Here is a 144,179-nt window from a genome sequence, read left to right as displayed (position 1 = left end):
GCGCCGCGCTCTCCCCGACGGCCTAACTAACTCCGACGCGTGTCTTTTGGTCTTTGATTTATGAACTTATATATGAGCCGTGTCAACTCCTCCACCCATTCGGACCCCACCACCACCCACCGCCCCCAGAACACGACTTCAAACAGACATCCCTGACTCCCCCCTGAACTCAGCCGAACGCATGGAAATCACAGAGTGTGCTACGTCTCACGGAACATTTGCGTCCCTGTGGGGGAGGCGGAGGAGGAAGACCAGCGCTTTGACCGCTTCGCCGAGCCGGTCTTTGTACGCTCCCTCAGACCTGGCAGCTGAAAACCATACAGATTCAGTTTAATAAGGAAATGAATGGCAAAGATGTATGCCTGTGAAAAACAAACAAACAAAATCTTTATTTTAATCTTAATCTTAATATTTATTTAGGTTTTGGTTTTACTGATAAACTTCTGATAAGTACAGAGGATACATTAAGAAAACCGAAAACATTAAGAATTGTAATGTCTTGTTGTGCCATGCACAATTTAGAAGTATTGCAGTGAGTTATTACTGTGTACCAGGATCTATATTAAGTTTATTCGTTCTGATTATTTTTATCAATTTTTGATATTCTGCAAATTTATGTTGCCTTTTTATCACTGATGCTATTGAGGTATGGGAGGTTTTTTGTAATAGAATGAGTGATCAAGGGGAAAGCATAGAGCTAATTGTTTGAGTTAGATGTAAAGTTAATCAGTGTAGTCATATATTTAAGCTGGCTGTTTAATCTTCAGCTTGCTTTAGACACTTGGTATTTATTTTCAGGTCTGATTCATGGCTAATGATTTTAACCTGTTACAAAAGAGCACAGAAAAGGTCAGACGTACGGGGGAGTAGAAGACAAGAGATTGAGTGCGTTTCCATGTTAATAATCTGCCAGGCTGACCTTTTTCTTACTACTACAGGGAAACACAAACTAAAATGAATAACCTCTGACAAGATATCTGACAAACTGAAGTACATAACGTAAGTCTTCTTTATAAATAATACGCAGCCTTTAAAAAATACTTCATAGCACAATATTCAACCGCTCTACCTTAGATAACTTCCATGTTAGTTGTGGAAAGGCTAATTCCACTTCCTCCTGCACACCACACTGAAGCTTCATCTGTGTGAAGCATGCATAGTTGCCTACTTATGATGCTATATAGTGCCAGGGGAAACCATAAAATGTATTCTATGACTATTAATGAAGACTGGGGCCAGGGAATATTTGATTAAATATTGCATGTTCTGATTTTTTATTTTTTATTTATTTATTTATTTTTTGAATCCATTGCAGTTTAATGGAATTCCTTGAGTGTGAGAAATATTGGGTGAGAGAAATCCCGCACACACCTTCACATTCCAAGCTTTAATTATAGCCCTGCCATGACACCAAAGACCAGCCCTCATCCTGGAAAACAGGTAATATCACCCTGTTCATCCTGTTATGCTGATTGGGTCAAATCAGTCAGAGGTTCCAAGAGACAGTAGCCTATGTACCAACAGCTCTGAGATATTATGTGATGGGTGGATGGTCTCAGTAAGGTGTGAGATTATCTCACAGGCATATTATTCCTCTGAATCACTTGATTGCCATGTGTCCTTATCACCTTTGACCAAAGTAAATCATGTTCAGTACTTTCCTGGAGGTGACCAAAGCAGTGTTGCGCTAAAGGATCGAATTAGCAATCTTCAGGTCAATAATCTGCTTTGCAAACCTTTATCATATTTGATATGATGAAGGTTCTCTCTGTGAAACAGAATCCTGGTTATCCCACAGTGATTTGGTACAGAGTGCTGGCCAGATAGTCGACTCTTTGACCTTGCTATCATTTGGCATTCATCCAGCATTACAGCACATCTCTCATGGAGGTACAGTATCCCAGGTTCTTTATATTGGATTAGATATGTGGAGCATTCTGCATTGAACTTTGCTCACACTTTCAACTGGCTACCTACCCACAGGACTTAGCATGTGACTTAGCTGGCTTAGGAGCTACTGCACTATGCCACAATGTGCTACATTGTCAGTAGCTCAAAAATAAAATCCACATGATTTTTCCTTTTTTAATAAATTCCAGGAAATGCCTCCCCAGCTAAATACACAGAAAACAAGAGGCCAATGCCATCAAAAAAGCCCTAACACAATGCTGGCAAAATATAGTAACCATCTCCCCTAGTTTGCAATTCTATGCACACATTAAGAGCTGCCTTCCTCTCTAGTTCTACTACTAGCCGTATCACCTTGGCCCTACTGCATGCACATGAAGCCCTCCCCTCTCACAGTCAATACAAGACACCAGGAGACACCAGTGCAGCCAGCTGGATCAGCCACAAACCAGCTGCAAACCAGTGTTCTAGCGTGAAGAAGAAGACGCCTGGAGGGCAGGTCAGGGACATCAGCAGGACTTTCTTCAGCAGAAGAAGGCCAAGTCCGAGCCGGCTTTCCGCAGAGCTCTTCATTTCGTAAAGCCGCATCGCGCAGCTTTAAGCAGAACTCCGCCCGAGTCCCCGCATCTAATGAAACGCTAAGGCCTGTTTATTCAGTCTGTCAGTGTTTCTCATATGCCTCCCTTCAGGACACGTCCTGTTTGGATTCCACTCATGCCTCAGCGTGCTCCCTACATGGGAGCCAGACTCGTCCCCGCAAAGCAGATGCTGGAGGTCCTGGGAAACCACTTCATTCCTGGCAGTGTGTTTCTGAGGTGTGGGGAGCTTAGTGGTTTTAGAATGGGGGGGGGGGGGGGTTTAGGGTAGGGGGTAAGCCAGGCAGAGAGAGGCACTGACCCACTCGATGCAGAGATATCATCAACCTGTGTTTGGTTTAGCGGCTTGGCCCGCAAAAAAAGTATCGCCTCCATGGCCAAGTTCAAGTTATGAATTTTTCATTATTAACCATGGCAGCCTTCCACAGAGCAAAGACAAGGGAGCGACTTGAGAGGGCGTCGTGGGAGCCCAGGACAGCAACCGCGTCAAATGAGTATGCAACCTCGCATGACCAGCGAAAGCACGTCAAAGTAATGCAGTCAATTCACACATCAAGGAGCTTCGCAAGCAGCCATGAGAAACTTATTTGACTATTGCACAAGCAATTACTGATTTTTTTCACAAAAACATAAGGATTGTGAGAAGCTCTTGTACTGCATATCTTACAAGGTTTTTCAGATGCGTCATGTATCTGCAGGTTAAATTATAAAAAGGTACCTCACATAGAAACCAATACCACGCAAGAGTGTTACTTGGCACTCAACCTGTATATTTTGAGTGATGCTGGAGAGTGTCGAGAGAGGCACGGCTGCTGCTGTCTGTAGTTTGCCCGGACACAGACTGGATTAGCTGCAGCCATTACTGGAAAGCTGGACTTGCCATCTGTCTAACGGGCGGGTTATACCAGAGTAGGGAAATCCTGAGCGGTGGAGCATAACCTGACAACCCCACCTGATGCAACTTTTCTCATTTCTCAATCTTAAAAGCAGACACTAATTTCACCAAGACTAAATCAAAGGCCTGAACTGTCTGAAATGGTTATTTTTAGATTTCATCTGTTTATTTATTTGCACATGTAATAAATGAATGTTGAGTTGGACAAAATAATAATAATAATAATAATAATAATAATAATAATAATCCAGCTCTTTGATAGAATCACCTTTTAATCTAAAAAAAAATATGTGCTATTGTAAGGTCTTGCATTTCTTCAAATAATGTAATTCAAATTTTGTATCATTAAGCTGTTGTAATGAAAAAAAGATTTCCAGTTTTGCGCCACTGTGAGACTAACACGTTGCCACTTTAACATGCAAGAAAACACAGAAAACCCGATGTCTGAAATAGATATCACATTCTGTTGTTTAACGTGGAGAAGAGCATGTCAGTTATTCTCAAGCAGTGTCGTGTGTCCCATGTCTCTGGCGGGGTTAAGATCAAGGGCACGCTTTGTGAGGAATACGAAACGTACAGTGACAGACCAGCTCTCGTAAGAAAGAGATTGTCCTGGTTGTCTGAAATGGAGCTAAGATTGGTCTTCATTGCAAGCGCAAGAATGCCATTCATCACACTATCACTCAATCATACCTGTCATCCACTCTGGGAGAAGAGGCCACCCCCTACATGAAATCTGAGCTTCCCCGACAGCCTCGCCATCATGAAATCACCAACCGTTTCATGAGACAAAAGCAAGACACAGGCCTCATTATGAACACCCCTTCTCTCCGCCCTTATCTCATGCTTCATAATGAGTAATCTGTACACTTAATGGTCACCATTTTTCATTTTGCCCGTGGCTCCAATTATTGCAAAAAATATGGCGGCCCAGCTGTTTGCCAGTGCATTTTTATGAAACCTATCTTTCTTTTTTTTTCCGAGCACTTAAATGGACGATATGAAAAGCTGGCAGTTCTCAGTTTCTCCGAAACACGGTGCCAGCTCTAAAGCACTTGCATCTGCTGATGCTTCTGTAACTGCTCAAAATGGAAGACACAAAAACAAGAAGTACAAAACAAATACACTTCAGATTTGCATGCTGCAGCGGTCACTCATATTCATGAGAATGTCACTTGGAAAATCTGGAAGCAGCTGGTTACAGTTGGGCCACACGAAAATTGACTATTAAAAGACTTTGGCAGTGACTATCTAAAAGTTGTAAATTAAGATTATGCATAATTTGTTGTGAAGTATGTGCTTTTCCAGTACTTTCAGTTAAATGAGTTATATATTAAATTAGTGTTGTGAGAGAATAAAAATGAAGCAGACAGATTATCTGAAGAGGAAACTGCTAGAACACGCTTATATAATTTTGCCTTGGGGCATTTGACATTTGCTCCATGAATAGTTGTGTTTTTTGAGACCTAGTGTGTTCTTGTAATGATATATTTAGCATGGGTTTTGAAGTGTAACTGTTTACCACTGTCTTAGTGACAAGATTAGGTGTATGAAATATAAACCTCTTCCTACTTTAACAGCAAGGACACCACAGAATAGAATTGTCAAACCACCTAAGCTGTTGCAAGGACAATAAACCCCAAGGCTATTATTGTGTACTGCCTGTCTGGTTTTCAGCAAACAAACAACAGCGTGCAGTGCCTCTTATGTTGGGAACTGTACTGCACAGCGATGCTCAGGCTCCTGCTCACAGTCTTGATAAAGAACCTTTTCATCTTTTATGACAATTTATTTGCAGGGAATGTGTAAAATCCAATGACAAATGAACAAGGTTGAACTTTATTAATACATTCCTTTACAAAGTCAACAAATCACTAAAAGCACATTATAGGGTGCAATCTGAGGCAAGTCATCTTCCATCTTAGATGGAATCTCATTCATGAATGTTAATTTCTCACAGAAGCACATTGTAGTCCTTTAACCTGGCATCTCTTCATTTCATGACTGGTACATCATCTGTAAAAAGTATACACATTATTTCTGCATTGCACAAGTTTGATGGATTTTGTTCAATTCCGATGCAATTGCTTACCATTTGAAAATTCTGTAAGAAACAAAGTGGAAGAGAAATGGCTGTTTCACTTTTGTACAATAAGACACATGTACAGTATCAAAACATCTGTTTATCTTTTTTCTCTTTTCTGTCTATGTATATGCAATATGTAACAGGAACAAGCTTTTGAAAATGGCAGCATTAAGAAAATATTTACAATGAGTATCTATGCCTGCAGTGTTTTGATGTAGTTCTGGAAATTAACTTAAAATATGATTTAAAAATGTTAAACTGTCAAGTTGAATATATTCACAAACATTTTCTCTTTGTGAGATACAAATTACATGTAGTGCATCATCATGCTAACAAGGTAAATGGAATACTATTATATTATATATAAGGGGACAATATCTTAAAAAAAAAACAGATGTTGAACTTTGTAAAAAGAGGACTATAACTATTGATTAAACAATTATTAGGCTAAAGTATACAGAGCATATCAAAAGTAAATACAGTGATATATTAAGTACACAATATATTAAGTACACAAGTTTTATTTCACAGTTTAAGGCTTAGCACCATTAGTAGGCTTTTTTCAATTATATTTGGGCACTGGTCCAAGTGTACTGTCATATCTGGTGTAGGGTTGTCTGCAACACCCAAAAACATTTTGTGGAAATTATGGACCACCCTATAGATTTGTTTTGCATTCATATTAGTGCAATGACAACTCCAACAGCAAAATAAATAACTAATACATTTTTTAAAATTATGTTCAGTTATTAGCTCAACGAAACCTCTTTAACCGAGAGCTTAGCTGGAAAAACAAGCATAAACACTGTGCCTCCAAGACCATGCTTGGCACTACTGTGCTGTAGAATATGTAGGAGGTAGTGAGGTAAACGGTGAAGAATAACGTTTCAGGACTGAGTGCTCTGTTACAGTGATATATTGCATTCCTTTGGCTCCATTAAGCCATTTTTTATCATTGCTATCAGATTCAGTATCGACAAAGCTTATGACTGTCTAGCTGCTTGGGTGGTAAATATTTAATGTCCAACATTCAGGGTTTACAGGAATGAAAAAGGATCAAGAAAGGAGATTACAGTTCAAGTTACCCGGATTAGACTACGCTACTCAGTGGTCTTCATGGCATATGTGTGCCTTTGAAAATGAGCAGCTCTGTCAACAGTCAACTATTCATGGCAGTTTTAGAATGTGTATACATTGGATGTCAAGCCTTTGAATGATCAAATAAATTTTATTCCAGCTCCAGTTTATTCTGTTGTACCTCACTTCAAAATCATACAATACCAGGTCTGAAAAACACACATACAGGCAAGCATGTACACGTATATGCACCTACACACAGACACGCATGCACATGTGCACACACACAAGTACTTTGGTTTATGTTTTTTTTCACCATTTCGAGATTTTTACTTAAAAAAAAAAAAAATAATAATTACCTAAGGATTGTAAGTGGCCAATATTTTTTTACATGCACAAACATGAACTGGCCAGTCTGCTGAGGTAAGCAAGTCTTTTCCATCCTCGTACACCTATTCCCATCTTGAAAAACTACCGAATGTGCCACTAGTGCAATTGACTTTTCCTGCTATCTTAATAATAATATTATTTAGGCTCTCAAACATTAAACAGAACCGCTACTGTATGTTTGTATCCGGAAGAATTTGTGTGATTATATGCCACAGCCGAGAAGGCATGTAATCTGTGTGATCTCCATTCCGCATTGACATACACACACAAAAGGAGTGAAAATGATAAGTACATTCTCACAAGAAACAGTATGATAAATTTAAAGAAGAGGGTTTTTAGCAATGAGCAAGTGAACAAAACCATAGTTTTTGTTTGCCATCCCCACATTTGTGTAAACTAATGTATTTAAGCACTAGAATGTCTTGGTGTGAATACAAATGGAACAATAATGACTTAAATTAATATGGTGATTTTAATCTTATGACATCAAAGCCTTTTACAGTGAAGAGGGGAAACTTGCCTCTACCTGGGTAATGCATGGCAGCCATTTTGAATTAACACTCACCACACCACATCACACTGGTGGAGGTGGAGACTGAGGGATTGCATACTTTCAGTGTCTGTGTGCGTCTGTGTATCATGCCTGTGTGTGTGTGTTTGTTTGTGAGCCGGACTTCATGGTCAAGTCAGTATATTGAATCTCCACAATAAATTATATCAAAATTTAGTTTTACATTCAATTATGTGACCTACAAAAACACCAAATAAAAAAATAAGTGAAGTAAGTGAGGTGTTATCAACAGAAGATAATGTCAAATAATAGGAAAAACACAGAACAGGTTCTGCATATATGTCCGAATAATATCTCTAATCATGACAGAAATACAGTGGTGTTAAAATGACATCGTGTGTTAATGGTAGAACGAATGTTAGGCATCACTATGGTTCAGCCAAAAGTTTCAGCCTTTAGTCAGAATCAGTCTCTGTAAATAACATTCCGCTTGGGTGAAGCCACCAAGTGTTCACTGAGCCTCAAGGCCAGTGCCATGCTAATTGAAAGCAAGTGATTCAAATGGCATCCAAATAAATGTCAAATGTGAATGGTTCTGTATGCATGTAAGTGTCAAGTGCAAATGCCATGCACGCAAGTGTCAAATGCAAATGGCATGCAAGTACTGTCAAATACAAATGGCATGCAAGTACTGTCAAATACAAATGGCACGCAAGCAAGTGTCAAATGCAAATGGAATGCAAGTACTGTCAAATACAAATGGCATGCAAGCATGCGTCAAAAGCAAATGGATTGAGAGTAAGTGAAATGCAATTGCTATCTGAGCAAGCAAGTATCCCATGCAAGTGTAGATATGAAAAAAAAACAGCTTAGATCATTTTCATTATCATAATCAAACACATTTTGAAGAGATGCTTTCCCCATTTCTCCATATAGCACACCACTGGAGAAGCCATTACAGGAAACCTCTATACATTTTCTCTGCTGAGCCTGAGCGGATGATATTCTAAACAGCAAGGGGCCACCTACAGACTTCCACAAACTCACAGATTTACCAAACAGACCCAGGACAATTTAGCATGCGGCATCCACCACTGAGCAAGCAACCACTGCCGTTCTCCTTATTGTTTTACTATCATAAATATTTGAGTCAATTTAATTATCGATTTCATTGCATTTCGTTCTGGTGCAGACAAATAAAGGCAGCGGTCTGAATGCAGTGCTTTAGCTCAGATCTTTCAGCGGCAGATATAAACTCACTGGCTATGTCAGTGATACTGCCCTGCTCTAGTCTTGCAGAACTTATCCCAGCTCTTGCCCCTCTGCTCAGCACATTAGCATGTAAATAAAAGGAAATGATGCGTGCAGAGACAGCGCAACCCGGAGTAAGGTGGATGTGCGGCGAGACCTTTTCCATTACGCTGTAAGTACAGCCCTACTCATCTCTTCAATAAAAGCTAGCAGATGTGAACGGGTCATACTCTAGACTGAGAACAGCATGCGTGTGAGTCAAAGCAAACACATTAATAATTTCTCAGGGTACGAATGTGTCGACCAAAAAGACAGGGTGCACTGTACTCGTGCCCAGGCCATATGGCTGCCACAGTCCTTGTACTATGTGCAAAGTTTCATCACAAGAAGACTTCAGTAGAGTACCCACTGAAAAAAAGGCATCCTTATATTTTTTTCGACAATGCAAATCTGATATAAAGCAAAGCATTCTGGGTGCTTACCTTAGATTTGTTTTTGTGAACATACATTTTGAAGGAATTACTACATACACTTGGAAGACGCCATCTTTGTTGTGATGGAAAGCGCCCTAGTCACAATCCACCAAACACACAATGGAATTTCGCTTCTTAACTTATTAGGTCGCTGCTGGCAGTCAAATCCTGAAATATACGACATGTAGCCCTAAGCTTGCAAAAAAAAAAAAACAACAAGCAATCGATATATTGATGGAAGAGAAAAAAGCAACCGTGATGGCTGCCTTTGGGGCAAAGGGATGATATCATGTTGTGGCAGTTGGTGAATGCAGAGCAAGAATTGGGACCATATGCGGGGAGGGGGTCACAGTCAGCGGGAGGGGAAAACCGAGCCCATCGCTTTTCTCCAGCAGTGGAGAGATTTCCGGCCTGACTCTTTGGCAGTTTCGGGAGTGCAGGGGAACACCTGGTCGGGGAGAGAGGTGGGAAGAGCTGTCTGTAGGGATTAGACCATTCCGGTTCATCCTCTCTCACGCAGATTTTCTTTTTTTTTTTTTCTTTCCTCAGCAGGAGATAGTCTGAACTCTTTTTTTTCCACTTGATGTTTCATTCAATCTTTATTTAAAACTGTGAAAATTATGGAATCCTAAAAAAAGGCTACTTTTCTAAGGAAAGTTTATTGTTCACCTTGGTTACTTTTTTTATGGCAGAAGCCTATTTAGTCTTACATGAGTCACTTTTAACTGGATAACTTAAAGTGATACATTATTATTTAAAAAAACCTTTTTCACAAGGTATTTTTATATAGCAAATACCATGGCCTTGTACTATTATTGTGCTTTCTTGAACTGTATATTCCTCATTGTAACTACAATATTCACTGTAACATAAAATAATGGCCATGCTATCTACCCAGTAGAAAGAAGCAAAAATCTGAAACAAAATAAAGTTCATCCTCAATCAGGTCAGTCTCCTGATTTCACAGAACTACATCTACTTCTTGTCCTTGTTTATAATTTCAGCTCATTTGTCTGTTTTGTTTAAAAACTTGGTTTGGGTCATTTTATTATCATCATTATTTTTTTCTAATTATATGTCCTGCTATCCTTGTATGTTATCATAGGTATGTATGTATGATAGCCACCTAATTTCAAAAACTCATATAACCAAACGTTAAATTATAGGGAATTACAAAAACATTTAAAATAAAAAACAAAACTGAAAAAATGAATAAACAAACATATGTGTGACAACTATGGGCAAATATAAAAGAGTTTGCTGAGGGGAATAAAACTGTAGCCCTCTATTTGTAGATTTTTTTTTTTAATGTTAGATGAAAGCTAAAATATTTAATTTTTAAATAAAAGCCATTTTACAAAATAGTGTTTACACACTATCACAAACAAATCATGTTTGCAAACTTGTCAACTTCATATTTAGAGAACGTTGGTTCTGAAATTATTGTGCTCTCTGTACCTCGCTATTGCTCTCTGTATTGTGCCACTGTTCTTCCCCCCTTATAAGTTAGCCGTATCCATTTTTATATAAAAAGCGGGGAACTTATTGTTTTGATCATTCTTTAGTTTCTGACATTCTTTTGATCCTGATACATATGTTTTAACTTACGTGTAAGTTTGAAAAGCACAAACCATTTCTATCAAGAACAGAAATATATTTTTTAAAATATTAAATGTCTTTATTTGGTGTTTGTTCACGTTCCAATCCCCGGCCCTCACTTCCTCCACCCAAAAATGGCATAGGCATTTCTCGACTTTCGCTTTATGATGTGGTGCTCCGGTGGACTCTATATCCTCTCACAGATGAGCTTGCCCCCTAAAATATTTCACGACCGACCGAGCTTTCATGAGTGCAAAAACTCCCCTCTTTCACCTTGTAAAACTCCATCATTTTTGTCATCCTTTGTGCTGGAAAAAGGAAGAGAAGTCTGTTGAGCAATGGTCGAGTAATTTCCTCTTATATTCTGCAGAAAACCCAGCAGCCCTTTATTTCCCTTTAATTACCTTCTTCCTGTGAAATGTCACCCATACAGTACCTGTGCATTGCCTCTGTATCTCATTGGTTTGAAAGCTCCATTGTGCTCTGTAATGTTGTCACATTAATGCACTAGTGAGATATGAGTTCAGCTCACAAAGAGCAAATTATCATCTGTTATGCTCATGTACGGACAACGAAGCATTACTTCTGCTGGATATATTTTTGTTTATTGCATATTGTTTCATTGCTTTTTTTGTGCTCAGGTTTAGCAGTGAAATAAAAAGAAGTATAACACAGAAACCAGGGAAAAATAAATAGCTTTATTCCTAGAGCAACAATCAGGCAGAAATGAAAAGTGTGCTCAATGGCTCCAGAAAGAATCAGCAGGCTTACATAAGAGCTGTTAGAATATGCAACCGTGAAGCCAGCTGAAGAATTAAATAAGACAACATCAGAGTCTCCTACACACATGAGTTTGTTGTTAGCCTGCCCTGTCTGAGAAAAACACTGCAAAGTAGGCGATGCTTTGGCAAAAAAATACAAATAAAAAAATTAATAAATTGGTTAGGCATGTTCCATAAATGCACGTTCTCTACCTTTTACTCTCTTCCTCTCTACTTTTTTCAGCTTTCAAACAACTTGGCAGCAGCCAGACAAGCAGATGCTATGCAATGAAAGTCTGTTAGGTGTGCCAAGTGGTTGGATCTCAGTGCTGGGAACTTATAATTGAACAAGGCTCTTATCAGACAGCAAGAATGAGCTAGTTGCTGGTTTCTAAATGCCCAGAAATAAACCAGCAACCGAGGCTGTAATTTAAAGAATGCAGGAGCTTAAGACTGCGTTCTGACATTCAGTGCATAAAGTCAACTTAAAAACCTTCAATTCCGATAATGGAAAATACTGTGCTAGTTTAGTGACGTGTGAAAAAAACGGGATTAGAATGGCTTTAATGTTTTCTCCCACAAAGTTATGAAAGTTCTAAAAGTAATGAAAGAGGGAAGATCGTCCATAAGGGGACTGATTCTCAACCCCTACCAAAATCCCCTCGTGTGCTGGAGGTTCAATTCCCCACCATGGCATCCTGATTCTGTCATCCCATCTCAATCTGCAACCTTATCTGCTTTCCCCATCTGAATAAATGGAAAAAAATGTACGAGGGGAGTAGACCGTCTGTTCTCCTTAAACAAAGGAATGAACATTAAATACAGAATCTTGGAATTTTGATTCAAATAAATGTTTATGTAAAATGTATTACATCTTGAAAGGTCAAGCGTATTATGTGAAATTATCTGAGAAACTGTTTGATAAAAAAAAAAGAAAAACATTTAGCAAGATGGCATTGTTCAGTTTGGCAGGAGCAGTACAGTACTCTACTATGTATTCCAATAGATAAGAACATATTAATTTACTAAATTCTGTTTATTAAAATATGTAAATATTAACCTCTTAATGACCTCATTTGGATATGACTCTGTGGACTGAACAGGAAACACAATCTATAAATGATTCCCTAGGTAAACCAAGTAAATGTAGTTACGGAGTACTTAAATTGTCTATGTTGTTCTTGTAAAAAAAAAAAAAAAAAAAGATCATAGTGTATATATTCATTGCACACATTGCCCTCAGCATGGCATTTAAATGCTTTATTTTTATTTACTTATTTTGTTGGTAGCTATTCAGAAAAATAATATTCCTCCTGCTACCATGCATCTAGGCTTTTGACTTCCATTACCGATGGACACTTCATCATTTATGAAGTTATAGAAGCTGTGTATAAAATGTGTGTGAAAGGCCAGCTTTTGACAACAGGGTGGTGTTTTTTTGACATGTTACAGTCCTGGGTCCATTTCATAACATTGAATAGTTTCTCTCTTCTTTAATTCACTGTATTTTTTAGCCAACAACATCATTTAATCCCATAAATATATTGCGAGCAAGTTTTTGCTGACTTCATCACAGCCACAATTTACAGGAAGTATTGATGTCCGTCTTTGTTATTGTGAATTTAAGACTTTTTGGGCAAACTTTGAAAACAAAGCATTTTCAAATTTAATTTTAAGACACACATAATAATGTACACACAATCCCTTTAAAGCTGCTAAATTGACCATACAATATTGATTCAGTTGCGTGTAACTTTATGTCATGGTTAAAGGTTCAGTAAAAAAGCAAGTATGTGAATGGATATTATTGTCACCAAAACATTATTAGAGGTCTAAATGTGAAATCACCTTTGAATCTTCTGTTTAGCTATGATAATTTGCATTCTGTTTGAGGCTGTATATTTTTACTGCTTAATCTTTTATGCATCTGCATTTCTCTAGGGACCAGGGTTCAAAACTGATAAGACGTGAGCTTAATATGTTTATGATTTTCACACAGACTTCAATTAGATGTTGGCCCAGAGCTACAAATTGTCAAAGCCTCCAAGAGTTGCAGAAGAAAACAATCTTAGCTGAAAACGGTTTCGTATATCTGGCCTCAATGTTTTGACACACAAAGTGCAAACCGTGGCCTGACGCAGGCATGTTAGTTTGCTCGAGGGCTTTTTAGTGAACACTGACAAAAAGCTTGCATTTACACAGTCAGTTTAAGTCAACATAATTTTACTTTCTTTTTTTTTGTGAATCCAACAGTTTGTATTTTTTTTCTCACTGAAAAAACATATGGAAATTGACCCTTTGCTTTCTGATTTATACTGCATTCTGGTGCAAGTCATGCAGCAATTTCAATATTCAGAATGTAGCTTGGATCAGGATGCACAGATCACTTTATTTTTAATGTCATTCTCCACAGGACACAGGCAACTATAGATCAGGCTATGTTGTGCAACACAACGCGATGCTAACTATCCTTTATTCAAAGTGGTACAGTAACGAATGCTGCAGTCTAAATTATGTAACATTATTTAATATTACACAAGAGATGAGGCTCTGTTTTTAAAAAAAAGCCTTTTCAAGAATATTGACTGTCCATGTGATCATGTATTATGATTTTCTCACATATGTGTGATTTTTGAGCTTGCAGGCCCATGTTATCTGTCAGTTAACTGCAAATGTAACACTTTATTTAATATTATGCATGTGGTTTGCATTCATCGCTCAGTAACATTCAAAGGCCTTTCAGCAATTGGTTCTGTCATGAAATAAAATACTGTATATCTGTGCTGTATTGGTAACTGAATCTGTTGCACTATAATAGCTGGTGTTTGCTGAATGTTTGCTTCTTCCGGAATTTTAGCTGTGATGCCACGTGCGTGTTATTTTGATTCATTTTAAATGACCTGGCATATTCTTTGTTCTACTGTATTGAGACCAGTTTATTTGATACATCTTCAATACAAAACACAGAGTGCCTTTGGACTCTATATAATGGTTCTCTGCAGAATGTTTTGAATTTTCCACTTGGTGGCAAAAAAGGACATGGTCATTTGTTTTAGAGAAACATTCATTCCTCCCACGTTTACCAAGGATGAAGAAATTGAAACGAGGACAGAGCACAAATAGCAAGGAGTTGAGATAAGCAATTGAAAATTTGAGGCTTACTGCAGGCCAAAAATCAATAACTGCAGTAACATTTTATTTTCTAGGAAGGTTTATCTCTTTCGGAGTGAAAAGGGTTTTAATGGAACTATTCTATAAATGAGCTGCAAATCACCATCGTTCTTTGACCATCATGGTCTTCATAACATGTACACAGGTTTATAAAGTGGAAAAGGCAGTCAGAGAGGCAAGCAGAGCTAATGGAGTGCCTCTGGTTGGCTGAGCTGCATGAAATAACATAAAATAAAATAATGGGAAAATAAATCCAATAAATAATTGATAACGGTAGACACACACTTCAAGAAAAATTGTCTCAAAACAGTAGAGGTGATAACGGGTTGATGTTATCTCTTTCATATGACTAGGGAGGTCAGTTCAGAGCACATTACATGAAACAGGCAATCAGAAACACACATGATAGCAATTGCAGAGCAAAGTTGTCAAGAAAGAAGTTATACTAACCAACCAGGATGGGAAAACTAGCTACTGTAGAAATGTGACCGACATGTTGTGACTCCATGTGTTAAAAACATTTTGTATTATTGAAAATTTGTAACAATACACCAAATGCATAGCATTTTTAAGGAATTGTGTATCACTACATAGATTTCATGTCATTTTTGTTTTAAACATATAATACCATGATTATGACCATGTGTTACTGTTGTTCATCATTGTCAATGAAAAGTTAAAGTCAATAGCATTCAAGGAGCAAGCTAAGTTACTGTGTAGTTTCACAACAAGAACACATCTTTGGATGAATGGTGAAGACGCCAACAGTTCTGACAAACTGTATAACCTTCTGTGAGAAATGATCCTACATCAGAAGAACAATTTGTCTTCTGTTTCTCACCAGGAGTGCAACACCATGACCTAAAATTATTCCTAAGTTCCCCTGTTCCTGTTCAGTCCTTCAGAAAGGACATGCCCCTCACTGCAGACTTCCCTCCACCCCTCGCCCCCAGGAGCCCTTACAACTATATTTCCAGGTCCTTTATTAATATTTGATTCCTGTTACAGTAGACTCCCCCTAGTGGCCAATCACCTTCCCATTTGAGAAAACGGCACAATTAAACTTCAGAATTGTCTTTCTCAGGTGCCTGAAGGAGCAACTCGATGAGGTAATTGGTTCTCCAGGCTGCTGTGCACATTGCACACTCCCTGCAGTGCGGAGCACCACAGGCTCCTGCTCAGATAAAAATCCCCAGCTTCGGGAACGACTCTGACCTCTCGGAGGAGCCATGATTACAGGAATTTTCTCAGTGAAAACGCGGCACCTCCGGCTTCGCCATGTCACGGATCAACGGAAACTTGAGCGATACCAAGCAGACAAGATGCAGTTTATTAGCATTGGTTTTTACTTATTTTTTCTTGGTTATCGTATAATAAGGAGCCGCTGGAGTTCAATGTACTTTTTTTCTCTCCTGTGGTCGTCTTCCAGCGCCTTGACCTTCCCCTGTCTGAGAAGAATAGAATGGCGTTGCATCAGGGAGAGCCGACCGAAAAAAAAAAAAAAAAAATCTTCTAAGCCTTTCCATTCGGGAAAGTTTGAATTTGATTCCGGTCTCCTCCATTATTTCTCTCAGTTGGCCATTAGGAAAGAATTTTGTCACCGCAGGTTCTGAAAGATCTCATTCACAGATGGGATAGTCGTTTGGGGTCCCTCATGCACTGCCGCGCAGGGATTAGGCAGTTATGGCTAAATTATCTGTGTGCACTGTTTGGCCTTTTTCTTACTCGCAGTAAAGCCCACGCTTCCCCCTCGCCGTACATGCCCCTCTGACAAATCTCATTCTCTGCCTGTGATGAGTTCCACATGGCTGTCCTCTGAGACGCGGCCATCATCAAGTCAATGCCTCAACTGCAACCTCTTATCACGGGATCACTCAGTTTGACACCAGATTACTGTACAACTTTTTTTTTTTCTCCATAATGACTGTAGCTCACTTGAATGCTACATCTGTGTGTGTGTGTGTGCGTGTGTGTGCGTGTGTGTATGTGTATGTGTTTGTGTGTGTGCGTGTCTTTCTCTGTTATGCTTGTGTTCTGTGTTTTATTTATGATTTACATCAGGAGTTGACACCTCCCTTTTATTTCAATGCCAAGCATCTCCATCACAAAAAAGCCTCTTTTGTATGAAAACAGTAAACCAGGACAGGCTGAGAAGGGAGTAGTACTGGCAAATTCTGTTTGTGTAGCACATAATGGTCCATTACAACAAGGCTTGAAGTTGTTAATGACATAGCTATCAGCTTATCTCCACTTCTGATAACCACTCAGCACAAGTGGGGGGCAAACAAATCTAGCAGTTGCTCATGAGTCCATGGCCAATTTGAGTCTGAGGGGCCCGACAGGTAAGAGGTGACGAGTGACACTTAAAGTGGACCTGATACCACCGGAGAGAACATCTCCACATTACAGTTTGATATCCAAGATTAATAGGGGTCTGACAATAGCAACAAGAGAAGGGTAATGCTAACAACAATCCATTTTAGGCATGAGATCAAGGAGGGCTTCTTTTTTAATCAGGCGACCATGGACTGCTGTACCTATCTACCATAGATACATGTCTGATCAGAAACAGACAAATTAAGAATATCGAGCTGTGTCCTTCAGAACCGAGAAACTAATCTGTTGCCACGAGCTGATTAATTGGCTCATGTCTGAAGTGGGAGATGTTTTAACGGGGATATCTGATCTGTACAAACAGCAAATACCCTTGCAAATGGTCAGAAAGCATTAGGGCTGTCAAACGGTAGTTCGATATTCGAATTGGCATTCAAATTTGAAAAAAAAGGAAATGTGTGAAAATGAGACTGAAAATGAAAATGTGAATGTGAAAGAAAAACATTTAATGTGTCTTTATTGCGACTGTCTTCATTTCAACTTGGGTAGTGTCAAACCAAAAATAAATCTTGCATTTTAGCACCTTTTCTTTTTAAAACTTAAGTTCGCTGGAATGTGTCTATTCCTCTATTGGGAATATAGTGAATGAAAATAGATAGTTACTGTCCTCTTTGTTAGTTGAAAGGTGTTTTTAGCAAATAACCTGCAGACCTGACATTGGCATAAAATGCTTAACCACGTAACCAGTAAAGTTAGTTTTACCATTTTCTTTTTCCACAGTAGCATTTTGGGAGTTCTAACATTTTAGCAGGATTACATTTAAACTGCCAAGTAATACATCATTGACAATAGTAAGAAAAAATCTAATACATTCAGACCTGTGTGTTTTTTAGAAGGAATATTCAAATGTCATTTTTGGCCAATGCTGACAGCCCTAGAAAGCATATTTCAAGATGTCAATTCGTTTAGACTGGGTTAATCCCAGTTCATTTCAGACAAATTTTGATTCATGACATTTGTTCACACAATTCTCCAACTAATTTTAGCTACTGTCAAAATGTGCCTAATAGTGTAGTTTTAATCTGAAATAAGCCTCCTTACCAGTATTTCATTAATCTGAAGGAAGAAAATAGAAGATCAGGTCATTAAGATGATGAAAAAACAGCTTCCGGTGTTTAGTGAAGTTGACAGAGATGGAAAGGTTATTACCTCACAAAAAGGTTGAACGATGTTTCGGTGTTATCGAAAGAATTTGCAATTTAAAGTCGCAAAGTTCCAAAATAAAATAAGAAATAACAGGAAGAAAACACACACACACACACACAATTGGGATGCACATGCTTTATAAAGAAACTGATCAAAAAAAGAATCTGGATAACCTCAACATTGTGAGTTTATGCTGCATGTATTCTTCTGAATGTGAATTACCTCGGTGGCCATGTCTGAGGAACACACACTGGCAATACATTGTGTGCGCTCTTGACACATTTCTCCAGCGCTCGCCGTTACTTGACAAGATTCATTAGCTGCACATGAAAAATAGCCCATCTGTTGTTTCAGAGGTGAAGCCTTTCAAAAAAACACCAACAACCAAACCCCCCCCCCAAACTAAAATTCTCACACTTGCTTGTATTTGATGAATTACGGCTTCCTTCGCTAAAGAAAAAAAAGGCATGAAATGATTTGCCAGTGGTCTGTACCAGTTCAGATGTTATCTACCTTTTTTTATGTGCCTCCGCACATGTGTGGCCTGGTAAAGCCATCGTGGTGCGATACGCAATATCACTTAATCTCAGCCACATGTTTTTTAGATTCCACCTCATGCTTTGCATCTCAGGCCCGAGAGTTTTGGACCCAGGGTCTGAGTCACGTACTTCTTGGAGCCTCTGGCTACATAGGGGATTTGGAGAGCAAAAGTCCTTCTTATGATGGTTTAATAAGGTTTCACAAGATATAAATATGGGCTTTTTACAGTGGCTACTGCTACATTGCAAGCGATGGCAATGAAAATACTTTTACACAAAATTATTTTGTTTTAAACAGCCCTTCAAGGCAAACCTCCCTAATTTCATTTTTAAATTAATATGTCCCATTAATAATCAAGGAGTAAAATACGTTATGTATTATGATTCCTGTGGCTGAGAGATTTTAACAACAGACTGCAAGGCAATTACAGCAATATTACTTTGAACTTGCTGTCACCAATTAATTACACTGTCATTAAATTTGTCTGTCTATAATTAATGATGATATTTTAAAATATTGGACCTGTGTTAAATTGATAATGTGCTAAATGCCACAGATTTCATTTAACATTACTATCTAATTATTATATGTTCACTTCAAAATGTTTTGCCTAATTTCACAACCATTTTGAAACAAAAGTTATATGCAACTGATACTTTAACTGAAAATGTGACTGAAACTGATACCTTTTCCAGAGGATGAAGAGTGTAAAAAAATTGGTCAGGATGTCTTGTCAATGCTGTTATTGTAATGTAAGCCTTTATCATTACATTATAGTAAACTCAATTAATAAATGCGCTTAATAAATCTAGAGTGATTTACAAAGGTAGAGAACTTTTGTGTTATTTTCAGGAATGAAAAAGTACAATCTCACTGGAGTGTCCTTTTTGTACCTTGTATTTTATTTATTTATATTTACAGCATATTACCTTGCTGAGAATCATTCTTGAACCAATACAGAAAGAAAGAAAAACCTGTTTTCCTCTTCATGCTTAAGTTTCAAGACTGTTTTGGGCAGGCAAAAGAGGGCAAGCCGTGGAACAAAGAACAGAGAAGCCTTTGCTGAATTTGGATTAGGTCATGTGTCAGGAGCTGACACGGAGCAGCAGAACACCTGCAAGATTTTAATGGGGGGGGAGAGGCTTCTCATGGGGGTCTCATTACATGTTTACTATAGTGACCACTCATTGTTTTCCTCCACCATTTTGATAAGGTCAGCATCGAGCACTGGCTCCCCTTCCGGGAGCCCAGGAACAGTGGGCCCAATGAGCCCTTTTTAATTTGAAAGACTTCTGTCAAATATCATAGATGTGCTTTGAGATGACTGGAAAATGATTTACAGGTCCTCTTTGCATATGGGCTGGTCCTTTCAGGCTGCGGGCCGTTTGGGCATGGTATTTTAACAAATTTAAAATACTTTTGAAAATTCAATTACCAGCAACCTGGTGTTAGCTTAGAAACAACCATGTGCTGGAAATACCAGATGAGATAAATAAAAAATGGTGGATAAATCCACAGAGATGCTAACACTAGCACAGTTTCATCTGTAAATCCATCATAGCAAAATTCATAATTGTTCACAAAAGAAAGATACATCGATAAAAACAGAAAATTGAGTTGACAAGCAACACGGAATAAAAAGCATGTGCTATCTAATCAAGCACTCAGGGATCAATTATTGCAATGCAGTCTTGCAGTTCATGCATGAAAGGTAGCCTATAGTGAGCACGTGCAAAACAGGAAAGATTCACAGAGTTCATATCTACCGTACTCAAATGTTTGGTATACAGTATGGTGATATGAAAGAAAATAATTGTATAAGCTTTAAAAAATCCCATGGAATACAACATGTATGCCCTGGCTATAAATGGACCAAAAGTGTAGCAGATGACCTTTGAATGTCAGGTAGGTCTGTTGTGTTAATCCACATTTCATATCAACTGACTTGTCAGCAGATTCTTGCCAGGTCTTACCATTATGCAAAATTTCACAGGCATCAATTACCTGAATGTTCTATCCTGTTCTATCCTGATGGATGACGATTTCTAAAAGGAACACATGTAAATATGACATCACTGAATTTTATATCATATTACAGATACAATTTGTGTTTTAATGTTCTATGTTCTGTGAGTATCTTATCAGTTTCAGCTAGTACACATTTTGAATGTACTGAAGGATTCATAGATTTCCATAGTTTTTTTTTTTACCAAATGCAAAAATCGTAGTGGCCCTTTTTTTGCATTTTGCTTGATTCAGTGAGTTTAACTAAGAAAACTGAGAGCCTAATCATAGCCTGTCATAGCCTAATCACAGAGATAATGAATTCAAATGATGAATCTGTAATTCGTCTGATGACTGCATGGCCATGTATGATAAAGTGGATGAAATAGCGATCTGGTTGGGTCAATTTCTTTTGTCGTTTATATTGCTGATTAAACTGATTAGACATGTTTTTGTCTTTCTCCCTCAGTGGGGAGACCTTGTTCTAGACGCAAGGCTTACACAGTTCTACTGGCAGAGCAGAGATTGGTTGCTCAAGAGATATCTATACTGTAGATCTACCAATGTTGAGAATTTTGAGATTACCTGACTATTATCCTTGAGTCTCTACAAATCTGGAATTTCCATAGGGACTATTTCTGCTGTAGTGCAGGGGCTGCAAAGTGTTAAGCCTTCTTCTGAAAAAGATCCAATCAGCATTTTTGGAAGACTGTACTCGGCTCTCTGGTCCAAAAGTGGATAAATGAGGAAAACTATTTCTTATCCCTGAATATAGATTGCAAATGGGAAACACATGGTGATGCAGGAACAGCTATGATGATAGGGTTCCACCCTGAACTGGCTGTCTTATTGTGGGTGGCAAGAACTACGTCCAATATAGTTTGGGTTTTTGTTTATAAAAAACAAGTGTTTTTGGCCTGCTGGTAAGCTGAGTTGCCTCAGCTTTTCATTATAGCTTCCTTAAATAAGCATAAACCAGCTTTATTCTACTGACCCAACCTTGTATTGTCAAGCATCTCAGTGGGGGGTTTTTGCATTGCTTGATTTTGTTATACAAGGGAACTTGGACTTCAATGAAAACAAGGTATAATGATTGCGTACAAGTGTACATGTACATTAAGTGCTTCACACAGAAACCACAACAAAAATATTCTCTGTAACCAATACACATGCATTCTTTGTGACATATAAACCAACAGTTTGTATCTTTTTTGTTTTGCAGACCCACAAATAGGTTATAAATAAAAATAAAAATATTGTGCTGCATCTTTTGGAAAGAGTATAAAAAAAACATAATGAAATTCCACTTAAGGGTTGTTATTAATTATTAATTAACTATTAACTTTTATAGCTTCTGAATAAGAGCCTGTTTAACTATAACAAGGCTAGAGTAATAGAGTAAGTAACCATTCCAATAAAATATTTAAATCAGTATTGGTGTATTTTGACTTCACTTTGAAAGTTACAGACATGATCCTCATACTATATTCATTTAAAGTATGCTGTTGGTGACTTGCTATTGTGAATCACAGCAAATAATATAAAGAGCTATCATTAACCCCCCTCCCACCTCATTCCAATACTTGCTTGACAATAAAGTGAGTACATAATGTTCTATAAATGTATGTTTTACCCTCATAGTGCTTTGTAAACACTGAAACATCTGTTGGTGTTGGAATTGCATTTGTATGGAAAGAATATGGGAGGTTTGTATATGCTGAACGTGTTTGGATGTTTTGTGTACAATACAAGAATAGAGAAGGTGTGTTTACCTCCAGTGTACCGCCGATAGGCTATTTGCACATGTTGAAAGTTTTGATATCAGGCTTTGTGGCAAAGATGTATCTCCACTGTAATCCCTGTACAAAGACATTCAATAAATTTTACAAATGGCTAGGACTTGTCATGGTATCTTAATCTTAAGATTTTATATACATTTGTGCAAATAAACTTTGCTAACATTGATACTGTTGTCATCTGATAAAAAATAAATAAATAAATAAAAAACATAAAAAATGACATGCTGTGCAACTGTATCAGTATTCTGGACTGGCCGACTTGAAAGAAAACCGTGGCTGAAAGTATGAGGATTTAAGTAGACACAGATTTCCAACTGTGTTTGGGGCAGAGCTTTTATTTTATAGCTGGAGTGAACTGGTTCCTCCAGCCTCTGACAAGAGCCCAGCCTGCCATTTTGTAGGTTAATTGAATTAAGCTGTAAGTACATTACAGTAAACTCAATGAAGTGCCTCAGAGGATCTCCCAAAGTATACTTTACAAATCAGTACTTACTGTATTTAAGATGCTGTTAGAAAAATAAATTATGTATTAGGAGGGGTGCTTGGCAACAGGTGGGCAATGGCATGTTGATTTACAATGCCAGGTTGAGCCAGTTTACATGAGGAAAAGCATATTCAGCTATTTCCATGAGATATGGGACATAAATTCACAGATGGACAGCAGAATGTATTTTTTCTTCCACAGAATTAGCCGTTTAAATATTTCCGGCAACATTTATTAAACGCAGAGTACTCACCTTACCTAAAACACCAGGGAAGGGGATTCTTTCTCCACAGTTTAAACAGACTTTCTTTCTTAACAGCGAGTGAGTGTCGGACAAGCAGCGGGAGAGCTGAGTCTCTTTGAAGGCCCATATGGCTGGCACACACGCACAACCATGAAGGACACGGCTGACAGTTTGTTCTTCTTAAAGAAGGCGGCCGGTCACATCTCCCGCTGATGTCTTGGCGGGCACTGTTACCTCACATGCCGGACTCGGCAGGGCCCTCCATTGTGAACCTCTAAATCTTTCAGACAGCTTAATTAAAAGTGTCAGTTAAGTCTCAGACAGACAATAAACAAATGAATAAATAAATAATGATTCATCACTTTTCAGTCCTTGGCAGATTCAAAATATTGTACATGAGTATTCTATTTTTTTTCTCAATTTTTTCCCCATTTCGCACAGTCTGCAGGGGGCGAGTCTATGTTTAGGAAGGTAGAAGGTTCTGAGGATTGTACGGTATGGAGCCAAACGGACACCCACCGAATTTTGTTTTTATAAGTCTGAACAGTTGCTTCTAAACAGCAGGTGGCTTTTGAAAAATAAATTTGCCTTTGACTTCTGATAAATGTATATAAAAGGGCTCTCTTTTTCAAGTCCATTTGAAGGGGCAGTTAATGGAGATCACATGTTGATATGTCAATATTTATTAAGAATATGTTTTATATTCCAGGATTTTTTCCCCCTGTGTTTACGGTAACTGAAAACACATGGTCCCAGAGAGAGTTGATTCGTCACTGTGCAGTTTTATATAAAAGCTGTTTGCTTAGGGTAGGCCAAGTCTGATACAGGCTGTTGTGGTAAATCCAGGGGCCAAAATATAAGATTGTTACTTTTTGAACATGTGTGGAAAAAACATATTACTGTCCAGCATTATCCATCTCCACACACGATCCCAGAGGAAAAAATATTTTGCTCAGGATAGTCTTTTCTTTAACTCTTGAGAAAGCAGTAAGATCTCAATTGCACATCTTTTTGAGATCACTTCAATCTGAATTGTTGCTCCTAAAACCCCCTTAGGAGAAAAGATGAGATAATGAGATGATGAATTTGAGACTTCAGTAAGACGAATGGATATTGAATTGAGATGCGGTTGTTTCTCATGAGGTCACTATGAGAAAACTGAGACATATTTGAGAAGAATCATGAGATCCTAGGAGTCATAGCTGAGTTTTCTTTGAGCTCTTTCTCTGATCTCATTTTCCCATGTTCAGGAGACTTAAATTAGACTTATTTAAGATCATTTAGCGATCTCTTGTTTTGACCAGAGTAAGACATAAATTAGATTATATGTGGTTGTTTCTCCTGAGTTGAATTTGAGAAGTAGGAGAAAAAGCCTTTGGTCTCACCTTAGTATTAAAAATAGCTCATTTGTGTCTAGGAGAAATGAAAGAAACAACTATGAGATCTCTTCTTGGATTTTGCTTTCCTATGGGATCACACATACACACACACACAGACGCAAAGCGCAAATGCACATAGATACAACATACAGGTTGCATTTATCATATTCATCTAAGTGGATATATTTTAGGAGAGCTACATTTTACCACACCATATTTGCATTGATGCACAATGACTACTTTCCATGAAGTGATGATGATTATGATGGAGTGTTATTATTGTAGTCACACTCATTTAAACCTAATATCTATTCATAACCCTAAATATTCCTCTCCAATGCTGTGATATTTCATTCGAGGCTAGTAACAATTATTCCCTCTTGCCCACATTGAGGGAATGTTATTTATTTTCACTGTGTTGTTTTCTGCTGTTTCACACTAAATCTTTTGAAAGTAAGAATGTCCTACCCTTAGGGTACAGGGACCAGAGCCTTTAATGACTCTGTCAAATAAAACAATCATTTGGGAATGTTTTCACAGGTAGCTACAACAATCCCGCCACTGCACACAGAACCTGGGGGGTCAAAGAAGTATTGCTCCCAACTTTGTGTAATTTCCCCAGCTTTAATATTGTTTTCTCAACACTGTGCGAGCTGTCGCTTGGCAAAGGCCAGGCTATAATGAAGACTAATTACACTTTTCTGGTTATAGAGTAAATGCAGGCACTGTTTGTCTAATTAATACACCATAAAGCTGTACCCTTAACACAGGATTAATGGTCTATTGACTTAAACCCTGTGCTGGGCACTAAGGTGCAAACATGATCACTTTACACAGGAGAAAAAACAGCATGGTCTTTGTCTGTCCATTCGGGTTTATGATCTAGGACTCGCACACATTGGTGAAATTCAGCATTGTATTATCAAATAGCTCTCTTGTTATATAAATGAAACCTGCAACCGGCGCTTTTAATTTGACTTATAAATAGGATAAAATTTAATTCTTGCCTTCTTAATACAAAATACCATTTTAACTATAATTTCAATAGACATTTTAGTCGAATAACCTTAATTGGGACACACAAGCTACTATGCTGAATATAAATGGTGTGCCCTGTGCCAATACTGACTTCAGCTGTTAGCCTCACAGGACAATGCACAGTTGGCTCTAGCCCAGGTATATGAGGGTTTCAGTCAGCCAGGATGATAGCTTCACATCATGAACCAGTGACCCCTACTGGTCGATCAGGCAAGCGCAAGTCCACTTGTTGAACTGCCTATTAAGGGTCTTCCTCTGACACATGTCTGTGTGTGCTTCATTTGCGAACAGCACTTGATTGTCTGCGCCCTCCTGAATTGAAAGTGGAGGTTTGTGATTGTTGGTAATGAACTGATAAATAAATCTGAAGGGCTTCCACTGTTGCCCAGACAGTAACATGATGAGATGTATTCAGCAGAGTAACAATACCAGGGGACACAAACAACTCTGATCCATCAGCAATCACTCACTTTGACTGCTCATATCTTACAAAGAAATGGTGGAAATGGAGGACAGAAAGAGAGGGTAAAAGAGAGATGGTGGAAAATAAGCCACACATTCGCCATGGTGAATGAGAACATCACACAAGCAGCCACACACACACACACACACACACACACAGTCTGCTTCCTGCACCTTCAGAGCAGTGTTGATAAGGGTATCTCAGATAGTGACGTTTATAGCCTATTGATCGAACGCTTAGATAAAGGCGTTCAAGTCCCACACCTCACTGAGGTGAAAACATTACTATTTTTGTTCCTGTGCTTTATTTCTCTACCTCAACCTGTCATTTTTTTAAATCCCTCTGACAGACATTGTGGTTATTTGTCTTGAACCAAGGTTATTCGGCTCCTGTCAAGGCACCGTATAATAAAACTGACATTCCCAGACTTACTTCTCATCGCAACCTCTTTAGAATTGCAGCTTTATCCTCCCTTTACATTTTTAAAATACATTTTTACATATATATGGGAATCTAATATAGTTGTATTCCTCATTTTCAATTATTCTGTGAGAATGGAAATCTCTTCTACATATAGTCTACCTATGATTTTTTGGAAAATACAAAACTATTATTAAAAATGTATTATATTTTAATGTGTATTATTCTTATTGCAATTTGAGAAAATAACTAATAATATAATGCTAATTATATTGCAAAATATACCAATTGTTCCATTTTCAGCGGATGTTATTATAGTGTTATTATTATTATTCATAAATGGCAAAACAATGTCCTGTATTTAAGATACACTTAGTGTGAGGGAGGGGAAGAGTGAAGACCAGACGCAACCAAACAGGGGATCTACAAGTTACCGAAGGGCACTCCGGTAACCACTAAGTCTCGTGAGAGACGAAATAGGAAGAGGGTGCTATACTCCTAAGGGACGTATCCCAAATAATGAATAAAAAAACCCTAAACCGGTAACTGAGGAAGAAGGAGTATAAAAAATAAAGGAACAGGGAAATGAGAAATAAAGAACAATAACCGACTTCGAACCGAAGCTGAGAAAAAGAAAATATATTTCACAACCGAACAGAAGACGTTCTGAGGCCAACTAAAACCAGGGGAAAACTGGTTAGTAAGAGGCGGAATGATTGTGCCCAGAAGGTGACACAATAACCCCTAAAAACTGCCAAACCCAGAATCTGGACAAATACTGTCCTAGTACCTTTTTCCCAAAAAAACTAAAGTCTGAATTCTTTATAATTCGTTGGTTCCTAAAATAATTCCTATACCTTGCACAGATAAGCAGCAGGGAACTGACTAGAGCGAAACACGTTACACTCAAGCACCGTTCCGCTGCCTACTGACGCTTTAAATACCCAGCCACAGGTGTGGCTGGTAATCAGCGGAAGACGTGAGCAACCAACAGGTGAAATAGATCACCTTGGTAATTCTGCACGAATGCAAGGAATGTTAGGGCGAGAATAACAGTCCCACAGGAACCAAAAATAACGATTACCCGAGTGGCTAATCTGAATGCTAACAACTGAGCCGGTGCAGGAACGGAAAAATGATCTACCCTGCGTAGAAACCGTGAAACTTAGGACCTCAATTGGGTTAAAAAGAAACTGGAAGAGCCTGACGCAGATGTTTTCCCAGGAGAAGTAGGCCTTTATAGCACACAAGCAATTTTGTAATGGTGTTTTTAAAAGACAACGCCATGCCAAGCAAGGACAGCAGTATTGTTTATTCCATTTCTACAATAGGCTAAATGTTCACAAGTTACTTGAAACAATGTAGGAAACATTGGGTAGCATTGCTTTGGAACACAGCTTGTTTAATTTGTGTGAGCAAAGATTGACAATATTGTTTCATGTAACTTGGTGCAGTTCTGACATCGATACTTTTAATGGCTGGCCTAGATTTGAATGAAAGACTTACAGACAACGCTTTGTATGTGTGAGTAACTTGGCTTTTTTGTACGTTGAAAACGTGTTTTTCCAGCTAGCTAACAAGTCAACACAACCCCCTTGTGCCTGACACAAGCTGAGAGCCATATAGACTTATTGTATCTCTAGTATATTTATATATTGAGCTGAATGAAATTGTCTGATATCCAATGCTGGCAACAATGAAAATAATTTTTTCTAAAAATTTAAACAGCAGCTGCTAAACAAAGCAGCTAAACACAGTGCAGAGCCGTGTTAGTGGTGTAGTGTGAAGGTGACCGGTGTCCACTGATGTGTGGCAGCTTGGCAATTCCCCCATTAATGGGTAAGGTTGTTGTTATTGTTATTATTATTATTATTAGTAGTAGTAGTAGTAGTAGTAGTACTACTACTAGTAGTCATAGTAGTACAAGTAGTAGTAGTAGTAGTATTACAATAATTATCAGTGGTCATATCATGGGCAACTTTAACCGTGCAAAGGCTAGTGTGATATATTCAATTTACATACATGAGTTGTCCTGATGCTGTTTATTTTTTATTTTTTTTGACCTGACTACTGGGCTGGTCTTACAGATTTGAATCCAACTCTGACTATATGGTGGGCTCAGGCCTAGTGTTTGGCTATGAGAAAAATGTATGTGATTTCTGTGTACATCAAAATCTTAGCTAAGGAATACATCTGTAATGGTGAACCAATAATAACTCCCCAGAAAGGTATTGATTCAAAGGGTGCACACCATAAATAAAACAACATTATGTTTCATCTATTGAGCTGGTGAACTGAGGGCCTGGGAAAGCCAAAGGTACAGCCTAATTGTCCGTAGCCAGTTATTTGATATTCAAGTCGTGTGCGTAAACAATAATGATATAATTTATCTGCCCTGGCCTTGCTTGCATTAATTTGTGTACTGTATTTTAATTCTCCCCCCAAATTTTTACATTTGCAAACTGAAATTGGAAATAAGCACAGATTATGATGTTCAAAAATATTTGAGAGTAATAATGAAAGTATAAAAACAGTCATTTAAAATATTTTAGCGAGTGCTGTCCATTTTTCCATTAAATTATATATTTTTGGGATTCAGCACCCAGTATTTTTTTATAAGAGAATAGTTTATTTGGCACTAAATTAAATTAAATCATTTGATCCTATAACAACAACCTTCTCCATAGATTCAGGAGAATTCAGAATACCCCATGTGTCCTCTCAAGCACATGTTGCTTAGTCATCGTACTGGACAACTACGCTTAATGCACGGCTGGCTTCGGCAGATTGTAGGCACGTGATTGACCGGAAAAGTTGCTTTTGTGCAATGGGACAGAAGAAACCTTGCCAAATTAAGCCTTCCCTTCCTTGGCAATGCTATGACTATTGTTACATTACACTGTAGGACTCATAATCCTGACTAGGATTAGTGCTTTATCTGAACATGCCTCACAAGAGGCCTTATATATCTCTTTCAATACATAGTCTGTCATGTAATATGTTACACCAAAATCATATTTATGGAAAAAAAATTTAATTAATTCAATGGAAATGGTTGCCTGGAGGGATGGCTAGTGTTTGTGGCTATTTATGCAAACTCAGAGAAATAAAACGCTGGCTGAAATGTTTTTAAGGCTTTTATTAAACCGCAGAGTTGGCAATGGAGTGCTTTCAGACCTAATATGCCTTTGTACTCTGAGTGCACTTTCTTTAATAAGTGGAGTTACACAATGATCCCTGGCAAACAGGACATTAAACAGTCTGCATTCTCTCTTCCTCTCATGTTCTGAACCTTTTTTTTTCCAGAGGATGCTATGGCAATGACCTTGTCGGGTGCGCAGAAGCCTTCAGTGCTCTTTCTGACACAACACATTCAAACACTGTAAAATTACAGCAACCCCACCAAAATGGCCTACTTTTTGTTCTTGATAAATTGATTATGGGAAAGAAATGGAAACAAAACAATAATATTTAGCATAAAAAAATTTGTATAAAAACATTTTAAGCTCTACTGACTGTGAAGGGCCATGGGGCTATAGCATTTGTTTCAATCAGATGTATGAGACTACTGGCCATGACAACACTCATCGAGGAAGTGCTGCTGAAGCACTGTACAGTGTTTCAGAAGGTACTGAGGAGTTAGCCCATTGCTAATGTGCACAGTTCACCCAGTGGCTCCTGCTTACAGGCATCAGGGTCGAGAACAATGTGTGATCCTGTGCTTTGAACAATCCAATTGTGAATTACATTCACATTGAGACGTCCAGGGTCTCAAAGCAGTAGGACTGAAAATTCCCCTCAATCACCACCAATGCATCGTACTCACTTCGGTGACATACATCAGCCATTTTGTACTCACTGTACATCAGCTGAGGAAAAGAATATGGAAGAATAACACATTTCCCCTCTTCCCCAACAGAGGAGTGCACAAAATACAGTGTTTGTTCTTCTGCAGGTTGGCTGAAGTCCTCTCTCTGCATACCCATTGCCATGGCAACCCCTCCAACCCAAAACAATGACATTTGCTGTAAAGTCCAGAGATGCACATCTGAAAGGGCACTGGTTGCATCAGCCATTGTTGCATTGGGAGTGAGTACATGTTGCAGGGGGCTTAAAAAAAAGACCTCTCCCAGGACTCAATCTTTACCGCAGTGAAAAAAAAAAAGCTTTTCAAAATCCTACTAGTCTGTAAATGCCACCTAAAAGCAGGTTCCTTTCTAGATAAGAAAATAAAACCTAGAAAAGTCTTCTCTTCCAAAGGGTCCAAAAAATTAATGTTATGATTCGCTGTGTGACTGCAGAAGAAAACACAATTCTTACTTATGGACATTTTGCTATGGCCTATGGTTATTTTCATTTATTGTTTTAGAGTGAAATTGACTCCTTTGTTTCTAAACATACTGAATTATATTGGAGTATATTGATGCACGTGTTATGTCAGATGCACACATACATTGCAATATACAGCAGCATTACATAGCCTTATGGACAGTGTGAAAAATGAAAGTATTATTATTATTATTAGTAGTAGTAGTAGTAGTAGTAGCAGCTGCAGCAGCAGCGGAAGCAGCAGTAGTACAGTCATTACTTTTGTTAATACCATTATGATTGTTTGAATCTTCATAATGATTATCCTTCCTTGTTTGCTATTTATGTTATTGTGTCAGATGTATTATTTATGTGCATTAAGCATTTGAGTACACACAAGATGCTGCCCTTTCCTCGGGCATAATTTTGCATAGTTCCCATTTGCGGAGCTGTGTTTATCCCCTTTAATGGGGACACGTGGGTGCAGCGATGGGCTCTGTCACCGTACATGTGGGCCAGGATTAAGGTCATGTCACAGATGGGAGGGCAGGGGCCACTGAAGCCCAAGTGACACAAAAGGGAGAATGGACTTTCATACTGGACTGCAAACATATCAGCTTAGAACAACCAGCAGGCTGTCACAGTTTTCCAGGCCATTGCAGTATGAGAAGACTTATTATGCAAATATTTGTGAGTGTTTTCTTTATGAGTTATAACAGAACTGTTTTATATGAATTCTAAAATGAATAATTAAGTAAAGGAACAAATTATGAATGGCGTGGAGAGTCAAAGATTAGGATAAGAGTGCCTACCATAAATGTATGTACTTGTTCAAAGCAATGAGTGATCTATCTCATAAAATTGGGCGTATGTTGCTTGCAGGCCCTTTTGTTTAGAGCTCGGCCATTACATATAAACAATGTATATGTTGTTAGTTTTTGTGTTGTCATAGCATACTGGGAGAACGCGCAAGCCTTTTTCCACAGCTTGTGCCCTTATACTGGATCAATAATGGACACAGCATGTTCTAGACCAAAATGAGTATGTTTCTGTCACTATACAGCCAGGATACTGGTCATTCAGTAAGTGAGCACAAGGGTGGGATAAAATTGTATAGAAAATATTCTTTATTTATCGTAAAGTATATTATGTGAGTAGTTTTCTTATTATTAGAGTTATAATTAACAGTAAAATTAATATACTCTTTGGCTATATGATATTCTAAAATGTAATATATTTTAAGTACAAAGGAAAACAAAATGAATTATGAACTGCAGTGGAGAAGCACTCCAAAGGATCTCATCATTATAGAGCTGTCCTTCCCCCAGGCAATCTGCAGTAAACAATTGTGTTTTATGTAACTTTTTCAAAGGGCACACTTGTATATTTGCATATTATCTCTAACATTATTTGGGTTGCGTAATAGATTGCATATGAGCAGGGGGATGAGAGTCGACGCCTACATTTTAAGTGTTCTGGGGGAGAGGGAGACATCGGCCTATTCATTCATAAACAATGTTTTTTTTTTGTTGTTGTTTTTTTGCTGTTTTGTATTTTTCCTTTATGTGAGTGGCATACGGGGAGAACTGCGCAAGCTTTCTTCCACAGGCTTGCTGACTTCTCTCCCATAACTGTATCCAATGAGCATGTTTCGACAAACAAGCAGTGTTCCCCCTCCACACACACACACACTGATGTATGATTGTGTCACTCCTACAGCACCAGTCTTGTCTTGCATCCATAGCTGAAATGGGTTACACACCCTGCAACCAACACCACCCACCTACCCCTCCAAATAAATAAATAAAGAAATAAAAAATTCCACCAGGGCTCCTTGTTTCCCTGCACTTCTGCCTGGCTAAGCTCAGTGATTCAATATGTCCTCCCACATTCCATCTACAATCCAATTGATGACTCACCACACAGGCCTCTGTCACTCATGTGCCAAACAATATTCCTCTGTGTATTCCCTCATGTTGTTCCTTGTTTTCCGTTTTCTTTACGAGCAAACAAATAAGCTTCCCTGCGCATGCAGGATGGCTGGTGTTAAATATTTTCAGGGCGGAGGCTTTTTTTCCCGTCCACAAACCACAGAGTTCAGTTTAGGCCAGCCCTGGAGAAACAGAAAGCTGAAGACCATAGACGCTGGAAAAACGAATTTCACTTTCGCAAACAATTTTTATTTTGAGCGGACAGCCCTTCGCTGTGCAACAGGCTCCATTTCATGTTTATGATGTTATGGAACATAGGCATGGCAGATTAGTGTGCACAAGACTCAAGCAGAAGGGACATAAGTGTTTTTTTTTATTACTATTTTATCAAAGGCACAATGAGTCTTAAAGGTAAAAAAATAGTGTACAGTTAAGTCAAGTTTGGTCTTTAAAGGGAATTTGGGGTTTGGGTTTTACGCTCAAGTATTTAGTTAGAAGTACAAAGCATTCGTGATTCGGCTATGTAAATGCACAGTTGGTATGGTCTTATCTCTTGCTTAGTCTAGTCCATAGTCACTAGTCCCAACTGATACATACAGTAGATGTGAAAGTTTTCAAAGAAAAGCCTATATATTTAATCAACCAACATATTTAATCAGCATTAAAAATGTAAGATTTGTTTTTAGAATGCAATAAAAATATGTTAGATTTAGAGTATATTTTAGAACTTTTGCAGAACCACCAGCATCAGTGAAATATATTTCAAGCTTAAGATCCACCATGCTCACAAATTACTCCTCTGTCAAATGGATGAACCTTTAATACTAAAACATTTACAGCAAAACTAGATTAACTGAGGCATCTAATCCAACTGGTAAATAACATAACATCTGTCTTTTAAACTCAGATGATGTCTGTTTCAGCCTGATATAAAATATATTCGAAAAAAAAAAAAGATTGAATCAAAAATTAAACTCATATTCAAAGTACAACATCTGCAGCCCAAAGAAGATCCTCCACTGCAACTCACCTTCTCATTTTTTATCTCCTCTGAATGCATCGGCTGATGTCCTGGTAGCTGTCATACGTCTGTGATCAGGTGACTTTCTGAGACTCAGCTTCACATTGGCATTAGAAAATGTGACAGAAATAGTAAAAAAAAATTCAGCTTGATGCAGAACTTTCACCACAAAATGTTAAGCCTGGATGCCTCCCTAAAGATGTCTTTAATCCTTTAACTATGCTTGTATGGTTCATTTCAGAGCAACCATTATTCAAGCTTATCACTACCATTTCTGCAAAGACAAATGTTCCCTCGCTGCACGGTCATACATAATACAAAGTGGACACACAACTACAGAGATTTCAGGAAACCCCTGGGAAATGTTACCATTTTGTTGGAAGTGATACCTGACTGTTTAAGGGATTCCTTCTTCCATCTAGGTTAGATTTTTACACTCTCACCATGGACTGCATGCACACTATTAGGCCAGTATTCAGACAAAACTCAAAGCAGACAAAACTCAAACGAAACTCAAGCAGCTGTAAAAAATGCATTCACATCTACAGCATCTCATGCACAAACACTTCATCTGAAGTGTCCTTCAGAATTTTCACACGACTGTAAATGGCATCACGGTCAAATATGAGATGGATGTGTCTGTGACACATATGTCTGAACTCCCCTTGGCCCAAACCTGCACCTCTGGTAACCAGTGTCTCGTTGGATGAGAAAGCCCCACGCATTATGAAAGGAGCTGCTGTCTGGGGTAATATTACTCTGGCTGCTCAACCTTGTTACCCCGATATTCCCCAGCGCCAGAGCGAATGTAAGCCGTGCTGACAAAGCAAAATCCAAACTGCACTGTTTATCCAATCCCCATGTGCCAATGACAAACGTGTGTTCTTCTGACACTTCAGGTGGGAATCCGCAAAGGTCCAGCAGCAGACGTTTGTAGCGCTTTGGCACAGCGCATTGATTTCCACGTCAAGAATCTGAAGAGTTTGTTGGTGAAGTAGTGGAGGGAAGTGAGCCAGATCAGAGCAACAGAGGTTGTGGGTGAGGAGGAGGGGTGGTGTGGCTTTGATTCTGACTCTGTGTGGGCCCGACAGCCAGGAAGGCCAAAGAAAGATGTCTGCAGAACCAATGAACTACCTTTGTTTCAAATCAGTCTTTTCAGTCAGCTTGCAAAGTAAAAGTAGACCTTTGCCACAATCACTAGAAAAATGGCTTTCAAGAAACAGAGCCCATTTCTGCCTTCATAAGGCCTGCAGAGAAGTATTCCTAATACTAACATCAGCAAGCTTTAATGGACAAGAAGTAGTCCCTGAAGTTGTACAATTGGATTATTTATTGTTGATACATTACATTCAAATCTATCGATGCCTTGAAAAACATTGAGATATGCTACACAATATAACTAATTAAAATGTAATTTTACATTTTTTTTCCAATATTTAATTTGGTTTCATTTCATATTTATTTTTCACATTTTTTACACATGGAGTGAATTATTAATGAATAAACCTGATAAATTTCCACCTGTAACTTATGTAACAATCCAATATTAGTGAGCTGCAGCTTACAAATAGCATATGCATAATACTATTTAGAGATTGGAGGGCATCAATAGGCCATTTTCATGTTGTGCATAAGGCAGATGGCAGGATATTTATCATTTGCTCATTGTCACAAATGTATGGTACACTAATGGGGGAGATCAAAAAATTCTATCCTGGTTGGGGGTAGGGGCATGTTTTTTTTCTTCCATCATCAAGCACAGAATGTAGGCAATTTGAGACTAGTCAGGAAAGGTTATGTTTGCTGTTTGCTAATTTTTCTTTCATCAAATAAATGTAATAAAAACTTTTTAAAATGTGTTTCGTGTTTACTCTGTTTTTGACTAATGTTACATTTTGTCTAAATGTCTGAAACAATTCAGTGTGACATATGCAATATGGAGGAAACCAGGAAGAGGGCAAATACTTTTAATATAACACCAGACTGTGACCTTGAGAGGCTCAGGGTATTTTGAGCAAATACTAGTGCTTAAGTTCACAGTTCTTTTCCACCAGCATGAATTCCCCCATAACTATAAAAGGCTAAATTTAAAACTCCTGTTCAACTAATTGTTCAAAGGTCATAATTACAGAGGTGATGCTTCTGCCTAATGTCTTTTTCATTAAGTCTAACATCTTCATCACCAGCTCGACTTGTTAAAGCCTGAATTTCACCACACGTGAATTTTGAAGAGTCTCTCCAAATTCCTGTCATTACATCACTGCATTATCACAATAAAGGAGCAGTTTCTTGGATCCCTGGTAAGAGAAAACATATTTTGCATTTATCTCTGGTACCCAGATGCTTCCATGGGTAACAAAATTATATTCAGCAAAATAATTTGCTGACATGAGGCAAAGTCTGTCTGTTGGGGCTCTGAGCAGAGTTACCCTCTCTGTTTTCTACCTGTTTGAATAAAGCAATAATAAATAAATAAATAAATAAATAAGGAGGGCAGACTGACTACAGTCCTAGGTAAATTAAGGCAATAACTCAATTTTGTAGTTTTTAAATTAATTTTATCTAACATGATTATTTGGCTCAATTCAATAATATATGCCTCGTTCTAACAAATCTTATCAAGTAAATATGCATACCTCGCTTCAGATAATTTACAATTAACCCATGAATTCATTTTCCGTGTTTTACAGTGTGAATTGTTTTTGACGTCAATATTCATGTTTCTGTGTGAGTTTTTGTGTCGCGTCTCCCCACGGCATGGGACGTGTGGAACCGAGCAAGTCATTCAGCACTGTGTCATCTCACGAACATTTGGAAACAGCAGTCACTTCAGGGAATTCACACATTACCACCATCTGTATTACAGTCCTCAGAACTCATTCTGACCCAAAACAGGAAGGTAAGAGGAGAGGGAAAATCTTTCCACTAATTATACCTGTAGCTGCTCCTCAGTTACTTTGTGTGATATCCATACCCAGCCAAGTATTTTCCTACAGGCGCATATTAAAGTTAATAGGCTGGGGAGAAAGTTAGGGAAGCTGCACAGCCTAGTGTTTCTGGAGCACAGTTTCAAAACAGGTGAATTCTTTGAGCGCTAACCAGGAGATGTCCTGTTTTAATATTTATACCCTGGTATTTGCCCACACTGTCCTTTTTAAGAACCCTTTTTCAATTAAATTATTTTTTTCTTTCTCTACAACAAGAAACTTTAGCAGAAAGATGTGCTGATTGTTTGCAAACTCAGAATGAACTCTGAAGATGAGAAAGAAACACTGAATTTATAGTCTGTTTATACATGTACAGTATGATGGAAGATACTTGTGTTTTAGAATTTGGTTGAATATATAAAATGTTTTTCTATAAATTCGAAAACCTTTAAAAGATATAAGCATTTAAGTGAAACTGACGTTTGTTCCCTCTGCAGAGCATTGCATGTTCTGTCATCTCCACCATCTTCCCCCATCACAAATCGCACGCACAAAAATTCGATTAAAATGATGTAACATCAAATGTACTAAAGAACTAAAATAATTTAAAAAAAAACGGTTTCCTATTTTAAAAAATCAGGCCTAGCTGTTCCAGCATTGCACTGAACGCATCCAGGGCCTCTTCTGCTGTCACATCAATGTTGCTGTGCTCCTACAGCAAATTAAAACCATTGAGAATGTCCTTTCCCTTAATAATTCAGTTCAGCTTTGAAAACCTTTCTCTACATGGACTATAGTGAGACGTGGAGTGTTCAACCACTACGTTTTGTTCAATATTCTTGATGAACTGATCGATCACAGCTAAGCTGTGAGCAGCAGATCTATCCAAATTCATATGCAGTAGTGGCCAATCAAATAAATAACACAACATCTTGGGTAAAACAAACAAGCTTAATGAAAAGATTGCTTTACAGCTTGCTTGATTAGCAAAGCGCTGTATATATGTGAAAGACATCCAAGCAGGCATAGGAACACCTCTCAGAGAATTCCACTTTCCAAAGCATGGAATTCCCATCCCCCCATCCCCCACACCCCCATGTTAAAACCTTCATAGCTATGATCTATGTCCTGATGACACACTGTATATTGGAGTATGGGGTGTTTAGCTTAACGGAAGTAGAAATACATTAAAGGACATGCCATTGCATGATGGCCAGCAGACTCAGTGTTCTATTGGCTTCCTGACATGTTGCTATTTTCTTTAAGTGCAGAGTACATACTGAGATACCATGGTTACAAGCAAAGTTCCAAGCTTCTTTTTTTTTTTTTTTTTTGAAAACAGCAGGTTTTATTTGAATGAAGTGTTTTAACAAAAAATGTTGACAATGCATGGCTCTTGTAGAACACTTAAACTTATATTTAAGAAAAGTAAATTGTGAACTGAGCCTTTTCACCGAATTGCCCTGTGTTTAACAAGGTAATGCCCATGATAGTGAGATAGCATGCATTTCTGTGTCCTGTCCAAGGTTTTGGACTAATCAGGTTTGTATAATAGATATATCGAAAACTAGATCAGCCAGAATGTGATGACTTATCGGGTTACATTTCCCATCAGTCCGTATCCATTCGTATTGCTGGCCATTCGCTGAGAGAAATCTGGTCCAGAACATCATCCAAAAGCATTCTTATTATTACATTACCGAGCTTGACTAATGCATGGGAATGTGTTACTGATCACATTTAGAGGAATATAATCTGTACAGGAAATGTTTTCAAAGATGCCCTCCAAATGTAATATTATACACAGAATTTAAACCCACTGATGCAGTCACGTGGTACAATCTATCATTTATATTTCAAGGCTATTGTCGAGAAGATGCTTATATCTGATCGTATGCTGATCATATTTGTGTAATGGAGATAGTCAGCTCTTGAGTGATACAGTTTGAAATGGTTAATGACGATGGCATGTGTATTTGTAGCTGTTAACTCAAACAAATGTCAAACAAATACTCAGCGTACCATTACGGCTTCATGGGTTAATGAAATTAATTTTTTAAATATTACGGTCCCCCGTTTTGTATAAACTGAAGTGTTGAATGTACTCACTTGCAAGTATTATTAAATATTATATTATGTCTATGGAAATCGTTTGCCAGTATAAATATAGCATGCTTCTCTTTTCATGATGTTCAGGATTGATTTAAACATAAATTAAAACACTGGATCAGCATTATACACAATGTATGCCAGACATGTACAGTATACTTTATAAATATGTATATCATCACACTTCAATCAAATTATTGATCACAGCCAAAATATAGTGCTGCAATGGCTGCTGTGAATGGATTAAAAGCTCCCTCAAATCAGTACGGGTGTCCTTTTGCTAAAAGTTCAGTTCCTGTCCCCACATGTGAATACAGTTGACATTTTGACCCAAGTTAAAAAAGAACATTATAAATAAACTATGTACAACGGGGGTTATTGGTTGAATGGCTGCAAAAGGTTAATGTTGCTTGTTCAGAAAATATGCTTTGTTCAGTATTTATTTTCCCAGAATTCTTTTACAAAGAAAAATACCATAAATCATATGAGGTTAATCTCCTCTTCATACTCTAGGGTATATAAGAACATTGTTCCACTTGTTCTGGGCTGGAAGAAGTTGAATGGTTGGAATCAGACTGACTGGCTTCTGGAGTCAGAAACAGAGAGCAAGTTAAACATGCACACAATTCCTGCATTTCCTATTACCTAAGCAGCCAAGGGCAGGAATTATCAGACAAAGGCATCATTTTACTGAGCAAGGCAGCTGTCAGGACTTGCCCAGCAACCGGTGATTAGGCATAAGCAGTGTAAACCATGCAGCACACATTTCATCGATTTGGGGCGGGGGAGGGAGTGCTGAGAAACATAGGAATGTGTCCCCCTCGACTCCAATAGAGACTCAGTGACAATGATAATTTGACGTACCATTTCCACAACACGTGTATACACACGCACACACATGCACACACAGGCACACACTAACCCTCTCTCTCTCTCTCTCCATCATTTAGCTTGCTTTAAGGCTTTTTGCCATCCATCCAAGTCTGACAGCAAGAGATAGAGGATAATTTATTATACATCTCACATCATTAGACATCTCACTGTTAGACTTTCATCAAAATGATGTTATTGCTGGGTTCCAAATCTGGCAGTCCACATCGAGTGTTTCATCAAATGGATGACATTCAAGAACAAAAGCCGGGTTGAAAGACGTGTTTCGAGGATTCTTCAGCATTGAGAGTTAAGATCTAGCATTAAGAAGTGCACAGGGTGGAAAACTTTGTGGCTGGCAGAAAGTAATGTTCATAAATTGCAGTTTTTTTCATAAGATAATAGCATATCTCAAATTTTCCCCTCAGTTGGGTAGATATTATTACCTTTTCCCAGGAACAGAGTGCACACATTACCCCCTGCCCAAATATGAACTATAAATTCAGCAGTTGTCTTGTGAAGATTCACACAGGCATAGCTAAGCACTATGTGAATATTCTGATCGGAAAATATGGCAGAATCGAAGCGGCCCCAGCCAGAAGAACAGCAGTTCATCATTAGTGCAGGTCTCCCTGTGGTTCGGAGTAAATGAAGAGCCTTGCCGGTGCAGTCCAGGTTAGACTGTTATGAAACACACACCAACTCCTCTCTGGAAAGTCAGATGAGCGTATCCATCTCCAGGCTGTTTTCAGGTAGTGGCAGGGAATCAAATTCCGCAGGCTGCATTCATACTGCGTCATCGCTGCGTGATCCCTGGCTGACTGCGGTTATTGTGCGACTGCTCTGTCAACCAGACTGGATCCCAGCAACAGACAACGACATATCTGTTACCAGGCCCTGGCTGTCAAATTGCAATATTGAATCAGCTCAATTTAGTTTAAAATCAGCAGAGGGAGAAGGCTGCATAAATATAATCATTTGAGGCGAGCGAGAGAGAATTTCTTTAAAAGGGAAGGCACAGAAACGATGGTGCCGAGTTGCTGTTTTGGTTTAATGTCTGCAAGGACATGAGCATAATGCCGGCTGCCTGCAGGTAACGTGCTCCAAGTGACTGCAGGGAATAATCCTTGGGGGCTAGCATTGGCTGGTGTTGCAAACTCCAAGTGCATCCCTTGTTAGCAACAACACTTTGTGACAGGCACATGACAGGCTAATACCCCGAGAATCCGAACAGCCACGCTGCGTTGCAGCCTGCACCTTGATCACGCATTACCGATGAAGCGATTATTCTCAGTGGCACATTTCCACCGAGGCACGCACTTAACCGAGACAGCACGCATCAGGCACAAACAAAAAGCGTGCGAATAAACAACATCAAGCACAGGCGCTCAAGTGCGAAGCATGCACCGGAAGCCATTTTCTAATGCGCCGCTCAGAGCTCAAGACCACGCCTCTCAAACACGGACCGGACTGTCGACTGCTTTCCATCCATCTCCAGTTCGCTTCTTCTCTTTCTGTCATACGCCGTGCACAAAAACGTCTGCGGTTTCTCAAGGAAGCTCCGCGCAGACGCTTAACGCTCAAGTGTACTGATGCGTGACCTGGCGTGGCCTTTTCGTTAAAAAAGCCACTGTCTGAACTCGTAGCACGAAGATTGCAGGTTCGACTGCAGACGCGGGAGGGTTTCCAACCATAGCCGCAGACAGCGCCTGGCTCCGCCGAACCCGGGGCCTTGCGTTGCTGTGTTCTGGCAATTGCGTGTCTGTGCAGGACGCGAGACGGACTGGTCTTTGTCAGAAGAAGTTTGTGTTTTTTGGAATGGGCGCTGACGTTTTCAGATACCATGAGCTGAGGGACGCCTGGATATGTATGATATCAGATTCCAGCAAAGTCAGCACAGCGGCGCATTGTTGAGCCAGGTGGATCAACATGAGCTTCAGAATAAAAGAATCTTTTAAAAACACCACGTATGACCCCCAAATGTTTTTTTTCTAAGTGGTGCTGTCTCTTTAGTCATCTACAGGCAGATCCTGGAATTGTATGGACAGCTTGTCTGCCACAAATTGATTTCTATTGGAAATAGATATACAGTATTTTTTTAATATTACTCTGATTACATGCATGGTACTTGGAAGGTTTTCCACATTGGTCCAGACAATTATTTGCCTTACACTTGAATATTCTATGATACAGGCCTTAGCAGTCAAATCAGGTGATTTTTAATCTCACTGCTGCCATATATAGTACCTTTAAAAATCAAGATAAATCAAAGTGAATTTAAATAGCATTTAAAATATATATCTATGAGGACATTTAATCATTACACTGTATATTACATCCTGTCATTACAACAACAAAAAAAAAACATTTAAAAAAGGCTACCTATCAGATATACAAGTAGATAACATGGACAAGCAAGTAACCATATATCTACTAAATCTACGGGTGAGTTTTAGTAATTCTGCAATAAGAAATGTAATCAGGGCATTATCTTCTGATTAACTGTCATACGCTGTTGTCCTCAATTCTAAAATGGACACACTGGCATGAATCCAAGGTAAGCAGTTGTACTACATTTTTCATTGGAAGCATAATGATTATGGAAAATAGCCTTTATGTAATAGTGCCTGTTGACAAGAAATCATACCATTAGCATTTCAGCTAGTCTGATCTCATTTGGACACCTGCAATTGAGTGCTGGCCTCATGCCTCAGACAAGAGCATGTAAAGCCATTCTTCACTGTTGATCACTGCGTTATTGTTGTTCTAACAAATAAACACACCTCTCTTGCATGAATTAAAATGAGCCATGGTAATTGTTAAGAATTAATAATAGCTGCCTACTTGTCCCACTAACTCAGTAGAGGGACCTGGAACTCATACAACAGTATGAAAAGAAACCTTTGACCTGGGAATAAAAAAAAGAGACAAAATTCCATAGGAAAAAAATTTATTTATCAATATGCAATATCAGGTTTTCAAACTTGGCTCATGGAATTGTCATTCCATTGAAACTGGTTATGCTGAACTGGGAAAAAAGCTGCATTGAGAAAGGCAAGAAATAAAATAAATGAACTGACATTTATGGAGCAGATACAAAGAAACACAATTTCACTGGGTTTGCATACATGTACATTGAACATAATACTGTGTCTTTAACATGAACAGAAATTAAAAAAACAGATGGAGCATAATGGTGGCCAGGGAAAGTGAACAACCAGTTGTGCTGAAGGGACATTGTTTTGGTGAGAGTGTTTCCCTCAGCAGATGCATACTGATGGTCTCGTTTTAGCTGTGCTAACTAGCTGGTGAGGCAGAGGAATTGATAACCTACCATATGACATCAAGCTGGTTCAGTCTTTACATTTTTTAAAGTTTCCCTGGAGTGATGAGCCGTCTTAAGTTGCAGAGGCCAGAAGAACGTAGCTCTTAGTTGACAGCAGAGGAATGTCTTTAGGGGCTGGGGTTGGTCATTAGGGAGAGCCTGTGCTAATACTGTGGTGAGCAGTAAAGGTCATTCACCTTGGTGTCCAAAAACTAAGCAAGACAAGCCAACATGGCCGCTTTTTTAAGTTCACTACAGCCATGGGTTCTGCAGGGCTTTTATACTGTGCTGATCCTCTGCTCAATCTGACTTATGCTATTATGGATAGGATTACCATCCTTTAGTGACAATGATTAAAAACAGTTTTAGTTGACTACAAGAGGCTGTCCATCCACATAGAGACCTAAAAACTGCAGCAGAAGTAATAAAGATGGCGTAGAACTCACACAATAAAAACAGGTGTTTAGAAATAACTGATGGTATAAATGGTGGCACTTCATGATTGCAAGGCAACAGGTGCTCCCCACTGGTTGTTCACTTAACCTGTGAAAGGTTCACTACTATAATTTCAGTGATAGAGGGATAACTGGGTCACTGAGAATATTTCAATTGAATGAAATGCACAGAAAATTGAATTAATGTGTCAATAAAATTTGTCCCCCTCATGTCCCCCAACAAAATGATTTATGACACTGAACAAAAAAAAAAAAATCTCTGCTAAGTAGTGAACCTTGCAATTTTTTATTTTTTTTTCCATTGCAATACCTGGCACTTTTACACCCGTTCTAACAGATTTGTGTATCTTTTACTAACAAAAAAAGCAATCAAGAAAATAATTCAAAAGTTTATACAAAATGTCTTTTAAAAAAAGACAACTATTTACAAAAATTTCTGCATTAAAAAACCTAATTAGATATTTTTCATAAATGGGGCTCTAATAAATGTCATTTTTAAATTTACCATTTTCACATATTTACATTATTTCAATTTTTACCAGTTGTAAATGAACTCATTTACAATACAGGTATTTCAACTAAAATAAAAGGAAAAAAAAAAAAACAACAAAAGAAGAAAATGAACATAAAATGTAACACTTTACACTGTAGAGTGTTGTGATGGGCATATTAAAGTATATTTAACGTGTTTTGAATTGGAAAATGGTAAGCCTTGATGGATTTTTAGGTCTCTATGTAGTATGCCTGAACTACTGTCAGTTATGTCCCTTCCAAAAAAGTAATATTTGTTAAAATATTAACATATAAGGAATACATTGTAGTCTAAACCCAGGTCATATATACACATTTACAGAATTTTGCCCCTTTCATAAGTGTACTTTTAAAGATATTGTAGAATATTCAAAAGAAAATGTATAATTTTTTTTATAATATACTCTATAATATATAAATAAAATGACATGTGAAAGGAGCAATAATTGAAATATGTTATATGACACACTATGACATAAAAAATATATATATATATTCCTTTTATGTTTTAACAAATACAACTGTTTTGAAATTGATGGGACTCGCTGTCCACAAAAATGTCTGTTGTGTATAAAGAATAGATTTACTTCCGTATTTTTCTGAAATGAAGGTTCTTCAAAAACGCATCTTCTGTCTGCTTAAGCAATGCATTTCAATCAAGACACAACCCATCAGTGAAACACAAGTTTAGTACTTCTGACTCAACTAATTCACAGTTCAAATAGAAAATGCGGCCCTGTCGAAGCCTTGTGAGAGCATAAACACTGAACAGATACAGTAAGTCTAGCGGTTTACCCAAGCGAATCTTCGGAACTCTCCTGCTGTTTTGGATGAAAACATGTCCTTATCCGGCTGCTGCGTGCACTGTTTGGGTTAGCTTCGATAAATCAGTGCCTTGTTTGCTGCATTTAAATCAACGGGCATAACTAAAACCTGTACAGCTTGGATTGCCTCAATACAAGGAGACAAGAAACGCAAAGCAGGCAGCTGAAATGTTTGACATTGAGGAACATTTGAGGACAGTTTTAACTTTGTGTTTTGCCCAGTTGCTTAGTGAACCGCAACAGAGAAAGCAGCCATTTTTCACCCCATAGTAGCCAGATGGCTTTACTTATGACAGACCAGAAAATAACAGGTGCTGACAAAAAAAAAGCTGATTAGAGCAAAGTCTTTATAGGTAGACAGAAGACAATGCTTTAAATTACTCAGCATTGGTGTACCTGTGCAGGATTAAAAAAGGATATTATGCTATTATGCTCAAACCTGAGGTAAAAAAAAGACCCATATTTATGCACACAATAAGGGTTCTATTATAAAAACCTTTTTGTAGTAACAACTAATTTTGAGATAAAAAGGGGCAGGTGATTTTTTTAAATTTTATTAAGAACAGCACTTTATCCATGATTGTAGCCCTGCAGTATGTAGGCCTGGAAACTGGCTATCTGCTGGAGAGAAATTAATTAACAACTGAAGTAAAGTCTTTGTGGATTTACCATGTATAGGTTTACATAAGTTTTGTTTATGAGATGTAGCTTTGTTTTTCTGATTACCAAGGTTCTGTGGTGCAAGGTTCTGAATTGCAGCCACAGTAGCTTCTTTACCACACTTTTTCTCATCTGTTTCCCCCCTTTACTTTGTGTACTGAAGTGCAGCAAAACACACAAACATATTTCCTTTAACCCCCTCCAAGCTTAACACTTACTAGACCGTGCCAGGCCTTACATGGGTGCAATCTAGTCAGCCAAAATATCCAACAGAAAGCAAGTTGAGTAATTCTTATTATCAACCAATCACTCGCACCCATATCAGTGAGCACATATGAAGAAAGGAGGAAAATGTTGCATGCCATATAAACGCATTTCATTGGCCTCTGCGATGTTGAGTTCGGCGTGGATACTGAGAGGTGAAAACTTGCGAACCGAGGTGACTCCTGTCCTATCTGATAGCATCTTAATTGCCACTCACGTTTCTTATTTTCCTACAAATTTGATCTTGTTATTCTTTCTTCGCCACGAGCGTCGCTCTGAGCCGGCTCCGAGCCCAGAGTTCAACAGGACAGCCTAGAATTTCAGAGGGATTTCAGATAAGAGGCGACCTGTAATTCTGAGGGTTTTTCATTCCTTGTTATTCTCACATTATTTCAGAGGTCAGCCATCATAACCTTTTATCGGTCTCATCTTAATTAACGGCGTCTAGCGACTCTTGGTGTGAACCGCTCGCCTGTCGTTAATTTACCCGCAGGACGCTTATTCATGCTTCCCTTGGCGCGTATTGTCTTAGCTTGTCCGGACATGTTCTGACAAGCCCAAGATTTACAGAAGAACACCTAGCTAGTATCGATGAACTCTGCGGTCCTAACCGCAGGCGGCAAGCTGAAGCTACCTTAGAACTGACATGTTGCAGGCGAGGAGAAAATGGGGGAAAAATAAAACACTCTATTATATAGATTAACTAATGGTTAAAAAAAAAAGAAAAAAATTTAAGGGGTAGAAAGTGGTGAAAGAGAATCTTGGTGACTTCCGCCATCCAAGACATTAAAGGTAAACACGTCGAGAGAGAGAAAATGGCGTCACACTATTACGCACTGTGCCCTGATACAAGAGCGATCTATGAGGGCCTGGCTACTGCTCCGAATTCCATGAATTCCTTGCTTTTTGGAAATACCCAGCTCGGCAGGCTGCCCCGCTCTCAAAACACCTAAACGCTTTAGCATTCCCGCCTTTCTCCTTCTGCACACGGAGAACAGCAAAAACATGGAGGATACACTTTCAGTGAGAAACAGGACAAGGAGAAGGTCTAGATGCCCAAGCATCCTGCCTTTGGCCTACAGAGAAACGTCAAAGAGTCTTTACCATTGTGTCCATGTAGACCTTCCGTCTTTTATCTTCCTTTTTTCCTCTCTTCTCTTGCGTTCACTATTTAAAGCATCATACGTGTCTATTGACATCAGAAGGTCTAGGTAGTAAAAAGGTAGACCTCAATTCTCTAAAATGAAAAGGTCCTACAAACGTTGTTCCTCACACTTTGTAATAGATGTTGGCGGGGCTCTGGGGAGGCATCTCCTGCACTATATAGACAGGGTGTCCGTAGTCCCCGCTCACCTTCTCGTAGTGGGGACAGTAGTTGTTCTCTGTAGTCCGTAACGGGATGATGATGTCACTGGGTTCCGAGCCCGCGTTCCCAGAGCACTTGGGGCTGGCCAGCGTGCTGAGCGACAGAGCCGCCGTCCGCTGCTGGGTGTGCTTCCTGGCGCGCTTCCGTATCTTGATGAGGAGGATGATGAGGATGATGATGATGAGAAGGAAGATGACGCAGCCCGCCCCGATGGCAGCAAAAAGGGCCGGCTTGGAGCTGAAGATGCCCTCAGCCGAGTTGGACTTGTTGTCCTGGTTCATGGTGTCTGGGTGAGAGAGAGAACACGGATTAAGAACCAGACCACCCAGCCCACATAGAGCAGTGCTCTCTTGCCAGTACAGAAGTGAAAGAGACAGGGATAATCATCTCTCCCGTAATAGGGGTGAACCCCGACAAACTTCGCCAGTGCGGCTGCACTCTTGCGAGGAACCCCATTATTTTCACAAGTTCTGCTTCGTCCCGAGAGACACCCTTAATACGACTTGACTGTGTGTGTGCGTGTGTGTGTGTGTGTAAGGTGGAGGGGGGGGGGGGGGGGGGGGGAGGATTGGTCAGCCTTCCTCCTCAAATGACACCATATTTTTTCCTCGCACGTATCCTCAGAGAGGATTGAACTGTGTAGGTTTTCCCATATGTTCTGAGTCCACACAAGGGTTAGAGAAGAGAAACTGTTTAAACTTATGTGCCCCACAGGTCCAGAGTGTGAAAGAAATCAAAACACCGGCCTCTCATTAGATGCAAAGGCTGAAGACTGATTCCAATTAGGGCGACGAGCCTGTTTCCTGTGCGGTCCCTCTCCCCAATGCCAATTTTCTCACCATTTCCTTCACTATTTATTCTCAGCTGCACCCCTGCCCTTTGACTGTGGTGGCACTGCTTCCAGGCTGATGCTATGGAATCAAACCAAGGGCTGAAGTTCCTTTATGGGTTACCTAACGTGTAACCCAAGAGGTATCAGTTTGCACTTTTTTTTCCTCGGCGAGAGGTGAAAAAAGTGAAAAAAAAAGAAGAAAAAACTCTTCCTGAGGTAAACAGTTGGAAAGAAACACTATTGATCTTGTCGGCGTATAAGACTTTAAATTGGAATTTGTGCGGAAGGCAGCCGAGTTTATCTGTTTTGTGTCCCGGCCTGTATCGCTCCCTTTGTTTTTTCCCTCTTTTTTTTTAGTTTGACAAAACAAGCCAGCTGGAAGGGCTGCGTAGTGGCAATGCGGTGCTTCTCTCTTGTACAGTAATGAAGTTAGACCACCTGCAGGTTAATGAGTTGCGGGATGTGATCAAGACACGGAACATTAGCCTTCCACATGCTTGTCAGTACATCTCTGTGTTCCTCTGCACTGACACAGCTGAAATACTATATACATTTTTTTCATCAGTTTTCTCAATTGGTGTTTTGCATGTGACCCCTCTTCATACCGATTGTTTTGTCTGCCTAAGCCTATCCTGTTAACAGAAACTGAGCTGTCTGTTCTGCAAAACCAAAGAACCTGCGTTCATCTAAAAATATTTGATGTTTCCTTCAAACTTTCAGGTAAGAGGGTAGTTTGTGGTTCTTGGGGGGCCCGACGTTTAGTTTTTTCTTTTTCTTTTTTAGGTGTCTAACCATCACAGAATGCCCTCACACCTCTGTCACTATAATTCCTGGATCTGGCCATATTCATCCTAAAACACTGTTGAACCATCATTATTCACATTTCTGTATTACCGTAGTGAACGTTCACCCAATTTTTTTGCCGTGACGATTTCCAGCCACTCTGGCGACGATGGAAAATAAGCAGAGCGTATTTTTTGCGCGCGCGCGTGTCCGTCGTCCCGGCCGACCGCGGACGCACCGTGCGCGTTTGGCCGCGGTTCAGTTGCGGCGGCGGCGTTGGCTTCCGGACAGGCACGTCGAACCCCGCGTCTTTATCGCGTTCCTCTCCGTCCCCGCGGCGCGAGGAAGCTCGGGACGCTCCCGCCTCACAGGTCATTCCGCCCTTCCTACGCGTTCGCGCACGCCCGTTTAAAGAAACGGGGCCGAGATGGCGGCTCGGAGCGCGAAGCGCCCTGGGAAGGCGGTTGCGCCTCGCTGGAAGAGGACAGCGCCGTGGGAGTCTTGGCCGCGGCCCAGGCAGGAAGGGAAAGGCCGTTTTTTTTTGTGCACATCTGATTTTGTTTTGTCCCTCGGCAAGCCCTGGGCTCAGAGGGAAAAATGACTTTCTAAACCTTTAGAAACTCTCAACATTTTAATGCTTAGTCTAGGGGGAAAAAAAAAATCTGTCAGTTTTGGCGACTGACACAAAAGCGGAACGTACGCAATTTTTTTTTCTACATCCAAAAAACGCACATGCCAAAAAAATCTCCTCCGCGCCTCTGAATGGTTTTAATAGTCTCCGAAAGTCTTATCGGCAGCTCCATCTCGGCGCTCCGGCTATGGTTTTAATTTTTCGTTGCCGCACTCGAACAGCACGTCGATCTGCATTACCGCTCGCCGCGATTAAATGCTGAAGTGTCCTCCGAGCAGGGGAACGGTGCGGCGGGAAAGAAGACAGGGAAAGCAAAACAAAAAAAAACAACATCTGATTACGGGCTCGCTGTGATCAAATAGAGGGAATCTGAAATTACTCTGACGTGGTCAATGGAAGTGCAGGCTATCACTTAGGAGATGAAAGACCCATTCACAAGCATCGAGGATCTCTTCAAAATCAGATAAAAAGAGAAATGTTGCAGATGAATTACTATGGTACTATTGAATACATTGAAAATGCAAAGCCGGCTTTTTTATCTCTTGCCTTTGAAACAAGCGAACCAGATGTTGTCTGTTACAAATAACGGAACTGTACAAATAGTTTTTTTTGGGGTGTGGAAGAAAAGCACGTTCTAGCTAGAGAACCACTGCCTGCTTGTGGAATGAAATTACTGAGCGCTAAAATATGCAAACATAAACTGTGCGATAAAATGTGTGCATAGAAAGTATAAACAGTGATAAAGCACATGGACACAATGGTAACTGTTTGACATATGCATTATCAGATATGTAAACTAAGTGTCTAGCAACTTGCTAACATCCTACTAATACGGACAATAGAAATGTAATGTTCATTTTTTAGAACAGCATTATCAGATCATTCTCTTAGTCTACACACACACACACACACACACACGCACACACTCAATGTTGTCATGTACACAATGACCTATCATCTGTTACGGTTAAAACAAACAACAGCATGAAATGCTCAAACATCGGTTTCTTATTTTTCATTGTTAATCAGATTTTAAGCTACTAGAACACAATATTAGTTCAATCTGTGAGTCAGGGTGCACAAATAAAACCAGCACAGGATGGCTTTTATGCTCCAAGTTTCAGGTATTCTTTGAAATTCCAAGCACCACCACAACCCTGTGACACACAGCCTATCCATCATTATTTCTTGTCCAGGTTCCAGAAAGTTCTAGGAGTCGTGCTGTGACACGCTCGGTGGGAGTACACCCTCACCTGGATTGCCTTGCTCTCCTGCACCATCCTTGTCTTTCTTCTTGGCAGGGGTGGTGGTGGAGTCTTTCACCACGTTGTCCTGCTCTTTGCTCGGCTGTTCGGTGATCGCCGGGTCCGGAACGACCGCGTTCGGGTCTGTAACAATGACGGCAGACGGATCATTTGTTACTACGTATATTCAGCCCAAGACGTACACGCATTGCACAAGGCAGATATATGAATGACCCTACATCATAACCTGCTCCACTGACCTTGCTTTGTTGTTTTGTCATCCTCCTTGCCAAAAGTAATTGTTTTTTTTTTTTTAAACCAGTATTGTTATCATCAAACACGTAATCAGTTGTGAAATAAATGGAGCAGACAAATGTAAAGCCAGAACGTTTTCAGCAATGCATTACTGTAAATCCTTGCCAAACGCAGTTATAAGATATCATCACTGCTTGTCCCCCGTCAATAAAGACATTCTCATTGTGACGACATTAATGTTTTTTTATGGTTCATCTCTGGGGCACTGCTAACAAGTTTAAGAGGGATTGATCGAAAGACTGCAGAAAATAAAAATGACTAAGTCTTGGACTGGTCATTATGCAAGGTATATTTCACTCGTCCTCTCCCCTGAGAACCTTGAAAGCCAGAAAATATAAATTCTTTAATATTTTACACATAAAATAGATAAATGTGCTTAGCATATATTTATCCACCTGTTTCATTCCAGGGATGACCTGAAAAGGATTAAGCATCATCTTTAATTAAGGCTTTCCTAGATGTAATTTAGATGTACTCTGGGAATTTGAGTTTAAAAAACACAAATACATTTTTTCCCCATGGAAATAATGCCAGTTGGAGGCAATGTGTTATACTGAACCCACATGCTGCCCTTAATACCAAGATCTTTTTATTTCATTTATCCTGTAATAAAAATAAAATAAAATAAAAGCCTTGAGCAGAAAAGAAGTTCAAATAAAGTAACATAATTGGCAAGAGTCTGTGCTAATCTTTTTACAGATAAAGACAAGTTTATGCCTCTGTTCAGTCTGTATTCAATGCATTTCCAGCCTTGCTGGTGATGAAAGATACTACTCCACAGCAATCTGAGGAAGGTCATTAAGATGTTTTTGCTCTTCTCATGCATTTCACTTTATTACAAATTTGGCAGTAGCGAAAACTAGATGAAAAAGAAATAGAAAAATAAAACATTGATTTCAATTTGTTATTCAGTGATAAGGGCAGCCTTGGTGGCTGTAGTAAACAAACCAGAAGGCTACAGGAAGTTGTTTTCTGGTCGTTGGGTTTCTAATTTACATGTGAATGTCCCTGGTGCTTAGATGGGGGGGGGGGGGGTGGAGGGGGGTGGTGGCACGGGGGGTGATGATGTGGCCGCTTACGGGGCTGTCAATTAATACACATCCAGAGAAACACAAAGCACTAGCTTTCAAGGGTACGACATGCTCTCGGTACAAAGCAACAGAGGCTACAATTTCAGTACAAATAAGGAAAATCCCCTTTGTGGTTTTTACGAATATTCAGTCCACAAGAGATTTATACAACTCATTTCACGATTAAAGCTCGGAAGAATGGTGCCAGAATTGTGCATCATTAAATATATCAATAAAACGGTACAATGAAAAGTATTTGAAATAAAGACAGTGAAACGACTCGAAACACAATAAAGTTCTACTTTGAGTCAGCCTCGCCTTTTCCGTTGCTTTTTTGGGGTTTGAAAGCACTGTACGGAGAAAAATTCAATAAATCACTGATCTGATCTTTGAGGCCACTACCATGGAGTCTACAGCCTCCTTTTTATATACTTCTTCAGACGTACAATTTCTAAACCGTGTCTGGTTAAATGGAAAATAAATGAATGAATAAAAATGAACACCAACCCAAAGTGGAACGTGTTGATTGCTTGTAATTAATCACTTGTTTGATTTTCTATTAAGTGTTATGACTTGTTTGCCACAAATACCCTAGCTAAATACAAATCTGCTGAGGAAATGTGTCTGGACATTTACTGGCAGGAAGTGTATCACTTTAGAGATGCCTGAAGGAAATAGGACGCCTGTTGACTGTGCCAAAGCTTCATTTTTAAACACTTTGAGGTTGCTGGTTTTGATGAAAGCCCCTCCAAAATATGCATTCGTACATTCGTCAAACACACTGCAGTCTGTTTGTGTTATACACTTAAAGTCATACACGCACTTAAACTTATACACACAATCCAAGTATAGCCAGTAAGTTCTGAATCGGGAAAGGAGAATAACGTAATTAACAGCAGATACCGTTACCCAGTTACTACCCATTGTTTTGTTTTAATTCAGCTTGCTCACAATTGTGACCAGAATCCAAAAGAATAACAACGGCATGGGTTGAAAACAATACCTACACAGTGATTGTTAATGCAAGAGAACATCATTGTCCCAGAACATTATTTTTTGTTGTGTCTGTGTGTGTGTGTGTGTGTGTGTGTGTGTAGATACATGTACAGTGAGCTCTATAATGTTTGGGACAAAGATTTAATTTTTTTCTTGATTTGGCTTTGTACTCCAAAATCCATGTGGTTAAAGTGTACATTCTAAACTTTTATTAAAGGGTATTTTGATACATTGGTATCACCCCTTTTGTGGTTTCACCACTTTTAGTTTTTATACATACTGTAGTCCCCTTATTCCAGGGCACCATAGCGTTTGGGAAAAATGGCTTAACAAGCGTTTCTGATTAATCAGGTATGTTTAATTGCTTCCTTAGTGCAGGTATAACAGAGCTTTCAGTATCTAGTGTTTATTTTAGCACATATTTTGTGTTACAAAAATACAATTTTTGTGGGACAAAGGGAGACTTTGACATTGTTGTACACAGACTTTGTTGCAGTAAGTGTTGTCCTTAATTAGACATGGCGGAGTGTTAAAAACGGACACATTTATGAGTTGTTTTTAACACATCGATGTGTGACCTACCGGCAGTGCCCTATTTATGTTCTCTAATGATTCTAATCTTGTGATAGTGCTGATAACGTCCGTTTCTCATTGAGATCATGTGGCTAACCCTGCATTTATTTTAGCTTACATGCAATACCAATCAACAATCAACAGTTGTAGCATAACATTTCATAACTCTTTACATCTGTTTTATAGGTATAGACTGCAGTTTGTGGGCTTTGCTAAATAATAATAATAATAATAATAATAATAATAATAACAATATCTTCTTTTTCTTCTTGGATTCATATGGCCATAGAAAACAGTTCTGAACAGTTATTGTATATTTAAAAATACTCCGTTACTTTTGAGAAATAAATCGTAAACATCTCTGAAACAGGCTCATTGTGAAACACTATCGTTTTAAAAAAGACTAAATAAAACATCTGCTGCACCCAAACCGCAGGGGTTTACTTCAGGTAAACACACATTTATTTCCTACATACACAGGCAGTTATCTCAATTACAGACAGATGAAGCATCCGCATCTTTTCAATCACCTCCCCAGAAGCAAACGCACAAGAGACCGCTTCAAACTCCTGGGGCTTGAATCATCATCTGTCCATTCCCACATGATGCACGACTGCCAGTTCCCCAGCAACACTCAGAACTCGTGGCAGAATAGGGTTTAAGTAATTACATATCAACTTTTTATTGCAATTCATTATTCATAAGGCGCATATATTTTCACTCTCGGTTTACAGAAGTGAGAAACAAGTATCCTGGCCAAGGAAAAGACGAATATTTCTGGAATTTAAAAAAATTTGAAAACAAATCACGTGAGAAGCCAAGACAATAGGCTGTATTTTTTAATAAAGCAAACAACTGGAATTAATTATCCCTGAAGTCAAATCAATAATAATTATCCCAGGCCTGATAAATAAAATCATCTGCAGTATTCAATGCTATGAACCTCATAACCTCATTTCCAAACAGAGGCTTATCTTCAAGCCGTCTTGGACTCTTTTGTGTCGGGTAATTTTTATCTTTTTTTCTGGGCCTTTCGTAAAAGGAGGAGTGCGTAGAAGAGGGGCTCATTTACAAGCATACGACTGACCTGGACGCTCCAATTCCTCTAACAACACCCCTAGCTGAGTTTAGTCTTTAGATAGCAAGAATGATGCTAAATGGCCGAGCATATGTTGAGTGACTGCCTATACATGAAAATACATTACATCACCCAGCCTATATGTGTTCACCTTTGTTTTTTAATCAGTCATGACAATATTAAAAGCAGGTGCACATTATGCCTTGTGCTATTGCTACTTCAAATCGCAAACCTTGTCACCTGAATATGAGGGATGGGACAAGCCAAAGACTAGGCCGCTCTCTCTATGGTGAATGCCATGGACCTGATCTCTAGATATCGACATCTGTGGCTGCAAGGGATCACTCTGAGGCTGCTGGGTAATCTTGATAACAGTGTCAGCCCTTGTTTGATTGTTGGTTAACATGGGCAGCAAGTGTTTGGGCTCCAGAGTCAGAGAAGAGTCGTTGTGCTACATTGTTTTAGACATTCAAAACACTTAACATATCCTCCTGGCTTCATGCAGAAACCATGGCACCGCATCCAAGAAATGACAATCCAAGGGCTTTATGGATCTTACACTTCTTCTTTAATAACTCTGGGAAGTAGAGGTTTCTTGTAATAAATGGGAATGTGTGTGGAGATGCTTGCACTCAAAAGCTTGAGTAGTCTCCAAATCTTTCTTCTTTTTTTATTATGAGAACGTAATGAAAGTTTTGTCAAATATATTTCTCATTCCATTTTTCCCCCTGAAAGATTATAAATAGAATAAAAGGTAATGTCTGAAACTCCCATTTTATGAGAAATGAAGTCATTGGGTTAGTTTTCATACACTGTGAGAGGCTCTTTGCGTGGAATATCCACCGTAAATTCCACCGCCAGGAGCAATTCAGTTTATGAACAATCACTTATGAAACGCTTCTCTTAGCCTGAAGTCATGGCCCGTCTGTCTACAAAGCATTCCTTTCAGTCAGCCAGCATCCTTTCATTTGGCCTGTGGAGAACACATTGTCCAGAGGCTGGGCTGGCAAAGGCAAATATTGCTCAAATAAAGTGTTTTGTTTCACCTATTCGACAATATCTGGACCGTTGCTCGATCTACAGAGTGAATAACAGTGCTTTCAGAAATCGGCAGGTACAGGGTGGGAGAGGATTTTGCATTCATGTCCACCTTCACCTTTATCAACAACTGTTTTCAACTGTTACTGCAGCACAGTGGACACCTATGGAGCCACAGGATATGCACATTTGCGTAGAGCATTTTTATTTTTTTATATATTATACATTGAATTTGTGGCAAGGAGTTAAATTTGCTTGTGGAGAGCCAGAGGGACTGTTACATTTCATCAATTTGTTGATCAATGATGAGGTACTGAAACTTACCCTGGCCCACTTTCATGACGATCTTCATGGAGCGCGTGTTGCAGACTCCGCCCTCCCGGTTCTCCAAGCCTTCCAGGGTCCCGTTGGACGTGGCTGTGGCGAAGACAAAGAAACAGAGACCGCACATTAGCGAATACTCCGTGAAATATTAGGAGCCATAGATCAAGTACGCTTCTGGTTAAAGTATGCATTACCCCTAAAAGAGACCAGGAAGAAGTACAGCATTGATTGATATAAGAGGTCAGAACGTGGGGCTCTTGTACCTTAAAAAGTCACAGTCGGTTGGAATCCATGCTTCACTACGAGCAATTTAACCGGGGCTTTCGCAAAGTTCTCTAAGGAAACATTTATTTCATAAGTTAAATCTGCTGGCAGCACACGGCAGGTGGGTTTGATCAAACCCGCTGGCACTGGCCTCTCACCATCAAGCTCTCCTAAGTGCCAGTGGAATAAAAGCTCCTATACATTATGTGTTTATACACACGTGTATATGCTGGGAGGCGGAAAAAAAAAAAAAAAAACAACCGCGGGGGAAAATGTGCAAGGGGGCTTTTCTCGTCTTACCGAGATATTGCCTGTGATTGTAATCTTATCCCGGGGGAATGTGGTGACTCTGGAAGCCCTGTTGAAATCAAGGCGTTCTGGGAGGGAGGTGCGCAAGCTGTTCGGTCCGTCATTTTGTCAACGGTAATCACCCCTTCTGCCCGCTTTCCCTCCTCCCCGTGCTTAAACTAAGGGTTTTTGTTCTTCCTTTTTTTTCCAGAAAGGAATGCGTCGAGCAATTTGACGATGAGGGTCATGCCAGCGGCAATTATAGCGAGCTGCAAATGCCAAGGGCTTAACTTTTCCCTTTCTCTATGCCCTGTAATTAGTGACTGGGTGGCACAGTGGGCTAAACCCCTTATCTCAGGGGGCTTGTCTTCAAATCCAACTCCATTGAGGAGGCTGAGCGAACCCATTTCCTTGCTGTCAGCTGTGCCTCTCGAGAACTTGAGTCACACACAATGTGGTGCAACTGGCACTTTATTCAGTATTCAGGTGGGGGGGAACAGCCCGGAATGAATGCACGCCTCTCTCTCTCTCGACATATCGCTCTCACGAGGGGTGTTACCACGGGTATGCCAGGACCTTTTTGCCATTTGATTCTTTTCAACCCGGCTTCATGGCAATTTTTTTAAAAATCCTTGTTCTGAACCACCCCTCCCAAACTTTCAATGCCCTTACCCCAGCATATCCCCTCATCCACGCCTACGGGCAGAGCGCCTTATTAGTTTGTCCAGATGCCGTGCTCAGTAAGTGTGGTGAATGACTGTCCGTTTGAGAAAACGGCCCGACTAATAAGATCCTACTCTCCCTGACTCAAAGCCCTCTTGTGGCTGCAAAGGCATGGGATTGTGGGATAGGGGGTAGGCGATGCTAATGTGGGCTGAGGAGGAGGTGTCATGTTAGAAGAGTGCCTGTGATCATCACAGAATTTAGAAAGGGACACTTGTTAACCCTTGCATTTCTGTTTGTTCCATACTCTACACAGTCCCCGGCATTTATCGGTTTTAACATGGCTCATCAAGACAGGATTACACAGTGGGCTCAATAAAGGTCAAGCACATTAATTCATAGTTTGGAAATTAAGTGTTGTGGGACTTTTATCTGGATGATGATGCCAATTCCTGTCAAAATCACCAATGTTTTCATGAAAAAAAGACCTGAATTACTTGAGACTTGACTTTGTTAAAGTCATGTTTTTTGATTGTGCTGGGCTGTTGACAAGAATTTTCGGTAAACTGCATTGTCTTGTCAAGCACATTCTTGACATGGTGTTGCACTGTGGTAAACTTACTGCCCCCTGCTGGTGATCATGTGCTGCTCTCATCCTGCTGATTTGGAGTCTTGCCTGGATGAGTTGTGATGGCCTGTTTGCTTCCCCCTCCCTACGGGCCTACATAAACTGTGCTGTTGCTTAAGAAACCGCTGTTCCTGTGTTGAAAACAGACTGTTTTGTGGTTTGGTTGCTGTTGACGTGGTGTTCCCATCTGGGTGGCTATTATTTTTGAGAGTTTATGACAGTCCGGGAGGACAGTAAGTATGATGTCCTTTTGTTTCTTTTTAGTTGTCGTGAGTCAGATCTCTACTCTCCAAGTAAGACTCAAAATCATTATTTTTCCACAAAGGCCTACTTTCTTGTCTAAGGTCACTCTTATGTTGCTTGCATTTGTATTTAAATGTAATAATAAATGACCCTAACTTCCCAGTTATTGAGAGACTTTGGTGACTTAATAATAGAATGCTTTACCACAGGTAATCATAAAAACAGGAAGTTCATTGACTGGCCACTTCCTGAGTCTACATCAGCATACGGGACATGCTGAATCACAGCAAGTTGCAAAAAGGAAGCCATCAGGGGTCACCCACAACCAGTGTCCTTTTGGGACAGCAAGCTGAATAGCCAATGGAATGAATCAGAGAACAGTGAGTAGGACAGCCTCCTCTTCCTGTAGGCAAATCCCAGCATAGGCCTTGTGCTTTATTAATGACCCCAAGACGCAGGGTTAAATGAAAATGATTCATGATGGAAGCCATGAACTTGTGTGGCGCAGTCATAAGATGAACTGACTGACCCAGACAGGGCATGCAAGCACTAATAGGGCCCTTCACTCCGCGGTTCAGGCTTCAGCGATCCCATCAGGAAGCTGACCCCACCCCTTCTGATTGAGTTCTCCACCACGCGAGAGAGGCACAGCCAAAGTAATGTTAGGGCAAAGTAAAAGTGACAGTCTAACCTTCACTTGTTTGATGGAGCAGGAGAAGTAAAACTAAAGACACAACTCATTAGTCTCCCCTGATTACATTAACTGCAACATCAGGCTTCCATGTTCTCCGCCACTGGCTCCTTGACACGAGCCCTGGAGATTCCCACCACTCCGCTAAAGAAAGTCACGCACTTTGTCCTCCCCCATTTTGTTTTTCATTCTAGATGTGTAATGTACAAAATGGAGACGTGGCACATCGAAGGTTTCTCCATTTTGTTTTTTGGTTTACAGCGCCCGATAAATTAAAACGGGGTTAAAAAATAAATAAAACACCGGCAATCAACAGCCAACAGCAATTACCCGGAGAACAAATTGTGTTTTAGTTTTTAGAATGGATCCTTAACGGTCTATTAGCGGACAGGCGGGCGTTGAGTGGGAGTGGGTCTGCTGCCTGAATGATGTCACCACTTATTGAGATGCATGGGTCTGGGACAGGTGCCAGACTCAGGCCGAGTTGTCATGCTCAAAATGAGCGCGCCGCGGTATCAGAAAGCAGCAGGACAATTCAAGATGACTCTATTGAATTAGTCTCACGTTGTACAGACTGAGTCAGCCCAGGCCCGTTTTTTCAAGTGTCATTTTAAAGTTTGACAGCAAACGACGCAGTCCAACTGCTCTTCAGAGTCTGATCTCCGTATAAAGTTACAATCCATTTAGGACATTTAATGTCTTGCGCATTTGTATTCACAATGCGTTCCAGATTTTCAGCTTTATTAATATATCGCCTTTCTTTTTTTTTTTTGTAATGAGCTGTGCTCTAAAATATAGATGCACATAGAAACAAAGAATTTAGTTTTTCTGTGCGCCGCTATCTCTTAGATGTATTCTGTAAAAGTGCATGTGAATGGAATATCTCCATGGAGAACGGTAATCAAACACCGCTCTTCATTGTTCCAGCCCCACAAAGGTCACCTTTGAAGCAGCCAGCATCTCGAAGGCAGGATATGAAACAGGTCCCGGAGAAGGAGCGGGCAGCGTCCGTTCTCTCCGCGCCCGCCGCCGCCGCTGCCGACCGCGCGCTAAATCCAAGCGGCGGATCCCATTTCAAAACCAACAAGGGGCGGAGGCGGGGGCGTAGCCACTCGCCGGCTCGCCTTGGGCCGGGGCGACACAAGGCCCTTTTTGTTCACCTTTCGCGCCCCCCGAGAAATACCGCCTGCCTGATGACGAGCGGCGAGGCGGCCGCGGGGTCAGAGCCCTCGCGGTGCCTGACCCCGCGCCGGCCGCCATTTCAGCCTCGCGCCCCGGCTTGGCCCCGGCGATTGAGGTTCCACCCGAAGGGACCCGGGCACCGCTGATTGTGTGAACGGGGTCTTGCTACAGGCAAACAGATGTGAGAACAGCCCTTTCCAATTAAGCTTTCACCGCTGAAACATCTGCACCCTTCATGTGGCTCGCAGAGAAAGAGAGGTGTTAAACGACCAGACAGCCTGGCTTCTTGTTTTTTTACCATCTTGCAAGATTTACAGTTTAGAAAAAGTAATAAATAAATAAATGTTTGCAAGGACACTAATGCAGAGAGTATGGCTGTGACAGGCTGGAAGTAAAATCAGCCGTAGCATCCTGTTCTTGTGAGAACTGAAACCATTCTTACGCTTCTTTAGGGTGGATAGTGCTCCCATACCACCTTGAACACTCAAAACACACTTTGCGCTGCATGCCCTCATGTTGCTAAAGGGGAATTTTTTTGCCGTATGTTATTGCTTTGTTACAAAAACTTCCTGAAAGATTTCAGTCTTCCCACCTGCTTTCAGTTGGGCTATGAGCTCTGAACTCTGGTCCAAAGGTGTGACACAAAAAAATGTACCCTTTTTCCAAAGTGAACAAGCTAATTCTTGTTATTTTTAGCATATGCCATTTTAATGATACTTTGTTTTATTTCAGTGAACGGCCGAGTGGATGTGTTTGGTAAATGGCTGTGTCTGTTCCCAGGATGCTACCCTTGCAGAATGGCTAACCTGCTCATTTCACCTCAGAAACACACTTAAGAGCTTGTTAAGCCTCACCGCACTGAAAACTGCAATGCCATTGACCAGCTCAACAAGCAAAGCTTTGTCAATCTGATGCCTACTGGTGTTAGAAATGACAGACTGTAAACAAGCTGTAAACAAATGCACAATACACAACACACACGATATACACCTGCTTAATAAAAGTCACATATAGGGCTTAGGTGGTGACATCATGTGTGACAGCGACTGCGGTCGGTCCGGTTTTACTGTCACTGACAACTTGATTCATTGTCTCCTTACATTTAGGCACATTTCGAATGTAATGTTCTGGTCTTCAAGTGACCACCACAATGCATTGAGATATGAGCCGTCCCTTCCGCTAGGCAGCTCAGTCAATGTAGGTGGCATAGGCAGCTTGAATAAACACTCAGACGGCCCTGCATTGAAAAAAAAAAAAAAAAAAAAAAAATCCTGTATAGTGTTACCAAGGCGTGTGGCTCAGCACTAGTGTATTTGATATATTTGAAAATAAATTGCTTTTATAGAAGGCTTGGCAGTGAGAACAGTCATAAAATATAGCCTAAGGAACTTGAATTAGAGTATGGCTATTCATGACTCACACTAGTGGGATAAAACATTTTTTTTTTAAAACCTGCATTTGCCCACAATTAATCCCCTCAAATAAACGCACAACAGCTTAATTGTGAGACTCTGAGGAAGTTTTCCGCCCAGATTTGAAACTGTTTGCAGTGGTTCTCCCATTCTAACTCTTTGCATCTTTAATTAAGTAAAACATGTTCCCTCTTGATCTCTCTCTTTTCTTTTTGGTCCCTGGGCAGGCAAGATCCAAAGCAGGCACGGTCTTGCAAAACGTGGTCTTCACGCTTCAACAGAAATATTTGGGCTTTGAAACAGAAGTTACTGTTCCTGAAATTGGGGTGTGTCGAGGGTAGGGTGGGTGGGGGGGGGGTTGTAGTATGTGTGTGAAACAACTAATTCTTTACTCTCCCGAAAGAATCCTGGATGAGGATATGAAGTTGGAAGAATTCAGGTCTTGGCTCTGCTGACATCATTTCCTGTGGTTTGTTCTCATCTAAATACCTAATTGAGAGTCATGAGACATGTGTGATACATCTCATCACTTTTGACCTCTCTGTGTCAATCTCTGCAATATACACTGACAAAGTTTTAATTATAGATATATACAGTTCAGGTTCTGTTTACAACCATTGGTATGTAACACCGCTGACCTTCCTTGTTCTGTCGGCAAGAAGAAGGGCTAAATTCCAGGGCTAGTCAAATTGCTTTGAGATGCTTTAAATTGTTTACTCTTCAAACTTCAGTGTCAGTAATACCACCATTTTATTTGAAGGATATGTGTTCAAACTGACTCTACACATAAAAACTGCAATCATTCAGAGTGCACAGAGTCCGTTGACCTGTAATGACTCACTCAGTAAATGAGTATAAAACTGTCTACATTATCAAATTGATAAAACCCTGTTAGCCTTCAAGGATTTGTTGATTTATGTTTTCTGTTTCTCACCCATCGCCAGTTAGGTTTTTATACTGACTGATTCGGGTTAGAAACCTTGAGTGTTCAGTTATCTATCATACCAGTGGTCAAATACGACTGGTAACAGAAATACACATCATAAATGTGTCTTATATGAGCAATGGCAACTGTAGTTTTTTTTTTTTACTTTCCCAGGCAGAAAGTTATTACACTTGCAATTAAAAGCAAAGAAACAAGATTTTTTTTATCCAATACATTTCTTTCAACTATAGAAACCATTGCGCTACCAATTCTGGCTCCTGTGACGTCAAAGAGCATAAGTGGCTCAAACATCACAATTTTTTTACCCTTCACTTCTCCTTATGCCTCTATTCTGGCATCCCAGAGTGCTTTTTTTTGGGAATGCCTTTCAAGTTTTAAAATGAAAAATGTGTGTCATCCACGTCCCAAATGCTATCACCCTGGCAGCTTTGCACCAGGCTCCTGCCAAACAGGAACACAGACATTCTGTTTTGGTAGTGACGAGACCTCTGGTGACCTACTGCTCGAAACCACCAGACAAACGGTACAGTCAACTACAAAACTAACATGGTAAAGCAAACACCATAGAGAGCTATAAAAAGCCCTGATGACAGACAGACTTAAGAGGAAAGAACAGCCCATTGTAAACTAAACTCCCAGCAAGTGAGGACCAAAGAGAAACATTTTTTTCTCTCCCTGAAGGCAAAACTAGCATGTGTACGTGTGAGAAAGAGAGAGTGTGTGTGTCTGTGTGTGTGCGTGTATGTGAGAGAGAGAGAGAGAGAGAACAAGTGTACTTTTTCAGAGACATCTGTTAAAGCACTGCATCAGCACTGAAAGTCAGAGATGATTCCTCCCAATCCCTCCCTCTGGTCTAGCCTGGGGGTGTCTCCATTAGCCTTAATGAATGACAGCCACCAAAAATCTTTTTAACAATACTCTGACCAACGACAGAGCTCCCTTTTTACTATCATTATCCTGTGGTTTAATTCCGCCAAAGCTATTTTGGGGGAAGGGCAGCCAGCATGTGTGCATACCCTTTACACGAAATTAAGGCAAAGTCACTGCTTTTTGGGAAATGTGCAGTCCACCGCCTCCTCCTCCTCTCTCTTTCTCCCTCTCTCCCTCCCTCATTCTGCATCTCTGCATTGCTACCTCCCTTGTCTTTATGGGGTGTGTGCAGTGTCGCATTGCTGAAGCTCAGCAGGTGAGACAGAGCAGTCTGAGGTGCGGGGGGAAAGAGCAACACGCCGGGGAAACGCAGAAGGACAAATGCAGTCCTTTTTGATGCTCTAATAACCGTGATTTTAAGATAAGCAAAAATCACACCTGCCTTGCACGGAAACTGCACACAAGTCAAATGCAAAATGTCACCTGCATCAGACAGAATACACTGATTTTGGAAGGAATCTGTAGTCACGTGTAGGCTAATACTTGATATACGGTACTTAAATACTCATGCGTTTCTCGGACAGTCTTATCCACACAGAATTACATGGCATACAATCAATTTATACAGCTGCTGTATATTTCAAAAGCAATTCAGGTTAAGTACTGTATTCAAGGGCACAGCAGCAGTGCCCCACATGGGAATAAAACATATGACCATGGAGTTGCAAGGCTAGGTCCCTAACAATTATGGTACACTGTTACTGAGCCAGTACTCGATACTCAATTCCCTCCTTCCTTTCAAAGTGAATATGCATGCGCAGGGAATACAGGGAGAATGGAATTCAGCGAGCAGGACTGTGTGTGCGTGTGGCGTGTGCATGTCCGTGTGACGGGGTGGGGGGCGCGGGGGTGGAGGGGGGGGGTTCCACCCCATCAGATCAGGCACAGTTGTCCAGCCTGCTGCCAAATTAAGCCGAGGGTCTGGGCCGGAGATTTCAGCGCTGCCGCGAGATTAGAGAGGGCTTGGGCTCCGGCGATGATATTAGCGGCGACCTTTAAATCCTCCGAGCCGTCCCCGCGCCGTGGGGGCTGGGAGCGGAGCGAGGCGGCTTTCGGGGCCCGGCTCTGCCCTCCCGCCTCGCGGCGCGGCGCGGAGCGGAGCGCGCGGGGGCTTTGACGGATATCCGAGCGGACAGCTCCTCATTTCCCCCAGAATCGGCTAGCGACCTCGGCTAAAAGCCTCGACCCGAGCTTTCCACAGGCGCGCCAACGAGACGTCCGCCTGAAACGTAATTAAACGCTCATTATCGTTCGAGTGCATCCGGGCCACGCAATTTTTAATATCACGAGAGTGGCTTTTTGCAAATAAAGCCACCGCTCAGGGGTGATTCTAATTCAAGAGCCTTAAATGTATATTAGAGAATAAGAGCGACAAGCTATCGTGTGAAACACAAATGGGGAGAATGTTTCTGCAGTTTCTGCTATTCTTCCCTTCCACAGTTTAGATGAATATGTATTTATTAATTCAGTCATAAAGCCTAAAGTAATAAAGCCATAATTAATAAAGCCAGCTAATGAAGTGATTCATTTGTAAAACGCTGGAAAAATTTTAAGTTTCATACATTTAACAGTCAAAGACATTTGGAAAGCAAAGAAATATTCCAACATGAGATGCATAACTAAGGATTACTGTATATGTATTCGAAAACAATTTGAAAAAAGGCAAAGATTTATAATTAAATCACTTCAGAAGCAAAATAGAATATTCTGAAAAAAATAAAATAAATAATGTAAAAAAAAAAAAAAAAAACCTCTGGGAAAAATATAAATCAATCCAATCCTTCATTCTGAACTGACCTCAGCTTAATTTGCCGTAATTATGGAGCAAAGATTTTGTCCTGTAAGCAATGCTTAAAAAAAGAGATGGAGAGGGGCTGGGCCTTTGGCTCCGGTCAAGTAACTGTCTTGGCTGAAAGACATTTTAAAACTCTCACTTGCCCTTTTGGACAGGGCTAGCGAATTATAGAAGGCCCTGTAGATTGACATTGGCGGACTCTGCTGTTGACTGAAACAAAAGCCAGGCTACGGCCGAGTGACAGAGGAGACATTGCCCTCTCTCTGTACTCCTCAGCCGGGGTCCTCCTTCAGGCTGGGAGTATTTCATTTCTCTTAACGGAAACTTTGCGGAGAATATATTGGCATGCAAGGAGGGCTCCAGGGATTTCGCTGGCATACTGAATTCTGGGAACAAATATTTGATACAAGCCTGTCCTCTTCCTAACGATTTCTTCCTCAAGGTCATTTTATTCTCTCGAACGTGGAACAGGAAGAACAGTTGAGTGAGGAAAATGGGTGGGGGGGGTATTATGGCTTGCAAGGCCAATACAAAATTCATGTTCAAATAAATGTACTCTGAAATGGGTTATGGCAAATAAATAAACAAGGAAAGTTTGGTAATGGTATGCTGGCCCCTGGAGACTGAGTCAAATTAAGAACTCATTGTGAAGTGAAGCCAATACACTGGGGAATAGAGTCAATTTAGATGTCTCCATTCGTTTTATTCTCTGTCAAATTGATGTTTTTTTAGAGCCTGCACTGACTAAAGACCTGAGCTCTCCCTTTGATGGGACATGTGTGGAAACCATTTAACACATCTATGCAAAGATTTCATGGTTGGTACACCAGAATATTTGACTCACTGGGTTCAAGTGAGTACGAGAACACTCATGTTAGTGGATGGTCTTCACAAAGAGAAAAATGCTTGAAGATAATTGCAGTGTAGTGGCTCGTGGTGCTTTTTGGATGCTGCAAGCCTTCCCTCACTGGAAGAATAGCACTTGGGCATCTCACACGCTGTGTTTTCCCATTCTGGATGGCACATACGAGTATGCCAGCACCAACCCTATAGGCAGCAGTCAGGATGTCATTGACAAGGGGGTGTCTATATATGTCAAACCAAATCCAACCTCTCAGTTTACATTCCTTGTACACTGCTTTCATTGGACATGGCCCCTAGAGCCCATTATCCTCGCTTACTGTGATCACGAGTAATTTTGATTTTTTTTCATTGATGGCAGAATCCATTTACAGCAGGGTTACTCAACCCTGGTCCTGCAAAGCTGCAGGGTTTTATTTTCACCCTATAATCAACAATCAGTTCAGACCACATAAACCAGCGAAGGTGAGTTAACTGTGCAATAACCTGCATTAATTGATCAATTAAGTGCTGAGTAACAACAGAAACCAGCACACCATGAGGTCCTCCAGGACCAGGGTTAAGTTTCCCCGATTTATTCGGTTCTTGGGACAATTGGGGTGTAACGAGGCCTAAAAACCAGCCATAACACAGGTAGTGTACTGGTCCTTTTCTTACCCAGGAGAAAGAAAGAAAGCAAATAGAAAAGCACCACACTGCAAAAATAAAATCTTACTGGGTATTATACATTTAAACTCTAATTTAAATTAATAACCCTTGTTTTCTAGTTGTAACATTTATTTTCCTCCCTACAGGATTATTTAAATTAATTTATTTAATTCATTTCATCAAGTAAATTTTTCTTACCCAACTGGCAGATTGTTTACGTTAAGTGAGTTTTTTCACATTCGCATTCATTTTTTCAGTTGCATTTTTTTTACAGCGCATCAAAACTGCCATTTAAAGAAAACTTTATCTTGCGATGCATGCATTGAGTAAAAATGAATGCTCACGCTGAGACAGATACCGCAGGAGAACAGCGGCAATAAAAAGAGGGCTCAATGAAGAGAGGAATGGAATCCCTGCAGAAATCTAATCAACATTAAAATAATCAGAGCAGAAAAGCAGGGGACAACAGATTAGAGGTGAGCAGCCACTTTTCATTCACACTTTTAAAATGTACCAGAAAGGCTAAGTGTGGACCATGAAGTATGCTTCATTGAAAAAGTAGATGGTGGACATGGTGGCCTCAGTTACAGGTCTGGAACAATAAGCAGCATAATTACTAAATAATAAAATGTAGGAAAGTCAACAGTGTTCGAAGTACAACATCAAAACAGTATGCACGAGAGACCACTGATAAAATACCGATTTTAATTAGATTACCACTGATCTTGGTATCGAGTGGTTCTGAACTGAAACACAATAGCTACACAATGAGAGGAACCTATTTTATAAATGATTAAAATTGGTGCATTTCCATGTCACTGTCAAGTTATGTACATTTAAGTAACCCCCCATTCCGCATGCGTGCAACTGGAAATCTGTAATATACGTATGTGCTGTGTTTACATTTGCTATTTCAGCTGGGGCTAAATTGACTTTGATGCCAAAGACACACATGACATGCTGAGACCTGTTCACAGCTGGAGGCCTACTGAACTGATGGACTTCACTCATTTCCACCATCAAATCACAGCCTGGAAGCACCAGTCCTCATCTAATGTTTTATTTATTTCAAATGGTGGATGCTTAATGGTGGCGACGCTATATTAAACTATTAAAGCCCAATGACCATGAAATTAGACGATGGTGTCTAAAAATAACATTGTCTTAAATTATTGCTTTGATCGGTCATTGATTCAAGGTGCAAGCGCTATAACCCGTATCCCATGGTAATGCTTAGCCTCACTTTTATGCAAAAGCCCTGTCTCGATAGGTAAAACCACTAGAGATAACAAAAGGAGGGCTGCAACTGACACGCCAGGTTTATGATTATGGTATTTTATAATCCAATAAGTATCCGCAACAAGTCAAGCAACTGCTAATACTACAGCAATGGAAATGACATCATGAAAATCCCCCTTATGAGCCATAAGAAATCAATTCACTCTTTGTACATAGGCTAGAAAATGCGTTATTTCCATTGATCATTGACCGTGGATATACAGTGAGCCCCATAATGTTTGGGACAAAGACATATTTTTTATCGATTTGGATCTGTACTCCACAATTTTATGTTTGTAATCAAACAGTTCACATATGTATGAAGTGCAGATTCATGAATATACATTATGATTTGATTAGTTATCCCAGGATTATATCATCTTGCGCATTCCCATTCTGCTATAAAGGGGAGATGAATCGCACACCAAAAACAGGATCATACTCCTTACATTGAAATAAAGACAGGTGGCATTGCCCTTTGCGGGATCATGTAGAAGTTGATGAAAGCAATATTTTTCAAACTCTCATGATATAACCTATGTTGTTTTTTTTAATTTTGTTTTGGGGTTGTAGATCACAAAAAGATGGCTGGATAGGGCATATTTTTTCCACATCTAAAGATCAAGAACTTATCAAAAGAAAGCAATCCTACCTAGCAAATCAAACATAGCCAGAGCTGCCAAAATGAGAGGGAAAGCCTGGCAGATAAGTGCAGATAAATTAAATCTGTCTATGCCTACATAAGACGGCAGTTGGTGAAAAACATGAGCATTATTATTACTACTACAAGTGATGATGATAATAATAATAATAATAATAACAGAATTATTATTATTATTGTTATCATCAGTTGTTGTAATAGTACATTTAGTAAATATAGTGCTTCAAGAACAGCTACCTGCATGTAGAAATTCCTGTCACTGTCTTTGGTGGGGCCTGAGGCTCTGCCTGATTTCACACAGCCACTGTTTGCATATGCAAATTACAGATCTGCTTACCGTTGGTTCCCCCCTTTTCTCATTCTCCTGACAGGTGAGCAAATAGGTTAGAGGGCACAGCAAAGGAAAAACCAAGTGGTTTGATTGCTAGTGTGTGTGATAAGCAACCAGTGTGAATAGGTTTTCTGCACAGAAGCTCTCCAAAATGATCCATTTTTGACTGAAATACAGGGCTTATCCAAAAAGTGGAAATATGGTTTGTGTGGTTCCCCCTATGGTTTGATCAAGTGACTCCAATTTTTTTTCCTGGTGTTTTCGACATCCTGATGTATGATTGGAAAAAGAAATCTGGTTTCCTTCAGAACATGAATAGAATAAAGAAAACACAAAATGATTTTTATTTTATAGAATAAAAATGTCCTGTATTTTTATGAGCGAGACTGCCATAGGATTAGGAGATTTGGTCATTTTTGTACAAATGTGCTACATTTGCACCACATCTGTACTGTATATAAGTTTGAAGATGATAGGTTTTATTTAAGACAGGGGTAGATTCTTAAAAAAAGCTCTGGGTTTTAAGTGGGGTTTATGGGGTTAATGTGCACCCTGAAAAGTCACACCATCCATTTTAAGGCAGATTGACAGCATGGGGACTAAATAAACCCCAAAAAAATCCCAATAGATGCCATGAGAATTTATGGGTGGTCTCTAACAGTACAATGGAATAGCAGCAGGACAGAGAGCCAGGAGATTGCAAGCTCAATCTGATCTTGGTCTTATTCACTGGACAAAATGGAATTTCCCTGGTGGTATATATCTTATGGATGAAGGAAGTTCAAAAGTTTATTTTTGGATAACAAAAAAAGCAGTCAATGTGCCATTCCCTGCATAATGACTTACAGTGTTGTGTGTGAGTGAGAGAGAGAGAGTGAGAGATTTTCATGTTTAGAACAATTACAATGGTTGACTCGTTTTGAGAGAGCACTTTTACCACTTTGAATGCCTGTAAACAGTGAACATGAGCATTTTACAAATGACAGAACAAAGCAAAGGCTACTACATCAGCTCAGACAATAAGGCCGTGCACCGCATTCATCTGCTCTAAAGCCCAAACATCACGTGTGATTCTCCATAAAAACCCCTAGTTATCCTCCAAAGGCTCGTAAAGTGCCACTCTACATGAAGTGTCCAACAGCTTAGGAGTCATTTAAAGCAGTCCCTCGTGCTCGGTGAGAGAGATAACCTGAAAGGTCAGCTTTGTCATCACGAAAATGCATAAGGAAGCCTTCTTTAATTATTATCTTGGATTGGTTTGCGTTTTAGTGATTACGTACTGTCTGGGTAAGCACATTCCCACAGCAAATTACAGCACGGGGCAACCAAACAGGAAGCCTCTGTGATAGGGGAGATAGTCCAATTACTTGTTCTGTATTAAAGTTCAAACAGTGCTTTCCTCCAAAATCAACTATCTGGGTAAATGGAAGCTGTACTGTAAACTACACCAACCTGAATTGCAGCAACCCATGTCTCTGTTACAAATAAATCAGGATTTTTGACAGTTCCTGCCTTCCAGTCAGCAAACCCAATACCCCATTACCACCTTGAAGTTCAGAAGTATAAACAATATCATAGCATGAAAGGCCGTGTTTCCATTAGCATGCCAGGTAATCAAGAGGGTTAGTTATGGGCTTGTGGTGGAAAGCAATTATCATCCACTAATTCACCGCATGTAACGTCTTGTATGCCCCGCGTTAACGTATATCTCTTCATCTGAAAATTACGAAAACGAGCAGTCACAATTTTAGGGCAAAACCGTAACCCCAGACGCACCTCACCACAGACAAAGGGGCTTTAGAGAAAGAGGCGAAAAAATAGGACTTGATGCCCCGCCTCGTTTTCTCCCGCCTCCTTCCCTTTCGGCTGGTCCACAAGCATCCACGGCGACCTTTACACGGTGCCCTTCTGACGCCATCGATCCCAGCCTACTTAAAGTCAACAGTGAGTTATGAAAAAGCCTGAGCCATGAAATACATTTTCAAAAAGGGTGACGCCTGAGTCCAGACAGTGACGGATTGGCCCCCACCTTAAAGGCAACGTGCGCCCAACAAAATCCATTAGCGGCAACGCTTCCCCCATGATCCGACGATTATCATTCTCATTTGTTTTAATTAGGGATAACTGAAAGCAACCGCAGCAGTAATTTACTCTTTGCAGATCCTTATCTAATGGTATTAAGGATGGCGCGGTTCCCAAACAACATCATGAGCCGCCGCGCTCTGTGGCGAAATCGCGCCTTTTCAAAAAACCTGTTCCCAGATACCAGGGACTGCTTCTGCAGGGAACGCAGCACCTGAAGGGGCCGGGGGAGGGGGGGGGGGTGGCTGCAGGGGGCCGCGGGCTGCCGCCCTGTAAACGGCTCGTGCGTTAGGGAGCTCCCGCTGGGGATATAGCGAGCAGCTCTGGGTGGGAGGCGAAGCGCTGTAATCGCTGCTCAATTAGAGAGGCCTTCTTTTTTGGCTGTGTTCGGGAGGGGGGGGGGTATCAATGAGCGTGGTCATTACGCAGCATCGAGAGAGTCATCTTTCTGTTCCGTACTGTCCCGAGGGGCTTGCCACAGTTCCTCCAGAGCGGAGGGTTTTTGGGTGTGTGTGTGTGCCTGTGTGTGTTTATGTGCCAAGTATGTGTACTGAACACAAGCTAGTTGGTTGGCATGTACAGCCCACGTACACACATGTACATATGCACACCTACGATGTGTTGCTATTTTATTATTTTGCGGTGCCATTCATTTTGGCCTTTTTCTTCTTTTTCCTTTTCATTTTTTTCTGTTAGTGAACTGGCAGAGTACCCAGAAACAGAATGTGGCCTTTTCCTCCTGCTCCAGAATCTGAAAAGACAGGATAGAACAAAGAAAGTCTTCCTCCACCTCCTCCAAAGAGCTGTTCTGCAGGAACGAGTTCCTAAAACTGCTCGCTGACCGGTCCCGAGCTATGGGCCTTCAGCAACAAGGTCTTTCAACAAGGTCACATGGACCAACAACCAAATAAAAATGCATCTGCCGATGATCTATGACATTCACCGCTCAGGTTTTAACCTACTTTTTTCCCCTAATCTGGAAACAAAAGGAAAGCCTGGCGTAAGCTCTGAAATGCACCTATGTTTGCAATTGGATTAAAACGATCGAAAACACATGTCGTCCATGTCCATGTTGCTGGCACAAATTAAGCCTCGGAGTTAGAACACCCTACATGGAGAGCAAAGGATAAATATGCTTCTTGTAACCAAAACACTCATTAGAGTAATACCAGGAAAATAAACAACTGCTAAACCAGGAACAGAGCGGGGAGACGGAAACGCTTTCAGCATTCATCTGACTTGTGGCGACGTACGAAAGCTGCAGGTTCGCGGCCTCGGATTTCAGATCCGCGTCATGGCCGCCGCGCTCGAGCGTCCGCCCGGTCGGTAGGCCTGACGCGTGCGCGCACATGGGGAAGGCGTCGCGGGGGAAACCGAGGCCGGTCTCTCCCTGGTGTTCATTACTGGGCCGCTCCCCTGCCAAGCTCCCAGCTCGTAGCTCTCTCCCGTCTGTGCTTGCTTGCTCTGCGAATTCCTCAGGGCTTTTGTTGTTCCGTTTTTTGGTTTTCTTTCGTTTTTTTTGTTCTTTTGCTTTGTTCAGGAAGGGAGAAAGCAGACAAGCTAATGGATAGAGGAGGGATGACGGGTCACAAGGTGCCAGGGCAGGTAATCGAACCCCCGTCCGTGCGGGGGATTCACATATGGCTCGAGTTGGCCACCCAATGGACTGAGCCACACATCTGGCCTTGTTGTTCTGTGTGTTTTTGTTGTTTTATTATTATCATCTCAAAAATGGGATTATCTTGGACAATAAGATAAAGGTCATCTCATTCATGCCCATGTGATGAAGGCACGGATTGCCATCTGCAGTGAGAAGTGACAATGGACAATGGACGAGGTGAAACCAAAGCCATTCGAGTGAGATGCAAGACGATTACGTTTGATATCGCCTTCATTGCCGCAACAGAACAGAACAATTGCTGCTGACCCAGAGCCTCAAGCATCCTTTCAGCTTCAAAAAGTGAATTACAATCTAAAAGTAACTCTGGGTGTAGCAGTTTCCTTTATGGTCATCTTCTCACTCTGATGATCATTAACCTTATTCACCGAAAACATGTAGTGTGACAAACACAAATACGCAGTCATATTTATTCACCCTTTTCTAGTATAAAGCATTAGCTGCAGTTCTGTTTACTGTGGAGCAGGATCCTTATAAGAATATCTTTTTCCACAAAATGGAGCAACTAAAGACACAAAAATATCTCTGTTGTTCTCACTTGAATTAAATGAATGTAGTTCTGAAATGGCCACAGTTGTACGGATCAATTACAATGCTGAAATCTGTTGACAACTAGCCTACACGCTTCGCCTCAAGGAGGTCTAGACATCCATGTGTAATAAAGGACTATTTTACCATTTTGTTGGTTTAGCAGTGGAGCCTGCAGATAACCATGTTGCATATTGTGTTGCTCCTCAATAAGTCCTACAGCGACCAACTGAATTTTAATGGAAATATTTTCCCCTTTTTCTCATATTTGTGGCTTTGATGAGATCCCATAAATCATATGCAAGTATTTCCAGGGAGCTGAGAAAGCTTCCTTAACCAGTGCAAAATGGTGGATGCTGTGAATGTACATGCATTGCAGTCCGACATGCATGTCCAAGTGGAATGTACACATAAATTGGATGAGCCCTCTGTCAACATGGGGTTGTTACTGCTTTCATACAGACAATATTGTACATGCACGCACGCACACAAGCATGAGCACACGCATGCAGACATGTAAGCATGCACACATGCATGCATGCACACACACACACACACACACACAAACACCCTAATATTGCTATTCCACAAGATCTGTGCTTTGGTATGACCGTGGGCACCCCACCGCAACTCTCCCGTCAAGCAAAGTGGACTTAATGCATCAAGCCTCAAAATTAAACCACCTGTCAAGCAGAGAGGTCCGCTAAATGCTCTACCCACCGAGCTCAAGAACGAACACTTAAAACTGTCAAATCTACTGATGAATAATCTAAAAAGAAGAGGCTGGTATTTTTTTCCTCCCGACTGAAACCGATGTGAAGTGATAAGCATTACACAAGGGAGAACTGCAGCCAACAATTCCAGCATAAAAGGCAACGCATTAACTCATCGAAGCGTTTTCATATGCAAATCTAACAAGACTAAAGTGAAGAATGATGCTGCCCTTCATAACCATTGACACAAATCAAATTATAGGGCAGTTCGGCGAGTTATAACAATAATGTCTTACAGAAACAACAAAACAAAACAAAATGGGGAAAAAAATGCTGAAGTTTTAACTAGGCCAACACATTTTTTCTTTTTTTTCCATCTGCTTATTCAAGTTTGACAATCCCCCCCCCCCAACAATGCACTGTAGAGCCCTCCACTGCCTCAGCATCCGCCTCTGCTTTTTTAACAGTGCTGCTATTCATAAAGTTGTCAGTCTGAGGACGCCATCTTCACTTGACGGGCTACGGATGACAAAAAACGAAGCCGCCGCCTCATCCGCTGACCCCCCCCCCCCACAACCCAGTTACGACCCCAACCCCCTCGTTAACGGCAGACATAGTCCTTTTTTGCGCTTCCGCTCAAGATCATCCCTCCGACCACAGGGTCTCTCTGACCGTTATGTTACACTGCCGTCCACCAGGTTTCCTGGTGTATCTCAAGTTTTAGGGAAACTGCAGCCTCTTAGCTGTTCTTCAGTTCGACGATAATACTTTGTGGTGGTTTGGTGACCAAAGGCACAATCCATTGGTGATGAAACAGATCCAGTGACCTGAACTAACATATTTCAGCAACAGTTGCATGTTTTCCTGTAAAACTGTACATAAACACAGTTTATGTTTGTAATTCTATAAAAGTTATTTTTAAAAATGAAATGTATGAAGTAACGACTATTTCTGGGACTTATTGGTTATATGTAACATTATTTGGTCCACGTATACAAAGTAAATTTGCAAACATTAATTTTTATTAATTGCTCGCACTTTCATTTGTACCAGACGACCACACTTATTGCCATTTCATGATTCAGAGATAACTGGCTCCATTATACTATGCTGTATCCTGTGATCTTCCCCACAGATGAGGGCCATAAAGATCATCATCCAATGAAATCCAGTGGAATCTCATCAGCAGAGGTACTTCAGCCAGTGAGTTTGTCCCTCGTCTATCCAAGAAAGGGTCGACAGACCACATACCACCTCTGCCAAGGCAGCTACCAGTACTAAAGCAAAACCGAAGAGCCTATTTTCATTCTGCACAGAAATGGGTCCAAACATCACAGCTGCCATGGCAGCTCTTCAAAGCCAAGAGTTGCGTCCTCCAGATAAGAATCATACATTTTTCATTTTGCCTGACACTTTATTCAAATTCACCTGGGACCAGGACCACCGGGTGGCTCTACAAGGGGCTTAAACTGGGCGACTCGGGATGAATGTCAGGCCTGCCACAGCTATCGCCAAAAACAATTTGATTACCTGTGATGAAATGTGCTCTCGACCAAGCAAGTCGCAAATAAATAGCTTGCTCTTCCAGAGCCTTTATGACCAGTTATGATATACACAACACAATCCAGCATCTGGATACTGTATTTTTTATTCTTTGGTTTTGATGAAGTTGTAGACGTTTCCCTGATAAAACGATCCATTTGTTGCATCTGGGAACTGGTGTTGCATCCAAGTTCCTCTGGAGAGCCTTAAAAGTAACATTTCTACAACCATCGTTTTCACATTTCGTTTACAAACCCATGCACTTTTCTCTCTTTCCACATATATAATTCAAGTACTAGTATTTCCTGTTAAAGCTACAGCAAACCCAACACGTCACTTGGACCCTCGTTCATAAAAAAACTGAAGCTAACAGTGCGTGGTTCTCGGGTCAAGTTTCGGTTTTCTGAGGAGGCTACAGAAGGTTCAGGCTTTTCCGAGGCCTGTCGATTGGCTGCCTGGTTGCAAATGCAAAGCCGCTGGTCAGATTCACCTTGTATCCCTCGACTCTCAAAAAATAACAAAAAACGCAACTGCAATGGCCAATATAATAAACCAATACAACTATGGCTTTTCAGAGACGAACATGGAGACAGACGTCACCCTGCAAGATTGCAGTCAGCTGTCCCTGGCCCTCCAAGACACAGGGCTCTCCAGTCCCGTGCATGAACTGCACTGTATCTGGGCTAATTACCATGACCCCCCCCTCGCCTGTCACCCACAGGCCCAGGGCTCTCTCCCTACTTCCCCATTACTCTAAAGCGAAAAGGCCCTCTAGCAGGAGCTTAACACTTGGCACGCGGGGGGCACAGAGCGCACGGGCGAGGGAACCGCAGGGACTGCGACCGGGAAGAGGTCCCCGACGCTCCGTGGCACAACGCAAGAGCGATGACTGCACAGCTGCTCGCCGCTTATTCCCCTTCACATCTGTCCGCCGGGCTAGCGCCAGGCACGGAATCCATTAACGCAGCCCTGTTAGCACGCTGAACTAGTTACTGTGTGCACGCAGCAATGGGGGAGGGGGGGGGGGGGGAGGGAGCTGCTTCAGTCTGCTCTGCCAAGCCGACCAACCCGCTCTCCACCCCCACCAACCTTTGCATTTTGAGCGCGAGGCGTCTTGTCGTCCCGGGCATCGCTGTAACCTCGTGCAGAAGTGATGTCAGCCCTTATCTCAGACATCCCCGCACCACACAGGGCTCAAACTCCGACATTTCAGGAGGTCTGGCTGCCGGAATGTGCTGAGAGAGTTTAACAGCTAGCCGGCCTGGCATTCCAGATCGCCGAAGAGGCATAAAATCTAACTGACAAACGGCTTTATGAGCAAAACTGACTACACACAGCGGTGGGAGGGGGGTGGCGTAGGGAGATACCATGGGATCCAAAGATAATAATCTACGCAGAGCCGATAGATTTTCTGTACTGAGCTGTGATAACACAAAACTATTTAAATTTGCACTGAAACAGGGATGGCTAATACCATTTCCTGTGCTGCACTGCATAGACATATATTTGACACATTCCCGTTATGAAAAACAAAAACAAAAAAAAATGTAATAAATTTATCCATGCTTAACAACGCAACAGGTTATTACAAAGTACATGTTGAATAGATCAGTTCCAAAATATATATGCCTTCATATCATTTTCACAGGAACATTTAGAGATTATGTCAGCAAGACCTATGAGACCTATCAATATACTCAGCCTCATTAAGTCTTTTTTTGCCTGCTGGCAATATTACATAAAGAATTTTCTGTTGACAACTATGAAAGAAAACAACAAATGTATGACTACACAAAACACTTGCCTTCAAATTGGCAGCAGAATAAAAAACTTTTTTTAAAGAATTCATGCGGAAAGCCCTTGAAACAAAAACCTGAAACCTGACAGTTTCCACTAGATGTTTCCGTGCACTCGAATTGCAAAGCAGCACAGGTCTCCCGCTAGGAGGGGAGAAAAAAAAAAAAAAAAAAAAAGTATGGAACCGGCTTTGGGCTGCGACCCAATGCGTTATGAGGTTGGCTGCTGATTAAAGGTAGCTCGAAATGTCTCCTGGCGTGTCCGAGGGCTTTGCGGAAAAAAAGGGCCGCGGCGCCAACGAAAGCAGGAGAAGCGCTGGGTGTCACCGCGGTCCGCCGAGCCGCAGCTCAGCAGCTGGGCCTCTGACACCGCGCGGGGACGCCTGCCATCCTGCCTGCCGCACAGACGAGCCGGCAGCGTTTCATCCCGGATGGCAGCCGCTCAGCCGGTGAAATGCTAGACCCGCCGAGTCGCACAGAGAGGAGCCGAGCGGGAGACGGTGTACGTACGTGTGCGTGTGTGTATGTGTGAGCGCGCACTTGTGTGAGTTCGAATGTGTGCTCGTGCGCGCGTTTGTGTACGTACTGCATGAGTGTGCGCGCTTTGTGCGTGTGTTTGCGTGCGTGCACGTGTGTGTGTGTGTCTGTGCATGTGTGTGTGTGTGTGTGTGTGTGTGTGTGTGGTCTTCTTAGAAAATTGCACTGATACCTAACTCGCCCCCTTTGAACACTGCTGTGAGAAGATTTTTCTAGAGAAACAAAGGAAGCAATTTCGTGGGCCAAGATAATGTTATTTCAGTGTCATTTTAGTCGCTGACTCCACATGAAATCCCTATACCTCCCAACAATGCGAGACCCTCTCAGACACAAATGCACCATTGGAACTGTCCATGCTGCGCAATGAAAATGACAATGAGCATCCTGTTTCAAAGGACTCAAGCGGATTTGGGTTACAAGTTTGGGTTAAGTTTATGCCTCGAGTGTCAAATCAGTCACCCGGCATCCTTTAACACAAAAGCCAGCGCCAGACTGACAATACTATAAACTATGATGCATCTGCAGCTCTCCCAGAGAAGTTACAATTGGACACCTGGCATGCATTAATAAGAAAATACTGTATGCTTATCAACAGCAAAAACACAGACTAGCCTAATTAATCCCTGGGATTGTAATGGCATAGGAGAAATAACAAAGCAGAAAAGTTGAAAATTATCACAATAGAAAATAATTTACCAGTGCGATACGCAAAGACAAATATCACATAATTAACACATACAAACAAACTATATAGCCTATACTGTGTATGTATTGCATGTGTGCTCAATAAAGGATAAATAATATATTATATACAATAGAAATTATTTAGAGGAACAATTCAGATTTAATCAATCAAAGCTCAGGCGATAAGCCTTCAGAAGCTCACCACCATAACAATATAGACTTCCCTGCCGGTTCTGAGAGGGCCTAATACACCCTCTGGCCTCCTATTCTGATGGGGTTTAACTTTGACCTTTTATTCTTCTCTTTCTCTCCTTTTCTTTTGAACCGGCTGCCTCCCTCCCTCCCTCCCTCCCGCCCCTTCCCCGTCTTGTGCATCAGCTCGAAATTCGGGGAGCAGAGCAAATCGGCTCTGATCCCAGAGCGACGAGCGGGATTCTGCTCGGGCCGGGCAGCCGGAGTGGCAGCTGTCACCGCGCATCATCCTTATCCACAGCCGGCCTAGAGGAAATCAATGTTCAGCTGACGACACAGGATATAGGGCACGCTCGCTCACTGTCTGAGGGCGTCTAGATTAGAAAGGTCCTTGTCAACAGCTTCCCCCTCCCACTCCTTCCGTCTTTCACCCTCCCAGCTCATAAACAAAAACAACTGTGTGTGTGTGTGTGCGTGTGCATGTGTAGGTGTGTGTGTGTGTGTGTGTGTGTGCACGTGTCTGTGTGTGTGTGCGGGCGTGCATGTTTGTGTGTGTGCGTTTACGTGCATGTGTGCTTGTGTGTGTGTGTGTGTGAGTGTGTGTCTGTCTGTCTGTGTGCATTTCTGGAAACGGGCATAAACAGAAAGAGCACCAGAGGACAAGCTTGGAAACAGGCATGGAAGATTGGGAGTAAATACATCTGGCTGTATTTGGGGAGTGCAATTGCTTCAGCATGACTACTCCCTCAGTCCCTTTTGTGGCTTGGAGACCGGACACCTCGTGCTTGTGGCCTCCACCCACCAAATGGTGGCCGGCCTGGAATTTACATCAGGGGGGCTATCATCAGCATTCCCCCGCTGGGGTGCAGTGACCCCAACCACCCAACCCCAGTCTGGGTGCAGTGAAACAGGTACTGGGGTTAAGGGACACCCCCTGCGGAAAGTAAGGGTTGCGGGGGACTATATTCATGCGGTGTCCCGTTTCCTCTCAGACAGCAGGGACGGCAACTCCCACAATGCACTGGGGGCACAATGCAAAAGGACTGCCCAACACAGCGTTATAGAGAGCCGACTATAAAGGCAACCTGCCACTTATCTTCATTCCAATGTATAATCAACAGAGATAATCTATCCCATTATTTATAATACCAACAAGCTCTCATCTTCTCAAGTCACCGGTTCTGTGGGTTTGGGGACGCTACCATCAGCTATCTACAGCTTATCTTTGATCACACTGGAGCCTATTAAAGATATTAGCTGTGGTTTCAGTGTGTTTACAAGGCTGCAAAATTACCGTATCAGCCAACTGCATCTCATGAGACTGCAGCAGACCCTTAAAAGTTGGCTGCTCTGCATTAGCAAAGTGAGTGATCTGATGTAAATATAGACACACTTAATGCTCTATCATAATGTGGAACTTAATGGAAACATTTGCTACCCAAAAGAATATGTATGCTCACAACAGTTCTTGTGTTCAAGGTCAGTTGGTTTGAGATGAAGAAGAAACAAAAACAAATATAGCTGCAAGCAGTGATGTTGAGGGCCAAGCGCCAAGGGTGAGCCGCAGAGCCCTGAGTGCAATTCATATTTTTCTGAGAATTCTGCAAAAAATAAAAATAAAAGAAATTGTGCAACAATTTAGTCACCTTCATACCACAGTTATGTTGATTGGGTGCACTGCAAGCTGCAATGAGAGAGAGGGAGACAAGCAGAGAGTGCAAGGACCAGTTCTTTGTTCCTCCCAGTCTAGCACATGCACACATAAGGTCCTAATGTTGCTGGAGCATCAGCCCATTTGCCCCTCTGGAGCAAAAGTGCCATTTTGAGGTGCCCATTTCCTGTCATGTAATGTGAAATACAAGGAATGCATGCTACTCATAAATTACAGATTTACACTGTACATTATGATGGATATCTTCCCTGGGTTCAAACACAGTTGGTTTTTCAGCATTCACCACTCAGTGAACACACACAGAGAGTCACTAATGCTGAATCTTGTATGAAGTTAATTACAGTCTTTGTGCATATGCTGCAGCTCTTGCCTACATTTAGGGCAGTTTATGGAAACGCTAATTACTGAGGATAATTTCTTCCCCAAGTTGGTTTAAGACAGAAAAGTTAAGCTATGATCAAGATGCTATGAATAATTTATTTATTCAATAAAGCACTGACACATTTACAATCAGAATCATAATATAACCCACTGCCCAACAGTGCTATCGAGATGGGAGAAGTTTTTTTTTTTCTTTTCTGATATAGTCCTCATGTTTACAAAAGTTGACCTGCATACAAAGTGAAAGCAAGTCATGTCACAGTTTTTGCAGAAATGTGTGCAGTTATAGTCTATGATGCTTCCAAGTTAACCAGCTTACAGTTTGTGGCTGGGAAATCATACCAACTTTGGTGTGTATTGCAAATTGTATCGCAATAATGATTTGAACATTGCTATTTTGATGTGGAGCTGTAGCGCTACCTTGGGTGGTAGGTGCAGAAAATGCAATACACATGATCTGTTTTCAATTTGCATATTTCCAAAATTTGAACAGTGATCAAATGTGTGTGTGGTTAGATATCTTTTCCACAATTTTTGCATATTCATATTTGATTATCTCTGAGAATCTTGGACTGAGGGGAAGTGTTTCTCAGGACTGTTAGAGTGCAGCTTTCTGTCAGGGCTCCTGTCAAATTTCATACAATGTGGCCGTATGGAACCGATGCAAATCAGTATTCTGTAAAAAGAGCCCTTACATATTGCACTATAGCACTGCATGTCCGGGCATGCTCATCCACACTATGGCAATCTATCATCCCCTGAAGAATTGTTGCAGTAAATTTGTGGCCATATGCATATGTTAGGAGTAGTCAGCCATTTTTGCTAAACTGAAAGTACAGTCCTGCAGCCATCTTTGCAGATATCAAAATGTTCTTTGCAATTTAATGCACAGACGTGCTGTGGATCACACATGCCTAATGTGTGGAGAATTGGGCAAAACATTTTAGGAGAAGTAAAAAATGTTTGTTTTGCAAAATATTCAAAATGGTGGAAAATTGAATTTGGCAGACACTATGGGTTATATGAAATTATTTGTTCAGCATGAGGAGGTAGACATGTGGAAGAGATTTGGTGCATATACATGAAGCGAGATGGCCATAATAATTGTTTTAATGTTGCAATTTTGCAAATGGTGCTAGAATGTCAGTTGCATGAGTGTCATGCATAATAAATTTGCAGCCATGCCGGACATGCCTGCCAAATTTAGGGCATGGGAAAAGGGTGAAAAAAGGGTTTAGCAAGAGTTGAAAGAAAAGGAATAGAAGAAAAATAGTCCTAGCAAAAAAAAACAGGGGTCCCTAAAAAAAAAATAGCCTATATAAAATAAACCAACCTGAAAACTGATTGCTTCAGTGCATTTCTTGTCTAATTTAATAAAAACAAAATGCCGTCCTTACACACTTCACACAGAAAGTAGCCTTAACCCATTTTCATCCACCCAGGTTTTTCCTACACAAGCTACACAATTATAGACGGAAAAAAAGAACTTAAAACGCTTAAAGACAATAAAAGGGTTGCGCGTTCCGTGAACTAAGGCTGGTTTTGGATCTAGAACAGAAGGCCTCCTCCAGTTCTGTGCTTCAAAAGAGTAATCAATATCGACCCTTTTTTTTAATAAGATATAGGTAAAAGAAAAGCCCACGTCATTCAATTACGGCCTGTTTGAAATCCACACTCGAGGGGTGAGCGCTAAGCGATTGAGCCCCTTTGCTTAAATCCTCAAAGATCCTTCCAAGGCCCCCCTTTCACAAACCCCAGGGCCAGGGAGACAAAGCACGTTCGGCGGCGCTAATGTTCTAAACCGGCGAACCCTGCTTTGATTTCAAAAACACCTGAATTAGCGAAGCCATTTGCATCTCAAATTTAAAGGCCGGTGCTAATCAGTCTCCAGAGATCACAGGGCCCAATATCCTCATTAAGTTGCGGTACCACATTAGCGGTTCCTCTTTGCGAAGGCGTGGGGGGGGGGGGGGGGGGAGGATCAATAAGCATATCATAGGTTTTCAGAGTAATTTCCGTGAGCCGCAATTAGAGATGCTTTGTCACATTGAAAAGGGTGAAAAAGTAGGCCTGTGTGTTTGATAAAGACTGGAGCGATCTGATCTGTCTAGTGCCCAGGAGTGCCAGTAAATCAGACGGTTTTTATGTGTTGAGGGAAAAAAAATACCATTTTGTCACCGTTCACTCTGTTTGAAAATAGGTCAACAACGTATTTGTACATTGACAGATGCTACATATTTATTAAATCAAGACAAAAAAGAAACGCAGTATTATATTTATTTTTGTTTTGCTGCACTTTTCATTTAAATATAGAACAAATGGATTTGATGAAATGTAGATTACCAAAATATGGTTATTGTAAAAGTACTAGTAATAATAATAATAATGAGCTATGAATGGATATATGAGATGAGAACCGCACCACATTGAAGGGGTGTAACAGAGTCTGTATCTGCTCATACTGTATAAGACCTGGGTGATTTTGTTTTCAAGGCCTGGCCTTGAAAAGTATGACTAGGACTACACTTTTTTACATGCTGCTCACACGTCACTTGTGAAAACGGCGGCATTTTGAGACGTGTTCGTGAGTGACAGCCATTTAAGCAGTTGTGTCGGTGAGGCCAGCCTCATGACAACTCATGTAAGAGAGGACTTGACATTGCACCGTGTCTGTAATGTCACAGTAAGATGGACCCTCCGGATTCGAGGGATAGGAAAGTAGTCCCCAAGGGCTGTGGAGTCAGGTGAAGCAGTGGTGTCACGTGACCATGTCAGAGCCAATGAGCTGGACTCAGCGATGTGTAACGTAACAAATGAGACCTGCATGACTTGTGCTGACCCCTGCGCTGGTGAGTTATAGTATTATTGCAACTGACCGAGCCTGACAGAACTGACTCTGATCTGAAGAGGAAAAGCGGTGATCTGCACTGGGGGTCCCAGCAAGCTCCTGGACAACGTGGTGACCGGCTTTAGCGTGCGATGGGTCAACCCCGTATGGTGGACACCTTTGTCCCCCTCAGAGCAGAATGCTATCGAGTCAGGCCACCATAAGTAAATGTTCACAGAACTGCATTTTGAAAGCAATCAGTCAGGATTTTCAAGCTTCTCGCAGTGCAGCAATCAAATGGTGGCATAAAGGTCTCATTCAGAGAATCAAATGGTGCTACTCTTTGTGCTCCAAAAAATGAGGTCTGCCTACGATGCACAAATAGCAGCTCCCCGCATCGCAGGGAGACCTTTAATCCTAAGACAAAGCAAATTAAATCCTGTTGTGCTGCCATGTCCTGCTCTAAGCTTCAGATTCGGGGAAAAACAAGCATGGCAGTATACAGGATCTCCCAGAAAGGACTGCACTTGCATTACGCTCTTTAGCCATCAGCAAAGGATGAATTACAGTGAAGCTTGTGTTTATGTGTGTGTAACAAACAGCCAGGTGGAGGGAATCAATCTTCTAACACAGGCACACCATTGAAAAACACCTTATGAAGGAACATGTAGTAATAATAATAATAATAATAATTAGCTACTCACACGTAATGAAATAGTCGACGTTCTTTTTGAACTCCAGGCCCATGTAGTTTGGACTGAACTCCTGAAACTTGATGGTAAACTTGATGTCCTTCTCCGGCTTGTTGCAGTTGACCAGTACGTTGGGGTCCAGGACTGTGCTGCAGGTGTCTGCCTGCTCCTTCTTCACCAGGTACAGCTTGTAGAACTCATACGGTCTCCCCATATCTTCCTTAGGACAGATAATATCCAGCTTGTCTCCAATCTCAGGGTAAATGACAAGTCCTTTCCCTGACTGAAACCTGTAAAATAAGAAGTGGCGAATGATTAAAAACATTTTCTTTTTATTTTTTATTCCAGTTCACAAACAAGCCTTTAGTACACTGCGTTCTAGAAATAGCTTGTGTTTTGATGAGCCCTGTAGCCTGCTGTTTCAAACGGAGACATTTCTGAAAATAGCTAGGTTTTATTTTGACTTGCTGCCATATAACTTGTTGAGTATGCATAAATTTCTGCACCAAAATTGCTTTAAATGGAACTTAAATGCATGTCCTCCTATCTTCTGTGTCTGGCTCCAAAATCCACTGCCAGAGAGGTCCGCCAACACCAACCACTTCAGGATACTGGTGTTTTGGTAGTCAAACTATGATGGATGAATAAAATTAAAAGTGACAATTTACCCACTACTTAAATTAAGGAATTAATGCATGGTTTGGAAATGCGTTGCTTGAATTTCCTTTTCAGAAGGAAATCAGTAAACAGACACATTACTGGTATGCAACTAATCTCCAGTTGAAATTCCTATTATCTGCAAAGGTAAGTTTCTGGATGTATTGTGAACATATTTCAAAGATAATAAGCTCATTAACTAACTTCTACAATTCTTTCTCTTGAATGGCATCTCTTAGCAATCTATCCCCTAACAATGAAAATGAAAATCAACAATTTTTCAGAGAAACAAAGTAGATTCCACAGGTATTCTACAAAGGTCTTAAGAGGATTATGGTTTCCCCCAGATAAAATCAAATAATCTATCCTATAACAGTAACAAAATTTCACTTCAACTCAGTAAACAAAAATTGTCTTTATGTCTTAAAAAAACCAAACATAACCTGTGTGGATGTTAACAGGGAACTGCTTCTCTCGTGAAATGCGCCCAATTTGGCACTGATTGCACTTAATCCGCTCTTTCAGAGGTGAAATGGATGACAGAAAGGCTGCCCTGATAGGCAGATGGCACCTCCATGCCTCATCTTCAAAATTCATTCAGATGTCCTTCTCTCTAATTCAAAACAGCACGCTCCATTGCATACTAATTGAGGATTTTAACTCGCTCTTTTAATTATTGACAAGGCTTTGTTTCTTATTCATTATTTATGTTTGAACACAGTTATTATCATGCCAATGTCAATTTTTATTATTATTTATTATTATTATTATTATTATTATTATTATTACTAATAATAATAATTGGTAAACTGCAATATTATTGTTGTTATTGCAGTTTAACTTTGTGATGCCAATTAATCAATGCTGTTTCTGATATAAAAAGCATATTCTGACGAGGTACACATAACTAAACTAGTTTCTAGTATATAGGTTCATTGAAACTGCTAAAATTGTTGAGTAGGTTAACCCATGTTAGCCTGGTTATCCCAGTGATTAGCTTAGGTAGTCTAGGGTCCTGACTTATTACAGCAGTGACCGTGAGAAGTACTCTGCACTGTACAGATTAAATAGAGACAGCTAAATGACTGTAACTCAAAAAATCGTTTCTTATCAGAAGGGAGAAAAAACCCAGTTGCCATGTTTGTTACAGCAAATATTTTAATGGTAAACAAACGAACTGGAGCAATGGCAGAAGATAGACTTTATGGCCCTTGGAAGTGTCTGTCATTCTTCAGAAATGACATCCAGCTGACTGTTGCTGCTCCCGCTCCTAATGAGACTGATCGGAAATAAAGCCGCGTCCAGATGAGGTTCTCGGTGCGCGCGCTAATCCTGAGGCCGAGCGACACGAGAGCCCGGCGCGTGTGACGCGCTGCGTCGGCACGCTCGCGACCGACGGCCTCCCCCTGAGACGTTCAGAGTAAGCGCATCGTTACGCACCCTCTGCGTAATGCGTCAAAGTTAACAGCGCGCCTCGTTTCTCCCGCTTCCTCAACCGCGCGTATCCGTAATCACAAGCGCACGTCCGTTTTCCTCGCCTATGCGAAGTGTGCCACGGATTTAACAACCAGAGATGGAGTCGCCGCTTTCGGCGCGCGACCCAGTTCCCAGCCCACGTTACTCATCACCAGCCACGCCGATTAAGCCGATGGCGCTCCACATCTCGCAATGTGTCCTACCGCTGCTGGGCGGCTATAAATAGAATTCCACGTTTCCATAACGTTTCTTTCTCGTCTAGCTCCTGCTTCCTTGTTTTTTTGCTGGAATGTGGAAACGCTCAGTGCCACATCACTGAAATTCGTACATGACCCCCCCCCCCCCCTCTCCCGCACTGTCAGACCCAAGTTTCAGCAATGAACTCCTAGCGAGACTGAATCCTCTCCCTTTGTCCGTGATTACAGACTCGGACTGAAAACAACTTTTCTGTTTCATCGGCTTCCTGGACTCTCTGATTTCGCTGTGGACTTTGATGTTTAATAGAACGGTAATAGTTCTACTCGAAGAGCCTCATGTTAAAAACCTGCTGCTAATATAGCTTTTAAACTGCCTCTGGTAGTCCTATGACTTGATGCATATAAAATCCATAAAAGAAATCAGCCAAAACTGAGCAGAGCAGAGTATTCATAAATACTGTGAGATTCATAAAAGAAAATAACTACAAGCCTGTACTATAGCTTTTCCATAAAGTGCAGCAGGTCAAAGTCATGCAATATGGTTATTATGGGTGTGTATTTGCCATTTTGTCCCACAAAAGTAAATTTCATTGAGGCAGCAGATTATGGAAATGCAGTGCAGAATTTCTACAGGTATGGAATTGCAAGAGACTTACAGTACAATTACACGTCTACATTGTGGCAGTATCAAAAATAATACATCAAACCAATATGTGATCTATTCTAACACATGAAAAGTCCATGAGCATAAACTTAAATATAGTTTACATAACTTTGCACTGGAGCCAATCTTCCCAATGCCAAGTGTTCATTTGATAATAATTAGAGAAAAATGATTGTGATGTTAACTGTAGATTTCCTTTACTGAGCTTTCACATTTCTCAAAGGCCTGTGTCTACCCTTCAGGTTAATCATTTGAATTCATCTGACATTCTGTGTCATTAGTTTCCATTTGGAAATTAAATAAAGCACAGTTTTTAAAGTAACTGAAATGGAGAGCAGGGTTAGGGCAAGGCCTACATATTTAAACACAACCCATCACGCAATCCATGTTGAAACCTTTCAGCATGAGTGACAGGAGATCTGATCAAAACATTTCCCGCTTCCTAAAGAATAATCACACATAAAAAAGAAGCAGACTGTGGCTCTGGCACTGCTTTTGCCTACAGAAGCAACATGCTTTCCTTAGTATTTAAACGAGATTTCACTGAATTATTGGATTAAATGTTGAGTTTCTAAATCTTGGATTTCAGGCAAAATGACATACAACACTCGTGTAAACCTCGGATATTTTAATTCACGGCATGCAGTTTTGGTTGGCTTGTTCACCGGGGCCTACAGCTGAATCACAATAACTTCATTAAAAACAATTTAAAAAAAAAAAAACACAAGCACTAATTAGGGCTCATATCGCCAATCAACCCATGAGATGGATTGCTGATAGATTATTAATAATGTAGCCTAATTAATATTCTTTTACATTAAGTCAAGCGTAGAAATTCACGTTCTTGAGAAAATAAAATTGCTGAGAGACTGTCAAATTTTTATTAGAATCAAAATTCTACCAAACGTTATTTGATGGAGACAAACAGAGAACCTGATGAGGATCTGATGCGAGCACTGGTGCAATACGCAGTGGCTGCATTAATCTGCAGTAGGAATACTGTAAAAGCAGCAGGTGAGATGTGGCTGAACGAGCAGACGCGTTAGGATCTGCAGTGCTTCCAAACCCTTTGCAGAGCCCGTTCCACTATCTGGAGGCTGTGAGTAGGGTCGCACGCTCTCCTGAGGGCGAGCGTCGCTCCTTCTGTCAGGGAAGCAGACGATGCGCAGCCCGGAGTCACACCCCAGCCTGCGTCGCTCAAGGCCCAGCGTGGCTCTCTTTCTTTCTCTTTCCTTTCCTTCCTTCTTTCTTTGTTTCATTCCATTCTCATTTTTTTTAAATGAATAACACAGGCTTCTCTGTATAGCCTCAGAAACCTGTTTGCTTTGCTAAGCCCTTATCCCGAGGCTTCTTAAGAGCGCTATCGGGTGACGGCGTTCGGTTTCTTTATTGTTTCCGAAGGTGTTTTCTGATGGGAAAGGTGAGGAGGCCGATGAAAACACGCTCTTCAAAGTCGGTAAACAGTGCGGCTCTGTCGTTAAACTTTCCCCAAACAAACACTTTGCCTCCTGCCGTCTAAATGGTAATACGGAGTATGGCGGTAGTTAAAGTGAAATACGAGGACCGGGGGGATAGAAATAAAGAGAAGAAAACCTAAACAAGCTCAAAGCCACCTTCATGTTGTCAGGCAAAATAAGTACAGTGTTTGAAACAACAGCACTCATCAAGAAAAGCCCTTACCAAACAGTTCACTTGCATTTACGCAGCCTTTGGGTGAACTCGTGCTCCAGTTTAAACAAATACTAGCTTGTTTGAGCTACAGACCAACCACACCTTTCTTCACTAAGGAACAGTCACACTGAGGCCACTCTTGTTCTTGCTCATCAGCGCCCTCTGCTGAAATTATGCAGGGTCAGTCTTTCTTGTCGGGCCTTAGTACCCAATCGCAGGACTCTGGAGCAGCAGAATCAGTCCAAAAAGGAGAACAGAAAAAAAACCTGTCAGCATTTTCTCACTGGTCATTTCGGACCACAAATTGGCACACTGACAAATCAATAAGGAAAACAACATTGTCTCTCACTGATTTTGTTTCCATGTTCATCACACTAAATATAAATGTAGAGGACATATATTTTTAAAAGCACACTGGCATTTTCACAACTGACATTTTATTGGGAAACTCTTAAGACTGTGAGTCTCATTGAAATACCCAGAAATGTCAAGCTTGTACATCCACAGCTAAATTCTCAATAAAAGCACTACCACCTCTATGAAAAGCAAGCATACAGACCTCTTTCCAAGAGGCTAAACAAACAGAACCAGTCGTGTAGTAAACTGTCAAGACTGCTACAAGAAGCAGAGACACACTATTTCCAGACAGACACAAACACAACAGATTAGAGGTCATCTTTGCTATTAGTCTGGGCTTTGAGTATCTCTGACCACTTTCTTTTGGTAATGCGTTTCAAGAGTGACAGCTTGACATGGCAGTCAGAGTTCTTCCCCTTTATTACAATTATTTCAGAACAAAAATCAGCAGACACAGTAGGGTATTATGTGTGTTTTAGAAAGTAATGAATATTAATAAGCCAAATTAGCATATCCATCAGGCACGCTCGACGGTAGCCATCTCATTCACCCTGCCGTCTAACAAATCCTTTTATGCGTTTTCAATGGAAATTTCTCCTCTGCAGAAGAACGTGATTATTACAGCTTTATCTACTACAGCCAATGAGGGTTTTAGGAATGGTGCTACTGTCTATGCGTTCACTGAGCACACAGGGTTCTGTTATCAAAAAAAGATCAGATTTACACTGTGCAGAATGATTGTATTTCATTTCATTTATTTAATCTTTTTATAATATAAAGATAGTGACTGTCAGGTCCCAATTTATAGGACAATCTTAAAAATAAGCAGAGCTATCAGCCATATCAGGATGAATATATGAATATGAATATGAACCGAACTATCAAGGAGGACATGCTAGAAACCTTCAGAGACTACAGTGTTTCTGCAATGTTACACACAGTGTTACTGCAACATTACATGCAGTCTTACTGCAACATTACATGGCGTGTTACTGCAACACTACACAGAGCGCAGAATTATTTCCTTTGTTAAATAATGCTCAGCACCAAAAACTAATTCTGGAACCCAGCTATAAATACAAATCTCTAGTTAATCAGCTGCCTTGATACAATGGCCACTGTGTGCAATTAGTTCCTCTTCAAAAAGTAACGTATAACACCATAGACCTATAGAGTTAAAAGTAGCATGCACCGATTGATCAAAAATGAACACAGCTACTGGTCAGAATGACCATTAAAATAATCAATATTTCCACTAAGAGATGTGTTATAAAGCATCACTACTGCAAAGGAATTCGAATAAAAAAGGTAGCGAAAAACTATTGTGTTGACACTGCAGTACATGTAATAAAATTAAAAAAAGAAAATGACATTTGTATTTAATTAATGGAGTAATCTACTGTCTTCCCAGGATGCCTGAAATCTCATGCTGTTAACAGCCTGTGCCTGAAGTGTTCACAGCCTTAGGGATTTTGTTTTGCATAATAAAGTACTGGTCCTACACCTCATCTTTGCCTGGCATGCAACGACATAATCAGTCGGTCTGAGAAGAGGCTTTAATACAGGAGACATATGGTGATTGCAGCACTCAATCAAAGACTCATCTCCTTAAATTAATAGAATATTGCGAGCACAAGAGTTACAGCACTTTGAGATAATGATGGTTTACTCTAAATGAGACAACAAACATGAAAACATCAAGGATTACCATAGTTTCACAAATTAAATAGTTTCACAAATTTAAAAAAAAGTAAAATGAATAAAGAAAGACCTAAAATATCAGGGGTTCTTTGTGACAGAATATTTAACCCACATTGTAAAGAGCATTCCAATGACTGTTCTACTTGACCGCAGACAGCAGCACATTTTGAATGAATAACCTTTGCTGCGTTCAGCAGATTTGCATAAAACCAACTTTTCTGAGATAAAGGCATCACAACCATATCTTTGCTCAGAAATAAATGCTACAATACACTGAATTGCACTATTTTCTGCCTACATCAATAAAGACTTTCAGTAACTTTCAGGAAACCCCTCTGTCGAGAAACTTCATTTGAAACACCAGCGTGGTGATCAAATCAAATCGCATGCAAATGGTCAAACATTTCCCACTGCGAGAGAAAATATTTAATTAAATTATGTAAAACATACCAGGTGTTGGGACGTACTGTTGCAATATGGTAAAACTCATCTCCCCTCTGAGTGAGGCCACTGCTATTGTTTGGGGTTAACGGATCCTCATTGATAAACTCGGCAAGATAAGAAAGAAAGGAAGAAACGACAAAAGAAAGAAAGACGGAAAGAAAGAAACGCGCCTTTTGTTCCCACCTCTTCACTTATTTGGGCCTCCAGCACACTTTAAACCGGCTTTTTTCCACTTCTGGACCTATTCAGGCCTTGGTGAAGACAAGGCCTCATTCTCCCTCCAATTGGATTTACAAGATGCAGCAGCCAGGCATAAACAAGTTGCCATGGAAACACCAGGTTTTGCTGATGATCTCTTTCTCTCTCTCTCTCTCTCTCTCTCTCTCGCACACACACACACACACACACACACAGACACGCTACTGAAAGTGCATTTGTAACTGCATACAGGTGTTGGATACTCAGCTCTGCTCAACTCTAATTCATCAAGAGTTGACAGTTATAAGACTTCTTAGCTTTAGGGTGGGGCTATATTTGCTTGTTAATTCAAATATTTGTCAAGTGGAGTGGGGAGGACTGCCAGATTTTCCTCACGTATCTTGGCAGATTTTTATCACAACGTTTTTGTATAACACCAAGATGTTAATTTACCGTGCAGATGTGGGTTTGCACAGTAATTAATTGGCAACATCAATATAACTGTGATTAACGCCTTATCCAGTCTAAACAGTCAAAAACAGTTCTTAAAAACGCACAGTTTTCCTGATGTATGTAGCAGCTCAGATGATGTAAATAGCACCAGGTAGCGCAGAGCCACCAGCGGCTTACAGGCACAAGTTTGGTTCCCAGAATGCAGTGCGAAATACAGGTATTGTAAAAATGATTGAACAAAAAAAAATAAAACTTTGATTCCTAACCAGTCCTTACAATCCTGCAGACCCAACTGTTGCACATAGTCACTTAAATTAGCCTACCTAATGCCAAATAAAACTGTCCAAAGCTATTTTACCAAGGTGAACCCATAGCACAGTGTACCATCATGAAAACAGAAAGATGCTGTGTTATGTTATAAATAAATTATAATAATAACTAAATAACAAAAATTCCACCTCTATAAAAGCACAATAGTTGATTCACCAGAAAGGGGCATTAAATTACACTGTGGTTTGAAAGGATGTCAACCCAAACAAACAGCAAAAGGGTACTGAAAGAAACTGTACTTTCATCTTTAACATAAAATTTTAATAAAAATGAACGTAAACGTACATTTTAAATATTAAAACTATATGATATAGAAATGTATGTCTTCCGTACACTGAAGATAATATTCACTGGTCATACTTAAACATGGGTTGGCTCTTGAATATGAATATAGACTATGATATCGTGCAATGGCAAATTAATTTCCACTTTATGTCATCGCCTTAGAGTTTCTATAGTTACAAGAAATAATTTACCGTAATGCAAGTCAAAATTTAAAGCAGACATTGATGCTGATATACCTTTTAGCTCCCAGTTAAACTATGCATCTGGTAACCCATAGCACATGAAAAATAAAATATCAAATCCCACAATCCTATACTCAAAGAATCTTTTATTACAGATCCTGTTCTGTGGAGTTTACTGTTAATCATACAAAATGAGAAAGGAATCATTTCTTAAACTATGGAAATGTCCAGCTATATTTTCTATAGAATGAACAGAGAGCTTTTGTTGGTTAATTCCAAAGACCATTATGTTAATTCCAAAACCAAAAAGCCATATGTTCATAATTAAAACCCTTGCTACCACAGCACCACACACTATAGTTGCTAATGTATGAATGCATTTCCTGACCATAATTATCCATATGTCAAAATCGACCTGAAAAAGCTTCCATTTGTTTAGCATTACTGCAATTAGATCATAACCCCTCTCATCTGAACAACTTCTCTTCAGAGGCCTGATGAGTGAACCATTACTACAGGTTATGATACTACTGTGTGCGACTCATCTGAACACGAAACACATAGGGGAAAGAGGGAGGGAGGTATGAGGTTGGGGTGCCATTTATAAATCCCCCATCCCTCCCTCCTCATCCCCTTCTCTTTTTTTCTTACAAATGAACACAGGATTTTAGACCGACTTGAATGCAACCAATTAAAGAGTGCGTTTTACTCATTATTGAGAATATGCAAATGAGGTTCATTCACATTTTTTCATGCTGTGACAATGCTCTTGAGTCCTACCCCCCCCCTCCCCCCCCAAAAAAAAAAAAAAGATTCTCATGAGGGGCTCCCCATGCTCGCTCCACCCATCTCCCCTTAACAAATTCCAAGAGAGAATACAAGCACATGACTTGGCATCCTCCCTCAGCCCAAAATACCCCCACGCTTGAGGAGGGATACAATAGAATTGCGGGGTGCACTGGCAGGCTGTAGCACCAGGCCCGGCTAGGCTAGGCCTTTCAACTGTCACCATTCATATCTCCCTCAATGGGCCTCACGCTAGCTATGAGGTAAGGAAATATTCAAAGCCTGTTTTGTGAGCTGTGGACATCCCCTGTGCCGCTACCGCTGAATAAAAAAAAAAACCCATATGGGGCAAATTGTAATAAACTGATTTCTGAGACCAAAAAGCAGCGTGAACAGGCCATATTTCAATTCAAATTAATAAAGTTTTTCCCACAGACAAGCTAATTTATCCCTGCTGGAGTAATACTGAGACCGGCAGAATGGTGAATTCAGGTACTTTATTTTCCTTTATTTCATGGTATAATTAGACGGCTGCTGAACAATGACTCCTCGCCCAAAGAGGCGGTTCAGAGTGTGTGAACTGCTGCCCCGAGGAGTCGTTACGTGAGGAGAAAAGGGGGACAGGCTCACAGTGAAAGGAAATTTATGCGCTGCAATAATTCACCGTGCCCCAAACTTTGTGCAGAGGTAACCAGCCAGTACCATCTAAGATGTCTGTATCAGAGATAGAGGCAAAATAAAAATATAATTCAATTTAACATTTTTTTTTTTTTTTACTTTTCAGTGATTTCACAGCCATATATTGAACAGCCACTTTTATTGTGCCTGGTTTTCAATGTAGGCTATTGTGACACCAGGAATCTTGTGTCAAGCAGTGGCTAGCACTACGAAGTGAGCACTTATCTTTGTTGAGTGTTTAAGTATCTTTTATATGTGGTAATGATTCATTGCCCTTTTTCGACACACACTGGTTTTTTATGACCCCTCACTGAACTACTTTGTAAATGAGAGAGGTGGGGAAAAAAAGCCTTGAAATCAGATCACTTCCTGATTTGAGGGGAAAATATAAATAACAGAGGACAAATTGACAGAAATTTCTATGAAAAGAATTTCTCACTACATGATGCTTGTTCACACCTGCACCCATTCTAGTGTTTAAGGTTGCACAAACCACGCATTGTTCTCCAAGCACTGTACAGCATAATGGCTTTTGTGTCAGTGAGCACAGTGTGTTCAAATCACGGTGGTGCTCATACTGGTCAGTCCGAGGTTACGGGGACTTAAATCCACTCGCGGAGTGGCTTCAAGTTGCGAGGACTTGAAGCCACTCTGCCTTCTTAGAATTACAGAAATGAAATAGCACCTCGGAGGTTCGAGCTTCCTCAAAAGAATTGGGCGCTGCTGGTGTACTGGGGGCAGAATCTGCCTAAACATAGGCAGACCGGGTATCAGAGTCGGCCAGAGAGGACCAAGCCATCAGCAGATTAAAACCATTACATGTGTTCTGCTTCTGAGTTCTATTCTGGTCTCTTAGTGCGAGCGCGGAGATTACGAGGGATGCACTAATTGCAAGGCAGTCCCGTCTCCTCCAGACGAAGGACCTGGCTTTAAGTAGGAGCTCTCGTGGGCTCGAGACTGGGACACAGGCATGGCTGTGCGAATTATCTAATGATCCCAATTACCATCATGTTGGTCAGAAGGTTCCTGGAACGGGTCAGAGGACATGACAAAGAGAGCCAGGGGCAGGCTTCTCCTTTATGCTCCACTGTGATCGTTTGCTGCATTAACTTGGGGGGAAAAAAAGAAGAAAAAAAAACCTAGCAGGAACATGTTCTTTTGCAAACCTAATTTATGACAGAATCCTCTGGGCACATCTCAGCATAAATAAATTAAAATGTTGCATTGGTTCAAATAATGGTTCATAATAGGTATGGATTTAAGTCATCATTTGCTAAAGTAAATCCATAACCTAAATGCAATGTAGACTCGTTTCAAGATAAATTACCAAAACGAGCATGCTCAGTTTTTATTCTGACCTGCAGGCACGATGAAAGTTAATACCGACTACTGTTAAATCCATGGGTTTACAGTGGTATACATGTCATAACAGAAATTAAAAGAACTGTTAGTAAAAACATGTCATGTTTGTCGCTGTCAAACTTAATGCATTCCAAATTAGACTATTTTATCTAAAGAGGTGTGATGTGGTCAATTATCCCGAGTGCACACATACACATTACATCCTCTGTGACTAATTTACATCTTTTGACAGTCCTATGCGTATATCTTCCCTGTCGCACTCACACGTGTAGCTGTCTGGTACAAGACACGAACGGCAGATTCGGTTTCAAAAGATGTCTAAAATCCCAAATTACACAAATAAATGCAGGCATGAGTCACAGCGAGACAAACAGGATGGCAAGTCTGTTCCTGTGAATACAGCTGGTATCCATGGTATCAAATGACAGGTTATGGAGCCCTTGAATTTAGAATACTTAATGTTGTGCTTATTCACAATGTCAGCGGTGGAAAAGGCCAGGGCCTGTTTCTAGGTGGCCATGTTTACGCCTGGAAATTTGTGGTTGTCTTGAATTTCTGAGAGGAATGCTGCAGTGAGATGTCTCGCTTGAATTTTTCAAGAACGCGTTAGCCAACCCATGGTTCGAAGTGAGTGAATTCCATGCAAAGGGTTAAGCAAGAGCCATAGCAGAGGTATGGCCACATTTGCATTCAAGAATATCCTCACTGTATGCTTTTTTATTACTTTGTTTTTTGATAATAATACAGATGCCAACATCTGTGTTTTTTAGAGTTTCTGAAAGCTCACGTACATTAAACTAAAATGTAGGTTCGACACAATGAATCAAATATTGTTTCCTGATAAATTTTTGCCCTGGACTTTGCACAGAACCTAAATGAAGACCGTTCATTCATATAACATCATCATTCACATTTCTACAAACATTTAACCACAGTTTCTGGTACACACATGCCAGAGGACTCAAGAGTGTCTCCATTCCAAAGCTAGGAGTGTACACAAACACATCCTTAGACCTGGACTGCGCCTGTATCGTGAACGAGCCAAACGGAAGGCTTCCTCGCAACGTTCCCTGTAAGAGGCTGGGCAGCAGCAGGCTGCTTTCCATTACTTGGGGTGGGGGGGGGGGGGGAGGGGGGGTGGATACAGATGGACTCCCTGCGGTCTGCCGAAGATCCCAGATCCAGGCCCGAGCCTCTCGACAGCCGGGGCCAGCGCAGCGATGCAGCCAAGACTCTCCCGGTGATGAAAAGCGCCCGCATGCCAGAGTGCCGTGGGGGATGATGGTCCTTGACCGGTCTCCCCCCGGTGCTCGCCTCAGACTATAATACGCGCACCTAATGAGGATATTCCAGGCTGGCCTGCCAGAGATAATGATGTGATGAAACGGGGCTTCGCTTTAACGGCTGAGGGGGAAAACACTTTATTACCTGGTACGGGCTGAAATGCGAAGGCAGCATGAGCGGAGATGAAGGTTCGGTTGCGTGTCGACGGCCCACTCTTCAGCAAACCGCGGGCCAAGCTTTGTGGACAATTTTGAGAATCATACTGAAGACTCGTTGGCTCTTTTAAGAAAGTGCCTTATATAGAGAAAGGAGAAAACTGTCACTTTGACAGCTTGTGAAAGTAGGCAAAACCAGGCAGGCACAAGATAATTAAACACAGCTTAAGCCCTACTTCCAAGAATAAGGTTTCTGGGTGTGCCCATCACAGACATTAGATGACATTGTACCTGCAGGTGTACAGAAGCTCAGAGTCATACCTGAGCATGTGAACATCCTCTGCAAAATGTAACATCACTCAAAATGAACAAATATTTGTTTCTTTGGTTGATGACTTAGGTCTCTAGTTTGGCGGGCTAAACTTATCTCTATATGTTGTGGAGAGCATATAGTGAAGCTGATTTGAAAGCTAAAGCCGTTTTAATGACAAATCAAAAATACTATGTTTTTCTACCTCCCCCCCTCCACCTTCCCCCTTCACAAAATAGACTTTCATTTCCTTTCTAATTTTAGTCACTAGGGGTTATGGAATTCAGGATCAAGATTGTTTTAATTAAAAATAAGAATATCAGATTCTCATTAACACGGATGGTAACTCATTACATTTAAAGCAAAGAATAATTCTATATGGAAAAGTCTGTTCTATCATACACAGACATTTTACAATGCCTTCATTTTCTTTAAAGATTTAACCTACCACAGCTAGCTAGGGAAGCTGTTCATCAGAAACACAATGCAAAAAACAAACACGAGTAGGCAGACGACAAAAGAGGGAGGAGGAGTGGAGACAGAGGGAGTCCATCTTCAGGGGCAGCATTTCCGTTTTTGACAGCTCGAATTGAGTCGTCTGTAGGGCTGGAGCTAAGGGTAGAGGGGGCCCCAACTTTTAAATGCCTTCATTATTGATGTGTAACAAAGCGAAAGTAGAGTGCAGAAGAAGAAGGAGGAGGCAGGGAAGAATGTACAGGCCCAATATTTATCTTGTAACTCTGTGCCAGCTGCCGCACGGATCCCAGCTACACTTATTATTCCCATCGACAAAAGCAGCACATGATTGATGGTGCTCCCCCTCTTCGACAAGTGCAGGGTAGTCTTCCTCACGTCTGACTACCCCACCAATGACGTCCCTCCCCCACCCCCATCTCACTCCCAAAGAGACAGCAAGACTCAGAGAGCTGCCCTGGTAATGTATTCGTGTCGGTTGAGTCAACAGGGAACAAGATTGTTTTTTTTTCATGCCCCCCCCCCCCTCCCCCTCACCCCTACCCACTATCCTCAGAACTTTTTCATTTCTGTCTGCAGTTTCTTTAAGGAATATATATTTATATAAACTACCTGGGACGACCATCAGGATTAATTTCTTATCAATAGAATACATATTGCAGAGTGGTAATTTAATATGTTCTCTGCAAGGGGGGACACCCCACATGTTCAGAGTCAAAAATGAGAAATATTTCGATTTATTTCAATGTGCCCGAAGCCTGCACAAGAGGAAATAAGCACAGAGAGACCTGCCATTGGGGCGAGGGGGGGAGGGGGGATGAGATAATGAGAGAGCACATGGTTCCGCCTCGCTAAATGGGAGTGGAAGTGACCAAACCAATGTTGCCACACGAACGTTTGTGACATAGTCATCAATCTTCAGGTACCCAAAGTACAATATAGCAATTATCTAGTACACCAATGCAGTAACAGGGATAATTACTGTGACTGCCAAGGAATAGCAAGTAATGCCAGCTTACAGGGTTATACTTATCAATGTGCCCCCCCCACCCACATCTTGGAGACGATACAAATAAAACCACAAAGAAGTCCCTCTCTAATGACTTGTTCACTTCCACAAAGATACAAACATCTGTTCCAATCAAGACTGCATGGGTGATGCTTTGTTCAAAGTCATTATTTTGTTCCACATTTACACACTGTGGTGGCAAATGGCTGTATGAACAGAAAATAGTTCTGGCTTCTGTTGGCTTGCTCTCTGTTAGCTTGCCATCTCCAGGGGTCCCTGGGACCTAAAATTTGTGCTCACCATGACACATAGCTAAGAAACAAGTGTGTAAAGTGGTTTGCTTCCAATCGCACATTTTCAATTACGTCTGGAGACAGAGAAAGTGTGTTCAGCTATAATTACAACAGCATGTGCTCTACCAACATTATTGGCTTTCAAAATGGAGGCCTCAGCACAGAATGTAATGGCCACTGCTATAAAGCTTTTGCAAAACCCAAACTGCTGGGTGCGGTAAGAGTCCAACTGAATATGAGAACTAGACATAAGTACAAAAAAGGGACGGATATATTTTGCTGCACGTAATCAATTTTTTTCAAAAAGTGCCTGGTGATTCACGCTTAAAAAAAAGTAAAACAGGAGTCAAATCATGACAAAAAAGAATTAATGAAAAGGCATCGCTTGGCGTTATAATTGTTAGCCGAGCTTTCTAAAGGCGTTCGAGATTCCTACCATGCTGGAAAGCTCTATACTCCCTACCTTTCATTCCCAGCTTTGCCTCAGAGATCGGGGGGTGGCAATTAGCTGGTTCGACTATTGCAAGGCAGCACAATTTGTCTTTCTCATGCCTGGCAGGCCACAAGCAAGTCTTAGCTAGTAATAACTCTCAAGAACACATATGACCTTAGGACAATTCCCATACGCACCAGCAAGGCGCTGGTAGCTAAGGACAAAACAAGATCGACTTACAGAATGGCAAGATTTATTATCTAACTGAACAAACTGTAAGGGGAAGAATAACACTTTTATTTATTTCCTTTCACCTCTCTGCTGGTGTTCAATATTTATCTTTCTTTGTTTGTAGATGAACTGTCACAAATATTTTTTTTCCTCCCATCCTCTCTTGAACTAGCTTGGCATTCCTGGTGCACGTTCCTCAGATACGTCTCCTTTCCTCTCGCCCTGCCATCTTCCTCCCAAACACAGAGAGAGAGAGCAAAGGGCAGAAGCCAATAAAAGAAGACAAAGGGAAGGGGCTCAGACTTTGCCTAAGTCCTAACTTCAGCCTGTGAACGCACTGCTTGCTCCTTGCCTCCGCAGAAAACAAATTCTACTGACATATTCTGACCAGCGATCAAAGAATACACACAATTTCCAGCAATTGCTTATTGAAGCAATAAAACTGTCACCCTGAAGGCCACTATCTGAAAATGAGTGTGTATAAGAGCTGTCCTTTTCATTTCCAAGTTAGTGCTGTCCCCTATTGTGTTGCTTTCCCTTCCTCTTGTGCTATACAGGATGTTTTCTTCTCTGAACTGTGAACTTTGCCATAGAAATAAACGCAAGCACACATTGGCAAGTTAGTTTCATGATTGCTGAACTGTGCTTATGAAAAAAAAGAAAAAGGCCTTCCTGCTTTTAATTATGATTCAAAGTTAAGGACAAATGTTGATTGAATCTGAACCAATGACTTCTGAAATGTAAACTTGGATGCTGGTACTCAAACCCAAATTCAGCCAATATTTCAGCTGGACCCCAGTCAAATTGGATCGCAGGGGATGCTCAATATTATTCAAATGAATGAAAATGACCATATCTTAGATAAAAACTAATCTCCTCTAAAGCAGAACCAAGGAACCAAAGAATACACATTTAATGAGCTGTTTACTCCAAGTTTGAGGGTTAAATGGGGTTAAATGGAACAAATCTGAGAAAAGTAAAGTTTGTTCAATTCGGAGCTGCTGATTAGTATAATTGATTGGAAATGGCTCCTTTGTTTTCCCAGAAGGATTATTCCGGTTACCACGCAGCATTTACTCCAAACTTCATCAACATCATCATGAATATTCAATGAATATGGAATGCAAGTCATGTTGATTCTAGACAAAGCCAGCATTCGGTTGCAGTAGCAACACAGATACACACACACACACACACACTCACAAACATGGTTGAAACTGGCTGCCCTGGCTGCTTTATCTTCACACATTCTGAAAAGATCATTGGTGTTTTTAAAAAATGAAAACATAAAGATAAAAATACAAGGCTTCAAAAGTTTGAAGGTTTTCGCTGTTCTGTGCATGATCATGAGTTGGAACCACGTAGCCACTTCTGGTAGAATTAGGCAGATACGTAAATTACAGAAGATTAATACAGGGTTTTCCCTGCATTGAAATGTCTTAGGCGGGCCACCTACGTGTTTTTTTCAAGCCTCCTTAGCCGGCTACAGGAAAAATTACTCCAAAAAAAACACCTGTAAAACAATTTATTGGTACAATTTGGGCGTGAATGACACTGCATTTCAAGTTTTTTAAGTTTTGACTACTTTCAAGTTTACGAGACTTAGGTGACGTCAACATGCTATATTAACTTCAGAAGAATCTGCGTAATTGCATAAAAGAATGAGACAGGAGATAAAGTGCACACAACAGCGCATGCCACTCAGGACTCTGCTATAGACACGATTCCTGTTTTTATAGGGAAACTGTCAGTTTATTTGTCAGGCATCTGCCGGCTTATAATATATATTTATAGATAGTTATGCGATGTAACTGGACATAACTCCATGAAAATAAACTAAATTTGTGATAACCGACCGCAGTCGCTGTCATGTAAAGTCACTACCTAAGACCTATTTTGAGGAAGCAAAACCCTGTAAAATCAACATCCCAGAAAATTACAGTTCAATCTTCAAGCCCAGCCTATGCTACAGTCCCTAATGGGATGAAGTAACACTATATTTTATTCTTTATAACATGCTGACCATGAATATCATTACAGTCACATCACATATGTTTTATTTGTGTGTAATTGTTTTTCTGTGTAAGTAACACATGTGCAACATTCCATGATATAAGAATGAACTAAATTTCTATATTTCTAAACACCAGTATATTTTCTGACAGATAATTCAATCTTGCTTTAGGCAGACAGAGGCCTTTCACAATGATAAAGCATGTTTAATTTTGTTCAGTGACATTCTACTGCAATGAATATTTAAGGTGATTGAGAGTGGTCTAAATTTAGTGAGTAGTCCTGGATTCTCTGTCTTCTAGGAACAATGGCAGTCTCCTTGACAAAGTATTTTGCATCAGCATGGTATGCTTGCCTGGACTGTAAAGGACTAAACGACGGCACTCAACAACAGCAGTCAAATAAACAGGTTTTACTTGGCTGACTAGCAGCAGACTAAAGAAAAAAAAAAAAAACTTGAGCAGCCTGAAAGGCCAGCTTTAAAATGTCAACGTCTCCTGCGTTGGGTTTTGAGTTGCCAGGGCGCTTTTAATATAACACGTTTAATAGCAGCAAAAACTGGGGGGCTCCCCTTCAAAAAAAATGAGTAATTTACATAATTCCCTTGCTAGGTCTTTCTACCTGCTCCAACAAGTCTGGTCTGCCAAACCTCCCAAAGACAGCCACTCTGTCCGCTGGGATGTCATTTGGCTTATGGGAAAATAACAGGGATGCAATCATCGTCATTGATCGCATTTCTATCCCAGAAGAGAAGAATCAAGAGGATATTAATGAACAAGCCCGGAAGACAGAATTAATTAGTCTGGAGATATAAGCCAATATGAGACTGATGCATCCTCCCGCTTCACCAAATTCCCTGAAGACAAATGTGGGCATGGTTACTACCTCTGTTCTTTTACCAACATCTTTCCCGACCCAAAGGCCGAGACGCAGTACCTGGATCTGAACACGTTTTAGCAGGTAACCTTTAAAATATGACTTTGTTTTCTGGAGCTAAGGCTCGCGACAGAGTAGCTACAGGCACATTTATCCCTGGGAAGAAAAAAAAACATTTTTATATGTATAATGAGAGACACCGGCTCTGGAGATAAATTATACTTAGGAGGCAAAGGAAAAACGACCCCCTCAAAACCTGTTCTAAACATGACCCTATTTTCCCTGCTAACAAAGTAATATTGGTTTACATTCTGTAGCGCTCTAAATTATATTCATGTACCGCAAATGTTACCACCAACCCATTTGTGAGTCAGGCTGTTATTTCTAGTTCTCTCTTCTTAGCGCTGTGTTAGGAGAAGAATGTTGTTCTCATGAGGTTGAGAAACTTGGTAAAAAAAATAACTGAATTCTCAACAGCTGCGACTAATTTGCTGGATTTTTCACCCCCTAGTGGTAAAAAGTAGCTCCACCTGGTAACCTCCCAGCTCGATGAGTCAGACGAATGAGAAAAGGGGCTGAGGCTGCATCATCTAGCCACTGCCACAGTTTGATGACTTTAATGAAACCTAACAAAATTACCTCTTTTTTATAACTGTGTCAGGATTGCTGTAAACACACATTTAAAACTTTTGCTGGAAATTCAATTTCAATTACAAAAATAGTCAAAGTAACTGAATGTTGTCATGTACATTTAAGAACAATGAAGATGTGTTTTATCGTTGTCGATTTGTGTCCATTTTCTTCCCAGCAGATATTTTCTCATCGCTGGAACGTCCTCAATTAAACCTTCAATTGCTGACCAACTGGTAATGCCATTCTAGGATCTGCTCGTTATTAACATGTAAACGTCACGTTCCGAGCACGCCAAAGCATGCGCAATGCTGCACAAGCACAATGCGTACTCACTAAAGAACAATGAGCCTTCAATGACAGGCTGTCACTGTGAGAGACAACTCTATCTCTCCCCGGAGGCAAGAAGATAATCCATTGCGACAATTCTTCTGCTGCAGTTTAAGTCTGGGAATGTTTACGCCAGCAAGCAGAAGCGACTAGTTACGGCGGAGGTTCGTTCATGCAATCCAAACTTCATGCAACTTCCCTTTTCATGTATTTATTAGTTTAATTTCATTTCTCTTAATTATTCTGATATCTAAAGCCCATAGCGTCCCTTTGTTAACAATCAACAAGAGAAACAGGCTCAGCCCCTTCCATCTAAATGCTAATGTCTTCCACCCTCCATAGAAACAAGCCAGGTCAGGAGGTGCAAGACACAGACAGATCCCCAAAAACTTTGACCCTTTAAAGACTGAAAAGGGATCAGTTTGGGGTAATTTTGTTTATCTTACCGTACAAAGTGGCTTGAGATTCAGCAATGGGGACAGGTAAACACACAACATGCAAAATCTGGCGCTGCTTGTGGTGGTTGCAGGAAATGATAACACAATCTACATTTGTTCTAGGCTCTTAAAATGACCTAAATATACAGAGGCTTTCGAGAAAAATAAATTTCAAGCAGTTACTCAAAATCATTGTTTGCAGGACAGTATTTGTTTCTCCACACATCATGGTAAAATTCCCCTTGTTTAAAAAGGAGTTTAGTTTTCTTTTTTGTCAATTTTTAATGAAAATTTTGAAAATGCATCCTTCTTAATTTAATATCTTTTTATAGGGTGTGAATATTGATCTCCAATTCTGCACTTTCAGACATGGCACAAAATCACTGTAATCTGTGGAACATCAGCTCTAAAAGGATAAATGAGCCAGCACCACGGTCATTTTTCACCCAGATACAGAGTGTATACCCAAGGAAACCCCTCGTGGTTAAACAAAGTGTAGCAAATGGACTGGAAGTCACTAAAGTAATCTTATAAGATTTCAACAGAATCCAGACATTACATTGCAAATTAACTTTATAAATATGGGAAATAATTCAAGCAGTAAGTTAAAATGTACTTCAATTGTTTGTTCACATCATCTCACATTCATGCTTATACACTATAAAACTTTCTTGCAGTAAAACCAGTGAAACCAGCCGCAAATTTTCGAACAGGTGGTAGCCTATAGGCTACCTAGTAATAGAATGCTCCTGTGGAAAACCCTGAAACAGGTTTTTGTTTTTTCCCCCCTTATCTTAACTTCTGGATCTGACTTAAGTTTCTCGGCCAGGTTTCTTTTTGGTTTTGCAAGGTTTTTGCTCTTCCTTTAAAGAAAATGTCAGGCTTTGCAGGAATTTGTTTTTGTTTTCGGAGTGACAGCCGGAGAAAAGCTTGAGAGCACTGAGGGGAAAGACGTGCTATTAGTACAGCTATATTATCACTATTAACGCCATCTGCAACTGATACTTGCCCTTAATCTCGCCAGGGCTCTGCCGAGCTGACACTGGAGACTCCCTCTACCCCTCTGCCTCCCCTTTTGTGGAAACAGCTGTACCCCTGCCTCGCAATGTGACTTTTGGACACGCACTATTCCGAACCACTTGACCAGAACACAGAGCGGCCACTGTGTCGGGGAGGGGAAGAAAAGAAAACCCAACGCGGAGAATACCACGCGCGTAATATTCTCCTTTCAAAGTCGCACCGCGTCAAGTGCGGCGCGAGGCCCCCGTCTGGAAGCCTGGAACCTTTGAAAGGGCCGTGTTGCATTAGGAGCCTAAAAGCTAGTCAGATCCAATCATTTCCTGGTCGTATTTTTTTCTCTCCCCTGTGAAGCAGACAGTGCTGGTCATCTTTTATTCGTCCATAATCTCAGAACAAGCGCAGGCTTTGAAGCTCAAGTCATTTCACACTTGGAGCAATGCCCTTCTCAAAAAAATAAATAAATAAATAAATAAATAATTTAAATGGAGACGAGGCCTAGCCAGAAGCTGCAGGGGGTCTGAGGAGCGTCACTGCCAAACAAAAAAGTCACATTTGCACTGGAATGGCTCTTGAGTGTGATCACCCTTTCTGTTTATTTGAAGTGCTTTGCCACTGCTGATCGATTCAAATGCGGTAGGGTACCCTGTAGGATGTAGCAGGTGGCTGCAAGTTTGAGGCAAACAGGAAGGCATTCAGAGCCATAAAACAGACTGTGGAGAATGCCTGATCAGGAAAACACCAGCCATACAACAAATCTACAAAACACAAAAGAATAACTCCTTACAACTACCCGTCAGTCAATGCTCTCGATATGTTTAGAAGGCTGCAAAGTAATAATGACACTTTCATCGTATTCATCATTCATCCGCAACACCCAGTTTCAACAGTCCAGGAGCACACATCATTAGACAAATACCCAAACAAATCTCACTATATGGTCTCAAGTGTGCAGTTTGTCTTGCGTTCCCCAAGTCCCAACTCATTTCAGGGTAAACATGCCAGTGTGTGAAAACACTACTGTATTTGTTAATGAAACTGTTTTGATTTCTTAATGGTTTTCTCTTTGCTGGGTTCCCTTGACTTCAAATCTCCCATGAATTATAGTGGGGGAGGGGAGGGGGGTGCACATTTAGTAACCCTAAACACGGCAGAAATGTTGATTTCATACATTTAAAAGTTTCCAGTGCCTTCAAACCACTTGAAATTGTTTAAATAAAGTGTGTGAGAATGTATGTGTGTGTGTGTGTGTGTGTGTGTATGTGTAGGTGTGCATGTGTGCGTGTGCGCGCATTCCTGTTGTAAAATGTGATGCATTCTAAATTTGGATTCACAGTGAAGAATATTATGAACCCAAAGGGTTGGGGGGATCGATTCACAAAACTGAACACACTTTTTGGGTACTGAGCCAGACAACACACTCAGGCTATTTTTCAAATCAGCCCCTGTAATGGAAAACGCTGACGTACAATAATAGCACTTGGCAAGCAGCTGGCAATTCTAAGCCCACACAATGTATTGGAAGACTTCAGTTTTCAGCGATACCTCCCTTCCCTTATAAAGCAATTATTTAGTAGGACTCAATTTAAAAATGCAGGGACCATTAGGGACAGGGTAGCAGAAAGCATGTTGCAGCAGGTTTCATTTTATTTTATTGGAAGATGTATCAACTGTGGCATGCCCTGCCCCAATTTCATTGTCTGAAACAGCCAATGTTCCAACTGGCCAATCAGAAATAAAATATCTAAGAAACAAAATGTCTGCTGCAATCTTGGACAAGCCTACCCTTGCTGACTGGAAGGGCATGAATGGGGCACTACAGGGGTGAACTCTGACCTGTTACTACCAGCAACAGCACACAACAGCATAGTGCAGTGTGAAAGAAACCACGCCATGGTGGGGTGGAGAAACTTCAATTGTCTACATTACGATTTAGGCTAAGTAAATATAGAATATGCATAGTCATACATGACCGGTTAAAGAACACTGTGACTGTAATGGACATTGTGTCCAGATGAGCTAAATGAAATGACTTTCCCTTCATTTAGTTGTTTGCATGCATTCTTGCTGCAAAGCAGATATGTTTATAAAACCAGTGTACATGTGCAGACCTGAATAAAATTTTAAATAAATATACAGCCAATAATTGACATGTACACAAACTTGGTGTATATGCTGCCTCTTTGCATAAGCTTTTCAACCATATTTCTAAATGGCCTTTCTATGTATTTCGAGGATAGAATGTCCAGACGTTTTTGTGAAGCAATTATCACAATGCCTCATAGTTTGAGAAAAGGCCTTCCCCCTTAAAAATCCAAAAAAAAAAACTTTCTGTTTTATTCACCTGGTTCAGTCCCTAAAGATATCCAAGGCTGAGGGTTAGGTCTTTCTTTGTGCCCCAGGTTAGAGAGGCTAGATGAGGCCTTGTTTAAAACTGCCCTCCCTACAGAACCAAGCCACAGGTCATATTTCAGGTCATGACAGTGGAATTCAGGAATAATGAGTATAAGTGAACAAAAAATACCCAAGGGGTGTCAGTGTGCACTTTCCGACACACTAATTAAGGCCTCTCTTTGGGAAATAGCTGACAGCATGGGAAATCTGTAAATTCTTAAGAGCTTTCATCACTGAAATATTCTAAATGTGCTAGAGTCTAGATTATCTACTCTAATTCCAAATAGTTATGTACAGCATTTTGAATGCAAATCAATGGTCCAGAAGGGCTGTACTGAAATTATTTTTGAGGCTCATTGCACATGGGATGATATACAAATGAAACATTATATAAGTAGACTATCTCAATTGGACTGTCTAAGACAGATACCATATTGGAGTTACTGTATGTAGGAGGTCTCTGTCCCTCTATGTCGCCTGTTCCACAACATAACTGAAAAAATAACAATATTTCAGGTGACACAGTTTCTGTTCTCACCTGGACCCCCATTTTGAAATGCTTTAGTAGGCGAGGCTATCAATGGGCAACTCAAGTGCCTTCCCATATAATGCCATTGACCAGTAGGCCGCAGAGCCAACAGAGGAGGGGTCCCAACCTTCCTGGTCCACAAGGCCCGCTCTGCCATCATCAAACACCAGCAGCAGCTTTCCATCATTTCAATGGCCTATTTGATGTTTTTATAGTCATGTAGATGATTGGCCAAGAGCTGGGATTGATTAATAATTATTTGCCTCATAATGAATCTCTACTAGGGAGTGTTCTTGCGACTGCTTGTACAAACACCAGGCAGATGCTGTCAGCAAATGTGAATGGCCTAGGGTCAAACAGTTTCTGTCCAGTTCAGCTAAGAGTGCATTTTTATGAGGGTAAACCCAAAGTTCAAAACGGCTGGATTCTTACCTCAACACTGTAAGACACAGAGGTTACAAGGCACTAGGATGAGCGGTTTCATTCTCAGTGCCAACAGCTAAGCCCTTGTACCCTGTTACTCAGCTGATGGACTGACAATGCTGGCACAAGCTCCAGGGAAACTTTGTCCTGTTATTTATGATTCTTTTCCCTTTTTTAGCAAGAGGAAACTTAAGATGGCTTTGGCAAGCTTCCTGAAACTTTAACCTGGCAGCTCACAGCTTTTCAAATCAAATGTTTATGTTTCTGAGGTGATAATCTGTCTGATCGCTGGGATCTGCCATCTTCGATTATCTCCTCAGCGGCCATAATGAAAAGGAACAGCGGGGAAGCAAACAAAAAACTAAGATATATGTGAATGTTTGACTCCATCAATCAAAGATACTACAAAAAAATAATTCAATCACAGGATGTCAAATCTCCATGGCTTACATCCCACATACCTCTGATTGCAGACACATGGAGCCAAGAGACAAGCTGAACAGCAACGGCATTAAATCTAGATTACTTTGACACCATCTTTTTAAAATATATTCAATTTTCCATAACAGGTAGGCTAAGTATAGATACAGTGAATGATATACGCCATTACATAGACTTTTTAAAACAAAAACTGCACTAAATGCATTTTGTCTTTGCTAACTTTGCTCAAGTTTTTTTTTTCCTTTCTTTTCTAAGAATAAAACTGCAAGAGTTTAAAAAGGTGTCTCGGTGGTAAGGTATAACCTGTCTGGGTTGAGGTTTGTGGGCGTGCTGCAGTGCTTGTGAGCAGTGAAAGATGGCGTGCAGATCAGTTGTGGCTTCCCGGAGTGAAGCCGTTGAGCTGGCCTTCACTGCCGCCATAGAACTCGGCGGCCTGGAATCGCTGATCCTCAGGAGCCGAGCCGGGGCGTTAGCAGCATGACTTTTAATCCATCTCCCACCCCCCCACCCCCCTCGCCCTTCATCCTGTGCAAAAGGCTGGGGGTGCCCCTTTCACGCTAGGCATTTGCATAGCAACAAGTGAGAGAGGGCATTGGCGGCAGGCAGAATGGGTTAAAGGCGGCAGAAAGAGACCTCTGGCTTTACAGACGTGGAGGAGCGCTGGCTATTGTGATGTCAGACCCGCTTATGGCGTTTCAGGGGCCAGGCAGGACAAAAGACTGAGAAATCCTCTGTGATAAATTGCACTCACGGTGGGTGAACTGACGTACGCGCTTAAAAGATGACAAATCCCTGAGAAAGGGATGTTTGAAAAGAAATACAATAAAATAATCTCTCGCATGGCCAAGGTTGGCCAGCAGTGATGACATTTCCTACTGTCTTTGCTGGTTTCCATTTCTGCCATACTTACACACTGTGTCGTTTAGGACTGTTTTATAATTAATCATTAGAATTGTGTGAGCAAGCGTCCATCTGGCGCCGTGACACACTTACAGAGGAGTGGGCCCAGCAGGAACAGCATCATCCATTCAATTAAATTTGCTCTGAAATGTGGAATCTAATGGGTTTTGGAATGGCTGTCACATCCATCCGTTCCACAGCCCTGCTCCCTTGAGCGGGAATGCAGGGCAACGCAAGGGTTTCTTGACTGTTGTCCTCTCCATTCATAGATAAAATCTCCCCCTGTCTTTGTCTGTCTGTCTGTCTGTCTGTCTGTCTCCTGGTGCAGCACCTGCAACGCCCCAATGTATCCAAAGCCAGTTGTTTCACTAACAGAAAAACACCAAAGCTGCCAAAAGTGCAACAGTAGAAATAAGAAGGTTGGGAAGAGCACAGTTCGATTGCACAGGTGCAGTGTCGCAGCATGTTCTAGTTCAAGCTTTCAGCGCTTTAGCTCCAGCACACAGTACAATAATCTAGATCTTTCTCCTAGCTGAAATATGACAGACATTCCTTGGAATATGAAGGAGCACGTCTGCACGTAAAAAAAAACAAAAAACTACTGTGCAATCCAAAAACAGACACAGGTTAGACTGCCCTCCTGACAGACCACAGATTGTATTATGAGCAAAACGTGTTGGTGCGTATGGGGGAGGGGGGGAGGGGGCGGGGGGGCGGGGAGGTGGGGGGACATATGTTAAATATCAGTGAAGTGAAGTACAGTTGTCAGATTTATGTACACAATTTTTTTGTCAGGCAGTCCAATGAAGTGGCCATTTGTCTGACCCTTTCTTCTGAGCGCTAACATCTGTTGTCTCTTGCATGAAGTGTCAGACAGCCTGGATACTTCACAGTGACTACACCTCCCTCCAAGGAGGTTGGCGTAGGATAGTGGTGTATCCAAAACCTCTGATTGCTTAGCAAAACCAAGTAATTGATTTAAAACAGATATGGATCAGCACTTTGTACTGACATGTTAGCACACGGAGAAGATCCTACTTTTCCTGCTCACAACTGCCTTTGTTATTTCAATTCAATTTCCCAGGAAAATTGTTTTATTACCTTGGCTAAAATACATGGAAATTTGAATGTCATTTACTTGGAAAATCGTTGTAGGATCTGGAGGACCCTGACAGTGCAGTGTACAGTGTGGTCTGATATTACAATACCAAGAAAGAATTACCACATAATTTTTTAGGTCTGTCAAAACTGAACAGTTCAGGAGTACAATACTGTCTCAAGGACATGCTTGCTACAGTAATCAGACACAGTCCACTTAAATTTAACATTCAGAATGTGACTGGAATAAAGCTGATCTTCTCCGTTTAATGTTACACTACAACTTAACTACAAAATGGCAGACACTTGTTAGCAGATGAGGAAAATCAATAGAAATAAAAACGATATAAAGTGGCAGATAAGAAGGAAGAGAACAATTTTCCCATTCAAATGTAAAATTCCTTGTCCACAGAATTAAAAAAATTTAAAAAAAAGGAAAATTCCATACACTTTTTAAATGTGTCTATTGACCGGAGACCTTCAGAGAGCTGACCACTTGCAATGTGAAAGGTTCAGACAAAATGAACCTCATCTGATCAGGTTTCCTTAAAAAAAGAAATCCATGAATGGCACACTGCTTTGTTACCCTGGGGACACAATGAGACTCATTTTGTGTTGCAAAAAAATTATTTCTCCAGATTTTGTCCAGCCTGGTGGATAACTGTAATTGCACAATTAAAAAATGCTTATCGTCTGGTTGACTATTAAGGAGATATTGATTAACAATAAATTCAAGCATTCAACTGAACAATTAACTCTGTCTCCTAATGAGAGAGGCATTTAAAAGTTCAGAACTTAAGATTGACATCTACAAAATCTGGGTAACGCATACTAAGTATCTTGCCCTTGTTTATAAGTGCACTTCAACAGGATGTAGGATTTAGATTTGCTGTTACAGAGAATTTGTAAAAAAAATAAAATAAAAAAATAAGCCATTTGATAATGAACAAAAATGGTAAAGTCGCCATTTCAGTTCTAGGGGGAAACACAGTTCCATTTTCAGCACGTGGGCATGCATTAAACGTAGACCAATTGACTGTCATGACCTTCAGAAAATGCACCAACTGACACAGAAAAGCTCCAATGAGGAATTACTGCTTGAGATCATTTCTCAAAGGTCCATTTAACAAGAAAGGTCACTTTCCATATATTTACTTTTACTGAATATTTACATATCCTCTATCGATTTAAGTAGCTGAGATGAGTCTCCTTACTTAGTCTCCTCCAAGATAATTAACCTGCTCTTTTCCTTCACCTTTGGTAGGTCTATTTGCACATCAAGGACCTGTTAGAAACAGCAATTAAAATGCTGCCTGCATGTGTGCTAGTGTTTCTCTGTACATCATAAAAAGGAATCATATGAAAAGAATCTAATGCAAGGGACAAGGATGCTCATATATACTTTCATCAGCAACAGATGTAATTAATTTTAAGCAGTCAGGGATTCTTTCACACATTTGATAGTTTCAGTGTTTAGCCTAATTATTTTGTTTAAAACAACAATTACGCTAATATTCCAAAAGGGCTAACATGTTGAACATAAATGAACGCACTTGCTATTTTCCCCTCAACGTGTCACTGTTTCAAGGATCCTGAATGGAGGTGTGCCCTTTTTGTGTAGACCTAGCTGTGTCTGTCTATGAAAGACACAACTAGGTCTTGAAAATGCTGAAGTGAGGCCTCATCTCTTCCGAATCTAGCAAGTAGTCAGGCTGTCTATTTCTCCATCTTAAGCCTGCTCTAGGAGTAGCTGTGCAATCTTTATGGATGCATTTTGAAAAAGTTACATCACAGACAGAATATTAAATAATACATATACGTATTAATTACTGACAATGTACTTCATTAACTGCTTTTTTTCGTGTTACATTGTTGAGTTAAATCATCAAAGAATCAGAATCATCATTAAAGTACACAGTACGTAGGACCACAGCCTCAAAGGGAAAGCCAAAGGAGGTTACTGGGTGGCTCACCCTGTTAAGGTACCATTCCAGGGTATGGAAGGGTTCAACAGTCTGGTATCACTCCAGACCATGCCAGCGCTGACTGCGGCTGTCACCCTTCAGGGCACTGCACAGCTGGCCCTTGCGTTGCCCATGGATGGAAGGGTTTTAGTCAGTCACACTAGCAACCGCCCACTATTTGATCAAGTGCCCACAACTCAGCCTGTTCAGCTGAACATTAAAAGGTCTTCCTTCGACTCGTGTCTGTGTGAGCCTGACTGCAAACTGCGGTGTGGCAAAAGGCCACGGCTGACATTGCACGCTTCAAAGGTGAGCACATGCCTGTCTGCCTGATTTTGCTGCCATGTGTGCTGAAAACAAATTGGGGAGAAAAAAGGGGGAAAACATGAAAAAGGAACTGAAAAAGGAGGCATGGGCCCAGACAATCCTTGGAGCAGACAGACCAGTTGCTTTCCACAAGTGGAATACTAAGGGAGCCTAATCCCACAATGGATGGGTTCACTCTCTTTATTTGTGAGCTAAGCCATCCTGAGGTGGCTCTAAGCCCCCGCCCCATGCTCTTTGAGATAAATCTGGAATCCTATGAAACAGAATCAGAACGTGCATGAAGGGAGCCAGCAGAAATCAAAAAAAAAACACTCCTGTGACACTTCTTGAGGGAGTCCCTTTCTTGTGCAAACGGCTGCTCGGAATCGGCGTGAGGGAAGGGTTTATTAAAGAGCTGGAAGGCTGGCACTGCCTATCTACGCAGTGACAAAGTTAATCCCGCGACTGTCGCTTTTAATCACAGGAACATTGATCAGAATGGCACGGGTGAGCAAGGGACCTCTCCCTTTCCAGGTGACTTTAATGCATCAAACACAGGACACTCGATATCTCCTGCATTCATTATACATGATGCCAGTTTTGCATCCGAGGTGGAAGGAAGTCCTACTAATGGGAACACCTAGGAGACACAGGCTCCTTGCAAGTGTCCAATTAAAAATGCTAATTGATGGAACTATTTCACAACTGCTCATTTCTTTTTCCTTTTTTGTCTACATCACGACTATGACTGCGGGCACACAAATGGCTCGGTAATTTTATATGGAGGACTCTTCGGATCCAAATGTGCTGAGTTCAGAGATATATCTAAGGGGGTCTGCTAGGAAGTGCCATAATTCCAAATGAATCCACATATTTCCCTTTCTCCTGTTCTGAGAATAGTGGCAGTGGGTGCTGCCATGACAGCTAATGTGGATAAATGTGAACTGTTCAGCAATGGATTTGTCCAAAACTAAAAAATTTAAATTTAAAGCATTAGCACTGCCATTTACAATTGTACGTATTAGCTAATAGGCGTTTGATGATTTTTTGATATATCAAACCATTCAAATTATATTTTCAGTAAGACTAGCATTAATCTAAGACCTTTGAACAAGACGACGTACAACACTTTGGAATGTCAGCTAAGGGAAGTGAGAGTTTTGCAGAACAGGCTATATAAACACATCAAAAATTTGGCCTTTCGATAACAGTCAAATTGGAATTGTTCCTTTATAGGACTTGAGCCTCAGGCACAAAGAAGAACTGCCCACATTGTTCAAATAGAACTGAAACCAGAAAGAACCAGAAACAATTCTCTGGTTTTTTATGTCATCTATACTGTGGGACCAAATGAGAAGCAACTTGAACCAAGTAGCTTTAACCAAGATTTGCAACAGGAACCAGGGACATGGACTTAATATCTTCACTAAAAAATAAATGAATCACAAAAAAAATTGTTCTTTAGTAAATTATTTGTTTCATCCTGACAGTAAACTGCTCATCTAACCGCTCATCTCAAAAGAAGAAACAGCTGCCGCTATAACGCATATCACACTCGGGACCCACAAAATTATCACATTTAACTTTTCTGGAAATGCTAGTGGATTCTTGATTAATGCAACCAATGGAAACCTGTTATTTAATGCACTGACTAAATTCACACTGCTGTCTGAACCAAAAACTGCTGTCTGAACAAGCAGATATCGATTACTCAAAAAAATCTAACAATGGGATGTAAATAGGTCAGGAGCATCACTAAGATGTAATACGGTCCCAAAGAGGTATGACTTTGTTAAATCTGGCTTAGTAGCCAGTGAGCTAGTTAATGAAAAGTAGCTTGCTAATTATGATAAAATGAATCTCAACAGAAAATGTTTTCTTTTCTTGCCAGTTACATTTTAATACACATTTGCACTATAGAAATTAAAGAAACTTTTGCATAACTATATGACACAGATGTATGATCACCTAAGAGCAACTAAAGAGTGCTTAAATCATATTGATACAATAAAAGCTTGTTAAAAAGCTTTCATAGCTGGCTACAGCAGATAAAATCATATGAGATGTAAATATCAGAAATGATCAAAGACAAATTAAAATGAAATGCAAAAGTAACAAATAGCTTACAGTTCCATGGTTCTAGTCTCAAACATGATTAGGGATTATGGTTCGCCTGTTATATTCCAGCCACAGAGCATAATTGTTGCAGACCGCTCTGTGATTGTTAAGCAAGGTAATGCATTTATATTCATTTGTATTCTGAATATTCAATTGTTCTCAAAATCAAATATTCTAAAACAAAGCTAATTTTTCCCCAAGCTCTGTAGGCTGTAAACTCCTGTAATACTGTTGTAATAATTCACTGCAAAAGAGACAAAAACTCAGCCAAAAAAATAAATAATAAATAATGTAATTTAATCATCTCTTGATTTATGTGGATTCTTGGACTCTCTGTGTGAATATTAATGGAGAACAAAACCCAAGATTGTTCTACGTGTTTGTTAATTAAAAGCACTTGAATGCTGATCCAAAAAATTCATTTATGACCTTCTAAAGTGAATATTTGACACACCTGATAGTGGTCTCATCCCTAAAGGAAAGTGTTAGTTGTCTGAATTATGAATCGCAAATGCTGTTGTATTTTGCAACAGAAAAGGTTTAGTGTCTATGGAGATCAGTTGCTCCTCATCCTCATGCCACTCAATTCACAAACCTGACAAAATAAATGGTTATTGACAGAATGCGGTGAAATTTAAGTCTTCTGAGATATAAAGTTAAATTCTGTGCCTAGCAGATATAAATTGGCAGAGAGAATATGTTAGTAATTGTCAGGAAAGGAAAAAAACCTGCAAACTCAGAGAAACAAAACTGGAAAACACCTGCTCAACATCCGCTGAAACTTAATTCAGGACCAAAATCTGGGAGTGCAGGGCAGGACTGTATTGCTATTGTTCTCAAGAGAGACAAAGATGGCAGCATAAATTTATTAGTTTTAGCAGCGCTGGTCTCCAAAGCAGGAACAGGGTCCAAAGTGCCATAAATCTATGCGACAGACTTAGATACTTTCTCCATGCCCTGGTGAGATAGTGACCAGGGCAGAGAAAGGGATCACCACAGCACATCGGAAAACAAAACAGTAAATTACTGCCACTATACTTGTAAATCCAATTGAACACATTCACTGCGAGGGACCAGCTGATGCACTTCCAATTCAAAGTGGGGTTAAAAGCGCAAAAGTAAAAACACCCTAAAATGAAACATGATATTTTCTGCTGGAGTGTCAAAAACCAGAGGTCCTTAGCTCTTTCAAAGTGGCAGTTTTAAATGAGTGTAAATCAGTTTAATGTTGTTAACAAGCTCAGTTCTATTAGGAACATACCAAATCTCCTTCGCTAATGAAAGACAGATTCTCTTCTATTCCCTCCACATTTTAGTCTATCTCTCTTGAGAAATTAGATCTAAATAGGTTTGTACATCATCAATCAGTAAGACTGCGATTCATTTTCCTCTGAACCTTTTCCTTTTAAACTGAGAACCCCTCACAACTATTCAATAAAATTAAAAACAGGCTTCTCATAATGTTTCAAATGTGTTCATATGGATCTATGCATTTTCATTTTGGCAACACTGATTAATATAATTCAAGAGGTTTCTGTATTGTTTTTTGTGATATTGACAGCCTTTATCTGGAAAGACATCCATTGTCACACACAGAAGGCAAGTTCTCTACATGTTTGGGTTTAACGTAAATAAATATATTTTTCAGCTAAATATACTGCAATTATAACTGCTGAAAAAGAAAACAACCTACCATTCGTATCTAAGACACTGGCTATCATTTATCACTGTAGACATTTCATATATTTCTTTGGGAAACGTAGAGGTCAAACTGGCCAAACAGCCTTATATTTTTTTTAAATAATAGTATATAACAGTACAGTCTTCAAGTGTTCCCTTGTTCAATTTCTAACAATCTTATATGGTAAATTCACCTTCATCATTCCTCTAAAAATAACTTTAAAAACTCTAAAATTACTAGGGTTGTGTTTAAGCCCTAATGATAAGAATATAGCTATATGTGTGAAAGTCAACAGTTTTAGTTGATATGAAAAAAAGGTAGTACAAAATACAACACTTTGAATAATAGGTCACAGATAGCCATCGAGGCCATTCAGAAAGCCAATGCAGGAAAAAAATTCAAATCATGATTGCATGATTATTAGCTGGTTTGATTATGAGTTAAAAAAGTAAGCCTTGCAGTTGCATAGTGAGAGTGATATATCCGTTAAATTAAATCCACGAGACAATTAATCACATATGAGATTCAAATGGTTAAAGGATTACATTTGAAATGCACTTGTAACAAAGTAAAATGCTGTGAAGGTGTTGGGTCGGTGACAATAGGCTACAAAACACTGAAGGATTGATTTTTCACAATGAGCCCTAACAAGGCATTAAGCACACTTACCTATTTTTCCCCCCACCAAAAAAATGAAATTATTGCAGTAAGAAAAGCAGTATGATGGCCATTTACATTATTATGTTATTTTACCGGAAAATGACTTTTACTGTCATGCTGGACTTGCAGAGCGCCTAATTAACTCTCCAGGTCTATAGGTCCTTGTTTGGATTAAACTGCCATGAATTTCTGGTCTTTGCATTAGTATTAGACATCCAAAATGTGTGGTCATAATAGTAAAAAAAAAAAAAAAAAACATAAGCACACCACAAGTTATTTTACAAATTGAGGTCAGTAAACTTTTAGTACATCAAGATCACAGGAGCGTAGTCCCACGGGTTGTACATTACAAACACCAGGGTTTTTGCTACACTGAAATGTCTTAGGCAGGCTGCTTAAGTGTTTTTTCAAGCCACCTAAGCTGCCTATAGGAGAAATCCCCCCCCCGTCCCCCCACCCCCCCCAAAAAAAGTAAAACGATTTCAAATGGTCCACGAATTTATCGGTACAATTTAGTTGTGAATGATACTGCAAGTTTTTAAAGTTTTGACGGCTTTCAAGTCTACGCGCAACCTTAGACATACAAAATTAACTACAGAGAAATCTGCTTAATTGCATAAAATAATGAAACAAATAGTGTGGACTACCGTGCGTGCCACACAGGCATCCTATGGAAACGATTTTCAACAGAAACCGTCTAACTTTGTAAATTATTGCCCTACCCTGAAATGTGACACAATACCTGTAAATTTAATTGAAGATTATTACAAATACAGAAGTTAAATGGCCCAAATCATATAGCCCAATGCAAACCGATTTATTCACAGTTTCATGATATCTGACAAGTCTTAAATACTTCAAACTATATCATTATTAAGGCAGTGTCCACCCATACAAATCAGCAGTAAAGGGAGAAGCTTTGGGCTTTTAAACTTTGAGCCTACACAGCTGGAGTATTGAGCTAATGAGAAATTACAGAGAAAACACGTCACTCGAAGTTAAAAAATGTTGAGTTTAGGTCCAGTGGGAAAAAATAACGGTTAATAAATGTACAAACTGGGCCTTGAGAGAAATGTGTCTTCAAAAAAAAAAAAACTAAACAAAAAAAAAAAAAAACAGGAGAGCTGATCTGCATGGACTTACTGTGGAAAGCCTCATAAGCCTCTTTTGAGAGTGATTTACCAGGCCGAGCACGAGGGTAGTGTTATTCCATATGTCTGTTTTAGAGTCAGACATCTATAAGCCTCCTCTCCTGGACCATCACCTCCAGTCATAAAACCATTACAGCCAGTAGGAATTCAAACGATGTTTACTCAGCTTCCTCAAAAGAGCAGCCTCCACTGGGCTCACAATTCACTCTGACGACGCTCCGAGGAAGAGAGATCATTCAACAATCGGACTGAAATACGCACAAGAATAAATAACTGTTGCAGTCACAGTCATGTGTAGACAAAGCATAACTTATGACTGAGCAAGTTTATAGTGTTGCAGAAGAAAAAAGGGCCTACAGTAAGGGTTTCTTGTAAGCTGTATTTGAGCATCACAAATTTAAGAGTTGAGAATCCTGGGCTATTTTTGACTTCTTGGACACACCTAACATTGTTCACCACTAATCCCCCATTCACTTGATCACAAATTACAATAATTATAACTAAAAAACTTCAAACCTGTCATTTGATGTCTTCACAGAAATACGCTACAGCATTCCTCGAAGAGTACCAAAGCTGTGTTTAAGTGAATTCATGAATGATTATTGTGTGAAATTTACAGAAAAATAAACAGAAAATGCCAAAGTCTCTCATTTACATATGGACCTCACCGCTATTATAAAAACTGAGAAATAAGTTGAAAAATATAAGAATCGGGGCATATCTTGAAAACCGCCATTGATTTCTCAAAATGTGCAAAAAAATACAACAGATTTTTCCCACAAATCTTTATATAGCCCGACCAAGTCAATATATGCCTCATATATGCAATATATGAGATCACTGCACTGGTCTTATCATCGTAACCTTTCAGTTGCCATTGAAGACACTTTTAAAGGCCCCGAATCTACCAGTTCTATCGCGTGCAAACCTATTAGCAGACCAAGCAACACCATTTGCGGGATAAGCAAACAAACAGCACCTTAGCTGAGAAAATTCCCACCAACTGCTTTAAAACAACACAGCCCTTATTTTCACACCTGTTTTGCTGCAATTTACAACAGGTTCCTGCCAGGCTTCAAAGTTGAGACCCCTGAATATACTTATTTATATACTTATGTCAGCATGGACAAAGCCCTCCAAATGTCATTGCTTTGGTACTAAAAACTAAGCACTGCAACATGCTATACTGTTATAAAGAAAATACGTAAATTATGCACACTAGATATGTTTTAAGTATTCTGTTACTGTGTTCCAGAATTCAACTATTTAAGTGGCAATAATAATAATATAACAATCTATGATGTTTGGGGAGTAAGATTTCTATACTGCAATATAGGTTTTGATATTGTTTTAAAGACATAACATATTAACAGAAGAGTACATTTTGACTCAACTTAATTCAAGAAAATAAAGTAGCCTGTTATAAACCTTTAAAGTTTACTTTAGTGGTTAAAAATGTACATTTTATCTACATAACTTTTAGAACTGCGTGTATTATATTTAGTATACTTATAACATTAGAACACTTATATTTATATACTTTATACTTCAAGCGTTTTTTTTTTGTTTTTTTTTTTTTAAATCAACTTAAATAGCCACCTGAATTCAAAGTTAATTAATGTGAATCATTGTATAGATTTTATTGAAAAAGTTAATGAATACCCACAAACACCTATATATAAATTAGAAACAAGTTATTTGTAGCTTGTGAAGATCATTATAAATAAGATAAAGACCTATAGGGTCTCGGCCAAGACATTTTGTATAGTCCATGAAAAGGACGTTGACATAGCACGACTCACTTTTACAGCGGCTAAAACAACCTATACTACTGCCCTGCATGTTTAATTCTCATATGACCTCGACTAAAGTCTAGATGCATAGCGAATTGCTAACTTGCATTACTTTTAAACAAGTTACAAATTATCGCCCATTGAAATAAACAAACTGTTAGCGATATATTGATAATATAGATACAAGTAAATGCCTAAATGCGTTGTTGAAGTCTTCCCCTCGGAAAATATGTTCAGTCAGTCAACAAATGTGCCAATCATTAAAAATGCATAAATGCCCGTAGATGTAGGCATGATATCAGGCCATAAAGCACCACGTAATCGCATTGTAGCCTACATTAGATTTACATATTACAAAGCACTAGAAAAAACAGCAAAATCAAGTTTTTGCCTCAATTTTATAAAAATGCTAATCGACATTAGAGACAGCGAACGTCGTTAGTTATCGAGTGGACATGAATTACTCGCTAGTTTGCGAAAACATTTTAATGGTCATGAATACGCACGCTACATCTACAGTAGCCTAACGCCGTAGCCGACGTAAATAAAAATGCATGTCGTTGACACTGAATTTTATTATCATTTTTTAATGACAAAATAGCAGTGTATCGGCACGGTGTTCTAAATGCTTTTGAAAAAGAGCCTTTTAATCTACCTGGTTGAATTATAGGCTACGAGATTTAGAGTTGCTTTATATTCTTACCAAAATCGCTCTTAGGATACAATACTTTCGTTTGACTTCTCTCTATAGACAGCCTATAGCTGTGCATCAAGTCATTATGCTCAATGAAGCGCACTGTAGGTTACTTTGAATTGTCCAGCATCTCACGTCACCTCGTGCGCTCAGCTCAATCGGATCCTAGATTTGATGAATTACGGAGTTAAGTGTGTTTATGCATCACAGCCCACTCATACACGAAAGAACACATGTTGGGATGTAGCCTAAGGTATTACTCAGAGTTCAAATATTAGTTAGTATGTGCAGTACAAATAGCGATAACGTTCAGGCAACTTACTTGGGATTTTGCGAGCTCCAGATCACTGATTCCAGAGATTTCGCTGTTGGTAACGCAGATCTGCACATGGCTGTTAAAATCCAGAGGTAATACTTCCAGTAGCACCCGTTGCCTGCCATTCTCGTCGTAGTTTTTGCAGCAAATCAACAACGCGCCTTGATCATTCAAAGCAATGGGTGAAGTGTAAATCCCGCTAGATTTCTGACCAAAAACAATAACGCCGCATGAAGAAGTGTTCGCTGCTAGCTCGCCAGTGACAAGGGTCAATCAACAATAAAAACAAATCTTTAGAAGTCTTGTTTATTGCACACTCCCCTTGTTGTATGCGCGTCCTTGTGTCAAGCGCAATGCAAACTGAAAAGCAGTTCGAGTACGAATAGCCAGAAACATATATTTATTTCTTATGGTTATAAATTCTGGATGGCTTTTTAAGCAAATGCCGCTGTGCTATACAATACAATTACGGTTTTTTTTTCGCAATTCAAGTTATCTAAGTTGCCTGCTCTCAGCTCACAGTGAAGCGGTTAAATTGCGATTTGGAGACTGGTATCGCGTGCGCTTCTAATTCAGGAACGCGATTTCTTGTGCTGGAGTATGTTCTGTTGATTATCGGCGTTTTCTTTGCTGTCTGTCATAAAAAAGGGTTCTCCTTTCCGCGGTATACAGGTGATTCGTTGCCTGTCTAACAGAAAGATTATGAGTTGCCTGTGGCTCGGAGTCTTTCGGTTACATTAGTAAACACAAATCCATTCTGCTGCAATGCTGCGACCGAACTTTTTGAAGGTAAAAAAGAACTCCCCAAATTGTTATTTCTATAACTGTCTAAAGTGCTCCATCAGAACATTTCTCCACTGCATTAAGCGCGACGAATCCTGAGTCGTTTATTGGCTCCTAGGTTCTGTAGTCGTTATCCTTCCAGACTCCTGTACACCAAAAAGCCAATTGCTTGAATTTCCTCAAAACATGGTCCTCTCTGTAGTGCCTTGTGCATTACAGGTGAATTGCAGAGTCTTTACTGTGCTGCGTATTCCAAAATGCGTATTGTTCTGGATTCATTCACTGAAGAGGGATTGTTGTCTTGTTATGTTTCACGTGCAAATTATACGAAGAACAGAAAAAGTAGTATCCAACGCTCATTTGAATGGTGGTCGCGCTCAAGAGCTATGACTCCAGTTACAGCAAAGCGCCCTTGCATGAGACTGAAACTACGCCCCTCCTCGGGCAAACTGCTGGTGTAATCTGATGCTCAGGCAAGCGAAGGACAGCCCCGTACTCCCAACCAATCATAGCAAACTTTGAGGGTCCTCATACAGTCACCATTAATATCTGTGGTAAGCGCTCTGTTGCTCCACGCTAATCCTAGAAGTAGATGAGTAGATGTATTTTAATATTAATGTTTTGATTGCATTTCTTTAAAAAATAACTACACAGTTTACGTATAAGGTCTCTCCCCATCCCCCTGTCACATAGTGGTTAAACAAAACATGAACACTTATTTTTACCATTTTCACCTCGGACAGGGTTTTTTTATTCTGCTGTTTAACTAAATGCCAACAGACCCTTGAGCAGACATAATATCTTTGGTTCAGTTTTAGTGAGTACTCTCCAGCAGCAGACCTAATTAGCCATCGTGGGAATTTCCTCGAGGTGGGTCTATTTTAAAATTCTGAAATTGACGATACATCATATCATGTTACTAAAAAAATTCAAGTTAGAATCTTTAACGTACAATAAAACCTGCGTTTATGGTCCAAATCCCCGAACACTAATGTGTTTATAATATTAAACGCAATTCAAAACAAGAACAAAACAGCGGTGTCTATTGTGAAAACCGTTGTCCCTTTTCTCCCTCTGTAAATGTGCTGTGGTGACTTATTCAATTTAATGAAGTTTGGCATTCGTGCACAGATACGTAAGTCATTCATAGGGAAATAGTTCCTGTACTAATTTGGATCATTCGGAAATTCGACGATTATTTTTAAGAGTAGTCAATGTCGCCCTCTACCGGAAGCATTCGTTAAGAAGTAAAGCGGCATTCGCTGTCTTGGATAACTGCGGCAGTTCAGCGTTACAAAAAAAAAACTTTTTTTTTTTTGCTTTTTGAGCATAAATGAAATAGCATTCTAAGTAGATTTTTTAAAACTCTTTTACTGGTTTTATTCAAACCATCTGTGGCTACGTAATAGTGATTAATCATCATTTATTTTTTTCAAACATAAAATAAATGATTGAATATACAATTATATGTTAAACATATCTCCAAAATACGGGAAACGAAGGCTAGCATCTAAACCGGTATGCGTGTAGGATAATTTGTTTAAAATGGGATGTCACTGTCACATGCAAATTGCTTCTAGATACTTGTGAAACGAGGTCAGAAATTGTAGTGTTTTTTTTTTTTTTTTTTTTAACGTAGTATGCTTGAGAATAATCTCCCTGTCTCAATGCTATTTGAAGTAAATAACTCATAAATTAAACATTTGTACAAGTGTGAAATTCAAAAGAGTAAAGCAATTTAGATATTGTTTAATACCCAAATTACATGTTCTGTGTATATTTAGAATTAAATAATGAATAATGTTCTCCTGTTGGATATCAGACCATAAAATCTCTGCATGTTCAAGAGGAAGGTTCTGTTTGACTGTTTGACTATGAACCACTTCCATTCTATTGTATTTTCATAAATTACTTCTGAATAGGTTTTGCACAATTTCCCCATATGGTATGTTATAAAAGATAATATGAATATTTCATTTTTTTTATGAGGGAGTAAAAAAAATATACTGTACATGTCCATGTATGTTCAGTACAGTTGTCTACGCTGTAGAAGATTTTGGATGGAAGACATAAATAATAATCCTTAATTGTCTTTTATTCGCCACCATACCTATAACTTAGCATATCCTGACATTTTTCTTGCTTCAAAGTATGAAGTGTGAATCAAAATGTCAGGACAGGCTGTCTGTTTTATATGAACTCTCTCAGTACTCTCCACTAACCAAGCCTTCATGCTCCAATTAGATAACAGGGGTTGACTGACAGACAGCTGGTGGTCCATCATCAGGCTTGTGTGTATTCGTATGTACCTAATTGTGTCAGTAGGAACCGATGTCTTTGCACGAGACAGATATTTCCTTCAGTTTATGCGTCCCACTTATTTTCCTTTACCAAAACATGTATCTGTGAGGTAGACTTATCCTGCAACTACAGTGCTTATCCCTTATTTGCAGAGTAGATTTCCCAGAGCTGTTCTTATCATTGCGTTTCAGGAGTCACACTGGAATCATCTTTGTAAAGTCAAAGGGATACGTGACCTTTTCATATAGCTGCAGTATCAGCCCATGTCTCTATAAATAGCTGATTGCTTGTGCCGTATGAGTAAGATTTGTGACCTAGTTACAGCAGATATGTTCTCTACCACTACTTTATATTAGGTTATTCGCTGTTTTCTTGCCTGATGCATAAAGAAGGGTGTCGCTGAACTCCTTACAATGTCTTGTGTGAAATGTCTCAATACTGTAAGGCCTCACCCAAAAATGCTGGCTGCGTGTCCATTGAGAGAGGAATGCAAAGGACCATCTGAGGCACTGCTGACAGTGAATGACCTGTCTCAACCTGTTGATCTTTATCTGTTGATCTGTTTCATGCCCTGGAAAACCGGGTTTGCCCCGATCGGCAGGGGGCTCGATGCCATGAGAGCATCAGGGAGCGACGGCGATCGAGCTCTGGGAACCCGTGTCGACCAGTCCGTCGCAGTGTGCCTGTGTGCGGTTGCCAAGGCAACCCAGAAAGGTTTTACCTGGGGGCCGCCTCTGCCTGTCCAGTGGCCACGTGGGGCAAGGGTGCCAGCATGCAAGGGGAAGGGGGTGGGGGGGTGGGGGGGAGGGGGGTGCCAAGCACTGGCATCATGGGGTGGAGAGTGTATTTTCACTCGGATGATTGGTTTCACAGCTGTGCTGAATGCTGTTGACAAACAGGCTGCCAAGGGACCAGGCCCTCTCAAGATTACTGACAGGGAAGGCAGACACTCATAACAGTGTGTTGGAGATATTGTAAGGCATGGAGTTGACTGTTTTGCTTTTGCTAAATGGGGAAAAGGCTTCTTGTAATGGACTGAGCACACAAAAGAAAGGGATAAAACAGGTGGGACATACGGGCTTCACAGTGTTTTTCCAAGTCCACTGTTGTGTCAGCTGTAACTTTATTTAAGGTTAATTTCTCGCATATTCTGGAAAGATATGCAGTGCCAAATGAAGCACATTTATATTGAAAGCTATGAAAATGTTGTGGTTTACGTTTTTGATAAGTTTTTTTGAGTAATGGTGTATGCATTAAGAATGCAAATCATACATGATAAGGCAAACTTAAAAAAAAAAAGAAAATTACATTAAGTTTTCAAGCTTCTGTGATTCTTAAAGAGCCTTTTCAGGATATTGTGTAAGTTCCAACCTATATCAGTACTCCGTTAAAGTCTTAGAGTACTCTTTTTTTAATCAAAATAGAATAAACATTTTATTTTCAGTGTATGTTGATACTATTGGTTATTAGTGGGCTATAGCTTGCCTTCATTTTCTTTGGATTGTTTTATTTAGTGCAGGTGCACTATAACTGTCTGGTTTGCTGGTACTTCAGTGCATATGCTAGTGTGGGTCGTAGTAGAGGTAAGGGAAAAGAATCTACGATTCTATTTATGAAAGGTGCTGAAATGAAGTACTTTAGCATTCATATCTTGAAGGGAACTCTCACATGTTGGTAAAGCAGCCCGGCTGTGTGATGTAGCCGCAAAGCAAGTGCTTTGGGAAGTGCATCAAACTGCTTTGATGTGGAGGTCTGCAGTGCATTACGCGAAGGCTGGGAGATTTGATTACATTAGTTGTTCTTTTGGCCTGGATTTCTTAATGGGTAGCTATGCCAATGCTGCAGTTCTCAGTGGGTATACTAACCCTGTAATATGGAGTTCCCTTTAACTACAGTGTACCTCATCCACCTGCAAATCGGGTTTGTGGATGTAATGTCAGCTCCGTTGTCCCCAGAATTAATCACTCTGTTGCTAGAGGATACTTACCCCTGCAACAACATATTATTAATCATGATTTCATGATTATTACAATATCAGATGAACCTTGAGTGTGTCACTGGGGAGCAATATAACCTTTATTGTTATGTTTGTGTGTGTGTGTGAGAGAGAGAGAGAGAGAGAGAGAGAGAGAGAGAGTAGACAAATGAGTTTAAATCACTGGCCTACACTTAACGAAAGCACAACCTACAATAAAGGTTCTCTATAACAAAACATACATTTTAAGATTGTTTAACTTACAAAATCTGCACAATGCAGATCTTTTCCATGAATATTCTCCACTTGTCAGAACAAGTACATTTATCTACTATTTTAAATAATGGCGATGAAATGTGCAAAATTTTGCAATGCAAATAAAAATGATTATTATTATTATTTGCCTGTAGCCTAATTGAGAACTGGCTATATCAAGTGGCATTGAGCATTGTGTGCTACAGGGTTAAACCAAACCCTGTGAAAAGCCTGCTTGGTTGTTTTTTTTTTTTTTGCAGCGCTAAATAAAGTGACTCTGAAATCATGGATATACATCAGCCAATGTTTATGCCTTTACCAAGCTATTGCTTTCTATGTTTGGTGAGGCAAGTGTTGTCAATTCCATGTTTTCTGATCACAACTGCAGAATCTGAATCTGTGCTCTCCACTAGCATGGAGTGTCAGTAAACAAAAAGTTTAAAGCCGTGTGTATACACAGTTTGTATGTAGCACCATGTTTGGCAGTGGTTTGATTTTGGCTGAGTTCATCTTCTCAATTATACTCCCAGCTCGACAAAGGAAGCGAGACATAAGAGAGCAAATGGGATGGGCCAATGGTATGAGCACACAGTGTGTACCCAGTGCTCATGGAGGTTGTAGTATCATGTAGTATCACCTCAAATTGACTTAATTAGTTGCACACCACTGCCAAATTCTACTTGCATTTGGTGTGTGGTGGGTATTAATGTCAAGCCCTGTATGTGCTATTCCCTAATGTGGGCATTTCACATACTGTAGTGTAAGCTTTCAAAGGTGGCTCAGTCATGTGTTATGTTTGATGTTTGGTTTACCGTGAAGTTGGGATATCACCAACATTTTTCTGATGGTGGAATATTATTTTATTGTATTCCTATTGTACATAATGTGGGGTATTATTATCTCCATGGGCTATACTTGTCACTCAGGGCATGGAAAATACTCAAATTTACTGTGTGCTGATATGTACTAGATGAACATAAAAATTCCCTTGAAGTGATCATAAATAGTAACATTTGTAAAATGTCATCATATCCCCATGCAAGAAAGGATTACATACTGTAGAGTACAGAAAGACATGCAAGAGTGAATGATGATGAATAATTAGATATTCAGGTACGTGTACCACATTGTGTCACGATTTTTGCATTATTTCTCAATGTTTCAAAACCATCATAAGGGGCAAATTTGTAAGGTTTATAATGGACAAAAAGCATTTTATTCATTTTTGGAGAGGTTTTACATATGGTTTTTGGACACTTAGATATATTGATCCCTAAACTGAAGAAAATATAGTAATTCCCACTTGAAAATGACGAGTTTCATGAGTGAAAACAGTTGGTTTGTAGTGAAATATGATGATGTTATGATTTACAACAATCCACATTTGAGATATTTTGGATAGATTTTGAGACACTAGGAGACACCTGGGTACAATGCTTACTTCCTGCTTCATATATCTTTAATAGTTCCACATATCTCCCTCAGCTTTTGTACACTTGTGGTCCACACCTTTATGATCCCGGAAATGTATAGTTATACCTGTTTTATATATGTTATCTCTCAGTATTTTATTTAGTATTTTATGTAGAACTAAAGGAGAACAATTTCATTTTTGCAGTTTTGCCAAGATATTGCATTTGTGGGACTTTATTTCTACTTAAATTGTGAATATAAACTAATGTAGTATTGTTTCCTAAATTATAACTAATGTCGTAATCTAATGTAGTAGGAAGCATTGTAAATGGTGCAAGTACCTGGCTTCATTTAAGCCATTATCCAAGTCTATGTGATCCTCACATCTGGAGCTATAAAGCCTTAAATAGAACACACCCTAAATAGGATTGGCCAGATTTGGCATATGCATTAAGGGGTTATTCATATTCATAAATGGCACTGCAGCAATACCAGTTTATGTCATCTAAATTCAGAAAATAAAAGGGTTGAGACTTCATATTCAAGACGGTGATGACGCATGACACAGCTGCACGGTAGAAAAATACTGCTAATCAAGCTGCGTCTTTGAACTTGCCACTCAAGGTGTCTTCCTGCTTCCTGTTTTAGTTTCCCACAAGTTGCTATTTCAGACCTCAATTGTTGGAAGTGCTTCCCTCAGCTGGAACCGACCCAATCTCAATAATATGATCAGGCTGCTAATCACAGACTGACAAAGCAGGGCTGTCAAAGACACCCCTGCTTACAGGGGATTGCGAGTGTGGTGGAGCTTTATGATGTCTGTGGGGCAAAGATAAGTTTTCAAGGGCTTCCTTTAATTTCGTAGTTTGATACAGTGACCCTGCTCGGAGTTGTGACCTCATTCTAAGTTGCAGAGGCTTCAAGCTCTGAAATACAGTTATCTATCATGGTGGAGGAACAGGTCAAACTCAAGAGGGTTCTGCTGTCTAATGTGTATAACTCAACAGCAGATATTTTTAATTGTTATGACATAATATGCTCTTTTAAAATAAGGGACACAACTGTCGAAAAATAGACTTAACTAGATACTGGATGATGTTTTTCTGTTCACAATGAGCAATGACAGGGATACCATTTATTCAAGACATTTCTATTCTGTTCCTCATTCTCTTCAGATGGTAAGATGAAAAAATACAGGGCCAAGGTGAATTAAATAATTTAGGAAACATTGGGTAGCACTGCTTTGGAATAGAGCTTGTCTTTAATTTGTGTGAGTCTGTATTGTTTGTTGTAACTTGGCCTCATTTTGATATCAATCATTTTAATGGAAGGCCTAGATTTTGCAAGTTTTAATTAACGACTTATAGACAGTGCTATGAATGTGGGGGGACCTTAGCCTTCTTGTATGCTGAACATGTGTTTTTGTTGAGGTACATACATACAGTGAGCTCCATAATGTGTGGGGCAGACTTTTTTTCTGCATTGATTTTTTTTTTTTCTTACAGATAAAGTGTTCATGGATAAAATGCACATTCAAAATGCATGCTCTTATTTAAGGGAACTTTTATACACTTTGGTTTTACCATGTAGAAATCACAACATTTTTTTATACACAGCCCCCATGTCAAGGCACCATAATATTTGGGACATATTTATGTTATGTAAATGAAAGTTATCAGGTTTAGTACTTTGTCACATATCCTTTGCATCCAATGACTGCTGGAGGACTGTGACCCATAGACATCACCAGTTGCTGAGGATCTCCTTTGGTGATGCTCTGCCAGGCCTGTATTGTAGGTATATTCAGCTCATGCTTGTTTTGGGGGCCTAGTTGCCTTACTTTTTTTTCTTCAGCATATGAAATGTATGTTCAGTTGGATTCAGACCAGGGAATGACTTGGCCAGTCAAGAATTTGGCTTTGTAAAAACATAGGAAATAGTCCTCCACTGCATTAGCACTATGTTTGGGATCATTGAGCCTTATTCACAAAACATGTGTACGATCTCATTTGATCGTAATCTGCATTTCCAAGAACATTTTGGCATTCTTCATTTTTTTTCTTATCTGTATTTGGTTCCTTCACATGAACAGGATTTAGAGAAAAGCCAGCATTCATCTCATAGACCTGGGATATAGTTTTTTTCATAAGAACAAAAGTAAGAATTATTTAAGAAACGTTTTGTGAATGAGGCCCATTGTCTTGCTGTAGGATGAAGAGACATCCAATGAATTTAGAGACATTTGCTTGAACATGAACAGATAAGATGCTTCTGTACACTTCAGAATTCATTTTGATGCTGCTATCAGCAGTTGAATAAATCACTGAAGACTAGTGAGCCTGTGCCTGTGACCCAAAATTAATACAAATATCCATTAATAAAACCAGAATCTGCACTTTACCCAGATGGGAATTGTTTGATTACCAATCTAAAATTGTAGAGTACCAAGACATATCAAGAAAAAATATGTCTTCATCCAAAACATTGCAGAGTTCACTGTAGGTATCAAATGCAATGGACGAAACTCAAAAAGGATCCTAATTGGCTTCATTGAATTAGACTGCTTTTCTAAAGAACAGTAAATGAGCTGTCAAGATCTAATTTCCTTTTGCCTGGTCCCCCTAAGGTTGATTCCTTGAAGGCGTCAAATGGCTTTATGATTTTAATGCAGCTATTTACTTATTTTTAATGATGGGCAGGCACAATTGAGAGATATATATAACTAAACTACATAAACATAATCAATTCAAGGGCTATTTTTATTTATTATTTCATAATATAAAATGAAGATGAATGTGAACTGTGGAAACTGGACATCGACTGAGCCAAATGATAATCAGCAGGTGAGAGGTATTGCTGTCAACCTGAAAACAGGATGGAAATCTTTCTATTAAAGATAAGAAGAATTAAGGAAATGTATGTGTTTAATTAGAAAGTATTTTTTTCTTGTTAGGGAATGCTTTATGACAATACTGTGAAGGAAAGCTGTTTTTATGTTAAAATAATAGGACTCAGTTGAAAATATTTCCCCCAAATATTTCCTTTTCAAGGGAGCATTGTATCTCCATTGTGTATAGTGTATATTAAGTGATAAGCTTTAAAACTTTCATTGAAAGAAGTACTTGTGTACCATATAAACATCGTCCCTACTGTAATTGTTCCCCTTTTCCATAAAATCCTATTAAAATACTCGGTTACTGATTTTATAACGTTGTTGTCATGGCATTGTTTAATCTCTCCTGAAAGCCCGATATTAGAGCCACAATGGCTTCTTTTGATGCCGTGCTTTAAATATTGGACAACAAGCAAATTGCTCATTCTTGCAGTTTCTAAATAATTTATGGCATATTTTCTACCCTATAATTACACAGGCCCCAGGCTGGAGCCACACACTGTAATAAACTGTTCTGTTTTACAGCCTCCAGAACCTCTTTCCAACAACTGTGCTATTCTTTCCTTCTATACCAGAGAACATTGTGCAATGTACAACTTCAACAAAATAGCACGCCTAGTATATTTTGTATATAGTATATACACGCCTTTGTCACGCCTAGTAAAAGATTCCAGGAGTAATTTGCAAATATAACCTATATTGATTATCAGTTATTACTTCAGTACTGGCAGAAAAGTCAATACTTCCCTTGCAATATGTTTCATTAAAAAATATGAAGTGATCAAAATGGTGCAGATATTGACTTCCTGCCATCTCTCTTCCAGTCTCAGAGAAGCAATGTAAAATTTATTGCAGAACTGAAAATATCATCTCAGGCAGATGATCTTAAGTAAAGGGCATTTCAAGATTTTGATCTCCACTTCCTTTTAGCCTGAGTCCATTATTGGTACCCTTGTTCATTTATGAGTGAATAAAGTGAGTAAAGAAATATTATTGCCACTTTAAGATACACATTATTATATTTTCTTTGAAAGTCCAAATTTTTACAATATATTGCAGTATATTCAATTTATTTTGAAGAATGTGTTTCTACACTGCATGCACCTTTAATGGATTTGCCTGAGAGACAATCCAGTACTGTAATAACTGGCAATATCTCATGAAAAGACTTAAGATGCTTTAACAGGGATGGCTGTGTGCACAGCTGCAATTCCGCTATGTTATTCCCATACAACATATATTATTCCAACTGACTTTAGAACATCTAGAGACAACTGGAATAGCTCCCTTTGAATAAAATAAAATCTAACAATACTGTAATACCAAAACATTAGAACAGGTTACAGAAACAATGATACAGACATCCTTCTGATAAAAACAAATTTCTTATTTTATAAAAGTTATTAAACAGAAATAAAAAAAAAACAACAACTGATGGTTATTTTTTCTTCTGCACAGTATGGGTATACATTTCCATTATAAAGATTCCACATATATGATGCCATCTATAACTTTAAGGAGGTTGAAACTTTGTTGTTTGAAAGAAAAAAATGCTCAAACTCTTTGACTTCTTCATGGCTTTGGTAGGAAGCCCCAGCATAACAGGTCCTGTAAACAAATGCAGAAAACAACACACTGCCTCCGCCAGTAATAGCACCCAAGGTTGGATTCTGTCAAGCATGAGACAATCAATCATGATCTCAGGATGCTGCGACTGGCTTTATGCTACATCAGGGAAGTAATTACAACATGAAGTCTACCTTTCATGTCCCTCCGTGATGCACAGACCAATCTGCTGTTCAAAAAATATTGGCTCTTGTGTCAGTGAGCGTCGAGCATAACTGCTGAAAAACTGAAAGCATACTCACCTGGAATGTATACATATAGTACTAATGTAAAACCCTGGGTTAACCTTCATTTCCGGCATTGAATTACACAACACAACTGTTCACGAACACAACACAACCAAGCAAATTCCCAAAATTCCATTTCTCCGGATTTTGAATAATATGCAGCAGGCCTATATTTTGCTGCCACCGGAGTATATGAATTTAACCAATTTTAAAATTGTGAATCAATGCACAAACTCAACCAAATGCACCATGTCAAAACAATCAGAGCTTCGTGAAATATGGGAAATTGGTAAGAATGTAAATATTGAATTGGTTCCATAAAATATTTAATGTTCTTCATTTTCCTTACATTTTGCATTGGTTATGCACTAAGCTGGGAAAATCACAGCTGAAACCATAAAATGAGCTTTGGATAACTATAGACTTTGGCATGACGGTTTAACTTTGAGAAAGGTCACTTCTGCTAATGAAATCTCACTGGCTTCTCATAATGTGGGGTGTCTGCTATTCAAGGCCTGATTGCTTTTCATTATGAAACAAGCACTTAGTCTGCATTTCCAGGCGCTAACACTGCAGCAAGTTAGACATGCTTTTGGAAAGCCGAAGCTTTCCAATTAATTTGGGCCTGGAAATAGCTGGCCTTCTGGTCGCTGAACTTGTGAAAGCTTGAAACGGCATCCCTGTCCTTTATTAAATATTGATTGTGAGATCAGAGATGTTAGTGCGCTGACCCCAAACATGAAATATCATTCAGTTTCTACATACCGTGCTTTCACAGGCCATACATGAATCACATATATCACAGATTAATATTTATGACTATTTACAGTGCTAAAGTACAACAATGCTACATTTATATTCAAATAACATTACATACAGTGAGCTCCATAATATTTGGGACAACTACATATTTTTTTCTTGATTCTGCTCTGTACTTCTCAATTTTAGATTTGTAATCAAGCAATTGGTGAAAGAGGAGAAACCATCATCAGATTCACAAATCCACATAGCACCAGTTTTGGTTTACAATAATTCTAATTATTTTCCTGTGAACCACAAATATTGTTATTATATTTTGCTTTTACTTTCTTAACATATTTCCCTATTTTGTCAAGTTTTTTTTTTCTTTCTCAAATATATATATCTAATATGCCCCCTGTAGCCAATATAATCTTTCTGTATGCTTGTTCTACCACCTGGTTTGTTTGGTTGATGTCATTTGATCTTTCAGTTGGTTTGTCTGATTGTCTGTGTATTATTTCACTCCTCACTAGGTTAGGGGGGTTGGATTCTCATTTAATATATTTCATATTTTGCCTTGTTATTTTTGTGGGGTTTTATTGTTGTTTCTTTTCTTTTTTCTTTTCATTTTTATTTTTATTTATTTCTATGGGGTTGCAGAGCTTCACTTGGTGTAACAAAGTGAGATCTTCAAAGTTAAATCTTCTTCCATCTGTCTGATAGATTAGAAACACTTTTCAGGAGGCAGGCATGGATGTGTCCTTGACTTCAATCTGCAGAAGATTTCATGAACAGAATTACAGAGGCTATACAGCAAGGTTCAAGTCACTAGTTAGCTGCAACAACAGGATGGCCGGGTTACAGTTTGCAAAGAAGTACCTAAAAGTGCCTGCAGAGTTTTGGAAAAAGGTCTTGCGGACAGATGAGACCAAGATTGAATTATATCAGAGTGATGGCAAAAGCAAAGTGTGGCAGCCAAAAGGAACATGATGGTGGGGGAGTTATGGTTTGGGCATGTATGGCTGCCACAGGTACTGGCTCACTAGGCTTCAGTGATGATGTAACTGCTGATAGCAGCAGCAGAAGTAATTCTCAAGTGTACAGAAGCATCTTATCCACTCAGGTTCAAGCAAATTCCTCCAAACTCATTGGACGGCGCTTCATCCTACAGCAATCCAATGATCTCATGCATGCAAAGGATATGCAACAAAGTACTGAATACGACTACTTGCATTTACATAACATTAATATGTTCCACATATTATGGTACCATGTAGTTTCTACATGGTGAAACCAAAGTGTATAAAAATACCATACTATACTTTTAAATAAAAGCTGAGAATGTGCATTTTACCCACATGTATAGCTGAGCACTGTAATGGTACTTCTGCTGAAAAAAAAACAAACACTTTTTTAAATACAAAATAAAATAGCAATACATAACAGAAGTCACAATCCATATGTCTGAAACGTCTGTGATTGTAGGTTACTGTAAACAGTAACCTAATTATGTAACTGCTGAATGTAGCTGGCAAGCAACTGGCTCATGACGTATCGTGTCAAGAGATGTGACTAACGGCATCTGGAATTGTCTGGAACTGTGCTGGCAATTCGTTTTCAGTGTTGAAGACAACCCATAATGAGGAAAATGCATGCACTATAAATAGCCATTCTTCAAAGTGCTTGTTATAGGAGAAAATGACTCATAAGGGTTATCAATGACCCTGAAAAGGTTATCATAACAGCTGTTTCTCAGTTATTTCAGAACCCCTCCCCCAAAAAAATAAATAAATAAATATAAAAATTAATAAATAAATTCATAAATACAATGAAATAAAGCAACAGAAATATCAAATCACATACTCAAGCTAAACCTGATCTCACTGATTCTGTTTTTTTTTCTTCCTCAAAAATGCACCACAGATCACAGATTTAGAAATGAATGTCACTATTTTAGCTGGACTGAGGTCTGAGAATTTGGAAATGATGAATGTCCTTTTGTCCATCCAATTGACATCTCTTGATGATGATGATGATGATTATTATTATTTTTTAAATCTGTTTCAGAATTCTTGCTTTCATTTAAGTTAAGACCAGAGACTTTTTTCCACATATGGACATTCTGTTGCCATGTAAATGGTAAATGGCTTGCATTTATATAGCACTTTTATCCAAAGCGCTTTACAATTGAGGCCTCTCGTTCACCCATTCACACACACACTCACACACCAACGGTGAAAGGCTGCCATGCAAGGTACCAATCAGCTTGTTGGGAGCAATTAGGGGTTAGGTGTCTTGCCTATGGACACTTCGACACGCCAGGGCAGGGGATCGAACCGGCAACCTCCAACTGCCAGACAACCGCTCTTACCTCCTGAGCTATGTCATAAGGCAGCACTGATGAATCTGCATACTGTGTTAATACTTAATTTTAGACTAAACTAATAAAAAATAGAAATTAAACATTTTGGGTTTTTTTTTTTTTTTTTTTGGCGATAAGTACCAATTAAGTGATCAGTCCTTTGAGAGGGTTTTACTCATACATATATACATATTATAGCCTATATTAAACATTCGACACAAAGGCTTTTCCCATATTGTTTTTTAAAAAACATTTTATGCAGTTGGAAAAAAAAAAACAGACATGGCAGTCATTAAAATACCCTCAAGCTGCTGTCTGCTGGTGATAGAAGCATGCATGTGTATGACCACATACTTATTACATTACTTTTTGGAGGGTTTGGAATGTATAGCGAGCTTGGAACTTCAAAGCAGTTGGTAAGCTTCAGGAAATCTTCAGGAATTTGAACCACTTGCAGTTGCTATCACAGAATGACAAAATGTGTACCTCTTGGTTAGAGATCAGTTTTCTTAACTGGTCACCTTGAGCAGCAAATTTACCTATTTTGGTGCAATAAACCAAATGAAACACTTATGTATTCTCTGGTTAATGTATGTGTATTATTGATTCCTGTTGAAATGGGGTGGCCATGGCATATGTCTTACCTCTTCATTCAATATTATAATGCCCTATTTTAGATAAAAACAGACTTAATATTGACACAAATTATCAGTTTGCAAGTATTGAGAGTGGGAGTTTTTGGTATCTACTGACAACCAGCCGTTTTGAATGCTCCAAGGATGATTGTGAGGAGAGCAAACATGATAACAAGAAGCCTGACAGTAATAAAAAACAGCACTTGAGCAAACAGTTTCAAACAGCAGCTGTCTCTGACAGCGAAGTACTAAAGGAAAACCAGAGTATAAAAATCAACTACCAAGCTACGAAGACCATATTTATTGTTAGGTCTAACGTTATTATCAATAAACGTCTCAGTGATAACGCCCCTCTATGCTTCACATTGTGTGATACTGGGTAGACCAGAAGCCTAGCGTTAATCATAAATGCATGTGGTTCTTTCTGTTAGTGCTTTCAATTAAGGCAAATTATCTCTTCTAGGGCTGGGGCGGGGGCATTATTCATCACAAGAACTGGCAGGTTGAGCCCCAAAGAGGGAACAATAGAGAGGCAAATACTTGTTTCTTTGAAAACTAAAATCACCTCCTTTCTTAAGGACACCTCCCCTGGATGCCATGCTGGATGACTCAAGCAGGGATCCTGACATAGGCTTTCATGGTAATGGAAAGATTTCACACCTCCACCTCTAAAGCCCATTAACGCCTACCAGCGGGCTCCATTTACTGTGAGTGGCTTTGTGTGAAGGACATAAATATGAATCCCAGAGCCCTGCTGTTGAATAAACTGAATTGCAGCACTGCCCCTTGGTCGTGCTCTGTGGGAAGAGAGCAGTGCCCTTTTGACAATTCTTTCAGGTCTCACTGTTTCCACAGAAGCCCCTAGATCACCTTTCAGAAGGACACTGTCATCTGCCGTGTCATGCCACAGGGGCACCCCAGGTATGGGTCTTACAGTCCATAGTCCAGGATAGTGGGGGACGGTGGGGGGGGGGGGGCATATCTCTAAGGACCAACGAAGGAAATGTGATTGCATTTCCTAATAGGCCAATTTATCTCTGTCTCTCCAAAAGGTATGCGCTCAACTCCCAGAAATGCAGAATTAGCTCTGCCGGGGCATCAATCATGCCAGCGATCCGAGACATAGACTCCCTGCTCCGAGGCCACGCTTCGCGTCACAGGAGGGAGGGAGGAGGGGGCATGTTACAACATGTGTTCCAGGATCATCCTCTTTATGAAACTGTTTTGGTTTTTTTTTGTTTTTTATCCGCAGGCAGAAAGAGTGTATCTTCCCCCTTCTCAGCGAATGAGACTCTTGAGCAAACTGTAAACAATCCATGAAATTGTGGAACGGTGTGACAGATCCATCATTTTCATGGAGAACACTAATGGGGGGCCTTGGGAATGCTGTCAAAGGCAGAGGCTTTGTTCTCTCTCCATAGGGGGTTATGGAGGGGTGGTGATTTTCAAAACACTAACAACATGCATCCTTTACTGTTGATGTGGCTGCGGTGTCATGCCAATTAACATAATCCACTATGCACAGTGTGGAATGTAGCCGTTAAAATACATAGGCGCTTGTCTTACTGTTCCCTCCCTGCACCTTGCAGTGAATGCTTTATTTAATACCCCTGCATTCATGTTTGCAGCATTTTGATTTTATTGAATGTGGGTTGCCAATAAATAATACATATCTCAGGCTCGCAGTTCCACATTGCAGGTGGGGCATGTCTTCAAATTCAGTGCATCCAAATGGCAGACTTCTTGAAACCAGATGACCAGTCCACTCTTGTTTAGGGCAGCATTTCTCATCACTCACAAGCCAGCGGACATAAGAGCTTGCATCGTAAAAGAGAGTTCACAGAGACCTTTCTAATGGAAACAAAAGCATGCCATGGTATGATGGTGGCTGCCTTTGTGAAAACACAGTGTGCCAGAATGCTGGATGCTGGAATGTTTCAACAAATGCAGAGTGCATTTTATCATTCTCATTTTTGGGCTTGACTTCAGTGGTGAATACATTTCCATTATAGGCAAACCGGGCACTTCAGTGAATGTGAAATAACTGCTTTGCATAGATGCTATTTTAAAGTATTATCGTCAAGTTCATGAGAATAGAAGGTTACAGCACAGAAATCTAAATATTATTTCTCCCAGCAGGAATTTTGGACAGCGTTGAGAGATGGCAAGGAGAGTACCACAACCGGACGCCTGTGGAGTCATGTAAATCACTTCATGTTTAGGAGTCTAGAGCACTGGGTATTTCTTCAAGTTGTATATAGGTTTCCTCTCTTTCCTCTCCACTGACTTGTACAGTTTCATAGTGACGAGTCATCTCTTGATTGTTTGACTTATCCTGTCTGGGAGAAGCATTCAAATCGATGCACTGAAAATTTTACAGAAGATAACCCCCACCCCAACACCTGTACATATGATATTTTCTCATGCCTGCAGTATACATGTTAGCATGTTAGCTGGATACATTGTAGCATGATAGCTGCATGCATAATACCTGAATGCCTATTAGAAGATTAGCTGATTGTCTGTTAGACCATTAACTGGATGACTTTTAGATTGTTGACTGACTGCCTATTAGCAGGAACCCTGTTAAAATCTTATGCTGGCATGTTAGCTGGATATATGTTAGCATGGTAGATGGATACATGATGGGTAGAAGGCTGACTAAAGTAGCCCAATTAATTTCCATTGCATTAGCCATAGCTCTCACATTAGCTTGGATTCAGTTAACATTTGTCCTTACCTTTTGTGTACAATAAAATCCAATTTTTACATTAAAACAGGATGAGCCTCCCTGAAGCTCTGTGAATCCACATTACTTCTTTCCACTTCTAGGTGCATGCTACACGCTCCTTTGTCTAGATCACTGAAAACAAACCAGAAATTAAGCTAAATGAGCCATCAGGGTGGTGCCAGCTTTAAAAGGTTGGATAAAGGTTGCCATTATGTTGAGAGGCTGTCATCGTGATTAACAGCTCCTGGAGATGAAGCCGAAAGAGTACGTGAGTCAGAACAATGGAAGAGGAAGTACATATAAACTTTTACTTCAGGCCTTTTTATTAACATGAATTGTGGTGATTAAAAATTCTTATATGACATCTTTTTTGTGCTTCTTAATGTCCCATCCATTACTTTCATGTGTTCACTGTCAACACAAAAGGCAGAAAAGCACTCTGCTGGCAATGTCAAAGGATGAAAGAATGGGAAGATTAAATACGTTTTAGCTTAAGCCCTTGCTGATTTGCATTAAAATACAAAATGAACTAACAAACAAGTGAACGCATTTGAAAAAAACAACGGGGAGCCTGAAGTCTTTTATTTCAGCTGACAGTAAAGCAATGACATTTTCTTTCTTGTTGGTCTTGAACTGATGTTGTGTATGTTCGACTCCCTCTTCAGATGGATGTAATGTCTAGAGGGTGTTATTTCTCATTAAATGGAACACAAAATAACAGAATATTACATTTCTGTCAGGTTCTAACATGTCACATTACTGTGTGTGGGTGTGTGTGTGTGTATGTGTGTACCTGTAATGCATACATATACATATGTAAATAAGTTACTGTAGGTTGTGAGCTAAGGTGGCTCCCAATACCGCATTCCACAAAACTATAATCTTAAAAGGCTAAAAAATAAAATAAAAAACCTATTCTGCTGGCACAATCTGGTAAGGACTAATGTGTTATTTGTCCCAAGGTGCTTACATTTCTCTTCTTCAGTGGTGCTGAGAAGAATCATTGAATTGAGTTATAGCACATTTCCACAGCAACAACCACCTCTAACATGATCGCCATTTTGCATCCTTCCCACATTGAAAACTGAGTATCTCACCAGTAATGCCTCCAACAGGTAGAATGTATGGTTTTCACAGCCTTGTTTTCATTTGGAGCCATATTCGTAAATGAATATACACAATTATATGGCCCTGTTCTGGTATATTTGAAAAACTATAGCTAGTGATGGACCATTATGGGGTTTCCCATAGTGGCTCTTTCTGGGAGTTATAGGTTGGAAGAGAGGACCTAGGGAAGCAAGGAAGGCAGGAAACACAAGGGATTGATGCTTTTTTTTTTTTCAAATGTAGAGGTGCCGATTAGGGTTCCAGGTTGAAGGAGCCAGGCTGGGAACAAGGCCAGGCCACTATGAATAGCATCCCAGCTCTTTTTGTAGTTTCCAGGGGATCTTTATTGACCGCAGTGAGTTAGGACCTAGGCTTAACATCTCATCAGAAATACTGCATCTCTTACTGCACCGAGCACAAATAACATTTCAGTCACACACTTTCTTTCATCCATATCACTGCCATCTCAATGTCAGCATTGAACAATATGACTTGTCAATAAAGTAATCAGTTAAAAAAGGTCAACCCCTCACTCTCACCATTCTTAAACAGCCAGCAGTGCAATGGATTTATAGATACAGTACATGGAGGTTTCGATAATAACAGCCAATTCACCACATACCACATCACAGATGGAGTGTAGAACACAATATAGGAATAGGATTGATGGATACAGAGGACAAGAAATGTCAGGTGCGTGTTCCTAAAAGCTGCAGAAAGTAAGAACAGCTTGCTGTCATCTTTATATACAATCCTTTAGCTTTGGGCATAGTTGAATTTGACAGGTGGATGTCAGCACAGCCAGTTGTTGTTTCGATTCAGCTTGAAGATTTTGCACGCAGTCTTTTTAAGCTTCTGGTTTTCAGTGTTATTTTCAGACTGCTAGGTCAGTCCTGCTAATTAGAGGAAGATCCACAGTATCCCCGTGCAGTAGCACGGTGAATGACAAAAACAGTCGGACAGCAGGAGAACGAGAGGAGGACCGAGGGGTAGCATAAATGAACCCTTTCATGGGCCATCATTCTGCTCCTCTGGTGAATGTGGTTGATTCACATTAAATAAACATCTACTACCCTTTCTGCAGTACATTCGGAATCACTTCCAGCCACCAGTGATGTCTTGACACTGATGTCACTGGAAGACCATCGGCAAAGCCAGTCAGGGCAGAGTCATGTTCTGGGTGTAATCGAGGAACCCCCTCCTGACCGCCTAAGATTGAAGAGGAACTGCTTCTGCCTGGAGGAATGCAGTGTTTATGAAGCATCTAAAAATTGTCTGTGCTCTCCACAGTCAAAGATGTGTCTGTCAGAGAACAGGTGTGAGTTCTCTAAAGAGTCCTTTTGTTTATCCCGCAAGCAACTCAGCTGACGGGTAACTCAACGCTATCAGACAACTGCTCGTGAGCTAACGCTAGGTGTGTGTTCCTCGGCAAGGGAGATAATAATAGAAATACCTGTATAGGAAATTTGAATGTTGCATCAATGTGCTTTGATATTACTGCTGAAACTGTACAGCCAAACTCATTGTTTTGAATGCATAAAGGAATAAATGAATAAAAATGAAAGATGAAGAAAGCTGAATTTTTGGACTTTGTGAAATGAAGGAATTGCACAAAATGGAAAGAGGCCACCATCAGTACGGAGGTTTTGTATTAGTAGCACCTTGTCTTTTGAATTTCAGTGAACCCTCGGTAGAAACTCTGTTTTTAAAGAATTGCTCAAAACAACAGGTGAAAATATTCAAACCCATCAGTTGTCTCAAACTGATTTACAGTTTTGCTTTTTCCTGCAGCTGTTCCATGATAAGATAAAAGAGGAACCTTGTGTAACTCAACACCACAAGCCATTCAAACCTTTTTTTCAACTGTCCAAACATTGTGGGTTGTGTTACAAGTCAGCAAAAGAAAATAATCACATTGCCTGAAAAAGAAAAAACATTCCTCATTCAGCACGCAGTCAGACCAACACAAGCTTCCAATAATGCTTTAGCATTTAAGCAAACATAGTGTGTGACATGATTATATACACAACTACAAATTTATGCTTTCTTGACTGAAGCATTTATGTCTTCCTTCCGTCATGACACGGCATATAAACTTTTCAAAATATGTTTAAATAAGTTCAAAGTTTTTGAACAGCTTCCGTGTGTCTGATCTCAGAAGAGATGCAGTGTCAACCCTATTGTTTATGTAACTGAATATTTACACAGCCCCAGGACAGGACCTTGACAAGGTCTTTCAGGAGCAGTGTTTATTAACTAATCTGTAAACCAGTGGAAAGATGTAGTTGGATAGACTTTCAGCCAAGGCTTCAGTCTGAGACCCAACCAGGCCGTGTAGCTCATTGTATCACATGCCTCTTGCAGCCTTGTTTGAATCATGTAGCCCTATGTGTTTCCAATTTCCCAATATGATTTGGTGAACTATGAAGATTAACTATGTGTCTCAGAGAGCCCTACACTATGTTTATTGTGCAGCCACTTATCTCTCTCTATTGAGGTATGTCCATAAATACCTCAGAACCTGCTACATCAAATTGTGTAACATTTCTTTAGTCAGTCAAATGAAATACCACAACAGTATGTAAGTCTGAACTGTGATTCCTTCCACACAGTCTATCATTAACATTCTTTAGAGTAGTACATCGCTTGTTTGATTAGCAGTCCCCAAGTTAGGTAAAGAGAAAGACTGTCTGAGACATACTACCTCCAATAGAATATAGATGATGTGGAACATGCGTGTGGCTGCATGTTTTTATCCATTTGACAACAGTCAAAATCATAGCCAGACATTGGGACAATAGCAAACATTTTAATCCCACTTTTACCTGCTCAAAACATTTTAATTCCCACTTTTTCTCAGTTGCCCAACTCAAAAAAACAAAGCAATTCAAAATTGTGAAGCACTGGGGTGAAATAGTCACTCAGGTTTAATTTTCTGCCCAATAAGGGCTCCTGATTCCTTCCTACTATGAAGCTTTCCGGACCCACAGGCTGGGGCTTACTGGGGAAATGTAGCGTGTCCATATTTCGACGTGCAGTTGAATGTTTTCACAAGCCCCAGTGGAGCTTTAAGAGGTAAGGAGGCCGAGGTGTGGAACCACATGTTTCTGGGGGATTTGCGCCTGAATTTGACGGAGATTCAGCAAGCACATGCACTTGAGTGGAGAGCAGAGCTGCGGTCCTCCCATGGGTCAGTGTCGCGTTTGTCCGAGAAAGAGAAAGACATTGTTCGGAAGTCAAAATTGGGTGCGGGTGCTCTAATGGGTCACACTGTTCGTTTGTAATTTGGCTGACCTAGCCCTAGTGCTGAGACAGTGATTTAGCATGTTGCTCTTGCTCGAGCTCATTGTTTCGACAGATGCCACCAATTCTCCGGTCTGAAACGACTCCCTCCCCCACCTCGACCTATGAAAAGGACTGGGAGGAACTCTGCGGTCATCAATCTGTCCCAGTGGAATGCGCTGACACCAGTGGGTGGGG

The 144,179-nt window shown here is 40.2% G+C and overlaps 1 protein-coding gene across 1 annotated transcript; it reads right to left on the bottom strand.

The window, feature by feature from the left end:
- Positions 1-42,728: 42,728 nt before the first annotated feature.
- On the bottom strand, positions 42,729-122,883 carry LOC135262959 (ephrin-B1-like). The gene is made up of 5 exons (XM_064350430.1): positions 121,657-122,883; positions 84,262-84,539; positions 56,105-56,197; positions 50,720-50,854; positions 42,729-47,506 (listed from the first exon to the last, which is right to left on the bottom strand). The coding sequence occupies exons 1-5, from the start codon at positions 121,773-121,775 to the stop codon at positions 47,124-47,126; spliced, it is 1,008 nt and encodes a 335-aa protein (XP_064206500.1). The 5' UTR covers positions 121,776-122,883; the 3' UTR covers positions 42,729-47,123.
- Between the last annotated feature and the right edge of the window lie 21,296 nt (positions 122,884-144,179).

This window comes from Anguilla rostrata, chromosome 9, assembly GCF_018555375.3.
Source record: "Anguilla rostrata isolate EN2019 chromosome 9, ASM1855537v3, whole genome shotgun sequence".
Lineage (NCBI taxonomy): Eukaryota > Metazoa > Chordata > Actinopteri > Anguilliformes > Anguillidae > Anguilla > Anguilla rostrata.
This window is presented reverse-complemented; position numbering and strand designations above follow the sequence as displayed.

Excerpts from the sequence above, each read along its gene's own strand:
- LOC135262959 (XM_064350430.1), bottom strand. The coding sequence starts at position 121,775 with ATGGCAGGCAACGGGTGCTACTGGAAGTATTACCTCTGGATTTTAACA. Across the intron at positions 84,540-121,656 it reads TGGAGCTCGCAAAATCCCAA|GTTTCAGTCAGGGAAAGGAC; the intron begins GTAAGTTGCCTG and ends CTTATTTTACAG. Across the intron at positions 56,198-84,261 it reads CGTCGACTATTTCATTACGT|CCACGTCCAACGGGACCCTG; the intron begins GTGAGTAGCTAA and ends TCTTCGCCACAG.